Genomic DNA, 144,179 nt, shown 5'->3' with positions numbered 1-144,179 from the left:
AAAATTGATGAGGCCCAAGGTCTCATTCAGACCCTTGGGCTTCAGGGTCTCCAATCTAAAGATCCATTTGGATTCAAGCTGTAACAATGCCCTACCCCGATTACCACCCCTGGGGTTGTCCGGCACATGATCAATGATTTTGTACTTTAGGGTGGCCATGCCATGTTTTAGGGCAGCAAAATGCCTGGCCACCGGCTGCTCACTGGACCCTGTGTTGAGGGCTTGCCGAATGGCCTGCCGATGCTGCGCCATGCGGACTTTAAACTGGCTTTCAGTCTTGCCAATGTAATAAAGTCTGCATGGACACATTATGACATAGACCACGAATTTTGTGGTACAGGTTAGGGGCCAATTTATTTTCAATCTTTTCCCAGAATGGGGGTGTAAGATGGTGTCTCCGGTGGCCATGTATCCACATGTTCGGCACCCCAGACACTTGAAACAACCATTGCGTCTGCCTAGAAAACTAGACTGTGCAATGTTTTTCTTAAATTGTGAAATGTCAGTTTTCACCACTAGGTCTTTAATGTTGCGGCCTCTGGTGTGACAAGGCATGAGGCGGGTGTTTTTGAGAAACTGCAACTCTGGGTCTGTAGTTACAATGGGCCATAATTATTTGGCCCTATTGGTTGCCCTGACACTATTGCTGTTAAACTGGTTTACCCAGGGGAATATGTTGGTTGTTTTCTTCTTCTGTCCCCGGGCTACCAGTTCCGCCCTGCTCTTTTGTTTGGCTCTTACTAACGCTTGTTCCAGTGCCTGTGCTGGATAACCCCTCTCTTTGAATTTGTTGAGCATCTCCTGTAATTGGAGATCTCGGGTAGCCTGTTCACTGTTGGTGCGGCATACTCGGATGAACTGCGAAAAGGGTAAACCTCGGACTGCTGCCCGTGGGTGGTGACTATCATACCGCAACAATGTGTTGCGGTTGGTAGGTTTTGTGAATAATGATGTGACCATTCTTCCTGCCTCTATTTTTATAAGGACATCCAAGAAACAGATTTCTGCCCTGCTGCTGGAAAGGGTCAATTTGATAGGGCTGTCTGACAGGTTTTGTTGTGAAACAATTTCTTCTAACTCAGTTTCAATCCCTGTCCATAAGACTATCAAATCATCTATGTATCAGAAATATACATAGATGTTTTTGGTGACAGACTGAGAATCAAAGAAAATGTTGCGTTCTATCTCCCACATGTACGTATTGGCGAACGATGGGGCCACAGGGGACCCCATCGCACACCCAGTTAGCTGGCGGTAATACCGCCCATCATGTAGAAAATAATTGTGGGATAAGGTGAACCTCAATAATTCGATGAACAAATCAATGTCAGGTCCTATATACAATTTGTTACCTGTGACAAGCCTCCTCACCGCCATCAGCCCTGCCTCATGCGGGATGCATGTGTAGAGGCTTGTCACGTCCATGGTGGCCAACACTAAATTGTCAGGGACCTGGTCAATCTCCATCAATTTTTGTAGCAACATACTGGAGTCCCGCAAGTATAAAAAAAAATGCCTTGAACACAAGGCTGTAGATACGTGTCCAGATAAATGGCCAAGGACTCGCACAGCGAACCCCTGGCAGAAATAATCGGACGGCCAGGGGGACGCTGTGCGTCCTTATGGACCTTGGGGGTGCTGTAGAAGATGGGGACCTTTGGATGTTCCACAAATAATTTCTCTCGTATCTTCTTGGAAATGGTCCCTTCAATGATGGCCTCATCCAAGATGTTGCACAACGTCTGCTGATACTGGCGCGTGGGGTTGTGAGGCAATATTTCGTAAGTATTACAGTCCCCTAATAGTCGCGAACATTCAGTTGAATAGTCCTGGAGGCTCTGGATGACTATAGAGCCCCCCTTGTCTGCCCCACAAATCACGATGTCCTGTCGTGTACTGAGGTTTTTTAGGGCGACCTCCTGTTCTCGCGTTAGGTTGGGGTGAATTGGAGTTGTCCCATGGGTTGGGCCTTCCTGTTCCAGGAGCTGGTTGAATGTCCTGATTGAGGCGTTGTGAGACTGGGGTTCGAACCGGGATTTGGGTCCCAATTTCTGTATTCGATCTGGTAAATCTGTACTGTCTGTCATGACAGGATTCTTGTGGAAGTGTTCCTTCAATTTTAATGAACGATGCAGTCTGAACATGTCGACTTTCCACTGGAAAGGGTTACCCCTGTTCGTGGGGACGAAGGAAAGTCCCTTACTAAGGACTTGTTCCTCCGCCTCCGTCAGTGGAGTAGGTGATAGGTTGAAGATCAATTTTTGGCCTTGCGTGGCGGTCTCCCACTTCGCTTGCCGCTTTGATTGACCCCCCCTGCGGGTCGGCCTCTTCCTCTGCCTTTGTTGGCCGTGGGGGACTTCGAATACAAATGGTTCATTTAATCATTTTATTGCAGGGCATTTCTGGTTTTAATGTTATACTAATCTGTTTTTATTCTTGTCTGTTTGTCTTTTATGCTCCCTTATCCGGGCTCTGAATTTATAAGCTGTATAGTAAATTATTATGTATATATTGCATACATTTTAACAGACCATTTTATATCCTGTATTTTTGTATTTTTGTAATTTTTCTACCGATGTAATTTTTCTACCTGTGTAATTTTTGCACTTTTATATTCATTTATAATATGTACTTTGTACCTTCATGTATATATATATATATATATATATATATATATATATATATATATATATATATATTTATGAAGTGTGTTTTTAAAATAAGATTGGATAGTGTGTATGTGCAATATAAATTCTGGCTTTGAAATAAATGCCAATAGAAATGTAACAGAGGTACTGAGCCGGGATATAGGTATATGCGGATTGGAGGAGATAAGATCATGTGACACCGGTTCCTGCAATAAATAAGGAACCGGGGATAACGAGCAGCACGTCTTGAAAAAGGAGGTAATCCGAAACGCGTTGACGTGACATCCTGACGTCACCTGCCGTCAGAAGTGTATGTTCAGGTGCCGATCCGTGGTCTGGAAGCAAGCATCCTCTTCAGCGTCTGCAGCGCCTGGGGGACTCTGCAACATCTTTGCTAGCTGGAAGACTGCGGTGACACCTGTTGGTTTTAATTTTGTGTGAATACCCTGCTTGTGAAATAAATCTTTTTGCGGTGATCTTGGAGTCCGTGCAGTGGATCCTAAAGAAACTGATACGTGAACGCGTGACAGAATGCTGATGTAAGTTTTCATTGCCTTTTTATATTGAGAAGCCTGTGATACCTATCGCCTATGGTGTATAAAGAAACTGCTATGTGAACGCGAGTCGGGATTAGAAAGTAAGTGTGGTTAATTGAGCCCACTCAAAGCACAGCACCTGTGTCCCGATACTCCTGCTCACAAGCAAGTCTCTGTGAAATCTTTGCGCTGGTTTTCTTCCCTACTCTCTTCTTTTGCTGAAAATTCCTGTGTACATTGGGAGGATTGATGGCCTCCTAAAGGAAAGAAAACCCAGCTGCTTATTAGAAAGCGCCAGTTACAAATAACCCCTTTTTTGTATTTGTATAAACATGTAATACACAATCAGGCTTACAAGTTTATATACTGTATCCAGTGGGTTACTAATTGCATCGACTTAGTCGATCTGTCCCCTTCCTGTATAATGGGTGAATGGGGGGGCATGATCGATCATGCGATATCAGAGATTCCTACCTCGCTTATAACATGACATCAACCTAGTATCCACCAATTTTAATTCACTATCAGTTTGAATGAAAGGCCATAGTTTTTTTGATATGTAATTGATCCCCTTGCTAGCTGTACTGGCAAACCCACAGGATCATGGGTAATTTGCCAGTGCAGTCTTTTTGGTTTAGCAGATCCAACCTACCTGTACATATCATCTGCCTTAAGGTGCCCATACACGTTACAATTATTGAATACAATATCGCATCTCATCGCATCTCGGTTTTGCGATGATGAGATCAGATCAGATCTAGTACAAAAAGTATGTGCAGCACAGGAGGATTGTATGTGTTGCACATACTTTTTGTACTAGATCTCATCTCATCACAAAACCAAGATGCGATGAGATGCGATATTGTATACAATAATTGTTTTTTTGGTTTGTAATTTTTTTTATTTTATTACATTTATACATTAAACATACAAAAGATAACAATACAAAAATACAAAAATCGATGCTATTACTTCTCAAGACATTATAATAAAAAGTAGATCAGTACATACATTCATGTTAACTATATCTGCAGTCCCTCCCCCCAGTTCCCTACCCGTTGCCAATGCCCCTCAGAGGTTCAAGCCATTATAATGGAACCTGTCTATTCATGTGCTCCCCGGGATGTGGGTTTGCTTAGGCGCAGTCCAGCCTTATTATTATGTTAAAATAAAATGACAAAAAAAATGGGGGGGGATAATGGAGGAGGGAGAACCCAAGTGGTACCTCCTGCTCCATCCTAATACTATATGTGCATATACTAGTGTTTTTCTCTCTTTTTTTCCTTTTCTTTTTTCTTTCCCCTCTTTTCCCTTTTCCCCCCCTTTTCTTCCCCTCCCTTCCCCTCCCCTCCCTCCCCCAAATTCATAACTGCTTATCCTATGACCTATATAATGTATACAATAATTGTAACGTGTATGGGCACCTTTAGTTCTAGCATTTTGCAATAATTCAGGGCTGTAACCATGCTCCAGGAACCTATTGGTCATCTCATCCATCTGCTATTGTGCCAATATAGGGTCAGATGTAATTTGTTTGATGCAATTTGTTTGATGCAGAGCATTTGAGAATACAAGAGGCCACTTTTAAGTGGCACAGTGATGTTTCTATTTGCCCCTGTTTAACGGATATCTGTACATCCAGGTAATTAATGACTGAGTCACTAATTACGTAAATTTATTTAACGGGATGAGTTTTATGGATGTGTGCATCTATAACCCCCATATAATATATAAAAGCAAAAACTTGTCCCTCTGTTTTTTATACAAATACTCTGTTTACAAGCAGTAAGGACAGTGTAATGATTACTGCCTCACAGCACTGAGGTCATGGGTTTAATACCCACCATGGCCCGCCCCTAACTGTGCGGAGTTTGTATATTCTCCCCGTATCATACATTACCAGGGAAGTCCAAGAACAGAGCATTTTCTCCCTGAAGGAGAGGGTCAGGTAGGCAACCCTGTTTGAGACCTATCTTTGCATGCAGTCAGGGGGAGAAACAGAAGGGCTGTGCACCTTTAGCCTTCCTCTTGGGTGCTGGGATACTACAGATCCTGATTTACCTCTGTGTTGTGAATTCTGTTTCTTGTAAGCTGCACTTTTATGATCCTAAATAGTTGTAAGAAGCTCGCAATTTTGCTAGAATAAAAGCTTACTTGATTTAAAACACTTCAGTTATCAGTGGTTTCCTGAAATCTACCCGAAATAATATATTAAAACTAGTTTTCTTTTATCCCTGTATTCATGGTTCTGTGTGCTACTTCTTTGCCTGTTCTCTGTCTTATTTTAGTTCTCAATTTGGCTCACTTGGGTACAGGGGAAACCCCTGGTTGGCCCCACTGTCTGGGGCCCCATCTCTTCCTCTAGGGATCATAGTGCAACCTGTGCAGTTAAATTATTTATTATACTGCACAGGACTACAGTGCATTGCTGTTATTAATCTGGTACATTATATATATATATATATATATATATATATATATATATATATATATATATATATATATATTTATTAAGGGGCCCAGACCATACACTCTCTAATGCAGGGGTTCTCAAACTGTCCTCAGGAGCCCACACAGTTCACGTGTTCACGTTTTCCAGGTTACCCGGCAGGTGCACTCATTACTCATTGACACAATTTAAAATATCCACAGGTGGAGCTAATTTATTTCAGTTGTGATTCTGGGACGAGACATGCAAAATATGCACTGTGTGGAGTCCTGAGGACCGAGTTTGAGAACCTGTGCTTTAATGGTTAGCCAGGCCTCTGTGGACCACACCCTTAAGCATGGGCCTGTACCACTGCATTACACCAGTGGGCCCGTCATGACCTAGTCCAACTGTTCTCAATATACTTGATAGCTTGTGTATTTACCTGCTGCTACCAGTAAGTTCTTAAATACAACTGATTAAAACCAATTGAGAATATTACTAAACTGTGTAAAAGTATTTTGCATCAGATATTTTTTTCATAAATGAGTACAGCTACAACTTAAATTTCTTGAAAAATAATGAGAGTAATGTGAGTGATTTGGGTATTTTATTTCACTTCCTACAGCTGCCCATGCTGGGCTTAATGATGTTCTCCACCAAGACATCAAAGCTGAGCTGATTACAAGCAAGTTAATGAATCGCAGCAAGATACTTGTTATGATCACTTACATACAAACAAAAGCATCTTCAGCGCACCACCCTAGATTGTGATACCCAGAGAAAAATTATATTTCACTAAATCTGTTTGAAAACATTATTAAAAAGTAAATACTAGTTAAAACTTATTTTGGCAGCCATATTACTTAAGTCAAATGTGTGAAACAGCAGAATTTCTAATTAGACTCAAGGATTTTTCTTGTTTTATAACTGAAACTAAAATCAGAATATCCATCACCTTCCGCCCAGATCAAAATCCTCAAATCCTTTCCTTCACCCACCTTTAACTTAACAAATTCTTTCTCTACAATTTTTCACTCTCATTGGCATTTGTACTCTTTCTCAATTTTATACTCGATTCTTGGTATAAGGAAGCAAATCTCTTTGGTCTGTTATACGATTTAACTGTACTGCTGGTTTTAAATTTTGAAAAATCCAATAAAAACTTATTAAAAAAATATCCAGCAAGAAACACCTTTAAAGACTTCTGTTTTAAAATCTAAAGACTGTTTATTCCAGCCAATCACAATAGAGAGAGCAAGTAGAGATATTAAAACCACAACTCTGTCAATAGATAGATCAAGGTATTGACCTTAATCTTCTTAGTGCAATACAGGGGGGCAGATGTAAAATGTGCAGAGAGAATTAGATTTGCGTTAGTTATTTTGTTTCTGTGCAGGGTAAATACTGGCTGCTTTATTTTTACACTGCAATATAGATCTCACTTTGAAGTAAAACCCCACTCAAATCTAATTCTCACTGCACAAGTAACATCTGCCCCACCTGCAGTGCACATGGTTTTGTCCAACTAAGAAGGATTTTGTCAGAAAGAGTGAACTAGAATAAGGCCCAACATCACATAGTTAATATGGGCCTTATTTTGGTTCATTCTTTCTGACAAAATCCTTCTTAGATGGACAAAACCATGTGCACTGCAGGGGGGGGCAGATGTAACATGTGCAGAGAGAATTAGATTTGGGTGAGTAATTTTGTTTCTGTGCAGGGTAAATACTGACTGCTTTATTTTTACACTGCAATATAGATCTCACTTTGAAGTAAAACCCCACCCAAATCTAATTCTCTCTGCACATGTTACATCTGCCCCACCTGCAATGCACATGGTTTTGCCCATCTAAGAAGGATTTTGTCAGAAAGAATGAACCAAAATAAGGCCCTATATGTGGGACCATATGCCAAGATTTCGGTCAGATATTAGTCTGGAATTTGTCACGTTATTATCATATGTGGTCATTGTGAAACCAGATTAACAGGGTTTAAAGTGGTCCTGGGTAGGTGGGGGAACTCCTTTGCCCTAACACCAACCCACACTTCATTAGGCAGAGCCAAGAGCAGTGACAGGTAATTTGTGCCCTACCTCCAATAAAGGGATAATGGGGGTGTGGTCACACAATGGTAACTCCAACAAAAACTACAACACACAGTAGCACAATCATATACACTGAATGTAGTGCACTTGATTCATATTAAATCACACAGTAGTGCGATTAAATTTAGCTACATGCATTCAACATTATGGAGAATCAGCACTAGAGCTAAACAGGAGTTATCTGCACTTGGGCTGTGCTTTATGATAACTTATTATACTGTAGGTGCACTTTTATTGTGTTTATCACATTTAGACTACTAATTAGACAGTGTCTTTTGGACCCTATATGTGCTATATCACTTCTCCTAATGGTTAGCTTTAACTATCAGTGTACAGCTGAGCACTGTGTTCCGTATCAGGATATACATACAAGATGGCAATAGATTTAGCTCCTATTCAATGGTCTATAGCACAGTTAACTATCCCATGTCAGTTTATTGCATGTATTTCACATTTATGGAGAACCAACGCTAGAGTCAAGCAGGGGTTAACCTCACTTCAACTAGGCAGTGTAACTGCCTATTATATAGTGTGCTCTCCATAGGCGTGCGCACAGGGGGTGCCAGGGGTGCACAGGCACCTCCTAATGATGGGCACCCCCTGACAATTGCAGCGAGAGCCGACATCAGGGGGAGCGGAGCAAGCTCGGCTGCAGTGTGTGTGACAGACGTGGCAGAGCCGGGCTGCTGCAGCAGGATACAGTACAATCTGTATCTAGTGAGGCCCCTGGCTGCCTCTAGGGGGAGCTGACGTACACAGCTTCGCTGCCTGGGTGAGGAGGGACTGAGGACTTCCTGCCTGCTGCAGGTCTGCTCTGCTTACCGGGACTCAGGAGGTGCTGGAACAGGGGGGTTTGTATATCATCTGGCAGTCTATGGCTTTGTTTTATTGGGAAGGGGGGGGGAGGGGGGGGGGTATAAAAAGTTGTTTTTATATTTGTCTTTAATGATGCTGCCTGTTTTTTATTGTTATGCCAAAAGGGTGTGTGTGTATGTATCAGATTTTTGTATGTATACTGCATGTGTGTGTGCATAGAGGGGCTGTGTATATGTATGCTGTGTGTGTGTGTGTGTGTGTGTGTGTGAGTGTGAGGGGGCTCTGTGTATACTACAGTACATCTATGTGTGTGTGTGTGTGTGTGTGTGTGTGTGCGTATGTATGATATGTTTGTGTGTGTGTGTGTGTGTGTGTGTATGTGTGTATATGTATATGATATGTATATGTACAGTGATTTCGCAATTGAAGACTCAGATGAGGGTACCAGTCAGGCTCTCCCTTTAGGCCGGGCCACCCGGGCTCGCACAGGTTCAAAAGCCAAGTCGACAGGCCGACACGCCGAGGGGGACAGTCCAACCGTATCATCAAAACCTCCCAGAAATACCACCAAGAAAAGAGTTTCATTTTCAACCTATCCTCGCACCAGCTAACCAACGATGAGATCTCAGTATTAAACCACGGTTTGTCATATGTACCCACTAACAAACATGAATCATTTAAGTGGAATGTGGATCTTCATCGTTTCAGTAGATCACTGCGAGTCAAGGAACATTTCCAGCATAGTCCTGCAGCACAACCTGATCCACATCAAACGTTCCTTAACAAGTACGCACACTCCAACTTTGACCCACAGTCATATAATCCGTCTCTTAAGACATTTACCCGGATTGTGGACGAAACAGTGGAAAGGTTTGATGCTAACAGACCAAAACAACATTCCAACATGAGCAAAGATGAAATCAAAGCCTTAAAAAATCTGGCTGACAGATCTGATATCACTATACGCCCCGCTGACAAAGGCGGGGGTATAGTGATACAGGATACGCACAAATATATTATGGACTTAGATGGACAACTGGCCGACAATACCACCTACAAAAAACTGAGTGGTGACCCGACCATAGCGTTCAAAAAAGAACTGGACACACGGCTAAAAATAGCGTATGATGCTGGGCTATTCAGCAAAAAGGTGTACAATACACTTACCACATCACATCCAGTCACCCCGGTCATGTACTCCATCCCTAAAATCCATAAAGATCCCCTTAACCCACCCGGACGCCCTATTATTTCTGCTCGTAATTCCCTTTTTCAACCTGTCTCCCGTTTTTTGGACTCTTTGTTACAACCCCACATCATGGCACAGCGGACTTTCCTGAAAGATACCACACAATTTCTTAACAAATTGAACGACGTTAACAACTTACCAGCAGAAGCAGTACTATGTACAATGGACGTAAAAAACCTGTACACAGTTATCCCTCACGGACAAGCTGTGGCAGCCATGCGATCATTTCTGCACCGAGTTCATTTTTCTTCTTTGGACATTCTTTTGTTTTTGGATCTTTTGGAATTAACCCTTACCCGTAATTATTTTTTGCATCACGGTTCATATTATTTACAGCTCACTGGGTGTTCAATGGGTTCCAATGTTTCTCCATCATTAGCAAATGTATTTATGTTTGAACAAGAAAACTATTTTTTCTTTACAGATACCTTCATCAGTTCCCGAATTATCATGTACACCAGATACATAGATGATTTGTTTTTAATCTGGGGAGGCACCATGGAAGACCTGGAGGACATTATACGTAACATCAACTTGTCAGACAGCCCCATCAAATTAACCCATGTTATGAGCAAATCCATCATTAATTATTTAGACGTCACCGTATCTTTAAATAATCAAGCCATAACCACCTCTGTGTTTAACAAAGAGACAGACAGGAACACCCTCTTGAAAAATAGCAGTTACCACGCTCCACCATTAAAAAGGGCACTCCCCAAATCACAAATGATCCGGGTGGCCAGGATCACTAGTGACCCCACAGCTCTTGGCAAAGCTTTAGATAACCAGGTTATGAAATTCATTGAGAGGGGTTATAACCCCGGCACATTGAAACAACAAAAATCTGAAGTGATGAAAATACCCAAGGAACAGTTGCTCAAGCCTCGCCCCCCAAAACAAACCGCAGCTCAAAGAATCCCTTTTGTGACAACTTATACCCCTGCCAGTATGGCACTTCCGAGAGCCACCAAAGCGGTATGGCCTCTGGTAACAACGGATAAATCTCTGCCTTATTTTAAAAATAAAACCATCATGCCCAGCTACAAACGCGGAAAAAATGTACGCGATATGCTGGTGAAAACCAACATTCCGCTTAAAACAGAGGAACCCATTTTTAATGTACAGAGAAAAAAAAACAGGGTGTTATAGGTGTCCCAAATGCACCACATGTAGTACCATGATAGTGGGATCTGAATTCAATCACCCAAATACGGGCCAAAAATATAAGATCAACCATGTGGTGTCCTGTAAATCCCAATTCATTATATATATAATTATATGTCCCTGCGGTAAATATTACGTAGGGCAAACCATAAGGACCTTCAGGGAGCGCATGGCGCTACACCGCTCGGCCATAAAATCGTGCATTAGCGGTGAAAAAATAGAGCAACCAGTGGCCAAGCACTTTAAACAGTGCAGCCACAATGTGGAAAGTCTAAAAAGCATGATTATAGATCACATTCCCCCACTCCCACGGGGAGGTGATCAACAGAAATTGCTGACACAGCGTGAGTCGGCCTGGATATTCCGACTCAACGCATTAGCTCCCATGGGTCTAAATGAAAAAATCGCTTGGAATTCATTTATCTAAACCTAACCACTAGCAGCCTTTCTTTATACATAGTCCACCATCACCCTTATACATCATCCCGATCTATATAACATGTCTATAAAATCATACATTCCAGTGCATATCAGACATATAATATGTCTGACTGTTAAAGTATAGATCGTTTATAACAGAATTTTTTTGTATGTTATACATGTAATTGTATGGTGTAATGTAAGAAAAATGCAGAGGTTGCTTGATGCCCGCTACCAAAATGAACGTGGACTAAGATACCCGCTCATATATTTGGTGTTTACATTGTGGGTTCCTATAGTATATATTCATTACCATGTAGCCAACGCTTTTTTTAAATGCTGCTCACACTTGTTTTTATCGTTTGTAATTGAAGCACGTTTTGCACTTTGTTCCAGCAGTTACGCTGGTCTTACTCAGAAAGCCTTCCCCAAAAGCCGATGCACTGAGAGAGGCAGCGTCTGAGGGTGCTATGGCAACGGCCACGTCAGCGAGGCGGAGCCGCACACCCGGAAGCTGTCAGTCCGGTCCAGACAGCGGGGATCGCAATCTCTTCAACACACGCAGCACACTTAAGGTAAGAGAACCCACGGGCTCTGTATTCTTGCTACCACTGCACAATGCACCCTGCACTTTTCTAGCGCACGTCTTGAAGACGAGACTCATGTAGTCTCGAAACGTTACGGATATCGCATGTATTTAAATCTGTAATACCAGATAAAAATCTACTTCACAAGTCGACAGAGTGCCGCCTCATTTCCTGGGCTCTACCTGTTTAAGGTTTCCTTGGATATTGTCTGTATGTATATATATATATATATATATATATATATTTTATATGTGTGTGTGTGTGTGTGTGTGTGTGTGTGTGTGTGTGTGTGTGTATATATATTTTCTTATGCAGGGTCCGGCACTCCTCATTCAAACGTGCGTCTATTTTGCCCAGGTGCTCATCCGGAGAGAAAGTACTTTCCACCATATACACTGCAAATAAGGATGTCACTCCGGGTCTTTCTTTGTGCAAAAAAAGTTTTTTTACTGCTGCCTACGGCGTTTCGGGACTAGCCCGTCGTGTATGTCCTGAAGACGGGCTAGTCCTGAAACGCCGTAGGCAGCAGTAAAGCACCTTTTTTTGCACAAAGAAAGACCCGGAGTGACATCCTTATTTGCAGTGTATATATATATATATATATATGTATATATATATATATATATATATATATATATATATATATATATATATATATATATATATACATACATACTGTAGGGGGCTGTGTATATGTATACTATGTGTGTGGGGGTTCTGTATGTATATACCTGTGTCCTGCGTGTGCATAGGGGGCTGTGTATATGTATACTATGTGCGGGGGGGGGACGGGACGGACGACTCTGTATGTGTATACTATGAGTGTGTATGTGTTGGCTGTTTGTATGTATACTATGTGTGTGTATCAGCTGTGCGTATGTATACTGTGTCCTACTTGCCTACAGTCTCAGAATGAATGGGAGGCTCATAAAAATTACAGTGTGTGGCATAACGTGTAATGGGCATTATGGAATGTGGTATACTATGTAATGGCTGTGTGATGTGTAATATGCATTACGGTGTAAATTTTTGGCGCGCACCGTCCCTATTATGCGAAGATTTGTCAAGTCCTGACATAATGTGGAATGGGCATAACTGTGAGATGGCATTACTGTGTGTGGCATGTGTGATGGGCATTATTGTGTGTGGCATTATGTCTAATGGGCGTTACAGTGTGTGGCATTATGTATAATAATACGCAATGATGAACACGCCCAGTAGGCGTGATGGACACGCCCCTCCAATGGTGCACCCCCTAAGAAAATGGGCTGCGCACGCCTATGGTGCTCTCTCTGCTGCCTATCTCTTAGGATACAAGTGCAACAATATCTCAAGATCCTTATCCCTACACTCTGATTGCCGCCGTATGCAGCACTGTCTCCCATATTTTCCTTAGTCCCTGGCTATATATAGCCGCCGTTAGCGGTCCGTGATATATACTCAGGCAACCTATTAGTTAATGATGTTAACTACCAGATCTAGTACAATTACAATATATTGATACATTCACATAAGCACAACATAGTCTAAGGCAGTGGTTATACTGAGCCAACGATCGTTTCACATTTTAGCTTTATCAAGGCATCAACCTGTTTGTCCGCTGGAAGGGATTAAATACCCCACCCTTGCTTTTCATTGGATATCCAGCATGTGGGAGTGTTTTGACCGAGTCATGATCATGTATTCTTATTCTTCAGATCCACCTCTATTGTTTGTAATTATACCTTTGTGTGGAAACCAAAATCAAGATAAGATTCAATACTATATATTAAATAAGTCCACATAAAACAAGGAAGGTTTGCTTATTAAAACTATAACCCTTTATTATAGACTTCCGCTTCCGGGTTTGGCGTTCCGGAGCTCCTGTAGTGAGCTCCGCTCCTGTATTGAGCTCCGCTCCCGCTACCCCTTGCTGCCGCTGTTACAAGGCTCCTGGAGCCACTTACCCACACAGCCTGCACCGCTGACTCCCCCGGCACCCGGAGACGCAAATAAGATGGAGTGATTCTTTACAGCTCAGCCCGCACAGCAAACGCCAGACAGACGGCACAGCAAAGACCAGACAGACGGCGTGGGGTGGAAAACATAGTGTCCAGAGATGCTGACTCCCCTGCTCTCCCTGCATAAAAAAAACAGCAGCTGAAGGTACATAGGCGGGGGGACTGACACAGAGGGGACGAGAGACCCCTCCGACTTACAGGGAGGTGGTGGATGCCATAACTGCGACTATGACTCCGCTTTTGACAAAAGCTGTGGATGACATAATAATAATGATATTTATATAATAATGATATTTATATAGCACTTTTCTCCCAATAGGACTCAAAGTGCTTCACACATTGTCTTTACAGCTCGAAATACAAAACAAACTTAATAGTAGATGTCAGTGAAATGCTTGAGTAAATAAGTATGTCTTTAGTCTATTTTTAAAGGATTCTATAGTGGGCGCTTCTCGCACTGTGCGAGGAAGAGAGTTCCACAGAGTTGGAGCAGCAAAGTTGAAAGCTCGACCCCCAGATGAATTCAGGGAGATTCTGGGTACTGTAATGTAAGTGGAGGGTGGATCCGCACAGACTATGGTTCATATCAAGTAATTATGTTAGACTAATTTGAAAGACCAATATTTGAAACTATTGACGAAAAATCTCCTAGTCATCAATTGGTGGTGCGCCCAAACATTCAGAGAATACAACTGAATAGAAGGGGATTGACTTGCAAAGACGCAGGTCACAAAAAAGCAAAATGTGCTTTTTGGGCGCACTCTTTGTATATGATTATGTAATGTAGTATTGATTCATTAAAACGTAACTTTTATTAAGACTTTACCTAAAAGAAGGATGACTATCTAACTCTTCTTTGAAAAGAAAAATTCTCACTTGAAAGAGAAAAAGATTAAAATGTCCGCAAATGCCAGTTTTTGCTCGGCTATGAATGAGTCAGAGCATAAATTGGTCAGGCATGCAGTTAACGTTACTGGTCATAGGCATTCCTTTTGTAACGCTGCCTATTTATTGAGGCGTTGTGTAACCGTGATTACTCACTCCCTCTGATTATTTTTCAGGGCAAGTGCTGACAATTTTATTGTGACTAATAGTGGAATATATGTCCTATTGTGGTCACTGTCAGGTTGCTCCTTGTGTTCAACGCTTGTGGTTATGTATTGATGGTCTAATAGGTCTAAGTATTTGAACCATTAGTTTAATTATTCGCTGTGCAACGGACAATCAAAATAGCCATGTGGGAGTCTTGGCTCGCATTCATTAAAGGAATCTCACACACAGATGGAAATATTCCCCTGCAGTAGGTTTCTCCTTGGCATCATGTCATGACCAACCATGCGTGTACCATACCAGGTGTTCACCAGGGACTTGGCCTCTGATTACTTGTCTGGCCCCCTATATATTCTATTGTTATATAGAAGTATTTAGGGGTATACAGGTACACTGTGTGTTGTAGTCACCGTTATACGATGTCAGGTTGACTGCTGTGGGGAAAAAATAGAACACTTCTGCTGTCGGGTCAGATATATGTCATCCCTGATGCGTCTAGCAGTGCAGGGAAACTATTCATATAACCTGGCCGGATGAGAGAGTGTTGAAGAGATCACAGTTTACTGGAGTATAGTCGGGTTGCTTGTGTACCAAGGCTTCTGCTTTTGAGGATCTGTATTAATACATCGAATCCCCAATGAGAGAGCCTGTTGCTGGTCACCTGCTGATCCCGGAAATTATTAGATACTCTCAAACAGTGCACATACATACATGGGTAATTTTTTGGGGTATATTCCCAGTGTGCACATAGATTTTTTAGTAAACTTAATCGTTTGTCATAACAGGCTTTTACCACAATAATAAGTATTCCTTAATTGAAGCTGCCTTATAACTCCTTTGTGCACATAAAAAGATGATTAGATCGATGTCACCACCTTTTGGAGATCAAACAGCACCTGTAATAAAACGCTCTGCATACATACATTGTACTGATTAGTGCTATAGCCTTATAGCCACCTGTATCATATACATCTATTCACTGCTGGGCTATCACACTACACAGATAGCTCCACTGTGTCAGGCTACAGCCTGTGATCCCCTACCAACTACTGCTATTTGATTGCAGCTGTTAGGGTAGATTTAACATACAAGGTTGGTTACTTACAGCGCATACACATCACGAGATGATTGGATCAATATTGCCACTTTAAGAAATAAAGCAGCACCAGAAGTCAAATACTCTGTATATGTCAATTTGCACAGAAATGGTACACAGATAGCTCCACTGTGTCAGGCTACAGCCTGTGATCCCCTACCAACTACTGCTATTTGATTGCAGCTGTTAGGGTAGATTTACATACAAGGTTGGTTACTTGCAGCGCATACACATCATGAGATGATTGGATCAATATTGCCACTTTAAGAAATAAAGCAGCACCAGAAGTCAAATACTCTGTATATGTCAATTTGCACAGAAATGGTGCTATAACCATACAGCCACCTGTGCCATATACAGATATCCACCACTGGGCTGTCACATCAAACAGTTAGCATCGCTGTATTCAGGCTACAACCTGTAGTCTCCTATCAAATATCGCTGTTTGACATCAGCTGTTTGGGGCAAATTCACATAAAAAAACTAATTATCTACAGAGCGAAAAAGGTGCTGTGTACACATGGATATGGTGTGCATATACCACCAGGCTATTATCTAACCACAAGCATATAAACGATTCCTGCCTCAGAATGTCTACTGACTCTGTAATCAGAGATCAGTTGCGTGGTACCTGACCCGGCAGGCTGGATAGCCGTGTCGGGAGGGGGTCCGAGGTAGCCGGCTGTTCAGTTCACATCAAGAGGTGTAGCGTCTGTTATACGCTACTGGCATGTCACTCTAAGCCTGGCAGCCGGAGTTCAGGACAAACGGAGGGAGTTAAGCCTGCGGAGGACGCGGAAACATGTTTCGCCGGTAGGCTTCGTCAGTCCAGCGCCAACTAATGGTTCAAATACTTAGACCTATTAGACCATCAATACATAACCACAAGCGTTGAACACAAGGAGCAACCTGACAGTGACCACAATAGGACATATATTCCACTATTAGTCACAATAAAATTTTCAGCACTTGCCCTGAAAAATAATCAGAGGGAGTGAGTAATCACGGTTACACAACGCCTCAATAAATAGGCAGCGTTACAAAAGGAATGCCTATGACCAGTAACGTTAACTGCATGCCTGACCAATTTATGCTCTGACTCATTCATAGCCGAGCAAAAACTGGCATTTGCGGACATTTTAATCTTTTTCTCTTTCAATTGAGAATTTTTCTTTTCAAAGAAGAGTTAGATAGTCATCCTTCTTTTAGGTAAAGTCTTAATAAAAGTTACGTTTTAATGAATCAATACTACATTACATAATCATATACAAAGAGTGCGCCCAAAAAGCACATTTTGCTTTTTTGTGACCTGCGTCTTTGCAAGATTCTGGGTACTGTTAGTAGTCCTTCTTCAGTGGATCGTAGTAATCGAGTAGGACAGTAAGGGATCAGCAGCTGTTGCAGGTACCTTGGGCCCTGGTCATGTAGGGCCTTGAAAGTGAGTAAGCCAATCTTGAAAACGATTCGCCATTTTACGGGTAGCCAGTGAAGGGCGTAGAGAATGGGAGTTATGTGGCAGGAGCGGGGCTGGTTAGTTAATAGTCTGGCGGCTGCATTTTGTACCAGCTGCAAGCGGTGCAATTCTTTTGCTGGAAGACCCAGGTAGAGAGCATTGCAGTAGTCTAGTCGTGATGATATAAATGCATGTATGACGTTAGGAAGGTCTTCTGAGGGAATTAAATGCTTGATTCTGGCTATGTTTCTCAGATGAAAGAATGAGGATTTGATTGTGGCTGACACCTGATGTTTAAGTGTCAGGCCATTATCCAGGACAACACCAAGATTCCGCACATGATCAGAGTTTTTTAGTGCTGTGCCCCCCAGCTTAAGACCCGTCAGTTGGCTATGCTGCCGTCTTGTCCTGTGATTTATCATCAGGACTTCTGTTTTATCTGGGTTCAGTCTCAGCCAACTGGCACTCATCCACTCCTGGAGCTCAGCTAGGCAGCCATTTAAGGTTGTTATTGTGTTATCGGTGCCTGGAGCAAAGGACAGGTACAGTTGGGTATCATCTGCATAGCAGTGGTAGACCAGGCCGTGACGTCACCTCATAAATCCAACAACTATCAACATTAGGGTTATGCTTCAGGATCTAAGGGTTAGACATTAAGTGGAGGTTACAAGTAGGTTACGGTAAGAGAAAAGTTAGGGTTAGAATACTCATCGGAAAATGCATCATCAGATGACTTCACCAGCAGCCACAGTCATATCACCCTTGGCACTCGAACGACACCTTAGCCATCAGGACCAGATAAGTGAACGCTGGGGCAAAAGGGATGTTTTGTTGACCTTGCCATCCACTTGAGTGGACACAAGGAAACAATTTAATTACTAGCCGTGCCTGTACTATCTCAATGGGTTCACTTTATACATCTATGTTTCAGTAGACGAGCCCATGTGAATTATGCGATCCTCCTGCTGTGACACATTTTTAATTGGTTTTGTGTAATTTTATGTGTTTATTTTAACACAAGTGATTTTAATTCTATTGGCAGTTGATTTTGCAAATCAGGTATTTACTGATGGTAAAAATGACTGTAAATCAACCTAAAAACCCACTATATAGAACTTCAACCTAAACATGAATGTTTTAACAGTATATAAATCAAATAACCAAATATATAAAAAGAAAAACAATTGGGAAAAAACAGCGTTTGGTCCCCCAAAGTTCAACATGCATTAGATTGACACAGGATAATGTCGACATGGTTTTTTAAATTTGTTGTACTTTTTCATGTTTTCCATCCATGTATACACCAATTGGCACCTGGCCCGAATCATGGCAAACGAAACAAGCTCTACATTAATTGGACATTCTTTCCTACCCGATGTGTGATCAAATGCACATTGGGTCAGATCCTGGAGATTGAACCGCCTGCACATAAAATCTATTGGATTGGACCCATACAGATGGCGCCGGGCTCATCTTTCCAGGGGATGGCGATGGCGACGCCATTCGCCATTCCCTGCTCCGGCGCCATCTGTGTGTCGGAAGGGGACGCGCGCGCACGAGGTGTGCGCGCGTCCCCTTCCGACGGTGCTGCCGTCCTCGTCCGACGGGCGCCCGGTGTCCCCCCAGCCCCCCTCGAGCGGGAGGCGGACAGTATTGCGTCCGCCTCGCCCGCCGGCCGCCCGGATACTGAGACGCACGTGCGTGGGGGACGCACGCGCGTCTCAGTCAGATGGCGCGCCGTGCTGCTGGCGGATCGCCAGCGGCATGCTGCTGGCGATTCGCCAGCAAGCATAAGGCCTGCCCCATCTGTAAACAGCACATCACGGGTGCTCTTTAGGATCCAATATGTATTGGGCCCAATTCCATAGGTGTTGTGCCAGCGGTGAAGCACCACTGGCGCACACCTATGTGCAGGGGGTGGGCAGTGGCGTACATCGGTGAGCAGTGGGGCAGGCAGTGGCGGGTGCCGGGCAGCTGTGAGCAGCGGGGCGGGCAGCAGGCAGTGGCAGGTGCCAGACAGCAGGGCAGGACACAGCAGGAGAATTCTCTCAGTCAATCAGCAGCCACCAAAATGGGAGACCGCTGATTGGCTGAGAGTGCTGCCAGGGCCGGTGCAAGCCCTTTCAGCACCCCAGGCGACCCCCCCAAGACCCGGTCTGGGGGGATGCGGCCGCCGTTCACCTGCTGCAGGGGGTGTGTGGCCGCCTATCTGCTCAACGGCATGGGGGGGCGCGGCCACCGCCCACCAAGAAAGATAGCCTTTGACTGGGGGGGATGCAGCATCCACCTGCTGCATGGGGGGGATGCGGCCATGGCGAGTGTCGCTGGTACCTCTCTCTCCCCCCCATAACTGGAAGGTATCCAGCGACTTAACAATTAAGTTATCCATCTGCCCCCGTAACACTTTAACCTTCCCTTGAAGCAGCCTAACACTTACCTCCCCCTGCCGCAGCCTGATTGTAAAGGTCTATACACATATTGGATGTTCTTGCCCAGCATGTATGCGGACTGATGATGGGGAAAATCACTGGGCTGAAAATCGCCCAGTGCATGCACACTGAGCAATTTTCCCGAGGGTGGATGACTTTCCATAACAGGATGCTATGGATAGCCTCTCCCCCCCCCCCCATCACTCATCTGCTGGTCATACCAGCACACGAGCTGTGGGGCCTGCAATGATGCGGGAGCGTTCATCAGCACCCACCACTTATCGCCGGGCCTTACAACTGGGCGGCTTTTGAGCTGAAAGCGGAACAAACTGTAAAAGGGAGCTGCTTTCAGCTCAAAGTTTCCTAGTGTTTATGGGCATTAACTCTCCCAGCTAGTGCCCAAACCCAAATCCTTTATCCCGCTGCACAAGCCTATATAACCCCCTCCCCCCTGCTAAGCAGCCTGAACCTAAGACACCCCCCAACTAGTGCCTAAAGCAGCATCACATATGGAAACCCCACTTTAGAAATCCTGCGTTTGAACTTCTCACCCATTACCGCCCGACTTTTTGAACAGCACGCCTCTTAGATGGACCACGGAATCGTTTACTTACTTAGGGACTCAGATCCCACGATGCTATAAATTGAATTACGCTCTGATATTTCGACAAATTCAAGAGGAACTACTTAGCATAAAAAATCTGCCTATTTCTTATTTGGGCCGCATAGGACTAATTAAAATGATAACTTTCCCCTGATTAATGTATTATTAATGTTACAAGCCCTACCTTTATACATATCTCCAAAAGATATCCAATCAGTCTATAAAAACATGAGAAACTTTATCTGGGGAGGTGGTAGACCTAAGTTAAGCATGATTAAATCACAGCAACCCAGGTGGAATGGAGGGGGTGGGATTTCCAGATATTAGACAATATAACAAAGCCGCCATGTTTCGTTACCTGTTGGATTGGATTTTGGGACTAGATATTTATACTTGCACATCACTTGAAAGAGAACTGATGGGAGGGGGTTGCCTATTATTATTTCTTCATTCACACGATCAAGAAATCCCTGCACACATCAAAGATAACCCATTATTATGGTACACAAAAAAAAACATGGCACTGGTTAAGACACCAAGCAGGTCTCAACTCTCACTAATCACTCCACCTTACTTTCTTAAATAATCTTGATTTTCAGGAGGGGCAGGTTACATATCCGTTCACTTTATGGCGTACATGAGGACTCAACACGATGGGATGTTTGGTCGATAGAGATCTGCATAGGCCTCTAACGTTCTCAGATGCGGTGGAAAAACACCAATGCCTGACTGGCTACCCCCTGGCTTTCCTGCAAGCCAAACATTATATTACATCAGTAGTTTGTCAATTCTCAGATAAGGACTGGACCAATCCAATATATACTCTTTTATTACAACCCCCTTTGGAGAAAAAGGCTATTTGTCTTTATTATCAACACTTTAGGACTATTCTGGACTACTTAACATCAAAACAAGGCCTGACACAGTGGCTGATTAAGTTTCCAAATTATGAAATTGAGGACTTGGTCAAAGCACTGATTAAATTTTGTAAAACTCTATCTTCTTCATCTTATGTGGAGATTTTTCTAAACATTTACCATAGGGCATATTTGTTGCCCCATAGGAGTTTACTTATGGGGCGTACAAACTCTAGCGCCTGTTATAGATGTGGCAATTTAGATGCAGATCTTTACCACTGCTTCTGGGCTTGCCCAGTGGTTAGAGGCTTTTGGCTTCAGGTCAGGTCAAAAAGTATGTAGATACACACTTACTTAATTACACTCCTTTTACAGCTGAATGGGTGGTCCTGGGCATACTCCCCTCCTACCAGAGGATTATCAAGGGAAGCAGATGCCTATTACTAGCAATAAGTGCAGCATCACGCAAAACCATTCTACAAGAATGGATGTCAAAATCTCCCCCGACATTCCAGTTATTTAAATATAAGCTATTCCATCTTTTGGATTGAAACTACCTTTAACAAGGAATCACGAGTCGAGAATTTTTTCTTGATGTGGGAAAGTTACATAAATACCTTATCATTGGAAGTGAAACAACAGATACATAACAGTATGAAGGGGGGGGGGGGGGGTTGGCTGGGGAGAAAGGAGGGCATAATTTGTATATTTTTTTAGTTTTCTGTTGTTAGATCCTAAACGTTTTTGAGCCTGACCAGAATTGTACCTTAACCTTAAGTTTATTTCCTTAATACATGGAAAAACGGAGAGAAAGAAAAAAATGTTATTTTATTGTTGACATTTGATGTATACTCAATACAAAATGTAAATTTCCTGTATGCCTATGTCATTGCAAAATAAAAAGATTTTTGGAAAAAAAAAATCCTGCATTTGCCCCTGCCCCTTCTCTTGGCGTCACTGTGTGTACTGGGAGGGAGTGTGACATATTACAGTACACTGGGGGGGGGGGGGGGGGGGGTGATTGTGACATTTTCATGTGTACTGTGGGGGTGTGTGACATGTTCATGTGTACTGGAATGGATGGGGGTTAGCATCATATTAGAAATGTGTGCTGCATGCTGGGTTATTGCTTTGATAACCCAACTGTGCAAGGAAAGGGGGGAAATGGAAATAGTATAGTGCATGGGGGAATGCGGGGTTGGGTGTGTGGGGGGTGCATAGCCAGCAACAGCTCCCACAGTGTTGGCCATGCCCCCTTAAAAAAAAACATTTCCTCCGGAGGCCTTGATTAGAAGGTAGGATAGCTGAGCTCCCCGGCACCCCTGTTCTCTTCCGGTAACCTATCCCCACCCGCCCCACCTATGTATTCATGCGGGTGGACTACTGCGGCTGATGGACCCGCTCGAGCTGCACCTGTTCCCCCGGCTGCTTCTGTGTATGAGGCGCGTGAGGAGAGGCGGGAGGCGCGCTCGTCAGGAGAGTTTGTTGTTACTCTCTCCCTACTCGGTCTTGCGGCTGGGCTGAGCTGGGACGCCCGCATGCTGCCGGCTTCCTGCAAGGTGGCTAGGAGAACAGGTACAAAGGGAAGTCACGGCATCGAGGCAGTAAAAGGTGCAGCACTAAGCACCCCCTCCTTAATTCTCAGCAGGCCGAGCTGGCATAGCCGGCTACTTTAAAGAGCAACTATCTGTCGGCCGCCCGCACTGTAGCAGAGGTGGAGAGACACGATGGCTGGTACCCTGTCCGGGCCCTAGCAGCAGCGTGGCGTGGAGGCGGAGGACAATCTGAGGGGTTGAAAAAGGTACTAATTATGTGGCTCCCCCTGAGCAACCTGGGGTCGTAGCTGCGGTGACCTGTGTGCCCTGCCCGGAGTCTAGCAACCTTTCTATAATCTGATTAAGTCTGCTAATAGTCGCTGGTGGGATGAACATCTGGATGGTAAATCCACACACACCTTGACTTACTATTTGGGTGCCGGGTGGCTACATTGTTACCAAACCTTTAAAAGCAGAATTAGCACCATTGCACATGTACTGCATACCTTTGTGCTTTATACGGCTGTCTATATATATCCTTTGGAGGACTGGTAAATAAGCATTATTATTGAGTGCTTGAACTTTTAGGCTCTAGCCGCAAAGAATAAGTCTCTATATTTATACTGCTTCTGTTGAGATATTATTGCTACATTCAAAAAGTCCATCTTGCTGCTAGACGGAGGGTAGCAGTATAAGTGTGTGTGGTGAAGAGCTATATGAATAGACTGTCGGATTTAAGGAGACTGGAAAGGAAAATCACTGAAGCTGCCATATTTAATACAGGACTACCTAGTCTTTTAATCTGGTGGTTTAGTGCACCTGATGGTAATTTAGGCCGTGTTTGAATATAACCATCATTATGGGAAAAACAGGCCAGAATTCAACTGTTCGCAGGCGTCGGGCCCGAGTGGCTCACGGGAGACTACCCCACAGAATACTTCCACCAAGAGTGGTAGTAGCACACAGCAAAAAGAAGTCACCTTATTACAAGTGTTGGAGCCGGTCAATGCGTGTGAAACCCGCTTATCCGAACAGATTAATAAAGTGCAGTCAGATATTATGTTGCTGCGTGATGACGCACAGAAAATACGTACAAGAGTAACAGAGGTTGAGTCCCGAGTCTCTGCGATCGAGGACAGTGTGGGCCCTATGCAAACCCCGGTTAAAACCCTTTCTGATAGGCTACTAGAGATGCGAAGTAAAGTGTCCGACATGGAAGGTCAGATGCGACATACGTTTTGTTGGCTTTGATGAAAGGGTTGAAGGAAACTCGCCAGAAAAGTTCATTGAGGACTGGTTGAGGCAGAGCCTGGGGAATGAAGCCCTCTCCTCTTTTTTTTCCTGTGGAAAGAGCCCATCGTATTCCAGCTAGGGTCCCGATTCCTGGTGGATCTAATAGCGAAAATCTTACTCTCAAAAGATTGGGATAATATTTTGAGACTTGCTAGAAATATGGGTGATCTTAGCCACAATGGCAAGAAAATTATGGCATTTCCTGAGCTCCCATATGATGTACAGAAGAAGAGAGTTAGATTTAAAGATGTCAAGGCGAGACTCAGAGATCTGAGTATTAAATACTCCATGCTATACTCTAAAAAACTTTGAATTGTCGCTAATGATGAGACTAAGTTTTTTTCTCTCCCCAGGGGAAGCTGCGGCATGGCTGGACAAAACCTACCCTAGTAAAAAAACAGCTTGCAGTTAATTAATTGAAATTATGTAAGGTTCTAATAATGGCAACAGTCCTTGCCTTAGGTGGGGCCTTGAAGAATGTAACTTTGTGGGAGTATGCTCAGCTTCTGTTTAATATTGAGTGTAATAATTGGCTCAAAATCTGCATTTATTTAGCCTATACTATATCTGGTGGGAAGTGTGGGGGGAGGGGTAGGATAAGATATTACTGCCTAATGAGGGAGACCGGAGAGTCGGACACGCCTATGAATGTGTGCCCGATAGTTAATTGCCCTCAGCAAAAAGGAAAAAAAAGTCAAGGTTCTTCTCTTGGTGGGAGGTAATTAATAGGTAGGCCTTGGGGTGTAGGCGATGCAGGGTGGGGGGGATGGGGTTCATGTTGTGTGTTGTTTGTATGTTGTGCATATGATTGGCATTCTAGTGGAGGAGTCGAGGCAAAGAAAAAAATGTTTCTATTATCATGTTTTGCAGCCATCTTTTATCACGCCTTGCAGTTCATAGTTTTCACTTGTAGTAAGCAAATTTGGCTATACGCAGATATGTTTATGACATCCCTAAAGGGTAAATACGATCATCCGGTAGGAGTGGAATCTGTCAGGGAATGATAGGGTTCTTGACATGGAACGTGCGCGGTCTGAATGAGAAAGTTAAATGCTCTCTGGTCCTCAAACAATGTAAGGCTGCTGAGGCTGATATAATATGTCTCCAAGAGACCCACTTATATGGCGATAGAGCACTGGCACTGAGGCGACCTTGGATTGGTAGGTCTTTTCATTCCCAGTTCTCATCGTCCGCTCGTGGTGTCTCCATCATTATTTATAAAACACACGGTTTTTGAGCTTATAGCTTCTGAAATAGACCCCAGAGGTCGATTTGTATTCTTAGGCCAGTATTCAATGCCTCTGATCCGCCACATTTTACAGTGAATCAGGCAATTCGCTGGGGTTACGGCGAATTTTCTCACAGAAAAAAAACAATTTGCCCTATGCAATGGACACAATTCGCTGCAAATGAAGAGCGAATGTCTGGCGATTCGCCGTTTGTGATTCTCCGCGATTCGCCAGTGGTTTTCAATGGGGTGTTTAGTGGAATTCGCCCAGAGTGTATTCAATGCTAGGGTGGCGAATTGCTTTCTCCCTGATTTTTGCCATGATTCGCTGTTTTGCATTCGGCATCTTTTTTAGGTGAACAGGAAAGTGATCTTTTGAAATAAAGGGTTTTGCGGGGGAAGTTTGGTGTCAAAAAATCTGATTTTTTTTTCTAAGAAGGGGCATGCTATTTGTAATCATGTGCTTAAAGCACATTAATATATATTTAATTTTATTTTAATTTTTTTTTTTACACTTTGGCCAGCAGGGGGCCGGGAGCCGAGAGCAACTCATTAATATTCATTTATTTACTGCACTCTGGTCCCGATCATTACATATGCACGATTGGGACCAGAGTGCAGCGGCTGATGATCCCAGCCCCCTGCCAGCTCTGGGGGGGCTCTGCCAGTGTTCTGGCAGCCCTCCTCAGTGTCAGGCGCAGGCAGGGAGACTTCCATCTCCCTACCTGCTGCCATCTCCCAGCTCCCTGTGGATTCGCCGCCAGGGGCTCGCTGCCCCTGTCGAGTTGAATAGGGTGACACGGAGGGCTAGCAGCGAATGCTCCAGCCCTCCGGAACCCTGCGAATGTGCAGCAAATCCTAAACAGGATCCGCTGCACATTTCGTTAATGTGCACTGAATACTGCACTTAGATGGGATGGTTGAATCAATTAGGTATTGTTACATAGTTACATAGTAGGTGAGGCTGAATAAAGACTTGCGTCCATCTAGTTCAACCTATGTTTATAGTAGATAATCCCTTGTTGTATAGTATGTTCTGATATTTTAAAGACAGATTGTTACTTATTCATACCCGTGGATGTTTTTAACCAATAAATGTTTATCCAACCTTATTTTAAACGGATTTTGGCTGTATATATTCCTCCCCCCTTCTCCTTTGAGGTACTGCGTCAGGCGGTTAACTTTGTAACTGCTCGACCGGACAGCCATATTGTCTGTCTAGGTGACTTTAATGCGGTGATGAATTCCAGTATCGATAGGTGGAACAGCAAGAAGGCGGGGTAAATAAAAAAACTGGTTTGGCCGAATTTATAACTGAAATAGACTGGTGGAACCTTTGGAGAGAAAGATATCCTAATGTGAATCAATACTCTTTTTATTCTCCCCTGTATAATACATTCTCAAGAATTGATATTATCTTTGTCTCTAGAAATGTGCTTAAGAATATCTCTCGGATAGAGTATAAGGCTCGGGGAATCTCAGACCACTTACCTGTGCTGATGCAAATAAACTCAGATCCTCGGGTGGGTTTTACATATTGGAGACATCAACCCTCATGGCTTGATCAGACCGATAATATTGAGGAAGTACAGGTGATGGTAGATGGTTTCTTTGGGGGAAATATGGACTCTGCCAGCTCAACAGTGGTCTGGGATACCTCTAAAGCCTTTCTTTGAGGAGTATTTATAAAAAAAAATTGCACAAGCTAAGCGGAACTGTCACGAAGCCGCCTTGGTGTTCATAATGGAGCAGAGATATTTGCATGAGCAAACAGAAGCATCCAGATTAGAGTGGCTAGCGGCTCAGCGGGGGTGGGTGGAACATCTACAAATTATGATGAGCTATAGATTGTTAAAATACTCACATCAATTCTATTTGAAGGTCGACCAAGCAGGGAAATACATGGCCTACCTTTCTAAGTTAGATAAACCGTCATGTATAATGAATAAAATCGATATGGGTGTAGGGGTTATGCGGACAACCACTCCGGAAATTGCTGAGGTCTTTCGGGGTCACTTTAGTGAAGTTTATAAATCAAAACTCAACTATGGGAGTAGGTATATAGAAAATTATTTGAATAGTATTGAGCTTCCTTCCATCTCCATTGAAGATAGGAGCTTACTGGACTCCCCCTTTTCAATTGAGGAGGTGGAAGCAGCAATTAAATCCTTATCGGTAAAGCCCCTGGGATAGATGGATTGCCTGGAAGCTTTACAAAAAATTTGGGGACATCTTAGCCCCAAAAATGTTACAATATTTTCAGGAGATGGAATTGGAAGGTAAATTATCCAGATCAATGACGGAGGCTATCATTACTGTCATTCCAAAAAGTGGTAAGGACCCCTCCCTAGTAGATTCCTATAGGCCAATCACCTTGATCACGACCGACGCTAAGATCTATGCCAAGATTCTGGCAACCAGATTAGGGTGATCAGGAAGATTGTTCAAACCGGTTTTATGAGTGGGAAATCTACAGCTATCAACCTGCGTAGAGTATTTATGTACCTTCAGCTGGCCGACTCAGTCGGCAGAAATGTCGCGATTGCATCATTTGATGCAAATAAAGCTTTTTTATTCGGTGGAATGGCTTTATTTAAGGCATGTTCTGTCTGCATTCGGGCTTGGCCCTAGGTTTCTCAACTGCGTTTTCTTGCTATATCAATCCCCGTGGGCAAGAATCTCAGTTAAAGGATACATATGTGATTCAGTCCCGCATTTTAGAGGCACTCGACAAGGGTGCCCCCTTTCGCCCCTACTGTTCGCGGTCGCCATAGAACCGATTGCGTGTAAATTAAGGGCGTTATTAGGCAGTGGGGGTGAGAGGGAGGGCCCGAGAAGTAATATTATATCTTTATATGCGGATGACCTCTTGGTAGGTATGACTGACTATGTTAATTATCTACCGTTGGTTCAGGGGCGGATCCAGTATAAAATGACAGGGGGGGCACCATGATAAAAGAGGGTTTAGGTGGGGGAGGGCCAGTGTTAGTGGTGCCAGTGTACATGCTAAGAGAGCGGCAGAGAGAGGGTGGGAATGGGATTAAAAATAGGCCCTGGCATTTAAAGTACGCAGGCCCACCATGGCAACAAAAGTGAAGGATGTAGTTGTGCACACGCCGAAGGCGCGCTCTGGAAAAGGGGGTGTGGCCACTCAACAGGGGGCATGTCCTTGAGTGTAGTGTACAACACCATATACAACTTCTACACATTATGCAACAAAATACTAGACCCCATTATACTTGCCCCTTACACATGATGCCAAATGGAATGAGCCAAAATTCACATAATGCCACACGGATTGTGTCAAAATTCACATAATGCCACACGGATTGAGCCAAAATTTACATAATAACACACGGATTGAGCCAAAATTCACATAATGCCAAATGGATTGAGCCAAAATTCACATAATGCCACATGGATTGTGTCACAATTCACATAATGCCACATGGATTGTGTCGCAATTCACATAATGCCACACAGATTGTGTCAAAATTCACATAATGCCACACGGATTGAGCCAAAATTCACATAATGCCAAACGGATTGAGCCAAAATTCACATAATGCCACATGGATTGTGTCAAAATTCACATCATGCCACATGGATTGTGTCAAAATTCACATAATGCCACACGGATTGAGCCAAAATTCACATAATGCCAAATGGATTGAGCCAAAATTCACATAATGCCAAATGGATTGTGTCAAAATTCACATACTGCCACGTGGATTGTGTCAAAATTCACATAATGCCAAATGGATTGAGCCAAAATTCACATAATGCCTCACGGATTGAGCCAAATTCATAAGATGCCATATGGATTGAGCCAAAATTCACATACTGCCACACGGATTGAGCCAAATTCATAAAATGCCATATGGATTGAGCCAAATTCATAAAATGCCATATGGATTGAGCCAAAATTCACATAATGCCACATGGATTGAGCCAAAATTCACATAATGCCATACAGATTGAGTCAAAATTCACATAATGCCACACGGATTGAGACAAAATTCACATAATGCCACACGGATTGAGCCAGAATTCACATAATGCCACACAGATTAAGACAAAATTCACAATAAACTTCATAAACAGGGACATTGTCCACCAAAGGCGCGCATTAAACATTTACACCATAATGTCCATTGCACGTTAAGTTACACGGCATGATGTCCATTATGTATTATGCCAAACACCATAATGCCTATTAAAAATTATGCTACATACAGTAAGTGCTACTTATCTACATGCTCATTGCCAAGGGTTCCATGCTCATTGCCAGAGGTTCCATGCTCGTTGCCATGTGGGATTACATGCTCATTGCCAACGGGGAATACATGCTCGTGGTAAATGGGGGACAGCCACCGCCAGGCAGAAGTGATAGCCACTGACAGTGGCAGAGCCTGGCTGTATTCCGAGCACTGCAGGTCCCAGCTATTTGAAATAATACCCATTTCACACCAGAAAATGCATTCCCAGGTTGGCCCCTTTTACACCAGCCTAGTCCCTGCATTTTCTGGTGTGAGGGGGAGAGAAAACCACCCCTCCCCCCCTTTAACCAGTTATCTCATTTAACCGGCTATATCTTCAGAACTAACTGACCCATTTACATGAGACAAGTATCATATTGAAGAACTTTTGAGTTGGCTTTGAATGATTTTGGTCCAGTAAAACTGGAACGTTTGGTTCCAGAGTAATCTGCCCTCAAAGAACATGAACAGCCATGAAATTACATTTCAAAAATAAAAAAAAATCGATTTACACGCTATATCTCTGGAACTGATTGACCGATATGGACCATCCTGGTATCCTATTGAAGGCCCAGCGATTTGGAATTGAATAACATCAATCACAAGCTCCTGTGATGCCAGGGGGGGAACTGGAAGCTGTTGGAACCGGGTGGGGGTCGGAATTGACAGGTCCCATATTATCCTATGGGGAAAAAATGTTACAGCTTTGCCAGGCGATATCTCCGGTTCCCGGGGGGCTAGAGACATGGGGCTGGGCTCGTTGGAAAGCTCTGGTCCTCATCTACAAAATTAATGACAGGGGGGGCACGTGCCCGGGTGCCCCCCCCCCCCTGAATCCGCCACTGCGTTGGTTATAGAGAACCTGCGGGAATTTGGGCTTTATTCTGGCCTTACAATTAACTATGAGAAATCACATCTTCTCATAACTAAGGCAGCTGGGGAAAATACAATTGATCTCGTCTCCCTAAGACTGACAAAATTAAATATTTGGGGATTTTTATATCGAACAACTCGGGAGACAGACAGGCTGCATGTGACTGGTGACGTCACGCGAGGACCGGTGAGGGCAGCACAGAGCAGCTGGAGGAGGAGAGCGCCCAGCTGCTGCCTAGTAACAGAAACAAAGGGAACGTGTGTGCCCTGCTAAGAGGCAGGCCCAGCGAGCTTATTTGCCGCTTGGAGACGCGGTGTCCCGCCTCTGATGACGTCACCGTTTCAGGTAATCCTTCTGGCGGATGACTGAAAGGCCACGAGCGCCGAGCACGCGCACCATGCTGGTGCTTGATTGGTCACCAGCAGAGTGGGCGGGTAAGAGGAGTCTGTGCTCTTACTCTATTGGTCGGGCAGAACAGCCGTTCGTCCTGTAGCCGGCGGGCCCATAGGTGACGCGAATGGGGGCGTTGCCGCTACTGCTGGAAGTCAGGGGGGTGTGGATGCTTGTTGTTGTTGTAGCCGGGGTAGAGCGATGGAGCCGGGCAGTGCTGTGCGCAGCTCCGGGGAGAAGCTCTCCGGTACCCGGCGGGATCACCAAGGCAGCTCGGCAGTGCCGGTGCCGTCCGTGCGGAACATGAAGCTGGAACAGGAGAAGCTGTCAGGGGTGGTGAAGAGTGTGCACCGGAGCCTGCGGAGGAAGTATCTGGAAGGTACGGCTGGGGGCAGGCCTCGCTGGGGGAGAGTCCCGGTCACCGCCGGCAGCTATGCTCCGATCTCCGTCAGTACTAGTGAGTGTCAGGATGTCTGGACGCACTCACATCAGGGCTCCTGCGGCAGGTCCCTGTCAGTGGCGGCTCCGCTAACACAAGCGGCGGCAGCAGCAGCTTTCCCCCGGGGCTCTGGTGTCTGTCTCCGGGCCCTCCTCTCCCCCTCCTGTCTTAATGATTTCCCTTCTTCCTCTTCTCTGTGTGAGTGGGTGAGCGGCCTCGCGTTGATACAGGAGGGTGTTGATCGCATTCATGAGCTTGTTATTGGGCATCTGGGCATGTAGTCTCCACAGGGTCCTGCTTGTGTATCCCTCCGCCTGTGCTGCTTGGGATCCCGTTGTGTGTACGAGAAGGAGAATGATCAATGAGTCCCTGTCAGGGTGGCACAGTGTTTCACGTAAAGCCGGCGTCTCCGCGCATCCATCTGTCATGTGTCCGTGATTAGCGCTGCTGCTGCACTGCATTAGGCCTTTGGGTTCAGTGCCAACCAGGGCACCATCTGTGTGTAGTATGTGTGGGCTCCCCCCTACCAGGGGCATAGCTCCTCTGGCACATGCTGTATTTTACTGCTCAGATGTGAGTCTCGCTTACAGCAGCACTCGCTGTTAAACTGTAATTTCTGCGTCCAGCTAATGTAATGTAATCGGGATGATGTCATTGCTGGGTGTTTGGGAAAGGGGTCAGTGTGTCACCTGAAAGGGTTATGGTAGCGGATTGACAGTGTCTAAAATGACCATGATATGGTTGACCACGCTTATGGGGTCTACACAGAGGGCGATTTAAGGGCATTTTCTAAACGCTTAGAAAATGCCCCTACATCGCTCCTTGTGTAGGGGCAATAGCAATGTGAGGCCCTGTGTGTCACTACCACACATCGTTTAATATCCAGCATGTTGGATAAATCCAGTTAAATCGCCAGCCAGGGCTAGTATTCTCACCAGAGAACACTGGCCATGAGAGATCGCTCAGCACACATTGTTGACACATTGCGGTGCAGCACTGTGTGCTAAGCCAGTGGTTTTCAACCCTGGTCCTCAAGTACTACCAACAGTGCAACTTTTCCATGTCTTCACACAGAATCACAAGTGAAACAATTAGCTCCACCCGTGGTTCTTTTAAAATGTGTCAGTGAGTAATGAGTGCACCTGCTGGGTGATATAGAAAACGTGAACTGTTGGGGGTACTTGAGGACCAAGGTTGAGAACCACTGTACTAAGCGATCTTGATGAGCCATCTAGCATCACTTGCGACGCTCAGAAAAATCTCCCCGTGTGTAGCCCCCCTTAGTCGAATCTGTCTGGTTAAACATTGAAAGAGAGTCTACTGTCTCTAGATCAACCGTAACAAAAGATGGAAGCATGAGCTACGCTTGGCACTCTATTGTAATCTAACTCTATATCCACTTGGATAGTAAAGTATGAACCAAGACGACCTGCTCAAAAAAAAATGAAAAACTTGTATCGACTTGAGATTGTAGACCATGTTACCATCGACCTAACGCTTGTGTCTACCTTTCCTTACTGTCTATCTGGACGCTGCTGACTATCTTCAGGGGTATAACTCGATGGGTTTGAGTAAGCATGGTTGACCATAACATGGTTGCTCTAGACACCATTGACTGGATATGATCTGAAAGCAAGTAACGCGCTGTCCTGCTAGGCGTATTGTTGTTCATAATGTTGACAGGGCTGTAATGTCAATGATAAAATGTTCATGATAATGACAGCATTCTGCCAATGTTAATGATTGCTAATTATGTTAAAGGGGGTGAACAATACAGAAACAACCAGTTACATAGAGGAAATTCATTCAAGAATAACATCCTGAAATAGAATTAAAATGAAATAAGAATCATTCAAAACATTTGAATAAGTTAAACCGTCATTTTTTTCCTTTGAAATAAATAAAATTATAAATACCATAAAAAAATTTAAATTCATTTTAGGCAATTCAATTGCTCATCAAGCCCGATCTCCTGTCTGCAGTGAGGGGAGATCAGGGGGGCAATATTCACACTGATTGCCCCCACGACAATAATAAATGGAACACATTTTATGGATAAGGATTGAGTCCTGAAATAGGTCGACAGGGTTGGAAGGGTGATACAAGCATTAGGTCGACAATGACAAGGTCGACATGAGTTTTTTTTAACTTTTTTTTTTTTTTGTCACGAATGTCGACATGGATACTAAGGGGGGTATTCAATCTAGGATCACGGCTGTCGATCAGCATATATTTTTAAATTTATTGTTGTCATTATATATTAATGAATATTTATTGTCTACCATTATTAAATTGTGTTTTTAATTATTGAATGTTAGTGGCACCCAAATATTTATTAAATGTGAGAATTTAATTAGTTAGCGCAGTGTACAGCTTCTCCTTGTTTTTTTTTTTTTTTTTGATTTACAGAAGGTCAACGAAGACATGGCTGACACTGAAAAGGCTGTCACAAGTTTTTCATGTTTTTTTTGTTTGTTTTTTAGTTTAGACCGACTTGATTCATTCTTTACCATCCAAGTGGACATAGAGTGAGAATAGAATGGTGTGCTGAGCACAGCAAGGCACCGTGTCCAAAGCAGGGCGAGCGCAACGAGCCTTGCGAGGGGATGCGGTACACATACGGTGTCCATGTTGACAGACTCTAAAACAGGAAAAACTTGTGTTGACCATGCATATGTCGACCATTTGCTTGTGTCAACCTTATGTCAATGTCGACCTACCCACTGTTAACCTAGAGTCAATCTATAATTTATACCATAATGTCCCTAACTACATCTAATGTACATGTGTTGCACAAGTTATACGTGTAAGGATGCCTTTTTAATTTCATCCATCCACGAAATCCAGAAGTAACAAGATATTTTAAGAACTTAAGAGCATTATAAATATATACATTTTTACCAGTTGCAACTTGTTGAGAAAACCTTCAGCTCTCATAGTTGAGTTCGGGGTGTGATGGGAAAATCTACATCAAAGGGCTCAAAGGTGTCTTAAAACTTGTTGGAAAGAACACAATTATAATAAGTACCAATCTGCTGAAATGGTATTGTGGAAAACCTCTAGCGTCATTAGTAAATTACATTTTATATTAGCCATTAGAAGAGTTCTTAAAATTGTGCACTATAATTTAGATTTTAAGAAGCTCATAGACTATATTGTGTAGTATTTTTTTTTTTGTTCCACCATGCTTAATAGTAATGTTCCTAATCGCTAATATGAAAGATAAACTATCATATCTGCTTTGTGTCAGGACTCAATTCGGTGATGTTTGTGTTAGAACTTAAAAAACATAGTTAAGTATATATTCACATATGAGCTGGGAAAATTGTTCATGCCTTTGAATCTTTCTTATTTAAAGGATGAAATTGCTCCTTCATGTGAGTGTTCTGTTCTGGTACCAGACTTTGCTGCATGCTGTAGGTCAAGTTGTTTGTTTATATATTCAAGCTCTGGTGGGAACAGCAGGATTTACTTTTTATTTGACCCATTTTATTGTGTTTTCATATATATATTTTTTTTATCTTGTGAAAATAGCACAATAAGCAGCTTTGATTTTAGTTAGACACCTATTTATCATATATTAATAAGATCTCTGTTTGATTGTTTTTGCCAGAAATTGAAACAAACAAGAACAATTTCTGTCCTATGTATAAAGAAGGTTCAGCCAGGGAAGTAATTTAGATAAGAGTCATCATGATTAGATAGGTCACAGATTCCTCACTCAGATGTTAGCTGGTCAAATACATGGCCAATTTCTTGAGTAAAACGGGCTGCAGTACACTGACTCACTGACAGTTGGTGTGGCTCCCCTATTTGAATTTTTAACCTTGCTTCAGCCCCTCCTCTGGAGCCGTCTCTAGTATACAATATACAATTATCGGGCAGACCATCTGTCCATTTCAACTGGCAATCAACCATTTGCTAGCAAACACTGGAAAACAGTCAAATACCCTTTCAGTTAAATTTTGTCCATTTGCCAGTATTTCGGAGCAATTACACGGTTGTCAGATTATTTGTCATTTTCTAGGATACAGTAAGAGAGATAGAGATATAATCTTATTGGTTTCTATATGTGCAACACTAGCAGCTTACATTTTTTATAAATCTATTCCTTTAGCTGGCTACAGTCCTGGACAACAAAGTGCCTGAGCCGCCATCACACACAGTTGCGGATTAGTATGTTGGACTGCACGGCACAACTGGTCTGGCATTCGAATTTGGCAGCACAGCAGTGATGTCAGTCCCTGCAGCCAGTGTGTGGGCAGTAGATTGGTCATCCATACGCACAGCCAGACATGCAGATAGATATAGCAGCATTGGTTGTGCTGCACGACTGATGCAGTGTATCTGTAAATGAAATGGTTCACAGAAATATCCCCTGTATACACCGCCAACTTGTATATCTGTGTAGTGTATACCCAGTAATATATATATTTTCTATAAATGTGCATAATAATTTGTGGTTCAAAAGCAATGTGTTATTTAAGTATTACATTGACACATCAGTGGCATATATTAAATGGCAGTTTTTGTATTTATTTAGACACCAGAAAGATTACGACAGCATGTAGAACTGTGGTTTACAGTCTATTTTTCTTCATCAGCTCTTTAGTCGTCTGAGGTTTTTCTAGAGGAAAAAAAAAAAAGGGTCAAGGGTTGAGAATGGTGTTATCACACACACAGAAAATAAGCTGGCTCTGCAGGAAAACAAGTGTCGCACTACAGAAATTGTTCATACCCTACAGAATATTTCTGCAACCCTCTTTATCTTAAGATAAAGCTGTCCATAATAAAACTTTGTGCGATGATCAAGTCATGATAATATGTGGTTGGTCACAGGTCCTAGCACTCAGCTGTTATGCCGTACGATTTTTCCAGGCGATTATGACTACATTGTTAAAATCGCCTAGAAGGTTGTCCAGAATAGCCCCGTGTGTACACAGTGGGCAATAGCGTTGCTTCTATATTGCCCGGCCAAATACAGTGTAGTTAAGAATATTTTGACTAGACGCTGTCTGCACTGTGTATTTGGCCACAGCAGTGGAAGATGTAGTTAGCCTACATCTTGATTACACACGCGGCTCAGTCCAAATCGCTGGGACTCATCCCCGTGTGTACACCCCTTTTAGCTTCACCTTGCAGCTTTGCTTGGCCAATTTTCTGAATTTCCATGTGGTCTAGATAACTAGTGGATGATCAATGATCAAGGGGGAGATTTAAGAAGAGCTAGTAAGAGTGAAATGCACTATAATCAGCACTTTTTTTGACACCATAAACTTCGGATTGTATGAAAGCAGATGGCATTTACTTTTCTCTACATTATCTGCAATTATCTAACAATTTTGTCATCGCCATACATCAGAAAATCATTCAAATGTATTTCTTTTCCCCATATCAGCAATATTATATGTAGTATATTTGTTAACCTGTGGCTGCTGCAGGGGTCCTGTCCTACTGCACATGGCATGTCCTATGATGGTTGCAAGATCAAATGCAGTGGAGCTGGCCGGGAGATAAGGCACTGCTCATCAGTACAGTGCTGATGCACTTTGAACCTGGCAGGCAGGGTTCACAGGAGGGGGAGTTTTCTTTCTGCAACTCCAAAGGCCTGAGATGTTGATGCATTTACCTCCACAAGAAAAGAAGCAGGGAGAGCTATAGAAACACAATACATACTTCTATAGTCCATGTTCTCCAAGGTGTCACTGGAACAGTGAGACCATGCATGTATAGTGTTCACAAGTACTAGTCGGCATACATGTTCATAGGTTGCTTTTTTTTTTTTGCATATACTGTATTTTCCCCTAGTGCAAGGGTGGCCAGCCCGTGGCTCTTTTCAAAATGCGATGTTGCTCCAGTGCCGCTCTGACATACCGTAGTTTTCTGCTAGCAACAACTGTGAGCTCTTCCCACTGGCTAAGCTCCCCTCCACATATAGGGCAGTATTCAATGAGAAATATCGCCGTGTGCAGCGAATCCTGTTTAGGATTCGCTGCACACTCGCGGTGTTCCGGAGGGCTGGCTGCCACTCGCCGTATTCACTGTCGGAGGGGCGAGTATCCCCTCGCGGCGAATCTTATCCCCTGTAGCGGACGAGCGTCCGTGGCAGGGAGCCGTGAGACGTGGCAGGCAGGGATATTGAAGTCTCCCTGCCTGCCCCAGAATGTATGTGGGGGGGAGGTGGGCTCCCCGGGACCCAGGCAGCACAAGCTGCGCTCCCCCCCCCGAGCCAGCAGGGGACCGGTATATGAAATTATTATACAAAGAGATTCCAGGGAGGATTCTTCTAGTGGCCATCTTTATTTTAGCTCCTCAGTGGTATGTTTATGCTACTCTCTCCAGTTTTTCACCCTATTAGACCAGCTTTTTTCCTAGGCTTGTAAGCTGTTTTAGTCACTGGTAGTGTGGACTGATTCAGATGTAGGGTTAGCCTGTAATTAAGTGCTGTAAGAATAATATAGTAATGCCTCATTTGGTGTTTTGTAGTGCTTAAATGGGTTGCTAAGATTAAAATAAATATGTCACAAGGTGTTATAAATACATTAATTGTGCTTCCTGATTAAAATAAAGATGATAAAAAGCATAAATGTGCTGCTAGTTTGAAGCTGAGGTGTCACAAGATGGTGTTATATAGCCTAAATGTTCTAGGCCACAACCTATTTAAAAACAGGGTGTGGCGTTGTGGGAGCTAGGCCACACCCACTTTTTTCCATTATATCAGCTCTTTGTCTTACCATTACATAATTTTTAACTTGTTGCCTTTGGTTGGACACCCCTGCAACTAGTGAATCACTTAGGACAGCTATGCAACACCCAATGTCTGTACAGAGAAAAATACTGTATGTCCAGACTTCGTAAATATTAGTACAGAGCTAATAATTGTCATCCATTGCTGAAGCAGTTATAATCCTTATAAACAGAAAAGTTAAGCATAGGGTTAAATTAAACCAATAATTACCCTCTTGTCAGACCGAGGTGTTAAGTATCAAAGTCACTACAAACCATGGGGGTGATTCTACAACGATCGTACGGGGCTGAATTTGAACCGGTTACTATGGTTGTGGGCCTGTGCATATGCGTATTTTAATTTCAGACTACACACTCTCCATGCCGTTCATTGTGGGGAGAGAGGGGCGGCAATGGTGCGGGACCATGGACTCCTGAAAATGCTGGGGGTGGGAGGCTGACGTCACAGGACACCGAAGGAAATAAGGCAGTTCAGAATGTCGATATGGGCAAAAGGTTGACATGGAAACTGTCTGCATGAAAAAGGTCGACATGAGTTTAAAAAAATTTGAGCCAACTTATGTCAAAAGGCGGTATTTCATACCCTACCATCCACTACGGCATGGTGGGGGAATATAATAGTGTGCCAAGCGCAACATGGCACCTTGCCCGAAGCATGGTGAGTTTAGGGGGCCATGCGAGGGGATGTGGTACACACAGACAGTGTCCATAACGACCTATGTCGACAAAGACCAATAAAACCATTAAAACTCATGTTGACCATATCGACATTTTGACCCTGTTGATAAATAATGGTCGACCTTTTGACTGTAGTCCAAAACATTATAGATCGAATATGCCATAACCAGCCGTTCACTATCCATGGTAAAAGTAAAGCAAATAACCGCTTTAATGTGTTTGTGACAGACTGAAACTTTTTTGAGGGGCGTGGAAGGATTTTGACCTTAGGCGACAGCAGGATAGTTTGTGGTTCAGTGTAATTGTCATATGACCAAGTCCTAGTGTGCCTTAGGTATTGTTTTAGCCTTTTTATCAAACATTCATGCCTCTGCATCGATTTAGTTAACATGCCCATAAACTGTGGACCAAGTAACCGTAAAGGAATGCGAGTCAGTCATGCTTTAAAATAAATTTACGTGTCTTCGGTAAAAGTTATTAAGGGCAGACTAAATGGGCTAGATATCCCTTTTTTTTTTCTTTCTTTTCTTTCTTTTTTTTCTTTTTTTTTCTGTATAGTTTCACAATGAACGATATTAATGTCAGCATGACACACAACTTCTCTCTTTCTAAGCTGTTACAAAACAGCTTCATGCTTAATATTTTTGGTCATAGTTTGCACAAAATACAATACTCTCTAAATCCTTCTCAGTGACCGAGGCCATTTTAGTCTGTAATGTATTTTTTTGTTATGGGGTGGATCCAGGATAAAATGACAGGGGGGGGCACCATGATAAAAGAGGGTTTGGGTGGGGGAGGGGCGGTGTTAGTGGTGCCAGTGTACATGCTAAGAGAGCGGCAGATAGAGGGTGAGAATGGGATTAAAAATAGGCCCTGACATTTAAAGTGCGCAGGCCCACCATGGCAACAAAAGTGAAGGAGGTAGTTGTGCGCGTGCCGAAGGCGCGCTCTGAAAAAAGGGTGTGTGGCCACTCAACAGGGGGTGTGTCCTTGAGTGTAGTGTACCACACCATATACAACTTGTACACATTATGCAGAAAAATACTAGACCCCATTATAATACTTTTCCATTACATATAATGATACATGGATTGAGCCAAAATTCAAATAATGCCACACGGATTGAGCCAAAATTCACATAATGCCACACGGATGGAGCCAAAATTCACAATACGCTTCATAAACAGGGACATTGTCTGCCAAAGGCGCGCATTAAACATTACACCATAATGTCCATTACACGTTAAGTTACACGCCATTATGTATTATGCCAAACACCATAATGCCTATTAAAAATTATGCTACATAAGTGCTGCTTATCTACATGCTCATTGCCAAGGGTTCCATGCTCATTGCCAGAGGTTCCATGCTCATTGTCATGTGGGATTACATGCTCATTGCCAAGGGGGAATACATGCTCGCGGTAAATGGGGGACAGCCGCCGCCAGTCAGAAGTAACAGCCATTGACAGTGGCAGAGCCTGGCTGTATTCAGATCCCGGCTATTTGAAATAATACCTCTATCACACCAGAAAATGCATTCCCAGGTTGGCCCTTTTACACCAGCCTAGTCCCTGCATTTTCTGGTGTGAGGGGGAGAGAAAACCACCCCCTGCCCTATAACCGGTTATCTCTTTTAGCCGGTTATATATTCGGAACCAACTGACCCATTTACATGAGACAAGTATCATATTGAAGAACTTTTGAGTGGACTTTGAATGTTTTTGGTCCAGTGAAACTGGAATGTTTGGTTCCAGAGTAATCTGCCCTCAAAGAACATGAACAGCTATGAAATTACATTTCAAAAATAAAAAAATCGGTTTACACGCAATATCTCTGGAACCGATTGACCGATATGGACCAGCCTGGTATCATATTGAAGGCCCGGCAAATTGGAATTGAATGAGATCAACCACTGGAACCGGGTGGGGGTCGGAATTAACGGGTCCCATATTATCCTATTGGGAAAAACGCTACAGCTTTGGCAGGTGATATCTCCGGTTCCCAGGGGGCTAGAGACACGGGGCTGGGCTCGTTGGAAAGCCCTGGTCCTCAATGACAGGGAAGGCACATGCCCGGGTGCCCCCCCCCCCCCCCCCTGAATCCGCCAATGCTTATGTTTGTATAAAATATTTTTTGGTCATAGGACAACAGTGGCCTTTCTAAATCATGGGGTCCTAGGAAGCAGAGCAATGATCAAGCTCTGGGCAAATAGAATCTGAAATAGTATGTGACGTGGCTGATGATGGTCTTTAAATCAAGATTATTTGACCGTATGAGGACTACACATGCGGAAATTTTGCTGATCAATGCTAGATCGCTCAGCACACAGCGCTGCACAGCAATGTGCCAACAATGTGTGGTGAGCGATCTGTCAGGGCCAGTGTTCTCCGGTGAGATGTAGATGTATCAACATGCTGGATATGAATTGCCAGGCAATAGCAACACGTGCGGGCATGCATCGCTAAGGCCCCTACACACGGAGGGATGTAGGTGGCTGGTGCATTATCATCTCCCACTTTATCACTTCACCAGGCTTAATACATCTGCCCCAGTGTTATTATTGCCCACTCTATATGTAAAAATATGCCATGTACACTCCTCTGTATGTTGCTCCTTTCAGGTTCTGCTGATATATATATATTAAACAATTTAGCACTTCAACTGGTTATAGCATTACAGTCGTGTGGTGGCTTAACTTCTGATTGATTGTAATTTAAAGTTTGCTTTAAAGCTTCCTATTAAGCAACCATCGGTGTACATTGTTCCCTGAGAGCCAACTCTAATTGTGATGAGCTCCCTCTACAGAGTGAGCCCTGTAATGGAGATGGCTCCTGGCAGTACAGGATCTTCTCTTATTACAAGGAGAGGGCAAATAGGACTCCGTCCTATGGATGTGTGGATGGGGGGGTACTACGGATAGCCAGTGCTCACTCAGCCCGGTCCTATTGGCCACAGCACACTCTGCGGGATCTACTACTTTTTCAGAATTGAATCCCTAGATGTCTATAGCACCATAAATTAGATCCCTGCTGAGCTTTATATATAAAAAGCCGGATTAAAACAATATCCTTCTTCTTTGTCCGATTCCTCCATGTCTCTTCCTAATTGCAATCCCTGTTTATATTTCATGATTTGGCAGGACCAATAAGATTAAAATGAACCTCCTCCCACAGCTATAATGTTTGTCATTACCCATACCTGTCCTGATTTTGGGACTTTGTGAAAGCTTTCTGTAGTTGTTTCATCTGGGCACATGGTAAAACTTGTATTTATTGATTTTGTTTTAGCTAAATCTATACCCGAAGGATGCGTCTGGTTTGTTCTTCCTATCACCCAGCTCACAAAATCAGATCATTTCGTGGCATTCAGAACCCAGGTGTAGGAGATGGGTTGAAAAAGCTATGCTTCAGGAGGGACAAGTGTATGGGATTGTATGGCGTCCTGAATTACTTACACCATCCTCTGCCTGTGCAAGCTCAACTGTACAATATACTCTCAATGTGTGGGGCAGACTCTGTATATCCAAAGGTTTGACCCAGCTCCCTTCCCTTATGTCTTTTATCTGGAACCATCCTCTATTTTTAGGAAATAGCTGGCCTATAGGTCATTTAGTTTCATTATCATTTGCTGATCTGTAAACGCGCTGCTCAATCCCTTGCTGTCAATACAAATATTAAGATTGAGTTTTGTTAACTCCTCAGATTGCCCTGAGCTCTCTCAATTGTGAACATATTTGTACATACTCAGTAGGTCAACAAGATAACATTGCGGCCAAATTATATATCACTCTATTCTGGCCCCAACTCCTCCTGAACAGGAACCTCATGGGCAGATCTTTAACCCCCTATTGATGAGGAATGGTCCACCAATATGTCAAGAATTGCTAAAACCTTAATTGGTGTGGACATAAGCGGAAATTGTTACACGGTATATTCCAGATGGTACTTGGTACAATCTAAGCATCACACCATATTTCCATCATCCTCAAGCTGATGTTGGAGTAACTGTGGTGAAAGAGGTAAAATTCCTTCACACTTGGTGGTCTTGCCAATTATAAAAGTTTTCTGGAACTAAGGGGCAGATGTATTAAGCTTTAACAAGAGATAAATCCAAGGGTGATAAGGAGAGATAAATGCCCAGCCAATCACCTGCTAACTGCCATGTTACATGTGTTTGAAAAAAGTCAGTAAGGAGCTCATTGGCTGGACGTTTATCTCTCCTTATCACACTTGAATTTATCTCTTGTTAAGGCTTAATACATCTGCCCCTAAAGGCCCCCATACATTAGGCCGACTTGTCCTAGGGACAAGTCGGACCCAATTTACCTGCGAGCCGCCCGGCAGCTCCCCGGGAGGCTCACATACATTTTGGCACTTGATGTGCCATTTTTTTACATGGGATAAATCGCATGCGATTTATCCCATGTAAAAAAAAAACCCCGGGGAGCTGCAGGGCGGTGAGGAGTAGTGGGGGCGGGCAGCGGTGGTGGGGGCGGGCAGCGGCGGCCAGCGGTGGTGGGGGCGGGCGGCGGGTGCGGTGAGCGCTGCTGACCTGGCCGGGCAGTGTACTTACACATAGCAGCAGCGGAGACGGGACGCGTAGTGGCTGCTATTAGATTTTTAAAATATTTGTCAAATGACCGGCCGCTCTCTGATTGGCTGAGAGCTCTCCGGCCAATCAGAGAGCGGCCGGTCATTTGACAAGTATTTTAAAAATATAATAGCCGCCACTGCGCTGCCCATCCCCGCTGCTGCTATGTATGAATGGGCAGCCTGTGATTGGCTGAGCGCTCTCTCAGCCAATTGCTGACTGGCTGAAAGAGCGCTCAGCCAATCACAGGCCGCCCATTCATTGTATGGGCTTTTTTTTTAATACTGACAGCGTCCCCAGCCCCCCCTGCTCCCTCTACCGCCGCGCCGCCCCACTAGGTCCCAAGTCGGGTGGTCGGACGTGCAGCAGGTCCGACCACCCGACGCAGATCCGATGCGCACGGGACCGTGCATCGGATCTGAGGGGACATCAAAACTAGCCGATTTTTGTCCGATTTCGGCCAGATCCGACTGATCTGGCTGAAATCTGACCAAAATCGGCTAGTGTATGGGGGCCTTAAGTGTGGGCAATTTGTTGAGGATAATAGGCCTACATCTGCCTAGTGATATTTCTGTGTCACCACTGAGTTCCTTATCTTAAGTAGCACCAAGATAAGCTTCTAGTCTATATATGTAAAGCTGCCAAATCATTGATCGCCAAAAATTGGAAATGATTGGTGGCAACTTCAATGAATGCCCTCCATACTCATGTTTATTTTATTGCCTACATGGAGTACATTTTGAGCTTGAGAAATAACACTACTTCTCACAAAATATGTACCTCGTTCAATCTTTCCCTCTCCCTGGTCTCTGCTAGTGATCCATTTTTATATTGTTCTGTTTGCCTTTTTTATATTTTGTTTTTCTTGTTTACCCTAGCACAATCAGCCCCTTGGTTTTTGTGTTATCACAAGACATTTGGCTGGGATGTTGATTGTTTTTGTATATTTTTAAATGATTCTTCTCTGTACCATGTACTTCTTACTTTTGTACTTCTAGTTCTCTTATGATACTATATATGCACAATTTTGTTGTATAACCTTTTAATAATAAAAAATTGTTAAATAGCTATATGGAGTGGCCAGAAATGTTATCCTATGACAAATATTGCTAATGATACACAGATTCAGCCTTCCACATATAGGCTTAACTGCAAACCGACCAGAACAATTCAGGTGAACAGAAAGGATAAATACACTTCCATAAAGGTTCCGGTTAGTTTATGAATCACTTCTCATATCTTGCTTTCCCAAGAAAGAGAATAGAAAAAAAGATGGTAATACTTCCATATTGGTAAGTTATACCACTTTGCCCAGGCTTATGTTTGGGCCCAGTAATTCCTCTTTAATAAATGGCGGTTTTTTTATTAATCAAATGGATTTAACCAATTTGTGTGAACTTCCATTTCTCCCACATCCAGCAGGGGACACTGCCTTTAACCATGGGGATTGGGATGTGGTCTGGAGAAGCCGGCACTTTAAGAAAATTTGACCTGCTGGCTACTTCCCCTCCCATTCCCCTCCAGACTGCAGTCTTTGGAAAAAAGTGTCCGGAGGAGTCGGATCCCCGGCCATATGTCTCTGTGAGACTAGGTTTTTCTTTGGTTTACTTTTTATTTATATTGGCAGTGTTTTTGGCTGCAAAGATCCCTGGAGGGAGTCAGGTCGTCACTGCATGCAGTGCACCTCCTGCACTCAGCCACCGGGTATTCCCGGGGGTCCGCCGCGGTTGCATGCAACCAGCGTTACGGACCCAGGGCTTCCACACACCTCCAGGGATAGGATCGAAGGCGCGCTGGGAGTGCGGTGTGGTCCCGACCAGTTCAGTCTGGTCGGCGTGAGACAGGCATTAAAAGCGTGCTCCTAGCTGTAGGAGAACACACTGCGGCTTACCAGGTCCGCGGTCCGGCCAGGCTGTGTAGTTTGGAAACGCAGCTTGGTTCACATGCGCCAAAAGGGACCGGAAGTCGGTCTCCTAAAATACAAGCTGCGGCTTCTAGTTAAAACCCACTACATGCCTGTTCTCAGCGGCAGCGGCATCTCCTGGTGGCAGGGAACCTGCACTGGTCATATTTGGATTTCTCCATTCACAGGTACTGTGGTCTGGAGAAAGTGCGGTAGTGGGAGGAATTAGGGGTAAGTGGCTATCTTTTCCCCTATTCCCAGTAGACTCTCAGTTTATTTCAATTTCTGTGGAGTCTTTCAGCACTTGCTATAATGGCAGAGGGGACTACTTCTAAAGCTGCTCTTAAGGTATACACATGTAAGAAGTCTAAGGTGCAGTTTAAACAGCACCTGAAGGGTGTGTATGTATGTGAAGCTTGTTATGTGGCAGAATTCGGAGCTTACTGCAGTTCTCTCTAATTTAGCAGCAGAATTGTCTGCCTCTCGCAGAGAGAGAGAGAAATTTTGCAGGTTCAGATGGAGAACTTATCATCAGAACCCCCATGGGCCACGTCCTTGATAAGGTCAGTGGAAAACTTATCTAGAGTTTTACCTTCTTCTTCAGACTATCCAGTCCTCCCCTAAGAAAAGGGGGCAGGTGAGGTATTTTCAGACTGATGATGATTCCTCAGCAGAAGAGAGGGAGGTTGTTATAGAAGAGAATTATGAGCCCCTCACAGAATATGTAGAGGAGGATTTTCAAGGTATGGATGCTCTTATTAGAACAGTAAAGCAAACTTTGGAGTTATCAGATCCGGAGGTTCCGGTACCGGTATTTATTTTTGGAAAGACTCCAAAACAGCAGGTGTGCTTTCTAGAGTCTCCTGAACTGGATAGTTTGCTGTTAGACGCCTGGCAATCACCGAATAAAAAGTTCCAGGTGTCTAAAAAGTTTAAGGTGTTGTATCCATTTCAACAGGAGGCTAGAAACAAGTAGGAGTGTCCTCCTCCAGCGGATACTTCGGTTTCTAGATTATCAAAAAGAACAACTCTCCCCATACCGGGAGCTGCATCCCTTAAGGAGGCTCCAGATCGCAGGATGGAAGCCACTCTTAAGTCGGTTTATTCTACCTCTGGTATGTTGTTAAGGCCCGCTTTAGCAGGGGCCTGGGTGAGTAAGGCAGTGGAGAAGTGGGCCACTCAATTGGCAGATGGCCTAAGAGGTAATAGACCTAGAGCTGAATTATTGTCTCTTGCAGAATATATCCAGGATGCAGCCGGGTATCTGGTGGAAGCTGCCACAGACACCGCCACATTGGGGGCCAGGATTTTGGCTTCGGCGGTATTAGCTAGACGTTCGCTTTGGCTTCGGTCTTGGCAGGCGGAAGCAGAAATAAAAAAGGCAGTAGAGGCTTTACCTTTTAATGGGGAGGTTTTGTTTGGACCAGAATTGGATAAATTAATCTCCCAGGCTACAGGTGGTAAATCCACTTTCTTGCCATCATCAATGCCGGCTTCAAAGAGGCCTTATGGAGGGCCATCCTTTCGGGCCTTTCGAGGTGCGGCAGGAGCCAGAGGTAGAGGAAGAGGTACATTTTCAGCATTTAGAGGAAGACGTGGCAGAGGAACAGCCACGGCAGTATCAACAGCTCCCACGCCTAGGCGTCAGGAGCAGAAACCCCCTGAGAAACCTGCTGCATGACTGTCTATCAGACCACCTGGGAGATCCCCGGGTGGGTGCAAGACTGTTAGCTTTCGCAGAAGCATGGCAACAGATTTGCACAGATTCTTGGGCGCTACAAGTGGTAACAAAAGGATACCAATTGGAATTCATAACATTTCCTCCAGAAAAGTTTTTTTCGACAGGACTTCCACGTTTGGAGTTAAAACGTGAAGCTCTCGAGGTCCTGATTCAGGGGTTGTTACAATCGGGTGTAATTGTGACAATGCCCATAGAACAGAGAGGACAAGGGTTTTATTTGAACCTGTTCTTGGTGCCGAAACCAAACGGAACTTTTCGTCCAATCCTCAATTTGAAAGGATTAAATCAGTTCATTGTGTACAGGAAATTCAAGATGGAATCGGTCCGCTCAGTGATAGCAGGGCTCGAGCCAGAGGAATTCCTAATGTCTCTGGATATAAGAAACGCATATTTCCATGTTCCCATTTGGGAACCTCATCAGAAGTTCCTTCGATTTGCGGTACAAAAGGCTCATTTTCAATTCCGAGCAATGCCATTCGGTCTGTCATCAGCACCCCGGATTTTCACAAAGTTAATGTCATGCATGGTGGCACCATTACGTCTTCAGGGGATTACCATTATTCCTTACCTGGACGATCTCCTGATCAAGGCTCCATCCAGGGAAAAGTTGATGATGGACGCGTATCAAACATATCAGTTTTTGATCAAACAAGGCTGGATAATCAATTTCCAGAAGTCTCAGTTGCAGCCCACGCAGATGTTATTGTTCCTAGGACTTGTGTACGATCTAGTTCATCAACGGATATATCTTCCTCAGGACAAAATTACATCCCTACAAGGTTTGGTGAGGCAGGTGTTGGAGATGAAACACCTTACAGTCCACCTTTGTATAAAGCTGTTGGGGAAAATGGTAGCAGCCTTCGAGGCGCTCCAATATGGCAGATTCCGATCAAGGACTTTCCAACTGGATATTCTTTCCCAGTGGTCGGGGTCTCATCTTCAGTTAAGAAGACGCATACTGCTGAAACCCAATACGAGAGTTTCGCTGCTATGGTGGCTGTGCACAGACAATCTGAGGAAGGGTCGTCTGTTTGCTCTCTCAGACTGGACGATTGTGACGACAGATGCCAGCAACCGAGGCTGGGGGGCAGTGACACTGGGATATTATTTTCAGGGTCGGTGGTCCCAACAGGAATTACACCTCCACATCAATCTGCTCGAACTAAGAGCTATTCGGTTGGTATTACACAAGGCATCTCATCTCCTGCAGGGAAGAGCTATTCAAGTGCAGTCAGACAATGCCACTGCCGTAGCATATCTCAACAGACAAGGGGGCACGAAGAGTCGGGCAGCCATGAGAGAAGTACGTCCGATCTTTCTATGGGCAGAGCACAATGCCCTGAGTTTGTCAGCAGTGTTTTTACCCGGAGTGGAGAATTGGGAGGCCGACTACTTAAGTCGGCAGGATCTCCATCCAGGAGAATGGGCTCTGAATCCGGAGGTATTTCACCAATTAACACTCAGGTGGGGAATTCCTCAGGTGGACTTAATGGCGTCCAGGAGGTTGCAAGATCAAGGGACCCAGCGGCAGCAGCAACTGATGTTTTTTCCGTCCACTGGAGGTTCAGTCTAGCCTACGCATTCCCTCCGTTTCCACTTCTACCTCGTCTTCTCAAACGAATCAAGAGAGAATCAGTCACCGTGATCTTGATTGCGCCAGATTGGCCGAGGAGGTCCTGGTACACGGACCTCAGACAGTTACTAGTGGACAAACCGTGGAGATTGCCACTCAGAGAAGACCTTCTTCTGCAGGGTCCGTGCATTTACCCAGACTTACATCTGCTTCGTTTGACGGCATGGCTGTTGAAGCCGAATTGCTAAAGAGAAGAGGCATTCCACCAGTGGCAATTCCGACCATGGTGGGGGCAAGGAAGGAGGTTACATCAGCTCACTACCATCGTATTAGGAAAGCGTACATAGGATGGTGTGAGAGGCAGCAGTTTCCCAAAGCAGTCTTCTCATTAGCCAGACTTCTTGGTTTTCTACAGTTTCATAAAGGGTCTGAGTACTTTAAAGGTCCAAATCTCAGCCTTGTCTGTATTTTTTCATAGAAGGTTAGCCCTCATTCCAGAAGTTCAGACCTTTTTAAAGGGGGTACTTCGGTTAAGACCACCCTTTATGGGTCCCACAGAGCCTTGGGATCTTCCTTTTAGTGCTATACTTCTTGAAGTCAGAACGTTTTGAGCCCTTAGAGACAGTGGAGTTACGTTATCTAACGTGGAAGACTCTTACGTTGTTGGCACTGGCATCAGCTCGTAGAGTATCGGATCTGGGTGCATTGTCCTGTCGGTCTCCTTTTCTAATTTTCCATTCGGATAGGGCAGAATTGAGGACACGTCAAGGGTACCTACCAAAGGTGGTGTCTTCATTCCATATCAATGAACCTATTGTGGTTCCAGTATTATCAGAGGATCATTCATATCTGGATGTAGTTCGGGATTTACGTGAAGCGAACTGAGAATATCAGAAGAACAGATTCTTTGTTCATTTTGTATGAGGCTGGAAAGAAGGGATTTCCAGCATCCAAAGCGACCTTAGCTCGTTGGATTTGTTTGACCATACGTGAAGCATATGTTTCTTCTTCCCGTCCAATTCCGAGGGTTTTGTCAGCCCATGCCACTCGTTCAGTGGGAACGTCCTGGGCGGCAGCCAGAGGGGTATCTTTGTCCCAAGTATGTAGGGCAGCTACCTGGTCAGGAACTAATACTTTTATTAGATTCTACAAGTTTGATTTGTTTACAAGACCGGAGGCCTCTTTTGGCCGGGCCGTGTTACAGGGAGAGTAGCGCTTTACCTCCCGTGGGGGTAGCTTTGGTATATCCCCATGGTTAAAGGCAGTGTCCCCTGCTGGATGTGGGAGAAAATAGGAATTTGGTACTCACCGGTAATTCCGTTTCTCCTAATCCACAGGGGACACTGCGCGCCCTCCCAGCACTACCATTTATTTCAGGCCCGTTTCTGTTTGATGTGTATGAACATGTATGATTTCACTGGTGGTGGTTCTTTGTTTTATATTTTCAATTTTCCTGTTTCCTGTCTGGTTGTTTCTTCCCAAGACTTTCCGGGTTTCCTTTTCTCTCGGACACAGTTTTTTCCTAAGACTGCAGTCTGGAGGGGAATGGGAGGGGAAGTAGCCAGCAGGTCAAATTTTCTTAAAGTGCCGGCTCCTCCAGACCACATCCCAATCCCCATGGTTAAAGGCAGTGTCCCCTGTGGATTAGGAGAAACGGAATTACCGGTGAGTACCAAATTCCTATTTTCTGTTTTCCAGTTTTTGGGAGCAAATAGCTTAGGGGGGTATGCAATCTCCCGCCGCTATTTCTGACATGGGAAATAGTGGCGGGGCCCTATTCAATGCTGTCTTTAGCGACAGCATTGAAGAGGGATCATGGCAGAACGAGCCTGACTTTAGAAGTTTTCTGGCCCGCTCTGCTGATAACTGCCGTGGCTTGTTGCGATCCCGGCCGCAGATCAACAATCCACGGCAGTTTTCGCGACCACTCCTCCTTTTCACCAATCGGCAGGCGGGACATTGAAACCCGCCTGCCAATCTGCTGTTGGTCAAACCACAAACGGGCCAGAATCACGGCTGTCGGGAGGGATCGACAGCTGTGATCCTGGATTGCATACCCCTTTATTGTCATTTGCTCCCATACATAACCAGATTTTTATTCCAACCAGAAAGATACGACAAATAATAGTGTGTATCCAGCTGAAGTGACTTAATTTTTCAAGCATGTTTACGTCAGAAGAGCTAAAGTAGCTGGAAAAAATTGGCCTAAAATCAAGTAGTGTGCCTTAATGGAATCTCAGCTGAGTACTTAATGCTCTTACAGAGACAGCCTATTGATGAAAAGCTTGAAAATGTTTTATTATAAAGTACATTTTTTTTATTTTGCCACTTTTGCCATAGTAGTTGGAGATTTGCATACACAATGGTGCAATTAACCTTTATTAAATACCTTTTAAGGATCTATTACTCTTGAGAGCTGAGCTACCATTTTCTACTTTGTGTAAACTTGTCATGTCACTAATATGCCAAACACAATTGTATTGAATCTATACATTAGAAGTCTCTGACCATGCCTTTCTTCTCTTCGATCCATCCAGACATAGCCCTTTGTGTAAATCCTGCTTGTGACTCTTCACTTTTTTCTTTCCACCCCCAAAAAGGAGATTTTAAATTATATCTGAATATATGGATGATAATATAGATCATATTGGGATGAATTGGTTCTATTTGGGGAAGCTTCAAGGAAGTGATGAGAGGACACCTCAATCTCCTAATTTTGTTAAGAAGCAAAAAAAAAAACTAAAAAAAAAAAACTTAAATAGTGTCAATGAATCTTACTAGAATTAGCTCTAATTTCCTACCAGTTCTAATAAAGAATTGTAACTTATACATAAATAGGTTTTAGAATTTTGGATAACGGATTATTCTGTATTTCAGAATATTTTTATATTTCAATGATGCATCTTGAGGTATCTTGCGTTTATTTTGTACAAACACATGAAATACACACAAAAAATATTTGATTTGTCCATAAAAGGTTTGAAAATATGAAACAAAGTTTGTTTACTCCGATACTGAATTTGAATGCCAAGCAATCCTTTTTCTTGCACATATTTAGTGCCAGTTACATGTCATATCCCCAGTAGTGCTTTTAGCTTTCTTGAATGTATGGTTTTTGGAATAATTTGATATCGTATATTTTTGTATAAGGGATACTCAACCTGTATTGCCAAATGTATAGATTATCTGTGGTAGGGATTTAAAGTGGGCAGAATAATCTTATTCTTTCATAACCCTTGATTTGACTTTCTCTGTACTTTGGGAAGCAATGTTGCCCAGGTTCGCAGAAGGAGATTGTAAATAAGGATTTTTTGGAAGAGACCGTTAAGGCTGATATTGATAAAATGCACTTTAATAAAACCCCAGATCCTCATACTCTGTTACTTTTGGTTTGAACCTCCCCCTTTTAAATTCCTGATAGGTTCTCCAAACATCTCCTTCAGTTTTCTGAATCAGTCCAAACATTCTTGACCTTCTTGTCTCCGTATACCACCAATAATATTCTAGTGTGATTTGCATGAATATCAGTATTGGTATAAAACATCATGCCATATTTTACAGTACCACAATCTAACATTGGGTAATCAGGAAAGTGAAAATCCATTGCTTAAGAAGCACTAAAACCCACCTTCCACAGTATTCCCCGATATTGTTGACGAAGACACATCCCTACCAGTCATTTAGCTCTTGGAGTGGATAAAATCCAGAAGGATGGCAGTCCAGGAAAACCTCTCCAAATGAGGGATTCTCCTGTAAATTCCAGTAGAGAAGGCAAGCATGCATTTCTTACATGCCTATCAGGCCCTCACATGTGCCTTCCCCATATATCGCCAAACCCTTCCACCACTTGCATATTTACAGCTGTATCATGAGATTGTGGCAGAAAGGAATAATGGTAAGCTGCATACCCTCTTCCTTTGCTGATTGGTTGAGCATGTATGTAGTGTGCAGAGAGTTTCACGTAATGTGAAAGTAAGCTGCACATCAATAACCTTTCTCTGCTTTATACCAAAGCAGAGAATAGGTCTAATAATAACCTTTTAGGAATAATCTGCCCTTGACAGCAGCTGCAGCTGGGAGCAACATTTTAATTTTAAAGAACCACATGGTGGCCACCACTGCCTTAGTGTATTTTAATACACAAATCATACTTACAGTGAACATCTGACTGGATGACAGAGCAATACATTTTGTAACGCTGACTTTTTTTGTTCTACTAAAAAACACAAAGAAAATTAACTTTTGCAAGTGTATACTGTATGACTAATGCTGGGTACACACTGGCCAGTATATCAGCCGTTCAATGGAACAGCCAAGCTATTCTGGGCTCCTTGGCAGATGTGCACCAATATGTCTGTGAAAGATGTCCCACAGACATATCGCATCTGCCCTACAATGCATCATCGTGTGTATGGGCGGTCCACCTACCGCCCGTACACTTGCTGGGGGGGCTGACATCACAAATGCCCATCCAGTTGCAGGACAGTGACCAACATATCATGTGGCTGATTTGGTAAGTGTATCAACATTACCTTTTATCAGCTGCTCGGTTGGCGCAACAGCAGGTCCACCGACATACGTCCGGTGTGTACCCATCCTAATGGGCCCCATACATCAGCAATTAATTGTGACAATCCTGAGATCTGGAGATGATTGCCACAATTAATTTTAGATGTGTCGGCTCCCCCTTTTGGCAATCCCAATCAAAAATTAATAGGGATCGCCAATCGGTTGCTTAATCAGATTTTTTAAACATGCTTAATAATCTGGTATTATCTACGGATATTTTTTATATGTGTGGGCATTCCCAATTAGTCGTCCTCATCTATTTACATTATGAACAGCTGAAATGACAATCGATTGGGCAATTTAACAAACCGGTCCATCCTTTTAATAAAGCATTTGGGGCCTAATTCAGATATGATGATTGTTGCTATCTTTTTGCCAATTGCACTTGCGATTATATGCTAGTATGGACAGAAGTTATCCTTTAGTATAGGGCCATCCGCCGCTGCCTCATCATTTCCACCCATACAAATGCAGAAACAAAGGAACGATCATCGCAAATCAGGTTATCACACAAATTCATCTGAAGATACGCAGGCTGAGCTGCTCTCCTTGGATGCAGAAGGCTCTCCATTAGCAAGTAAGTTTTCATCTGCCAATTTATGCATGCCAAGAAAATGGCAACTGAATGGATGACACACTTGTCCTTAGCCGACCACTCCCGTTTCAACCCTCAAATGCTGTGTAGAAGTCACTAACTTTGCGAGCAATCCCATGTTTAAATCGCCATCCCAATTAAATTGCTGTGAATGCACACTACAGTTCAGACGCATGCACAATAAAAAAAATTGCATACAATAGCTGCTTCGCAATTGCTTGGACTACAAGCGTAATCCATATGTATTTTCAAATAATTAAAATTAAAAAGCTTTAGAAACAATTTATTTATTATGGGCAGTACGGATGGTATAGCAGTTAGCTTCAGAGCAGAGGTCATGGGTTCATTTCCCACCTTGGCCGTAACTGTGTGGAGTCCACATAGTCTCCTCACACTTGTGTGGGTTTCCTCTGGGTATTTCATTTTCCTCACAATCCAAAAATATACTAGTAAGTTAATTGGCGGTACTTGTGGAGTATCGCGGCTCCCACGACCTGCATCGTATGCTAAAAATCGCATCGCATACGATCAAATCGCATGCGATGCGATCGCACCCGATTTTGCACTGAAATGCATCAGAATGCATTGAAATGTGTATTAAACTTGTGAAATGCCCCCAAATGCCATTTTTCATAGTGCACCACCCCCACTATCAACGTGAACCTGAAGCGTGGCGAGCGCAGCGGTACGCGTCCTACGACCTTTTCATACCCCCACTATCCACGTCGGCGTGGAGTTGAGAATAGAAAGTGTGGCGAGCGCGCAGCGAGCCACCGAGCCCGAAGCGTGGCGAGCGGACGCGGATACCTTCACAGCTATACGCGTCCCCTTGCATTTCAGTGCAAAATCGGGTGCCATCGCATCGTATGCCATCGTATGGCATCCGATGCGATCGCATACGATTTTTGAGCATAAATGCTCAAAAATCGGTAAAAATCGTAATCGGGTGCCATCGCATCGTATGGCATCCGATGCGATCGCATACGATTTTTGAGCAAAAATGCTCAAAAATCTGTAAAAATCGTATTGCATCGTATGCCACTACATATGGCATACGATGGGAGCCGTCATACTCCACAAGTACCTAATTGGCTCCTAACAAAAATTAACCCCAGTGTGAACATCGGTGCATGTACTCAGGGGCAAGTGATATGAATGGCCAAATATTCTCTGTAAACCGCTGCAGAATGTGTGCACTATATAAATAACTGGTAATAAATAATTCATATGGCAATATGCTACTCCTGAAAAATCATTTAATTTGTGTGAATATTTTCAAAATGAGGTTTGCTATGTATTATTCTGCTTATTCTTTTGAGAGCATCTGTGTTAGTTACTTGGCAGCCATTTTAATATCCATGCATCACTGACTTCATTATTAATTTACAAAACAGCCTATATCCAGATAACACAGCAAATTCCCCTTTGTTGGAATGTGGTAGATGAAGTGTTTTACGCTAGCATATCCTGTGAATGTCTGAAACCCTAAAGCGGCGGGTATGTTGTCATTTAGGACCTGCCAGAAATCGCCACAGACTAAACTTGGTTTTTATGTTAAATTGCTAACATTTACTAAAGGGTAGTTTTGATGTGTAAATCTAATCATCTGTCAATCTCTATTGGATTAGAAATAAAAATGGCATGTTCTATGGCACTGGTTTCTATCGAAACCACTGTGGATTAGAAGTTGCTCTGTTCATATCAATTTAATGGTGCTTTTATGAAAAGAACATTCAATTGGCATAATATAAAACAGACCACTGTGGACTAGAAGCTATTCTATTTATATTTACTTTTGCTGCTCTTATTTGTTATAGAAAGAACAATAAATTTGATTAGCATAGAAACAGACAGCAGGATACCTTCACTTGTAAGTTTGTGAGGAGATTAAGGGGAGAAATAGAAAGTTGTAGGAAAAATACATAATTGCGTGGAGTTTTTTTTTTTTTTTAATCAGAGAGGTCTTGTTTCTTGTACATCGATATAATATTATATAGTGTTCATTCCAGCACCCTGCACCTTTCAAAACCCAAGCAGTTACTCTTTCCTGCCTGGGGTGTCACTGTGTGCTGTGGTGCTTTTAGTATAGTCTGGTCTGTATTGAGATACAGACCAGAATGTGTTAGAAACATCACAGCAGAAAGGAACACCGTGCTGGAAAGAGGAACCAGGGGTATGTATGTACAGTATGTATGTGTTATATGTATATACACTATATGCTTTGGTTTTTTTTTTTTTCATTGTACATCACAATATTGTTATAATTAAGCATCCCTTAGACATTGATAAAAATCTATTGTTTAAACCTCTATATGAAGAGTTGAAATGTAAAGATAGGTACACACCTTAAGAATAGTGTGATGTGGAGTCGCAATGTAACTATATATTACAACATAATACACTACACAATGCACATTGTTATATGCTTCATGTAATGATACCATGTCCTCAGTGGTATTGTCCCATTGGATGTGCATAATGACAATTCGATTGTGTCACCACCCAATTTATGAAACCGTTAATTTGCACCCTAAACCAGTTTGTTGGCTATAACCATTAATTGTGTAGGATTATGTTTTTACTTGAAACAAAAACTCCTACATATAAGGAGAATCGAAACTGTAAACAAAAATAAGTTCACTTAACCAATTACAGAGAAAAAGAGAAAACCTAAGTCATAATATTTGTACGTCTGCACATACCCATAAAATGTGCAAATTTGTACTGCACATACCCACAAAACCAGTGTACTCCGATGTGCATATTCTTATTATGCTTAAATACACAGATTAAGGGGTGGGGGTTTACAAATATAATGCATAGGCTGAATAATATAGGGGCATGAGTGTGACAGAGGCATACCTACACTGAAATCTATATATGTGCCTGTGGCCATTTGTGTGTTGTTGCCTAAGTAATGTTATAGAAGGCTTTTTATTTATGTCTAACTTAAGAAAATACTAATTTAACGTTGCTTACCACATATTTGGCCATCTCTGTCTACCTGGGAAAGTGTTCAGTGCTTTGTGCTTTCTGTATAATGTGTCCTTTTGTGAGGAAGAAACCACTGGAGTTGTGTAAAAATGTTAAAAGCACTAGCAAGGTATAAATGATCTGCTGGATGATGTTAGTTCTGAGGTGTTTCATGAAATTCATGCATTGTTAATGGACTGTAGAAATGCATTGAGGTGCCATATCTTGGTAATTGACAATGAGATTTTGTAGTTCACTGTACTTTATAACACTTTATTTTGTTTGTTATTCTAGCTGGTAATTTTGATAAAATTTGGAAAGAACATTGTAAAGATGAAGAAAGGCTATGTGAATATGCTGCTGCAATGAAAAACTTAGCTGACAATCACTGGGCAAAGAAGTGCGAAGGAGAAGGACGAATTGAATGGTGCCTTGGGTAATTAGCATATTGCACTTATTATATTGCAGTAGTAGACGTGGCAATAAGGCTTTTCAATCTTCTTGTCCCTTATGGGACACATTTTGCTTGTTTTAAGCAGAATAAATTATTTAGAAAAAATATTAATGAAATAGTAACTGCATGGACGGTGCACCTTTTAGAATAGCTTTTGCATACTGCTGATGTGTGTTATTTTTCAAAACTACAAGTATACACTGTAGGAAAGATATGCTACCTAATACATATTATTCTTTCTTATTCACAGTGTTTGTCAAGAATATTTCTTCAATGGAGGAAAGAGAAAAGCAATTGAAAAAGATACCAGGAGAGCCATGCTAAATAACCACCAGCCTCCTAGCTGTGAGCAAGTGCTTGATATTTCAAATGTCCCCACCCCAAACCAAGAGTACGTATGCTTATGCACTCTCTTCAACAAAACGTTCTAACCATACTTTGTCAGAAGAGTCTGTATTTTATGGGATTACCATGTATTCAGTACTCTTCACAGGGCTGTCTGTCATTCGTGTCCTAGCGCCATTCACCCAGGATTATAAAATGCCTTTTCTATGGTAGTGCACAGCAAAAATGCATTATTATGTGTTGGGCGGTATCATACAGGAAAAGGTAGTACATGGGTACATGCCTTAAGCTGGCCATACATCTACAGATCGATTGTCAGATTGGGCTGGTTGGAACAAAATCCTGGTAATGGATGAGCGCAAATGAGTTGACCATTTGCTTTGAAATGCTGGAAAACTGCCATTCAGATATTACCAGGTTTTTGTTCCAATCGACCCAATCTGACCATCGATCTGTAGATGTATGGCGCCCATTATGATCAAATGGAGCATACTGCCCACCCAGGTCTACAGAGGGCCGATTTTAAGGCTTCTTGGCCCTCTATGCAGAAGTTCAACCAACCCCACTCTCCCACCAATACTTACTTTCCAGCCCCTCAAGTGAAAGTGTTGCAGTGTTGTCTTAGAAGTTCCACAGCCGCAACTTGTATTCAGTACAACAAGGATATCTTCCTCATAGGCATCCTTCATTTTGTGATCGGCAGACTCCGTGCCATCCCCCCAGGCACCCTAAGCAGCTGCCTAATGGTAGAGCCAGCCCCGTACTTAGTCAACTTATTTTACTAAAGTTCTGTACATAAAATACACAGGAAACAAAATCCCTAAATAACATACATTCACATTGTACAGGATTATGTGGGGCATATTCAATTAGCACCAGGCTTACTGCATTAGAATAGTATTGAGCTTTAACACCTGAAGCTATTTAAATTTAAGCCAATATGCGGTAAATCCACGGTTAATGTGTGTTAATCCATAAATTCTGGTCAAGTGACTGAAGCTACAGATGGAGCCTGCTTCAGTGTGCCAGCCAGCGCAACATATCTCTAGCACTGGCGGGGCCGTCGGGCGGGAAGGCGCGAGCGTCTTGCACGCTTTCATGGCCCATTGCCGAGAATGGGGGAGCGCGAACGGCTTGTGCGTGTGCCCCATTCTGGCGGACATGGGGCAGCACAGGATGACCAGGAGCTCCTCTAATGAGAGCGGCTCCATCTCTATGAGTTGACACGTTGGCTGTGGTAAGGGCAAGACCTACTTAGATTTCTGTACAAACCCCAGGAGGTTGCAAACAGAAACTCCCAGCAACTGAATAGCTATGGGCACTGCAACAAATCTGTTGCCCATTGTAGGACCTGCAGTTAACTGAATATGGCCCTAGACTACAGGGGAAAGAGGAGACTGGCAGTAGTTAGAAACTGCACCTTGAAATAACTTGATTTCACTAATTAAATACAAATTAAATAAAAATAAAATCTAGTACACAAACCAGAGTTTCTTTCTTTCTTTCTTTTTATTTATTTAGATTTTTTCTTTCTTTTTCTCTTTATTTCTTTTGCTATACTTTTTCTTTTCATTTGTTTCTTTTTATTACTTTTTCTTTTTGTTTCCTTTTTTATTTTTGTTAAATGAGTTAAGGGGAACAACAGAAATGTATTCTGCATGTTATGTTGGTGGTACAGTGGTTTGATGCTGCTTGTGAAAACCACAAGAAGTCATTAGCATCAATGATAAGCAAGCAGTAGCAGTGTAGACAGCAGTAATATGTTGGTATGAAGTACCTAGGTACCTATGAGGCTACCAGGAACAATGGGGGAAGATGTATGAAGCAGTGATAACTGAGAAGTGATAAAGTGCCTTGTACTTTATCACTGGCCAGTCAGCCCCTGACTGTTAAGTTACAGGCTGGGTTTAAAAAGGGACAGTTAGGAGCTGATTGGCCGGTGATAAAACACCACACACTTTATTACTTCTCCTCCCATGCCACTGCTTCATACATCTACCCCATACAACTGTATCTTCATATGATTATTCACCAATATCACTAAATGCTAAATTATACATTTTACAGATTAATATCCAAAACCACAAGGACAGATCTTACTCCTTATCCCTTGGAGGAGACCACTCTAATATCTGACTGATGTCCATCACATCAACCACATTAGTCACGCTATTCTGTGCCTACCCTTGGCTCTTATTAGCACATACCCTGTGAGTGGCTAAATCTTCAAGAGGCCTATATGTGACACACAGAGGCCATTTCCTGGTAGCTACCTTCTGCCATTGATCTCTCAATAGTTTGTGTTGCTGCGAGCATTCTGGGGCAGCGAATTGTATAATGTTAATTTGTTTGAAAATGATAGCACCCACTGACCTCAAACTGTGCATATCTCTTTTGAAAATAAAGTATGTGGTTTGTTATGAAGGGCAAATCAGATGCATGTTGAAAGATATTATGGTAGTGTCATACAGTTTTCTATGGTAAACAGTGGATTTTCATAGACCTAAAGTCAGTGTAATGTGTTGCACAAGGAAAATTAGTTTTTCTCACCTTTGTATCAATCCAGTGAATAGCCTCCACTTCTAAACAGTGGGTATCTCACAAACTGTGGGCAGCCGGATGCTGCTGGCGCAATGATGTTCCACGACATTTATGCGGGCACAACCATATTTTACAGAGAGGGGCCCTAATGATAACTGCACAAATTCTATAATTTAGCTTATAGGTGGTTTAGGCTAATGGCGCCCAGCTCCAAGATGATAAGCTCTTTGATGTTTGTTAAATAGGGTAGAATAATGAGCATTGCAGTCTGCAGCATTATTTAGCATAATGTAGCGCTATAGCTGGTATATCCTGCTTTAGGCTCTTTTCAAATAGACTAGTTTCCACATGATTTAGGTACTGAGGCTTTCAGCTTTGAAGAAATACAATGTCTAATATAGCAAATAGCATGGTAAAGTGTGCATGTGTTTAGGGAACATCACTTAGGGGGTATATCTCCTAACTGTGTGACGCATGTCTTTATAATTGGGTCAACAGGATAGCCCCATTTAAAATGGAACAGTTGCAGGCTTGGGACTTGGGTAAAGTGCCTGCTAGGTTTACTAGCTTCACAGGCACTGAGGCATATTATGTGCGCCCAGAGATGGACTGGCCCACAGGGATACAGGGGAAACCCCAGTGGGCACCAATGCATGGGGAAGAGACAGAAAAAGAACAGTGGTTATTGCTATGGCCATTAATTGCCATTATATGGGAATATTTGACGTTATACTGAAAATTGAAATCTGTGTGGTCTTCAGTTCTTGGAAACCTTTTACTAAAATTTGCAGGAATAGAAGGATGAAGTGTTGCTGAAAGCTACCTGCTAATTTGACACTTAATCTTAGCTGCATTTTACAAATGCTCATTTTTGCCCAGTTAGACTAAACATCTCTTCTCTTGTAAAGGAGGGGATCTGGGTGATAGTTCAACAATGGATAGGTTGACATGCAGTAGGTATACATAGACAAATGGCCGACCCTTTTTGGGAATGGTAAGGTATTCCAAGCGCAGCCATAGCGAGCTGCCCCGAAGCACAGTAAGCAAGTCAGCCATGCAAGGGTACGTTCTACACTAATTGGCGCTCAGATGTCGACATTGACACCAAAAACGCTAAAAATTCTTGTCGAACTTGTGCATGTCAACCTGATGACTGTCGACGTTCTAGACATTGTCTATCCTATGATTCATAGCTGTAAAGGAGGCTGATCATCTAAATTTACATATTTTTCCCCAACAGATTTCATCATCCTGGTAAGCTCCGATTGCTTGATGTTGGAAGCTGCTATAATCCATTTATGAAGTATGAAGACTTTTTGGCTGTTGGCATTGACATTGTGCCTGCGGTAGAGGTAATCTGCCTTCACTACTGTGGTTTCATTTACATTTTGTCTTTTAATATCTTGCAAAATATTACTGATTAATGTCTTATTATGTAGGACTCCAATATATTTTGGAATATCCTACTTGAATTGACTACTTGGAAACAATATGATTAGTAATATGAAAACTATTCTTGGTGTCTTTTATTATATTTTATACAATAAAATATATTTACAATATACATTATCACACATTTTTCTTCTGTAACATTTTTGAACTTTCATGAACTCTGTCATTCATTTTGAATACTTTTAGAAATAGATATTTATAACTTTTGCACACCTACAGTAAACACATGAAGAATAGGTATAACGCAAAACTGACAAATGCCAGAGATCAGTTTCCCAAACTCCACCATTATGGACTAGGGTATAAGGTTATCTATGCTTACTCACCGTTGACTTGCCTCATTCTGTTTAATTTATCCATCTCAAGTCAAGCATGTGTATCTAATAAAACCTGGACTGTAATGGCAGGCTTTGAGAAATTCTGCCTAAATGCCCACACACACGCCCCATGCTGAGCGATGTGCTTAATACCCCCCTGAGGTGGGGGGGGGGTATTCACACGGGGCAATGTGTGCTTTATTTCTAAGCAATCAGATCGCTTAGAAATAGCCCTGTGTGTCCGGGCCTTTAGTTTGAATACTCCCATAGCACAACCTCCTAACCTGGAGGTCTTAATAAATTCAGATTCTCACTTGTTAATAAATAGTGCATGGCAGAAGTCAGATGCACAATAAAGATTTACACATTTTATAATTCATATCAAGAGTACCATAATCAATCTCATAATAGTACTCCTTTAAAAACATGAAAATTACGGTGTCATACCAAGTAGGTCATAACTGAGGAGACTGTTGCACTACAGAATAGTGTAAAAAGCTTGACCGCATTTGAAACTAGTGTGGTTATATTGTGCTAAAGGTTTTCAAACTTTAAAACATCCTGCAAAGGATATAAAGGTGCCTGTGTATCTTACAAGTCTTATTTCACATCATAACGTCTGGTGTTGATCTTCAAATGTGGACTGCCTAGACTCTGGAACCAGAATGCTTTTTATGTGGGCCCCTATCATTGTTAATCCCCAGAGAGGGCCCATCTTGTCCCAGAACTACAGTGATTTTTTTCACATTCAAGCTTTTCCATAAACTGGGCCACATTATATTACAATTGCATGACCTGAAGGCTACGTTGAATTGAAATGCTTCATGTAGTAGAGGTAATAAAATTTTCAGAGAAGGTGAGCGATGCAAGCAAAAGCTGGTTTTATGTTCTACTTTGAAAAAAACCCTAGAACATAGACTAGTTGTCTGCATGTGGTTCCAGTTGATAGGTTGATTGTGTCTGGGTCGAAAGTCAATAGATTTACCACACAAAAGGTCAACATTCAATAGATGGACATGGAAATTATTGACCATCCTGTGTCCACCATTTTCATGTTGACCTGTTGCTTGTGTTGACCTTTTGTCAGCATCGACATAGTTCATGTTTCCCTTTTCCAAGTGTAGACCTTTCTCTGCCAACCTAATACCAGCCTATCTAATGATCCCTACACGTCTGCATGTCCCTTTAACTATATATAGAAGTGTTAGATAGAAGTGTTAGATATTTTAGGCTACAATGATTATTCCATTAATTCCTGTTTCTTTTGTGTTTTTATAGACTGTGTTTAAATGTGACTTCCTTAACCTACAAATACAAAGGCCGCTTCAACTTGCACCTGATGCTGTCGATGCTTTCCTGAAACAGCTGAAAAGCCCCATAGATCACCTTCCTGCGGAACTCTTCCATGTAGTTGTTTTTTCTCTCCTCCTGTCTTACTTCCCTTCACGTTATCAGCGATGGATTTGCTGTAAGAAAGCCCATGAACTCCTTGCACTGAATGGCTTGCTGCTCATTATTACTCCTGATTCTTCTAATCAAAATCGGCACGCAATGATGATGAAGAGCTGGAAAATTGCCATAGAGTCTCTTGGCTTTAAGCGTATGACTTACTCTAAATTTTCACATATGCATCTGATGGCATTTAGGAAAACTTCTTTGAAAACTACCAGTGATTTGATTACAAGGAACTACCCAGATATGCTTTATATCCCCCAGGATTTCAATTATGTGGCAGAGGAGGAATATTCCAGCTCTTGTTGTGCCAGATCTGAACTGGAAGATGAACAATTGGCATACACCTTTTCCGAGCTGCCGGACACTCCTTATGATTCAGATTCTGGAGAAAGCCATTCAAGTGCAATGTCTTTCTATGAGTTTGAAGATCCCATTCTTCTTTTGAGCTAATTGAACTCTATAGCATCTTAATGCCTATACGGATGTATTGCCAAAAACAAGGCACAGACTTGAATTTAAAAAAAAAAAAAAAAAGTTTACAAAGTTTGTTATTTTTCCTACACCTGTATTTTAGAGATTTTTACTGTTGTGCAGAACTGGATGATGCTTTGTAGTAATTGTTATATGGTTTGGTTTTTCTACACAAGGTACTACACCTGGCGCATCACCTCATTACATGCATATATTTTCTACTCAGATGTGGTACATCGACTTCGATGAATAGTGTTAATGAGCAGAGAGAACATAGTGTGTTTCCATTTCCAAAATTCTGGTTTCCTACCCTGCTGGGTAATAATTGTAATAATAATAATAATAATAATAATGATTTACCGTTAGGAACAAATCAAAGTATTGGGAGCCATATTTGCACCAGGAAAAACACATTTTGTACCGGAGAGAGGATGGTGGGTAAAATTCACAAAGCATTTGGAGCCGGGGAGGGGGGGGGGTCTACCAAAAAAAAAAAGGAAAGAAAAATGGTTATTTTGCACAATTTTATTTCTTTACTCATTTAAAACAAATATACTTGATACTGACTTGTCTGCAAATGTGAAAACCATTATTCATTTGGTACAATAATCCAGAATAATTTGAAATCAAGATTTTCATCACTTTATGTAACTATTTCAGCTTTGCTAAAATATTGTCTTCCTAATAAAACTATAGACATTAAGCAATCCTAACCCTGTTTTTGTTGGTAACTGTCATAAAGTAAAGCCCTGTACATATGGGGCTACAGGTGCCCCGTTCTGAGCGAGCTTCGCACAGATCGCTGCAAACATGTGATGCACCTGTGATGTGTGCTGAGCGATATGTGCAAAGCAGTGTTTGCCTATGCTTACAGGATATCTAAGCATGCACTGTCTATCTCTGTGGGCGATGGGGACACACATTGCCATCGGGTGTACACAAGGAGCAATCCATGCTTTTCATTTCTAAGCGATCTAGTCTGATCGCTTAGAAATATGTGTATGCCCCTTTAGCCTGTTTCTAGTTTCAGAATTCATCCCACAAGAGAAACACAAGTTTTGTAGCAGTTTTTAACCCTTTGAGTGCCAACATCTGAGAGATGTGCAAAATGTCTGCTAAATTGCCAGCGTCGCACAAATGACTTATATAATTCAAATAAAAAATGTTGTGCATAAAAAGATTATATTTCCTATTTACAGTAAACATTACAGGTCATTATGATGAATAAAAAATGCCTGCTTGCCAATTTTCACACCTATTTGGACAAATTCACTTGGCACTCAAAGGGTTAAGAAAAAACACATAATAACCAATGTTCTATTCTTTGGCTTTACCTGGTAAATTTCAATGTGACTTTACAAAACATAGATCAGCAAAAAACAAACAAAGATAATAGTGATTTACAGTACAAACGCAAATTAGGACAAGTACATGGTAAATAAGTCAGTGCAGCGGACACTGATGCAACTCTAAGGGCGGTATTCAATGAGCCTGATTCGCCAGGTTTTTATGGTGAATTTGTGCTGTTTGGCGAATTTCTGACTAAAACGGTGAATCACCCTATTCAATGACCAGTTGGCGAATACATTTGAAGGTTTTGGTCACCATGATTCACCGAGCAGCAATCGCTATCTTTTTATGGTGAAGTGGAATGTGAACTTTTAAAATAAAGTGTTCTGTTTTTTACATTTGGTGTCAAAAAATCAGGAATTTTCTTCTGAGGAGGGGCATGCTATTTTTATTCATGTGCTGTAAGCACATGAATATATATTTAATTTTAAAAATAATATTTTTTTTTTTTTTTTTTTTTTTACACAGCAGCCAGCAGGTGGCGCCAGAGCGGAGCCGCTCATTACATATTCATATATTCACTGCACGATCATTACGATCCTGTGTAGTGAATATACGCTTGCCTGCTGGGACCCCCGGGGGGGCAGCCTGTGCTGCCTGGCACCCGGGGAGCACACCTAACCCCCCACAAAGGTCTGGGCTAGGCAGAGAGACTACCATCTCTCTGCCTGGCACCGTCCTGAGGCTCCCTGCGGCAATCGCCGCAGGAGCTCATATTCGCCTGTCAGGGGCAGCGAGCCCCTGACACGTTGAATACCGGAGCCCGCTGGCTCCGGAACGTGGCGAATGTGCAGCGAATCCTAAAAAGGATTCGCTGCACCTCGCAGGGTATTCACATTGAATACCGCCCTAAAAGTATATTCTTACTAAAGCACCTAAGGAGAGGGGGGGCCTGCTTGTGAGAGCCTACATTCTAAAGGGAAGGGGCAGACAGACGTGGGTAACACAGCAGGGAAGGAAGTGAGCATAAACAGAAGGTTAGGATGAGAAATGCTTGCAGTTACATCCCTTGGTATATTATATGTAGCAGTTTTCAGATTGCTAGTGTGCAAACTTTATTCAAAATTTACAGGTTTATTCAGATTTCGCAAATTAAGAAAAAGCAAAAACAGTTTTATTGTTTATCTGTTATAAGCATTGTACTTTTTGGTAAAATAAATATCTTTGTTATACCCCGTTCTCATTGCCTAAAAAACCCGGGTATTTGGCAGGGCGAGCGGTAATTTCCCGTGTCGCGTCTCAGTGTGAACGCGTCCTTGTGAAATTCCCGGGTGTTATGCCCCGGGAATTACACACGGGTTTTTCCTGGGTAAAACACGGGTGTACTTCAGTCTGAACAGCGCAGACACGGGTTTTTCAAACATGATGGAAAAAAAGAAGCTCATTGGGGGATGTGATCAGGTGACATGTGACGTCCATTTAGTGCTGCGTCTGACGTCCATATGCTGCGTCGAGGAGAGCAGACATGTCGCATTGGAGGGATGAGGAAGTGCTCGAGCTGCTTGCAGTGAGAGGAGAGGAGGAGATTCAAAAACAAGTGACCGGCACAGTGAAGGACTCCGTTGTTTACTACAACATCGCCAAAATCCTGTCTACCCGTGGCATCGTCAAAACGCAGCAACAGGTAGTGAATAAACTCAAAGCCCTGCGGAAGCAGTATGCTAAGGTCCATGACCTAAACAGGAGGAAGAGTGGTGGTGCCCGTATGGACTGGCCATTTTATGACCAGTGCAATGTCATCTTTGGGAACTCTGCACTGGCTAATCCCATATCACTGTCCTCCTCCAGCAGTTTTGCTGGCAGTGCAGCAAGTGTCTGTGAAGAAAACGCAGTAGCAGCAGCAGCGTCACCCATTGACCTTGAGGCCACAGACAGTGAAATGGATTCCCGCTCAGTCCATGGTGAAGCCCAATGTGAAGTTCTGGATTCATCATTTAACTCCCACAATTCCGCTGTAGGCCCCACCGCATTCTCTTCACCTGTGCAGCATCCGCCATCACCTTTGCAGCGACCACCATCAACGCCTGCATCATCACTACCTGCTGAAGGAAGTCCAGCCTTTGAAGCATTGCCACAGAGTGCACGTCCAAAGTTGCGCACCAACAGTAAGTTTATAACTTTTACACACACCATTATTACACAGTACTATATTTTTGTTTATTAAAGAAATATGTCGCAGCATGTAGCAAGAGTGCAGGAGGGAAAAGGCCTCAAGCATGCATGTGCCAACACTGCTTTTTTATTTAAGTATTTTTGAAATTTAACATCCACATGCATCTGTGCAGAGGGGATCTGATTCAGGCCTGTCAGCAACATTGCTAACAGGTCTGAATGAGAAGTTAAGGTTTTACTGATATCTAGCCTTCAGCACAGATGGTTTTCCGAGTGCATGGGCACCAACAATGTCTTTTGGGTAGAAGGAGAAGTAACATTATTATAGTCTTGTATAGTAATGTGTTGTTTGTTTTTCCCATAGTTTATAATGTGCCACTGAGAAGAAAGAGGGCCACAAAGATGGAACAAGCCACAAAAGCAATGACCACCGTAATGCTTGAACACCTGAAGGAAATGGATCATTCGATGCAAGTTCATGAAGATGCTCGTCTGCAGCGATTTATGGACAATGAGCGTGACCTACAGAACACGTTCATTACTGCCATTGTTGGTATGCATGAGCGTATCAATCGAGAGAACCGAGATATGCAGATGGAGTTCCTTAATAGTCTATTTAGGGCACAAGGCCATGTACTGCCCCAGCCACCACACAATAATTTTCAGTATGGTTATCCAATGTATAGCGCAGGCCAACCAAATTTTGTAGCCCCAAACCAGGGGAACATGGTGCCACACAGCACACCTCACCCTCCACCAATGTCACACCTTTTCCCTGAGTATGCTGCTGGGACTCCTCAGCCTCAAGCAAATGCCCTCCATTTCCCTGAGTGTACAGCAGGTCCACCTCAGCCTCCCCCAGTTCCACCGCACTCCCCAGAGTATGCGTCTGGGACACCACAACCTCCAGCAAATCCTCGACATTTCCAAGAGCGTACAGCTGGTGCACCTCAGCCTCCACCAGTTCCTCCGCAGTGCCCTGAGTATGCTGCTGGGACACCTCAGCCTCCAGCAAATCACTGCCATTTCCCTGAGCGTACACCGGGTGCAACTCAGCCTCCCACAGTTCCACCGCACTGCCTTGATTATGCGGCTGGTCCACATAGTCATGCGGAGAATCGAACGGCTCCAAGAAAGGAATACCCCCGCTACCATGTGCTGTAGAGGTGTTTAGTGACTTTTTGTTTATTTGGCTGCCCACCCGGCCTGTACAGAAGTTATGTAAGGCGTTTGGGTATTGTCATTACAATTTTATTATATTTTTCTATGTGCATTTTTGGTACACTTTATGCTATTTAACTAAAAAAAAATATGTTGTACATATAAATAAAATATGTACAAACAAACAGAAATGTTTTTGAAGTTTATTGAAAATTAAAAACTATTGTACACTAGTGGGTTAAAGCAAATATGTGATTGGTAATGGTGTTGCGAATGTCTTCTGCACATGTGTTTGTCCCCTCATACATCTCAGAATCTGCAGAGTGATCTGATACCTCAGGCTCCAGTACGGTCCATTCTGGTAGAAACTGTTCTTTCTTAAACTCACATATGTTGTGCAACACACAGCAGGCAGCAACTACATGAGGCATGAAGCTGGTATCAATGTCATTGCGCTTCATTAAACAACGCCAACGGCCTTTTAGACGGCCAAAGGCATTTTCTACCACCATTCGTGCAGAACTGAGGGTGTGGGTGAAATCAATTTGTTCCGGGGTAAGTTGATGGCGCTGGGTGAACCCCTTCATTAACCATCGTCGTAATGGGTATGCTGCATCCCCGATTATATGTACTGGGATCTCCACCCCATCGATGATCTTCGATTTCTGCAAAGTAAAATAAGAGTTACAATATGGAATTCTTGGAGTACAAGTATGCTATTCTGATTGCCACTTTTCTCTACCGGTGTAAAGAGAGACATTGAAAAACAACAATACATGTGGTACGTTGGTTATACATACATGCATACATAACACTAAAAATATCCCAACTGCAACAAGCAAAAACATATCTTTACCTCTCTAGGGAACAACCAGCCATCCTGCTTCTCCTCAGCAATAAGGTATAGGTCCGAATTTGCTAGAACCCTTGCATCATGGGAACGGCCAGGCCAGCCAATGAAGACATCAGTGAAGCTGAAAATATAAAGTGTTAAGATTTCTGTTTAGTTACCCTAGCAATACGCAAAGCACAGTTTAATATTATCATAAAAAAATGTACTTACCAATACTTGTGGTCCACTACAGCCTGTAGAATTATGGAGTGCCAGCCTTTGCGATTAAAGTAATCTGCATGGTTTTCTGTGGGGGCAATAATAGGAATGTGTGTACCGTCTATAGCTCCAGCACACTGTGGATATCCACGATGCAGGAAACCAGCGATGATGTCTTCCAACCTTTGTCCTTGAGGTAAGGTGATGAAACGACGGTAAAGTCCTTCCAGCAAAGCCTGCGTCACCTCATGGACTATAGTGCATACAGTGGATCTCCCCACTCCAAACAAGCAGGCGACTGTGCGGTATTCTCCCGGTGTAGCATACCACCATAGCGCTATCGCTAGTCTCTTTCTAGGTGAGATGGGTATTCTGCAGTTTGTGGTCTGTCTGGAAAGTGCAGGGGTTAGAAGGTCCAGCACATACTGAAAGGTCCCACGTGACATGCGAAAATGCTCCATCCACTGGTCATCCTCATAACCCTCCACTGTAGACCAAAATACCTCGCCATGAGAGCAGTCTCTGGTCCACATTCGCCGGGTACTGGATGTGCTGAACCTCAATATGGAGGTAACGCTGGAGGTGATGAAAGCTCTTCTCCTTCGCACATAATGAAGGCGAGCACTGTCTCTCTCAGCAAGAAATTGCGCTCTCCTCCTCTTCAAGGTGCATTGTGCAAGGTAGCACAATGTAAGCAGCTGCAGCAAGCTCTCATTTGCTGCATGAAAGAGCAAAATGGTGCAAAACAAAAGCATCTCATCAGCCATGATTCCAGCAATGCAGTGTGCTTGGAAAAAACAGGCCACTTTATATGACATCATCCTCAGCCAGCCAATAACAGCTACTTTCTAAAACAGCCAATCACAGCTACTTTTTCAACAGCCAATCAAAGCTGCTTTTATATTCACACACTTGTTGGCAGGGCAGACCAGGGGAAGCAGTGTGAACGCGTCATACACGGGAATTTCCCGGGTTTAAGGTGCTGTAGAATGGGGTAGAAAAGTATCCATTCTCTGTGCCCCGCCAAAAACCCGGCAAGAAAAACCCGGGATTTTGCAGGGGCGGCAATGAGAACATGGTATTAGGCTGTACTCATTGATTCTGTGTAGGGTATTCACAGTTGTTTGAATAGATTTTTTGGCTAGCTAGAAAATCCAATGTGACAGTTTTTCTGCCACAAACGGCCACATTTTTTTACTAAAACACGTGGCTCACTGAGTCATTTGCTAATCCGTGTGTTCTGTGACCGTGACGATTTTTCCAACAGTTGAAAAATTGGCACTTACATTGAATAGCATTCAACTGAAATTGTCTAGATGAAGATTTTACGACTGAATGAAAAATCAAGGTGCTTATATGTTAGTTGGGCGCCCACTATAGTTAGTATGCTCATACTCCCACTATCCATGTCCGCGTGGAGTTGACTTTATATAGTGTGGCGAGGGGACGCGTAAAACTAAGCAAATAGCTTAGTGGGCGCACAACTAACATAAGTACCAAAATCGACACTGATTTAAAACCCCCCTTAGTCTTACTTAGGAGAAACCAAAGCTATAATATTGAAAATATTAACATTATTTATGTATCATGAGGAATTTAACTGATAACACATTAAGCAATTTTATACCGGGTATTGTAGTATGAAATAGTTGTGCTACAGAGACATTGCAAGAACCAGAGTAGTTGAAACTGCCTCTTGACATTGGCAAAATGATCAATTATTCTACTCTAAGGACTCTTGAGTGGTCATCTCCAGAAACAGGCAATTACTCGAGTCTATGGCCTTATCTTGATAACAATTGATGAAGATCAGAGCACATCACCTACACCATGGCAGGTAACTGCTGTTATTCCTACATAAATGAGCTTCAACATATTAATAACAAAATGCTTTTGCAGCAAAGGGATGTAGTCAAAATCCTGGCAGTCAGGATCCCAACAGATCCCAGAGGTAGGTACAGGGGTTAGGGTAAGGCACCGGGAGGGGGGGGGGGGTGTTAGGATTAGGGGTAGTGCAAAAATACTTACTGGGATGTGTCTGTATTCTGGCCATTATGCTCCCACTGTCAGTCTTCTGACTGAGATTTTGTATCCAGCCTTTTTAAATCTGCATTTCTTTGAAATATAGATGTCCACCTCACAAGACAAGAGCTACTTTAAATAGAAAAGGCTTGTTAAAATGCAGGTACTGGTACACAAATTTAATTTCTATCACCTAATTTGGACTTCTACCATATGTAGGTTTTTTTGTTGTTGTTTATGGACAAACTGACATAAATGGGACCGGTACTTGTTTCCTAGAAGGGCGCCCACTAAGCTATTGCTTAGTGGGCTATTCTGCGTAGTGAAATCTCATCGCACATTGCATCACATGCCTTTTTGTGCCTTGCGATGTGTGCGATGCGATCTCAGTAGTTAATTTAGTTAATTTATTCACTGCACCCTGAGTAAAATCGCATCGCACATCGCGTGAGATGTAAGATGTGAGATGAGATGTGATCTCAGTAGTTCATATGGTAAAACAGCACCACTCTCCACGTCACCCGGAAGCGTGGCGAGCAGCGGCGGAACACGTCCTCCAACCTTTTCATACCCCCACTATCCACGTCAGCGTGGAGTTGATTTTATATAGTGTGGCGAGCGCACGCAGATTACTTTACATGTATTCCGCATCCCCTCGGGCACTATATAAAATCAACTCCACGCCGGCGTGGATAGTGGGGGTATGAAAAGGTCGGAGGACGCGTTCCGCTGTGCTCACCAAGCTTCGGGGTGACGTGGAGAGTGGTGGTGTTTAAACTACTGAGGTCGCATATCTCACATATCATCTCATCTCACGCCACAAAAAAAGGGCCACGCCACAAAAAAAGGGCCATGTGATGCGATTTCACTCAGGGTGCAGTGAATAAATTAACTAAATTAACTACTGAGCGTATAATCTGAGCGCCCTGCTAGGAAACAAGTACCAATCTTTTTTTTGAGGAGGGGGGTGGGGTTGGTTAGTGGCACAGATATTTTTTTTTTGTTTCCCTCATTGCTTTACATTAGACAAAATCTTTATTATAAGCAGAATAAGAACAAAGCAGTGAAAATCTGCTTTCACATCGTGCGATTGAAGGCTTGGAGAAATGGGTTCTGCCACTCTGGTTAGATCTATAGAAGGTGTTCTTGATGGTGTACAGATTGTGCAGTCATTGGTAAGACAGACACAAGTAAATGCCTGACCGGGTGATTCATATTCTTGTTCAAGCTGGATGATTAAATTCTTTTTATGTTTACTATAGAATTTGGAAAGCTTTGACGGGCTATTTTAATCACGTCATCAAAAGCATGAAGAGTTGTTATCAGAGTTTGAACTGGATTTTGAATAAAAGGTCTTAAGTACTGCAGCCAAATCACTAAATTCTTCCCCAGCCTACACACCAACAGCGCGATACTGCACACACTAGGCTATGGTTCTCCAGCTGTTGTCAAACTACAAGAGAATGGGTTAATCCCGCACCAGACTAGAGACTATTAAAAATCCTGCCAGTATGCAGGAGAAAAGAATTAACCTCTTTTTAGGAGCACTATTTTCAATATGGTTACATACACGAAACTCCCTTCCTGGAAGTAAAAAAAGAAAAAAAAACATATGAAGCCCAGTTAAAGATTAAAAACCTTGGCACACTTATTGAAACGATATATTAAATGTGCTCTCAATAATCAGCACAGATGGGAGGGAGGTGAAGCATGCTACTGTGATAGATTTATACATTCAAAAATGAATTAAAGTAAATCAATTCAGTGTCAGTGACTAGATATAAGAAGGGTATCACCAGTGGTGCAAGTAGAAAAAATGTCTAAGTGGCACTGTGCTTGAAAAATGGGTGTGGTTAGGAGGTGTGGTCATATAACACAAGGGGGGGTGGCTACATGACAAAACTTTAAAACACAATGCCATTTCTGTTTGGGCTTGTGCACATATATGCCCCCACAGTGCCAGATATCAATTACCCACACAGTGCCAGATATGCCCACAGTGCCAGACAGTACCAGATATGGCCCACAGTGCCAGACATATGCCCCCCATAGTGCCAGATATGCCCACACAGTACCAGATATGCCCCCAGTGCCAGGTATGCCCACACAGTGCCACACATATGCCCCCAGTTCCAGCCATATCCCCCACAGTGCCAGACAGAACCAGATATGCCCCCACAGTGCCAGACATATGCCCCCCAGTGCCACACATGCCCACACAGAACCAGATATGCCCCCAGTGCCAGATATACACACACAGTGCCACACATATGCCCCCAGTGCCAGCCATATGCCCCCACAATGCCAGACAGTTGCCGCCAGTCCCACACATGCCCCCACATTGCCAGGTATGCTCCCCACAGTGCCAGCGGCAGCACAGCACAACTCACCGTGCAGTGCTGGCTGGCCTGGGTGGCTCAAGTCCTCTCCTAGTGGTCTCTCCCCCTCCAGCCGCTGCTGCCTCCCACCGCGCGCTGCTGCGGGAGGGGAAGGAGAGACATGTGATGCGCTCCCTGCCCCGCCCCTCCATAGGGAATCTACTGTGGCGGGAGCGGCGGACCTGTACAGGCCACGCCCCCCCCACCGCTTACGTATGCGCGCAGTACGATTCGGGGGACTTTGTTATGGCGGTACGGGGTACCGACACACTATGTTTTAGTGGTACGCCGTAGCGCCTAACCTGCAGCACTGGGTTTCACAACACTTAGAAATATTGTTTTCTGAATTTCTGTCTCATGGTGCTACAAACAAGAGCAATAAATTTCTGGTCACAGGTGCATAGTGGTTCCGGTTGTTAGGTCATAAGTCAATTGGTCGACACATTGCCAGATATGCCCACTGTCACATGTCAACCAAACCACTATTGGTTGACATGTGTAAGTGATAGATTGACATGAGTTTTGTTATTCAGATAACTTGTTTATACTTTACAATTGAGGTGGACTACAATTGGGAATGTTAAAGTGGGCCGAGCGCTGTGAGGGACCACTTTACACTAATTGGGGTCCCGATCAACAGATACCAAAAAGATGTGAAGAACTTATGCAACGTTTCTTGTGTTGACCATTTCCATGTCAACCTATTGCTGGTGGTGATCAAATACACAGTGGGGTGTATTCAATGCTCCCATTTCACTTTTTATTTTGGGGCGAGAAGGCTAGTCCTCTCTCCAAACATGTTCCTCGCCCTATTCAAAGCTCCTGGTTCGCTCCCCCAAAAAACAGAGAGCCTTGCCCTGTTCACCGCTTGGTCATCGCTGTTGCTTTCCTATGGGAAATTTGTGTACCTAGCCGTTTGTGTATTCAATGCTAAAATGGAGAACGCTGCTCACAGATATTTTTAGGCTTGTCTCTTCGTTTTGCTCTCTGCATTTTATTTAGGTGAACTGAACTTACATACTTATAAAAAAAAATATTTTCTTTTTGGTGTCTGCAAGTTTATTTTTTTTATTATTTGAAGGATCTATATTTCTGCCACATTTATACATTTTTATTTTTTGTAGTATTTTTTTTTCCACCATGTTGCATTTTTTTCTCACTGTATATTCTACCAATGATTCACCTCCGTTATTACCCATGATTCACCTCTTCTTCCTCACTCCTTCATTTGGAGATACACAGCTTTTCACACAGATTTAGCTGCTTTGGGAACCTTTTTTAGGTTAATTTGCATTTTTCTGCATATCTCTGCAATATTTATTTATTTACAGTTTCTTAAATAGTGCAGCAGATTCCATTGCGCTTTACAATGGTAGACACTAGACAGTGATAAAACAAACTGGGTAAAAACAGACAGACTTGGAGGTAGGAGAGCCCTGCTGCAAATGTACAATCTATAGGGATTATAGGCAATATTTGAACACTGCCTACAAATGGAGCCATTAACTCCTTGTACGCCGCATTGGTCAATACTCACCATCAGGGTCTGCGAGCAGCTGACATGGTGAATAGGGTGAACAGGAGGCATGGCTAAGGGTTGAAAATATGCAGAATGCACAGCGAACAAAAAACTGAGAACGCTGTGCTGTGCTCATTGAATACTGCAGAGTGAATCTAGGGATTAATTTATGTAAAAAATAAATTTCAAATAGAATCATCTAAAGGTGCCCACAGACGCTACAATTGTACTGTGCTATGCGTTTTTGACTGTACAATGGTTCTATACAATTTTTCTTCCAGCTTGCTATGAGATGTGCACTTGGATGCATGTGATGAACCCATGTTTGTAATGTTAAATTTCAGATGTAGTCTAAATAGTACGTGCAGCACGTACTTTTTTAGACATACAATATCGGGCTCCCGGGAACATAAACACCACCCAATAATTGTACATAAGATGCAACTTGTGCTTAAAAAGTACAAAACGCATTCGATAATTGATGCGTCTGTGGGCACCTTTACTGCAATAGATATTCTGTTTCAAAGTTTCTTGTCTTGTGTCTCAGAGAAAATACATTGTAACATACATAGTAGCAATTGTAAGGAGAACACAGTAGACCCACATGCAGTATAGGGGATTATTCTGATTCACTCGGAAAGGCACAATCACTCTCTAATGGACAAAACCATATGCACTGCAGGTGGGGCTGATGTAACATGTGCAGAGAGAGTTAGATTTGGGTGGGGGTGTACTTCAAACTTATATCTATATTGCAGTGTAAAAATAAAGCAGACAGTATTTACCCTGCACAGAAACAATAAAACACCCAAATCTAACTCTCTCAGCACATGTTACATCAGAGGGGTGCCGGACGGTTTCCCGAAAGTTGGGATCCTGACAGTCAAAACACAGACACTCAGGGTCCCGATGGCCACCGGCTATTCTCCCTCCTGGGGGTCCACAACCCCCATAGAGGGAGAATAGAATAGGTGGGCTTTGTTGCTTTCACCATGCTGTCTGAGTCCGGCCAGTCGGGATCCCGACATCAGGCTAATGACTGTCAGGATCCCGACTGTTGGGACCATATACCACGCCCCATCAGCCCCACCTGCAGTGCATATGGTTTTGTCTATTAGAGAGTGATTGTGCCTTTCCTAATGAATCAATGTCAATGAAGGAGCGCAGAACGCTAGGGGTGGCAGGGTCAGTGTGATAAAGTGCAGGCCTTTGCAAGAAGGAGTGTGTCAGTGTGATACAGTGCAAGCTGCAGGGGGATAGAATGTGAGTCCTATGCTTTTTTCTTTTTTTCGTGTCAGAATCATTTTTTATTTATTTCTGTTGTATTTCCAATGCCAATGCATTTGATTTATTTCTTATTTATTCCTTATGTGTTCAATACATATTTTATTTCTCCTGTGGGGCCAGTGTGTCTTTTTTATGTGTTCAGCCAATAGGGTTTATTTCCTGTGGGTGCCAATGTTCCCTTTTTTCTTTTTTTTTTGTACAGGGGGGATTTTTTTTTTTTTTTTTTAAATATAGTTATTTTTCACTGCAGGAGCGAAAGTGTGTTTTTTTCTCTTATGGAGGGCAATTTGTTTTGGTCTTTTTTTCAGCAGGATACAGAGTGTGTGAAACTGATCATCTCAGTCCTTGCACATTCCAATGCACGCATGTACACCAGGGAAAAACTTTCTGACTGCATCAGAATTTTTGTAACTCAATATAACATCAAAAGTAAAGAGAGAATAAATATCCTCACCAAACATTAGGAAAATAGGAAGAAGTAAGACTGCGCTAAATGAAGTACGTTATGAAAGCAAGATATTCTTGTATTCAAAATTTAAATAAAAAGATTGATCAGGTGTGTGAAAATAGAAAAGATTTAATAACAATATTAAGACATGTTAAAAAGCACATAAATTGCGACCAGACAAATAAAATAAAATAATAGTGACCCACAATTTGGTTAGAGGTCAGTCCATATAGGATTGAGTCACTTGGTAATCCACTTTTAGAAATACCGGGTACTTTAGGAGTTAGTAGGTCATGAGTGGGGACCTAATTTGTAATCTTTTTCAACTTTTCCGGGGATAGGGCCTCCAAATATCGATTTTTTTTATGTCCTCATCCACAGGTTGAAATCAGGCTTTTTAGGAGTTGGCGTGCCTCCAGATGAATTGTTTGCCTCACGGTGGAGATAGGTAATGGGAGGTATCCTTAGGAGTTCACTCCAGATTGGAAGAAAGTAGCAATCAAACAAAGGCAAAAGTGGACTCCTTGTCCCGGATTTTAATCGGGCGATCCTCTGATGGGGTGCAAATTGTAAAGGGGTGTCCGGTTTGTGGGCTAACACCTACGCGTTTCGCTGCTATCTGCAGCTTTTTCAAAGGTGACTGGCTCAATGCCCTAGTCAGGTTTAAATATCCTTAGTATCAATAATCATAGCACACACCTGATCAGTACAATTACCGTTCAATTCAATAAAATATTTAAATAAAACATATATAAATTATATAGTTCTAATCAGTGAAGACAGACCTACTTACCGCTGTATATGAATTTAGGAAACAAGTAAAGATATCGGCAATAAATAGAATATTCCTATTACACCGGTTTTAGATAACGGAAAATATTTAGTCACTTCCGGATCATGGAACGCAAGACATATCCGAACTCTTCCCATAATCCGGGTAATGGCTGTGTGTCAAAATCCCGGAAGTGGTAGATAGTGGTACAAATGGTACAGACCGTGCGCTCCAAAAGGCGGAACATATGTAGTACGGAAGGTGTTTTCCAAGGGGCAGCGCATAGTCATATAGTATGATGGGGCTTGATACTTTGGTGCGTTTTTTGGAGGATTTCCGGTATCTTTCGTCATATTTTTTCGTCTATCCATTGCCGGATATCCGGCTTATGGAACGCACGCTATGTACCATTTGGCACGCAGAAAAACTTTATCTATATGTACAATAGTGTAAAAGACATGGATAGATGTTACATTTAGCAAAAACTACTGTATTCGTTTTATGCATCACAATTGGTCAAAGAAATTATTTGATATATATTAAATGGCATTCAATAGGCATGTTATTAGTAAGTGTTATATACAGACGAAGTTTGCATGTATATAGAAATTCATGAATTAAAAATATATATACACGTACAGATAGAAATAAAAATATACTATTATTAAAACCTTCATTAAATTCATTTTTGTACACCGAATACACATGTGTATATGTACAGGGAAAAAGGAAGAAGAGGATTTTACTATAAGGAGATATTCTAGAGTTATTTAAATGATCGCATTGAGTTATACGGCCTCATTTAGACCATCAGGATGGATAGTCTGCATATTAAACATCCATGGACTTCTTGCTTGCAGAGTTTTTTGAAGCGATCACCCCCTCCAATTGTATGAGAAATATGTTCTATTCCGAACATAGAGGTGCCCTTTGGGTTACCATGATGTTTTTCCGAAAAGTGTCTGGAGACTGTTATGGATTTGGGTGTTACCCACCGTTGGAGTCCGGAGACAGGGACGTGAGGATGTTGGTGTGGTGCTGCAGGAGGCAGGGAGCTGGAGATCAGGCGTGAGCCTGTAGCTGGGACCGCCGGTTAGGACGGCCACAGCGAAACCTACACTGACTCTGTTGAGTCCCCCGGGCAGATGGAATACCCCTGCAGAGTGCTAGGCTTCGTCTGTAGCCGCCGCGTTCGAAAGAGCCAGTTAAGCCGGCTCTAACCCCGATGCAGCCAGGTGTTATGAGATGACAAGGGGTAAGCAATCGCCAGGGAGGATCTCAAAAGGACCGTCTAACTACCAGGCCTAACTGGGGGAGAACCCCTGACTGCCGGCACCTGGCCAAGAACGGGGAGAAGCGACCCAGTCGCAGACACAATGAGGGAAATAGGGAATCTCGGAATGGAGACACTGAGAGACTATGATTCCCCAAAACCAGGTGCAGTGGGACAAGTGAACAACCCCTGCCTGACAGAAGCTAGGGCGACAGACAAAAATAAAGCAGAGGAAAAGACAGGTACTCATGTAATAACCAGATAATGGACCCACGGAGGGGCGCAGCCACGGCGCGCCTGAGGTGTGACAGCAAATAATAATAACCAGGCTCCAAAGGAGCACTTACGTGACCCACAGGCAGGGAGGGTAATGGGAACAGGCACAGGGGGGACAGCCTGGGACAAGATGAGAATCCTGCAGACAGAACGGCTAGGGAGCTTGGACAAATAGAGAGAACTCCAGGGACAGGAACAGAAGAGATCCTGGGACCGGGTATGGGCGCTGAATGCTTGGGAAGCAAGAAGCTGAGCTGCAGAGGATATATCCTGGGATCCAAACAGGAGACCGGAACAAGGGACCAGGAAGCGTGGCTGGGAGCAAACAGAAGTTCCCTGCACAGGCAGCAGGAACTTAAACAGGAAGCTATCACTGGCACAGATCCCCAGGAGAGCATGGCTTATAAAGGCCTCAGGTGATCTCCAGGCTGCTCCTGATTAACGAGCTAATACCTCACAGCCTGTGAATAATAGCTCAAAGAACACAGGGTTGTAATGGCAACAGACCTACCACTGGAGGCCACCAGTGAGTCAAAATGCCAAACAGAAACAGAACAGAAAACAAAACAGATTGAACCATTCACCTGATTCCTGACAGAGACACTATGTGTCTGTATACGTTTTAGAATATTTTGTCTATGTTCACAAAAACTGATTTTTCATTTCCTTGTACATCCTATGTATCTAAGTCTACAAGGACTTATTAAATCTTTTCTATTTTCACACACCTGATAAATCTTTTTTATTAAAATTTTGAATACAAGAATATCTTGCTTTCATAACGTACTTCATTTAGCGCAATATTACTTCTTCCTATTTTCCTACTAGATTGTATTGGAACTGACTATCCCTTTTCTTTGATTGCTGCTAGGCCAAGCACACTCATACCAAAGCGCCTAGTGATATATTCTTTATATCCTCCACGCTACCTCACCAAACATTGGCCCAATGTAAAAATGGACCCGGTTCTTGCAGAAGTGGCGGGTAAACGCCCAGATTTAGTATTCAGGAAAGCAAAGACACTAAAAATAAAACTAGCCCCAAGTTTACTCCCCTTGGAAATTCCAACCAAAGATGAATCTGGCCAATTCCCTAACTTGTCCCATTTAAATAGCTTTTTCTGCTGTGGCAAGTGTAAAATGGGGCAATATGCTATGAAAGGCACAAAGGTAATTAAAGATAGGTATGGAAGAGAAATCCCAATTAAAGGCATATTGAATTGTAACACCATATATACTGTATATTTACTAATTTGCCCATGTGGCAAAAACTACGTGGGACAAACAAAACGGGCACAGAAGGTTAGGATATTAACACAATAGAAATATCATAAACTGGGCATCCAATCACAACGTGCCACGACACTTTGAGAAATCACATCAAAGTTTCCCTGTGGGTTTGCAATTCATGGCTTTGGAACAAGTTAAATTAGATGTAAGATGTGGAAATAGAGACAAGTGACTCCTACCACAAGAGTCGTATTGGATCTATACCATTAACACATTAAGCCCCACAGGTCTGAATGAAGGGTTAGAAATATCACCATTCATAATTCTATCGTATCATCCTACTATAGGTATATTATATGGACATTATGGTCACTTTTTTTTTGTACTGAATAGTCTTTGATGTTATATATTTTTATTGCTTTTGCGTTTTTCTGTCTAAATATTTTATGTACAGTATACTGGCATTTTATGAGGAGATTTGTCATATATGATTTTTTGCGCATTTTTACAATTGGAGTATGCGCTTATATGAAATGTGAAATATGAGATGTTTTATGCTTATAATTGGATATTACCCTGTAGATTTTTATATCTATAGTAAGTTTTTTGACGAAAATGGTAAAGGTTGCATTGTACCCTACTTGAACAGAATGCGGTTTCTGTCAAGGGGTATAAAGAGGCTACTGACCGACGCTAGACCAGCCCTCAGACGAAGTTGATTACGAAAGGCGTAGGGTGTGGCCTAGCGTCGAGGTCATCATTGGTGTCCATGAGCAGAGGAGAGATTGTAACCAGCTCCAACACCTCGGTGCTGTGAACCGGTCCTACGCTGTGAGATTGCAGTTATAAAAGCCGACAGTGTTGGTACTTGATCCTCTACCTTTTTTGTGTTTTATGCTGGAATAAAAGAACCTACATTTGAAACAGTTTCATGCACTATCAGCTCCCAATGTAAGTTTTTCTGAATTCCATGACCTGTTGGATACAGGTATAACTCAGGTTGGAGAACAGAACAGCTGGGTTCCATTACCTAAGTGCCTTTGGATTTCAGTCTAAGGAGGGTAGAATCAAATATTTGGGACTGAAAGTTCCGGAAAGGTTCACATATAAGACTTATTCAGTGCAGTGTTTATTTTTCTTTTATATATATATATATATATATATATATATATATATATATATAAATGATAGGATGGGCAGCACATCTCCTGTTCATATAGCCATGCTCCGGTGCCCTTCCTTGACGGACCTTGTTACGGGTCCCCCAGTATTTACACAATGTGATTGCCTCCGGGTGCCGCCAGCATCACATTGTGTATATATACATATATACACTTCCAGACGATGGCACTCACCAAAATAATTCTCACAAAGGCAGTGATACTTCTCAACGTTTCGAACCTTTATTTACGGTTCTTCATCAGGATGTACAAAAAACAGTGCATTTAAAACCATATTTATACATACCCAGGTAATGACTACACCAATCATGTCTGGTCAGCTTTGCGCCGTTGCGCAGGCCACCACGCCTCCGTATGATGCACAACTGAAGCGCATCAACACTCCGGCAGCGGTGCCGCATCACGGCGCCTAAGCACGCCCCCATTGTCATGGTGACAACAAAGCACTTTGCCCGGCGTCCCTACCAACACCGCTTGGTGACCAAAGGCGCCTCACAAAGTCAGCGTCTTCAGCGTGCTAAGACGCGTCATCACGCTGCACCTGGTTATCGCCAATAGTCAAACCCAGCAGCGTCTGGCCGCCGTGGTAACAGTACACAAATACACAATGCTCAAACCCGGTCAGCAATCGTGCTGACAAGGCGAGCATGATGATAAACATACAACAACAATAAGTACAATTAAGTGTTCCACATAACATCAAGCCTACCCACAAAAAAAGACATTATATAAACACCACAAAATGCAGTCATGTTTAACAAACAAAGATCACAGCATAGCAAATATAACAGCATGATAAATGTAATGATAAAGAAAATAGTATCAGAAGATGCATGATCACGGACACATACATAGTAATTTTGATTGCAATAAGGAACCTACTACCAATATCAGCATTAATATTACAAGAGCATGGGAAGAAGCAATATTATACTTATACTAGTCACAAAAAACAATGCAGACCCCTAAACTCATTAAGACCCCTAGGGGCAAGCGTACCTAGACGCTGTATCCATTGGGCCTCACATTGCAACAACTTTTGAGACCTATTACCTCTGCGTATAGACTCAGGAATATGGTCTATAATCATATAGCGCAGCATAGGCATAGTATGATGTGCTTCAAAAAAGTGTCATGCCACTGGCTGGTCACTGGCACCTTTCTCCAGAGCCACTTTGATAGAGTGCCTGTGCCCAGCCATACGCTCTCTCAGTGTGCGCTCAATTTTGCCAATGTAACTGAGAGAACATGGGCATGTTATCATGTAGACAATAAATCTTGTGGTACATGTCACTCTATGTCTAATACCATACCTCTTACCACTAAAGGGGTGGCAAAAGGACTCGCCTGTAATCAAAGACCTACAAGTTATGCAATTTAAGCATCTAAAACAGCCTGGGCTTGCTCTTAAAAAGGACTCACTGCTGTTCTGTTGTAATTGACCAATGTCTGTCTTCATGACTATGTCCCTCACACTCCTGCCACGAGTGTAAGCAGGCATAATCATGGTATCAGCTAAATTCAAAGTACGGTCCATTTGTACCAGGGGCCACAGTTTTTTCAGACTTCTTAATGCCAGTACTACTAGTATTAAAATGGTTGACCCATGGCAATCGGTTACCAATCTCTTTCTTCTTACGGTATACCAAAAGAGATTCCCTAGTCTGAGAAATGGCCTTCACCTTAGCATCTTAAAGTAAAGAGGCATCATAGCCCCTCTCACTAAATTTAAGGGACATACGGTCAATCTGGTCTTCAGCCAGCACATCAGTGCTACAAATGCGCCTTGCGTGTAAAAACTGGGTATATGGTAAACTGTATTTTGTCGACCTGGGATGGCAACTAGTGGCATGTAGCAGAGTGTTGCGGTCCATGGGTTTGGTGAAGAGAGATGTCTCCACCAACCCTCCCCTAATAGTCAATGTCACATCTAAAAAGTTAACCCTCTCAGTGTCAACAGAATAGGTCAGCTTCACAGGATTTATTGTTGTTCTCGATGTTGATAAATTCATCACGAGGCCCTGTCCAAATCATAAACAGGTCATTGATGTACCACGTATAGAAAAAAACTCTACGCAATACATCGAGATCAGAGAAAGATAGCTCTTGTTCAACTACCATCATGTACGCGTTGGCGTACGATGAGGCAAAGTTGCTCCCCATCGCACAGCCAACGCGTTGCATGTAAAAGGTTTTATCATACAGAAAATAATTATGAGTGAGCACCATTTCCAGTAATGCAACCACAAATTCAACATCAGGACCCTGACCCTGACCCTTGATATTATTAGACAGTAGCCTGCGGACAGCCTCCAATCCTGCTTGACTGGGAATAATAGTATATAGGCTAGTCACGTCAATGCTGCAAAGCAAACTGTTCTGTGGAATCGGGCCTAACCTATTGACACCATTCAAAAAAGCAGTAGTATCCAATAGATGTCCCTCTGAGGCCCTGATACAGGGCTGCAGAAGGGCATCTATATACGTCGAAATATTCTGAAAGAGGGATCCACGAGCCGCTATGATAGGCCTGCCCGGGGGGGCCCGCAGGCCCTTGTGGATTTTGGGCAAAGCAGCAGCACGACCGGATACACAACCCTCAGGGCACAGGATAATTCAGTGGAAATAATCCCATCACTCACTGCCACATCAAGCATGGCATTAAGCAAATTAGTGAATTCTACAGTAGGGTCCTTCTTCAGTGGTTCATAAACCTCGATATCAGCCAATCTCGAGCCTATAATCCACCAAGTCTTGGATCACCACGGCACTGCCTTTATCAGCGGGCCGTATGATCACATTAGTATAGGTACCAAGATCATGTAATGCATCAAGTTCATCACGAGACAAATTAGATCTAGTTGCTGATAGCCTATTTTTAGGTAACACATCATGGGAAACATTATACTCAAGTGCCTGCATAAACGTTTTTAGTGTTTGCATTCATAGACAATGGTTCAAAGACAGAACGGGGTTGTAATTGGGCCAATTGCTTGGTGATCTCAGGGGGCACCACATCAACAACATGAGACATAGCATGACTATCATTTTTACTGATGTACTCCTTCAGTTTAAGGGATCTATTCAGTTTATATTTCTCAATCTCCCATTGCATCTCGTCGAAACAGGCTGTGGGGACAAAGGAAAGGCCCTTGCTCAAAACGCTATGTTCAGCATCAATCAATGTGTGCAAGGAGAGATTAAAGACTAGGATCTCAGGGGTGGCCTGCCCCGTCTTCCTTGCCCTCTTGTGCTGACCACCTCTCCTCGTCCTGTACCTCCTGCGTGTTGTGTCAGCTGATGTGTACGAACCCCTAAAGGGGGAATAGGTTGTTTACATCTTTAATCCACCTTTTGACAAATGCCACATTAAACCGTCCAATTGTGGGGGCATTCCGAACCCGGAAGCCCCTAGGAATGCGTTTATTCTTGAAATAGTCACTGAGTGTGATTCCATAGTGTAAATAGTCAATTTCTTCATCATGCTCGCCTTGTCAGCGCGATTGCTGACCGGGTTTGAGCATTATGTATTTGTGTACTGTTACCACGGCGACCAGACGCTGCTGGGTTTGACTATTGGCGATAACCAGGCGCAACGTGATGACGCGTCTTAGCACGCTGAGGACGCTGACTGTGTGAGGCGCCTTTGGTCACCAAATCGCCGGCCTAATCGGCCTGAGATGAGTCTATATTATAATACCAAACATAAAAATATATGTATAAAACGGACAAATGTCCTGAAACGATTGTCCCCCACTGCGGGAATCAGAGGGGAACACTGTTTCTGCTCTAACTGTTAGGCGCCGTGGGAGCGCTTCTGGAAGGACAGAGCGGCATGTACGCTTAGCCGCCTGTCCTTCCGGCTCTGACGTCCGGTTGCCTAGCAACCAGGGACGCCGGAGGACGCAGCGTCGGAGCGTGACGCCCGTCCTCCCTCCTCACGTCTCTCAGCGCCTGAGACGCGGCAGCGCCGTTGCTTAGCAACGGCAGACGCTGCTAGGCAGAGAGGAAAAGCCGCGAAATTCAACAGGCCGCAGGTGTCGGAAAGGACTCGTTATGACAGGCAGGACTCAGGCCTCCATTCTCATTGGCTCCTAGCCTTCTTATCTAGGAAGCCAGCCCTGCAGTCCTCGCCGGTGATAGCTCCTGTTTGGACCTATCTGTCTGCTGCTCTCCGGTCCGTTTCCCTGCTGTTCCCAGCGGCTCCTTCGTGGTCTCCTCTTCCATTGGTTCCTCCTGTGTCGTGAGTTGCCCCTTTGGGGTAGTTTCATTCACACCTTCTTTATTGTCATTCCTTACTCATTACCTGTGTTCTCTGTCTGCCGCATTGGCAGGTCATTTATGTTGGGAAGGTCCATTGCTTCCCACTCATTCTCTCCCCTTGTCTCCCAGGTTTTCTGGGGTTTTCCAGTCCCTCCTGCTCTTTGTATACTTTGGTATTGTGTCTTATATTTTGTATGGTTCCCTGGGCGACGGTTGTCGCGGGTTGTGGCGACCAGGTCGCGGGCGCTTAGTTGCGTTAGCCAGGGCCCGGCAAGTCGCCGTTTGTTAATTTCAGTTATGCCCCTCAGTCAGCTTTCCTCTTGACCGTACCCTAGGGGGGTCCCCGGCTCCTTGTCCTCTCATAACACCTGGCTGCACCGGAGCTTGGGTGGGCTTAACCTACCCATTCAAACGTGGCGGCTACAGGCGAAGCCTAGTAACACCTGCAGGAGTCGGTCACCCAGCCTGGGGGGTACAACAGAGGTAGTATAGGGTTTGGCCGTGGCTGTCCTAAACAGCAGTCCCGGCGGTGGGGTCACACCCGAAACCTAACATTATCACCGGCCATACAAAAAAAAAAAAAAAGAGATTTTTTTTTTTCCCCTCTCTCCCTTCCCCTTTCTTATTCTCCCGTTTTTCTGAACAGATAGCATTTTGGGTGTGTATATCTTTGTTGTCTCTGGTGTGGATCTGTTATTAAGATGAATCCCACTCCTGAGGGTCAGGCTCAGGCATTTGCCAGTCAATTACAAGGTTTAACGCAGATGGTTCAAAATTTATCTCTTAGGATGAAAACCCAGGAGGAGGGTGTACGAGGAAATCCGCCGGTTCTGGTAGAACCCAAAATTAATCTTCCAGACCGGTTTTCGGGTAACCGGAAGGATTTCTTTAATTTTAGAGAAAGTTGTAAGCTTTATTTCAAGCTGCGACCCCGGTCATCCGGCTCTGAATTACAGCAAGTTGGTTTAATTATGTCTTTGCTTCAGGGGGATCCCCAGACTTGGGCTTTTGGGTTAAAATCCGATAATCCCGCCTTAGCGTCGGTGGATGCTTTCTTTAAATCATTAGGACTTCTATATGATGACCCTGATAGAGAGGCGTCTGCCGAGAGTCATCTGCGCTCTCTCAGGCAGGGCCGGAACCCTGCAGAAGCATATTGCACAGAATTCCGACGGTGGTCGAATGACTGTGGCTGGAATGACCCGGCATTATGTAGCCAATTCAGGCTAGGGCTTTCTGAAGCCATTAAAGATAGCCTTATCCAGTATCCCGTCCCGGGATCCCTTGATAAACTCATAGAGTTATCGATTAAAATTGATCGGCGTCTTAGGGAACGCAGGTCTGAGAGAGGACCTAGTTTGAGGCCTACTTCCCTCGGCTTTGTACCCTCAGAGGACGAAGAAGAATCAATGCAAATTGGTGCTTACCGCATCACCTCAGATGAGAGAGCTCGCCGGATGAATGCCGGTTTATGCATTTATTGCGGGAGCAAAGGGCATTTCCTCCGCGCTTGTCCCAACAAGTCGGGAAACGCCAAAACCAAGTGAATGCAGAGGGGATTCACTTTGGTTCTCTTCTTATTTCCCCTCACAATGCATTATTAGTCCCTACTGAGATTCAGGGTATAGAGGTGAAGATGTCAGTTACTGCATTTATTGATAGCGGGGCAGCTGGGAATTTTCTAGATATTCAGCTGGCTGAAAGACTGGCCATCCCCCTGCTCCCTCTGAAAAAACCTGTAATAATGCGAGGCCTGGACGGCAGCCCGTTGGTCAACGGAGTGGTCCGCCATCAGACCCCGCCAGTTTCCCTACGTGTGGGCATTTTTCATACAGAAAAGATTTCTTTCTTTCTTATCTCATGCGCCACTGTGCCGATCGTTCTGGGTCACCCCTGGCTCCGGGTTCATAACCCACAGATTGACTGGCAGGCAGGGGAAATAACTCGTTGGAGTAGTCATTGCTCCAGTCATTGCCTAGGGCAGCCTATACTCGGGGCAATGGTTTCCGTGGAGGGGATTCCAGCGGCCTACGCTGACTTCCAGGATGTCTTTTCTAAAGGCGAAGCTGAGGTCTTACCCCCTCATCGCACATACGATTGCGCCATTGAGCTAATTCCCAAGGCACAATTTCCCAAAGCCAGACTTTATTCCTTGTCTGGACCTGAGACGCAGTCCATGAATACCTATATTCAAGAAAATTTGGCTAAAGGCTTTATTCGGCCCTCAAAGTCTCCCTTAAGTGCAGGGTTCTTTTTTGTTTCCAAAAAGGATGGCTCCTTAAGACCCTGTATAGATTACAGGGCACTCAACAAGATAACGGTAAAAAACACGTATCCATTACCATTAATATCTGTGTTGTTTGACCAGCTTCGCACCGCTAAGATCTTTTCTAAGATCGACCTGCGCGGTGCCTACAACCTTGTCCGCATAAAAGCGGGAGACGAATGGAAGACTGCCTTTAGTACCCAAACAGGGCACTACGAATATCTCGTAATGCCATTCGGCTTGTCCAACGCACCAGCGGTCTTCCAAGATTTCATCAATGACATCCTTAGAGATTTCTTGGGAGTCTTCGCTGTGGTCTATTTAGACGACATTTTGATCTACTCCAGCTCGTTGGAAGAACATCGCCATCAGGTCAGGTTAATTCTTCAAAGGCTTAGAGAACATCGTCTCTTTGCTAAGCCTGAGAAGTGCGAATTCGAAGTTACTAAGGTATCCTTTTTAGGATACGTGATTTCCTCGGAAGGCTTTTATATGGAACCCAAAAAACTGCAAGCAGTTTTAGATTGGGTCAAGCCCACGACCCTTAAAGCTGTCCAAAGATTTTTAGGGTTTGCAAATTACTATAGGCGGTTTATCCGCTCTTTTTCTGATGTGGTAGCTCCCATCGTGGCGCTCACAAAAAAGGAAGCAGATCCATCCCAGTGGCCTCCCCAGGCAGAAGAGGCATTCCGGGCCTTAAAACAAGCTTTTGTGTCCGCTCCCATTTTAAGACATCCCGATCCCCAACTACCGTTTGTCGTTGAAGTCGACGCTTCTGAGGTAGGGGCAGGGGCAGTCCTGTCTCAACAGGATCCTGAGTCCTTATTTTTTTTCCCTTGCGCCTACATGTCTCGAAAATTCTCTACTGCAGAGATGAACTATGACGTCGGGAACCGGGAATTGTTGGCCATAAAATGGGCATTCGAAGAATGGAGGCATTGGTTGGAAGGGGCCAACCATCAGATTCTGGTTATCACAGACCACAAAAATTTACAATACCTGGAATCAGCAAAGCGTCTGAATGCCCGACAAGCCCGGTGGGCATTATTCTTTACACGTTTTAACTTTATTATCTCTTACCGTCCCGGGTCTAAAAATGTAAGAGCAGACGCATTGTCTCGGAGTTTCTTACCCAAACAAGGGTTGCGGGAATCTCCTCGGCCCATTCTTCCGGCATCAATTATCCATTTTGGCATTACTCAGACCCTCAAGGATCTACTTCTGCAGGTCCAGGGTCAGGCACCTAGACAGATGCCTCTCGGCCATTTATTTGTGCCGCAGTCCTTGAGAAAACGGGTCTTAGAGGAGTTCCATGACAGCCAGATTGCAGGGCATTCCGGCATCAAGAAGACACTTGATCTTCTCTCCCGATGCGTCTGGTGGCCGAGCATGGTTCCAGATACCAAGGAGTACATCCAGTCTTGTCCCGATTGTGCTAGACACAAGATTCCCAGAGTGTCGCCCACAGGACAACTTATCCCCTTGGCAATTCCCTCCAGACCATGGTCACATATTGCCATGGATTTTGTGGTCGACCTACCCCTATCATCAGGTTTTCGAGTAGTATGGGTGATTATTGACAGGTTCAGTAAGATGGCCCACTTTGTTCCTTTGCCCCAGTTGCCATCAGCCAATAAGTTGGCCAAATTGTTTTTAGCTCATGTTTTCAAACTTCATGGTCTTCCAACCGATATAGTTTCTGATCGAGGTCCGCAGTTTATTGCCCGGTTTTGGAAACTTTTTTGCAATGCATTAAAGATCAAGTTGAGTTTAACTTCTGCTTATCATCCCCAATCCAATGGGCAGACGGAACGCCTTAATCAATCCTTGAAGCAATATCTGCGCCTTTTTGTGTCCAAAGCTCAGAATGACTGGTCGGAGTTCCTCCCCGTTGCCGAGTTCGCATATAACAACTCCTATCACTCGGCTACCCGGACTTCACCTTTTGTAGCCAATTATGGCTTTCACCCTAAAGCCACTGCTCTGGCTCCAGAGGGATCAGTAGTTCGCTCTTCCACTACTGCCCGTTTAAAGGTCATTTGGAAGGAGGTACACGACGCTCTTAAGAGGGCTGCTCTTCAGGAAAAAGTTTTTTCTGACCGGTCAAGACGACCATGCAACTTTAAAGTAGGCGATAAAGTCTGGTTGTCTACTCGGAACATCAGATTGCGACAAGGAACTTCTAAATTTGGTCCAAAATTTATTGGTCCATTTGCCATTGTTAAGAGAGTTAATCCTGTAGCCTTTCGGTTACAAATTCCTAGGGCTTTAAAGATAGCCAATACTTTTCATGCCTCTCTGCTCAAGCCCGTTTTCACGTCTAGGAAATTTCCTCGAAAGGCAGACCTGGGTAAACCACCTGTTAATGTCCATGGACAGTCAGAATTTCTTGTAGAAAAAATCTTGGATTGCAAGGTCTCTCGAGGTTCTTTATGTTTCCTTGTCCATTGGAAAGGATACGGCCCGGAAGAGAGGTCATGGGTTCCCGATAGGGATCTGCACGCCCCACGCCTCAAAGCAAGTTTCTTTCGGGATTTCCCTCAGAAAACAAGGCTTCGGGGTTCTTTAACCCCTCCTCAAGGGGGGGGTACTGTTAGGCGCCGTGGGAGCGCTTCTGGAAGGACAGAGCGGCATGTACGCTTAGCCGCCTGTCCTTCCGGCTCTGACGTCCGGTTGCCTAGCAACCAGGGACGCCGGAGGACGCAGCGTCGGAGCGTGACGCCCGTCCTCCCTCCTCACGTCTCTCAGCGCCTGAGACGCGGCAGCGCCGTTGCTTAGCAACGGCAGACGCTGCTAGGCAGAGAGGAAAAGCCGCGAAATTCAACAGGCCGCAGGTGTCGGAAAGGACTCGTTATGACAGGCGGGACTCAGGCCTCCATTCTCATTGGCTCCTAGCCTTCTTATCTAGGAAGCCAGCCCTGCAGTCCTTGCCGGTGATAGCTCCTGTTTGGACCTATCTGTCTGCTGCTCTCCGGTCCGTTTCCCTGCTGTTCCCAGCGGCTCCTTCGTGGTCTCCTCTTCCATTGGTTCCTCCTGTGTCGTGAGTTGCCCCTTTGGGGTAGTTTCATTCACACCTTCTTTATTGTCATTCCTTACTCATTACCTGTGTTCTCTGTCTGCCGCATTGGCAGGTCATTTATGTTGGGAAGGTCCATTGCTTCCCACTCATTCTCTCCCCTTGTCTCACAGGTTTTCTGGGGTTTTCCAGTCCCTCCTGCTCTTTGTATACTTTGGTATTGTGTCTTATATTTTGTTTGGTTCCCTGGGCGACGGTTGTCGCGGGTTGTGGCGACCAGGTCGCGGGCGCTTAGTTGCGTTAGCCAGGGCCCGGCAAGTCGCCGTTTGTTAATTTCAGTTATGCCCCTCAGTCAGCTTTCCTCTTGACCGTACCCTAGGGGGGTCCCCGGCTCCTTGTCCTCTCATAACACCTGGCTGCACCGGAGCTTGGGTGGGCTTAACCTACCCATTCAAACGTGGCGGCTACAGGCGAAGCCTAGTAACACCTGCAGGAGTCGGTCACCCAGCCTGGGGGGTACAACAGAGGTAGTATAGGGTTTGGCCGTGGCTGTCCTAAACAGCAGTCCCGGCGGTGGGGTCACACCCGAAACCTAACACTAACATTGCCTAGTGGACCGTTCCACCTGAACATAATATAGATCGTCTATCTGTTAATGTGCCTACTTCCGGGTATGACGTTGATACCATGTGACCACAACACAAGTCACATGGTATTAATGGTACTTGTGAGTTATCCGGGCGTCCGATTTTGAAATCGGGTCGGATCGGGACATCGCATCGCATCGCATGCGACCATCGGATGCGATGCGATGCGATGCGATGCGATGACCCGATTTTTCCATAGGAATCAATGTTAAAATGGACTGAGTCCATTTTAACATGGAATTCAATGGGAAAAAGGGTCCTTTTCATACCCCTACTATCCAAGTGGGCATGGAGTTGGATATAAACCTGTGGCGAGCGTAGCGAGCCACCGAGCCCGAAGCGTGGCGAGCGTAGCGAGCCCCGCGAGGGGACACGGAATACCGTCCCCTCGCGGGGCTCGCTTCGCTCGCCACGCTTCGGGCTCGGTGGCTCGCTACGCTCGCCACAGGTTTATATCCAACTCCATGCCCACTTGGATAATAGGGGTATGAAAAGGACCCCTTTTTCCATAGGAATCATTTTAACATTGATTCCTATGGAAAAATCGGGTCATCGCATCCGATGGTCGCATGCGATGCGATGCGATGCGATGCGATATCGCATCGCATCGCATCTGATTGTATGCCTTAACTTAAGGCATACAATCAAAAAATCGGACGCCCGGATAACTCACAAGTACCGTATTAATATCCAAACTAAGAATGTATTCTACTTAATTATGTATTGCAATTTTTAAATACTAAAGGTGCAGAATAAAGTGACATATATATCTGCTAGCTACTGGGCATTTTATTTTTATATTTTGAAGAACGGTATCCTAAATGTTTTACACAATTGTACAGCTGTATTCCATTATGTGATTACCACAGAGGTATATATATATATATATATATATATAGGGCAAGGGGGTCCTGGCACTCGTTTCAAAGGTTCAGCTACTTGTGGTGCCTTTCAATTTCTCTAAGGAAAAGCATGTAGCAACAAATTTGCAGATGGCACTCACAAGATTAAACAAAGTCTGCACGGCGGCAGCAATAATGTGAACAAACAGAATCAACACAGGCTTGTGTCAACGTTTCGGGCAAAGCCCTTTATTCGTATGTCTTGATAAAGGGCTTTGCCCGAAACGTTGACACAAGCCTGTGTTGATTCTGTTTGTTCACATTATTGCTGCCGCCGTGCAGACTTTGTTTAATCTTGTGAGTGCCATCTGCAAATTTGTTGCTATATATATATATATATATATATATATATATATATATATATATATATATATATATATATATATATATATATATACACAGCCTCTAGTAGCAACCTCTTTATACTCTGCTCCTGAAGAAGCTGGGAGGTCAATCCCAGAGAAACGCATTGAGCTACATTTTAATTGGACATCTATATAACAACATCACGGCATTCCATGGACTAAGGACACTTGGTATTCATCTGCAACCTATCCCATCCGGAAAATAATCCGAGGCAGTTTCAGGCAAACATCAGCCATCCAGGTCTACCACCCCGCCAGAGGAACCTAATTTCAACTTTGGACTCTGTATTTGGGACTATTCGGCCACCTGATGCTCATCTGCTACTTATGGGACACAACAAATGATGTCCTCATGGTAATATGCCCACTTAAATGCCCGTCTATATTGTGATGTACAGTGTTTTTTACTATTGAATGTCCTTGCATTATATATGCTTTTTAATATGCATTATTACATTTTTAATGGAATTCCATAATAACAGCTAAATTAATTGATTATAATAATAAAAAGTTATTGTACAGGATACCGTTCTCACCAGTTTTTCAGCCTGCGCTGATACACCACTCTGTTTTTTGCTTACCTATTTGGGACTAGACAACCCCAGTACCAGCTGCAGATAGTAGCGCACTGATCAAACCTCCTTTTATAACAATTGGAGAGCCGCAGTTTGGACATGCCTGGACCATGTGCAAACCTCCCTTTACAAACTGAGATGCTTTACTATATTGACCCCCATACAGTGAGATGTAGACCCCTTTGATAATAATGTGAACTCATTAACCTGCATTTGGATAAAAAATTATGCAGAAACTACAGTATCTCATTCTCTACATTATGCAATAGGCCCTGTGCTGTAAGCAGCCTAGCCATCAGATGCAGCTGTAAAAGCTGTGAGATACAGTAAACTGATAAACTACATTACACCACCTTGGCTCTTAAAGGAAGATAAATCCCAATGTGAGCTGCCCTGTGGCAGCCAGCCGCGACTACTGAGGCTGCGTTGCTGCTGCTGATGCCTTTTTGTCCCTTCCCGCGCCCCTTAGTCACTGACACAGACTGAACATGGCGGCGTTTGCGGAAACTGGGAAACTTTAATGGCTGTGCCGCGCAGGGAGAGCCGTGACTGCGCCCAGCCGCCCGCCGGGACAGCGCTGAGTAAGTGAGCGGCGCCTTATGTGCGGGAGTGGTGTGCGTGTCACGTACGAGCCGGGGCTGCCATACACACACTCTATCTGTACGCACTAATGTATAGCACATGCGCACCGGGAAGCCTGTATGGTCGGCTACATGCATTGCATAGCCATAGCCCATCCTGACAATGGTTGTATGTAAGTAATATGAATGCAAGCAGGATAGTATAACAGGCAAATTAAGGGCTACATAACACCACCTACACTGCTGTGTGCTTGCTTGGCATTCTATAAAGTAAACCTGTGTGAGATACTTTGTGCTTTTTGGTACTGCTTACATTTTTGTTTCTCTTTATTTTAATGGACATGAAGCAATAGGCTGCACTAGTATCCGGTTGGATGAAGTTAGCACTGTAGTACTTGTGTGACTGCATGGGAAAATACACTTTCTATGTCACTGTAGCATTTAGTACTTGCCACTGGAGTCTCTCAAGAACTTCTGAAAGTGAGTCAGAGTGTGAGGTCAGGTGGCTGTGGCTATGATTTGGAAAATAGAGTTCATAAAAGGGTGGAAAGGCTTGTATTCTCCTTTTAGCTTTTGTTTTGTCCCAGATACCATGCTGTGAATTGCAGTCTTTCTGAACTGGGAACCTTTTCAATTCTTTATATTTTCTGTGACAACAAGTAGGGTGTAGTCGCCTGTCATTGTACTGTGTTTGTTCAGCATTGCCTTATTCTCAGCCTGATGATCCATTCCTACAAGGAAGTGACCTGACCTCTTTTTATTGTACCATAGCATGAACACCAATCACATGCACTCACATTGTACTTGAATTGCAAACAAGGTGTAAAACAATCCCAGAAAAATTATACAGTTACTGCTCCTTCTCCCTTTAGGGTTAAAGGTTTGTTGTACTTATCAACATAGTGATAAACTACAGGGCTCATTTTATCAATAAATCTAATTTGCAATGTTATTCGTGCAGGTTATTGACACTAAAAATCCCATTGCATAATACATAACTCATGGTGTGTACAGACAGTAAGATTTGGCTTCCGATGTTCCCGATATAGGGAACATCGGAAGCCATATCGCATGCTTTTTTAGGGCTTGCGAGCCCGATGCGCGCTCCCGTGTGAGCGCATATCAGCAGCCAGGTAGAGAGGGCAGGCAAGACTATATAGTGCAGATCTGCACTATATAGTCTAAATTGTGCCCCTCTGGCATGCCGTGTGATGTGAGTCCCAATGCGATCTGATCGCGTCGGGACTCGCATCTCACGGCAGGATCTGCCGTGTGTACACACCATCAGATGTATGACGCAGCACATGCAAGGACAGGAGCCCATCCCTGCTATGTGTTCAAGTGAGTGCTGTGGCACCTGTGCATGAGCAGTGACCACATATGTGCCACCGAGTGTTTCACATGCATTCAGTAGGGAATTTTTAATGGATTTTCAAGTGATAGGAGAAAGGAGAGGTGTATGAAGTTTGTTGGATTTGTATTGTTGGTTTTCTTTTATTTCTTTTTTGTAAAAATTAACTGTATACGGGTTTTAACAGATTGAGGGGCAAATTTATTAAGCTCGTGAAGTGATAAGGTGTCTGTTTTTTATCACCAGCCAATCAGCTCCTAACTGTGAAGTTACAGGCTTGGTTTGAAAAATGACAGGTAGGTGCTGATTGGCCAGTGATTAAAAACAGACACTTTATCTTTCGATGGCACATCAGGTGCTGGAAGAGGGCGGGCAGGGGGCGGCAGAGTAGTGTAGCGATAGCAGTAGCGCTTGCAGGCAGTGGGGGTGTCAGCGGTGGCGACAGATTTGTTAAACACTTGGCTGCCCTGTGATTGGCTGAGCTCTCTTAACCAATCACAGGGTAGCCCAGTGTTTTAAACAATTCTCCCGCCACCCACAAGTGCTACTCTACTCCGCCACCCGCTGATCTGGGATGCAGGTATGCCACCAGCGATCCCTCTCCCCAAACCCCATGCCGCTGAATGCGCCCCCTCTGCCCCCCGCCCGCAGATTGTATTCGAGCGATCACATGTGGTTAAAAACCAACTGCGATTGCTCCTACAATTCGATAGATATTATGTGCTGCACATAATATCTATCGAAGCAACATTCGATGGCGTGCCCGCACATCGCGTTGAAATGTCCCTTTAAAAATGCATACAATCATTCGATTTATCGGCCAGATGTGGTCGAAATCAAATTATTGTGTCCAATATCTCACAAGTGTATACGCAGCATTACTTCTGGTGGTATGCTGGGTAAACACCAGAACGATTTGACCTAAATTCCCCCAATTTCGGTACAGTCTTGACCGATTGTATGTAAATTGGGCATGTTTTCGTTTTTATCCGATCCAATGCACGTACGATTTACAAACGATCCCTTTAACTGGGTACAGATCTTAATCGAGTGGGATTGGATGCATATTATATGCTCCAGCAGGTTGTGCGAAAATCATATAGTCGTCTCATGATCATGGTCGTTCTGGTGTGTACCTAGCAGAACTGCCAGAGAAAATAGGAAAGGTGGAAAAAACCTTACAACTTGCCTCATGGAATTTCAGACGGACCACATCTACCATGGGCTTTAGTGATCAGCTAGGAGGAGGAGTTCATCTTAAAGGCAATTTGGATTGGTCAAGAACATTATATTTAGTACATGAATAAGCAAGACCTTCTCAGACAGCTTGTCTTCTTCTGCTCAGATTTAGGACAAAATACTAGTGCTAAATGCTATACATTGTTCCAACCAAATCAATGTAACGCAGTAATTTGGACATCTATTTTCATAAAATTGTAAATTTAGCATTTTTGTGTGTGTTGCATCTGTAACTTTTATTAACTGCTGCTCTTCTCCCTTTTTTTTGTAGGCTGGTTTCTGAAATGATATGAATATAAATCAAATATCAACTAGTTGGCCTTTCTCTATGAAAACCCAAGCCTTTGGGTTCCGTGATAAAAACTCTTCCCATGTGTAGGTCACTTCGTTACTGTGTTAGTCACTGTTTGTATGCAGCAATGACCCGGCTGGAAGAGGCAAACGGGGAGGTCAACATGCATTCATCAGTCAGATACCTGGGCTACTTAGCCAGGATAAGTTTACTAGTGGCCATATGCATGGGCCTTTATGTGCGGTGGGAACAGACAGCAGACACGTTGATCTTAGTAATATTTATACTGGGCCTATTCATACTTGGAATTGCCAGCATTCTCTATTACTATTTTTCAATGGAAGCAGCCAGCTTAAGCCTTTCTAATCTCTGGTTTGGATTTCTTCTGGGTCTCCTTTGTTTTATTGATAATTCAACATTCAAGCACAATGTTAAAGAAGAAGCTACAAATTACTTACTTATATCTTCCATAAGCATAAGAACAATGTGTGCCCTAGTGGAGAGAATATGTGGGTATGTCCGCCATCGTCCCACACTGCTCACCACATCTGAATTTCTGGAATTGGTTGGATTTGCAATTGCTAGCACCATCATGCTGGTCCAAAAGTCCGTTAGCATCATCTTACTTGTCACTGGACTCGCTTTGATAATTATTGATCTGAGAATGAAATCCTTCCTGGCGATTCCAAACCTAGGAATTTTTGCAGTCTTGGCACCGGTGTTGTTTTTCCCATCTCTGCATATTCCAGTCAATCCATATGCCTTGTCTTGCTTTTTCCTTTGCATTATTAGCGAACCACTTCTAGATGTCTACTTCAGTGGTCTTTCAGTCACAGAACGGTGGAAGCCATATCTTTATCGAGGCAGAATTTGCAGACGGTTATCTGTCATTTCAGTTGGGTTGATTGAGCTAATATTTTTCATTTTGGCGGCCTTTAAACTAAGTGATTTACATCTTTGGTATTTTGTCATTCCTGGATTTTCCATCTTTGGTATTTTCTGGCTAATATGCCATATTATTTTCTTAATCACTCTTTGGGGTCTCCATACTAAGTTGAACGAATGCCATAAAGTATATTACACGCACAGGTCGGATAACAGCCTGGACAGAGTTATGGCTTCAAAGGGAATGCGCCATTTCTGCCTAATTTCTGAGCGTTTGGTGTTCTTCAGTCTTCTGGCAACAGCGATTCTTGGTGCTGTTTCATGGCAGGTAAGCACGTTATTATTGTTAAGTTAAAGGGAACAATTAGGCTATTGCTATATACCTTTGCTCTAGTATTTTTTGTTTTGTTGAAAGTCCAGCTGTAGCGAACATAGCTCTTGTGCTACCCTGTTCCAACTGCTGATTTTGGCAGGATGACACTGGGTGGGGGAGAGGGATTCAGAGGTGGATTCACTGAAACCATCGGTTGTAAGTGTGGAATGGTTTCCCTCCGCATGCGCCACAAGGGTTACTGCACAAACACAGATCAGATCAAAAATTTCGTGGAGTTCATGCACCTATGAATCACCCACAGTAAGGTAAAGACCACTGGGAATTTATAAAATTGCAGGAGAGCTGCTGCTGCATTTAATTATTTGTATCACAGCTTTATTAATGTGATTCGTATTAACATAAAGTAATTGCTTACCTGTATCTTAACCACAGCCACATGTGCTACTGCAACATTGGGGACTATGCAATTGATTACCCACGCGACTACCACTAGGGAGCATTGGGGCAGATGTATTAAGCCTTAACAAGAGATAAATGCAAGGGTGATAAGGAGAGATAAACATCCAGCCAATCACCTGCTAACTGCCATGTCACAGGCTGTGTTTGAAAAAAAATCAGTTAGGAGGTGATTGGCTGGACATTTATCTCTCTTTATCACCCTTGCATTTATCTCTTGTTAAGGCTTAATACATCTGGCCCATTAAACCTAGCAATTCAATTGTTGCTCTGTTGAGACTCCCATTAGCCACGGTGGTGAAATTTATTCGGCAGCCTCCTGAGCTGTGAAAAAAGTGTGTGAACTTTGTGGTTTAGGCACCCAAATGGATGTTTGTATGCCATTACCAGGACTTCAGTTAGGATGCACAGCTTTACAATTTGAAACAAACCTGGGTAAAAATAGACCATCCTTTAGGTGGGAAAGCCCTGCCCTGCTTACAATCTATTTCCAATTGAACCTGGCTAGCGCACAAATTGCTGCGATGTGACTTTCGTGACTCAAGTTCTCTAATTGAATTGAGCGCTCTAGTTCTTAAGTCTATTTTGGTGGGCACTTGTGGTTGGTTTTTATTGGGGGGGGTATTTTACATTGTAACCTTTGTTTTGATTGTAGCCATCCAATGGAATCTTTATGAGCCTATTTCTGATTGTATTACCACTTGAGTCAATGGCACATGGTTTATTCCATGAACTTGGAAACTGTTTAGGAGGAACCTGTGTTGGATACGCAGTTGTAATTCCTACAAATTTTTGCAGGTATGTTGTATGCTACTCACAATTAATATTTGATGTTTATTTTAATAGACCAACAAATCTATAGCAGTAATAGGGTGTACACATGGTATGATTTTAGTCTATTTTGATATTATAGGCAAAATCGAACGGTTTTCAACTGCATTCAATGCCCATCCAATCCCAATGGGTGTTCCCGTTTAGTCTATATTGCATTGAAAAGTAGACACTGCAAGCAAAACTATATTGTACATATCTGTACTATATGGTCAAAATCAAATGCGCTTTGCTTGCCATGCGATTCGATCCCGATTGATCGAATCGGAATCTAATCGCAAGGCAATAACAACGTGTGCACACCCCTTAATTTTAACCTCCTTTCTTATTTCACAATAGTTGTGTTAAAGTATTAAAAACTCTATGTAATAAAATGTAAGATAAAGTCCAAAGGCGTTGGATGTACACTACTTAGAATAAAACCAAAATAGCCAGGTAATAGACTGGGATGCTCTCCTTATTCATGCATGACAGAAGAGTTGTACATAAAAACACAATCCTAAGGCTCAAGGGAATTTTTGTAGACACTATCTATTACATGTGCCCTATTGTGTAAGGAAGATATGTCGTAAACTCCAAAAAAACCTTTTATACGTACTATTTATTTATAAAACGTTTCTTATGTAGCGCAGCATATTCCGTTGAGCTTTGCAGTAGGAAACAATGATACAACAAACTGGGTATTTACAGACATTCAAAAGTATGAGGGCCCTGCTTGCAAGCTTACAATCTATAGGGAAATAGGCATTGATACACAAAGATAGATATTCTTGATTGTATAAAGTCCATCAAAGGTTCCTGGTGTGCTGTATGATATGGTGACCCAGCAGTTTGGTCAGGAGGATGGAAAATGGAAAACCGAGAGGATATGTGTGGTCTGAACAGTGGGGATATGATTGGATAGGAACGGTATAGGAAGGTTAAGTGGCTGGTTCTGGAATTTGATAAGCTTTCCTGAAGATGTGAGTTTTCAGGAACCGCTTGTAGGTTTGGAGACTCTTATTGTTTGTGGGAGAGCATTCCACAGAGTGGGTGCAACCTGAAGAAAGTCCTGCAATCGGGAATAGGAGCGAGAAATGAGTGTGGATGAGAGACTCAGATCTTCTGATGAGCGAAGAGGTCGGGTTGGAAGATATTTAGAGATAAGAGAAGAGATGTAAATTGGTTTATGGCCTTGTGTGTAAGTAAAAGTATTTTGTAATGAATACGGTAGAATACAGGTAACCAAAGAAGTGACTGACACAGTAGCAGACAATGAATGTCTGGCTAGGAAGATAAGTCTCGCAGATGCATTTATAATGGATTGTACTGGTGAGAGCCTGCATTGGGGAAGGCCAATAAAGAGACTATTGCAATAATCAAACGGTTCTCAAACTGTGGGTCCCACCTTTCTCAGCATGGGGTCGCGACTCCATGTTGCTGACCATCAGACTGATAACTTTTCTAATGTCAGTCAGTGATTAAAGGAGTCTGGAAAATCTGTTGAATTGTCTGTTACTTCAGGCTCCTCCCATCATTTTGTGCCTCCACAATGCTGCCATGTATGTGCTGTCTGCTGACTACACATGTGATGGGATGACCTTCTGCAGTAACTTGCTGGGGTCCTGTCATTATTTTTATTGTCTAATGGGGTCCCAGTGCAAAATAGTTTGAGGACCCCTGCAATAATCAATACATGAGATTATGAGAGCATGAGTACGAGCCTTGTATAAGTAAAAGGAGAATTTTTAATGTTTTTTAGGTGCATGTGACAATATTTTGATACAGATTGAATGTGGGGAACAAAGGCAACATCAAACCCCTTTTACAATTAGTTTGGTACAAATATTTTGTAATTGGCGCAGAGTTGGTAGCACCAAGGTAATATATACATTGAACTTAATAGTCACTGGCTTGTTTGACCATAGAAACATAGAGATACCTTAACATACATTTCTAAATTTATCATGTAAGAGAGTACAATATGTTATTATATCTGGACAAGGTGATAGGCCCCACTAAAAATGTGTGTGCGGGAGTGTGAATTTGGTACAAAGAAGTTTCTGCACATATACCGTCGTTTTATTTTGGTTTTCTTATACTTTATGTATATGTCATTGAGGAGGTAAAGAAGTTGGAACATCAATAAGGAGAGCGTCCCAGTCTATTACCTGGCTAAAACCGAAAACAAATTCCTAGTATACGCAAGTATACCTGGCTAATAAAGCTGATTCTGATTTTGTTTTTATTTGAGGAATTGGTGTACATAGGACTTCACCATAAATATGATTATTTTTATTATATAAAGATAATCTATAGTTTGTCAGAATAAATGTTCTTATAACAGCAAGCATTTCTATTGAAAAAAAAAAATGTGCTTGTTAATAACTTTTAGAAATACATCGTTAATCACATTATCCTTGAGGTTTTCATTAAAAAAAAAAGGAACCTTGTGTGACCAGTTTTTTATTACATTGATGTAGTAATTTGTGTTTTGCTGTTTTTCATACTAAATCAGCCCAAATGGTCAGCCCATGCTGCTTCCACCAGAACACGTGCAGGAGTTGAACATGCGCTCAACAGGAATGCTAAATGCTATCCAGAGATTCTTTGCTTCCCACATGATCGAGACCTATGGTTGTGATTACTCTACAAGTGGACTTTCATTTGACAACCTGCACTCAAAAATAAAGTCTTTTCTGGAGCTTAGAACATCCGATGGGCCCAGACATGATACCTATATAATCTACTACAGCGGGCACTCCCACAGTACTGGAGAATGGGCTTTAGCAGGTAGGGTTTTAGGTTCTCTGATTTAGTACTGTACAAAATTATATCTATGATACATAAGTCTGTATTTAGGTATATTCAGGGTAATAAATGACTGTTTTTAGTATTGTGGCTATCTGCTAATAGTTTCAGTTAATGATGGGGTGTAATAGGGAAGACTTCATTAGCATTTATTTAGCATAGACCTCTTTCAACCTGTATAGCAAGCTATTAAGAAATGCAAAAATAAAATATTAAAATATGATCAATCTCCTGAATTCTTAAGATCTTTATAGATGTTTATATACCATTTACTATAAGAAGCCACTTTATTAGATATACTTTCCTTGCTGTATAGGATTTATTTATTACCAGTTATTTATATAGCGCACACATATTCCGCAGCGCTTTACAGAGAATATTTGAACATTCACATCAGCTCCTGCCCCAGTGGAGCTTACAATCTATACTCCCAACCACATGTGCACACAGACCTTCTAGGGTTAATTTATTTGTAGCCAAGTAACCTACGAGTATATTTTGGGATTGTGGGAGGAAATCCATGCAAGCACAGGGAGAATATACAAGCTCCGCACAGTTAGGGCCATGGTGGGGATCAAACCCATGACCTCATTGCTGTGAGGTAGTAATGCTAACCAACACCGTTCATGCTGATCCTCAGTGCCTCCAATGGGGGTCCAAGTAGCATATTTTATCATGCTTCTGCTGGAGCCAGATTACAACTGAAATGATCTAATTTCAAGTCTGGGACCGAAGTGGTTTTACCCGTGTTAATGCGCACTCAAAGAGTGAATGTACTGCTTCAGTGTGTCCAGGTGACATGACAATTGTCCCTGTTAAGAAAGAGATGTGATCTGTGTCCACGTTACCCCTAGGTAGCAATAGAAATAATGTTAGATGGTATGCTACAACATAAATCACCCTTTACCTTTTTTATAAATAAGAAAAGCAATTCTAAGACAAGCAATTTTGTTCCTGGGCCCTGATTGATATGCCTGAATGCAGAAAGACGAGCCAATTACATTATGGGGTATATATTTCAGGTCTAATGGCATTAAAGCAACTTTTTGGACAATCCTAGGATATATTATTTTGGTCATGTTTACCAGCTTTTCTCTGTATAATACTATGTTACAACCAAAAATATATTTTAAACAATATAAAAAAAGATGCTACCACTTAAGTAAAACCTGTACATTTGACATTTGGACTGGTCATGGGCATAACAACAACTTTCCTCTGTCAGATAAATTAAAGCAATTGCATTTTGTTGGTAGATTATTGATCATCTGCTGCTATTGCTTTTCTATCTGGTCTATTTGAAGAATTCTGGAAAATATATATTTTTTTGTCCTCCCTCATACCCCTTTCACATCGCCGACACGTTTTAAAAACCGGTATTTTAAAACGGTAATTAAAACGGGTCAGAGCCTTAACATTGCCGCAGATTACCGTTTTAAATACCGGTTAAGTCTCATTCAACATAGCAGTCAAACCGTTTCAACCCGAACACGTTTCAAGCCAGAGTGTCAACATTGCCTGTCATTTTAAAGGGGACAGCCTATCACTGCTCTGTAGCTTGTGTTGTTTGCCTGAAATACCGTTTCAGACACATTGTACACATTCACATTGCTCAAAAAACGGCAAGGAACCGTGTAGGACTCTGCTTTTTACACGGTTCGAAATACCAGTTAACTTTAAACGGTAAATCGGCTCTGGTGCATTCACAGTGCACCACGTTAAACGTTTTAAAATGAAAAAAAATCAGCAATTTACCGTTTTAAAAGTGCGATGTGAAAGGGGTATCAGTAACTCACAAAAAGGGAAATTGTGTTTCACAATGTTTACACCAAATTCATTATTTATTAACAGTTTCTTATAGAGCGCAGCAGGTTCCATTTCACTTTACAATTGGAAATAGGGTTAAAACTAACTGGGTAGTTAGTCAAAATGGTAGCAAGGCCCTGCTTGCAAGCCTCCATTCTACAGGGAAATAAATAGGTTTTCCTCTACCTCCCCATGGCAGCATACTTCTGGGTTTCCGCCCCCTTGGGTAGATATCTGAAAGGAACAAAAAAAGACACTGCCCCCCTATATAAGGGACCGCCCTCCTAGGCTCTGTGTCTTTTTTTCCTTTCATGGGTAGATGGATGGCTTACCCTGCGGAGATCAGGAGGGCTGGTTCCTCTGCCCAGTGCAGCTGTGAACTTAGCGTATCGTGTCTGGGACCCCCGCCATCAAGTGTGGTCTGGGACGTCCGTCTGCTGTAGCTCCCTGCCGCCCAGTGCGTCCAAGGGAGAAGGTGCCCGGCGAGGTGTGCGGCGTCTGAAGCCGCAGGCTGAAGCCGGTAAGCGCGGCGTGTACATGGGGCGCGTCATCAGACGGCGCCCGGAAGCGGAGGTGGCGTCTGACGTCACGGGGATACACGCACGCCGGGCATGGAGTTAAAACTAGTCTGCAAACAGTGGAGGTTGCTGCAGACGTGTTCTGAGACCAGCAGACGAGGTAAGGCCCTGTGGAAGCAGCAGCGCTGCTAGGGCAATGGCTGTTCTTACGGAAATGATACTAAGTGTATGAATTTTTCTATTAGAGTACAGCGTATTGTGAAAGTGTCATTATGGAAGAGGACAGGAAGCAGCCTGCGGATGCAGGGTAAGCCAGGAATTATTGGAGCATTAGTGGAACATACTTCTTGTTGTTGTTGGAGCATACAGTTAGTGACTTGGCGTTTACTTATACAGGGCAGGACCCAGTAAAGAAAAAACGGAAGGGAAAGCCAAGTATAAAAAATTGCATACAGCAAAGTGTGTATTATGCAAAAGAATTTTACCTGAGAAATGTTCAGGTTCTACATGCAACAAGTGTGAGGGGACACAACAGATGGGATTACCCCAAATGACGGAGCTGGTCTCACTGTTAAAAACAGCATTAGCTGACACGTTTATGGCAAAAAAGGAAAGTACTAAGGCTTCTACAAAAAGGAGAAGAGTAGTACTCTCTGATTCAGATGACCCAGAGGAAGGGCCTGCAGCTAGACCAGAGGAGGAAGCAGAAGAGGGGGAAGTGTTTCAAGAGAAAGAAGAAATTGACTTCAACCCAGATCTGTTAGAAAGTCTGTTGTGTCTCATTAATAAATCCCTGAATATTGAGGATACACAGGAAGAAGGAAAACTTCAAGATTTACTGTTCAAAGATAAAAAGAAAAAGGGGAAGCAGTTTCCTTTATCAATACCTCTGAAAGAGATAGTGGAGGAAGAATGGCTTCACCCCGATAAAAAAGTACCTGTACCCATAAGAGTACAAAAAATGTACCCGTTTAACCCTGAAGAGGTTAAAACATGGGAGGAGCCACCAAAGGTGGACGCAGCGATTGCTCGCATATCAAGAAAGACAACACTGCCGTTAGAGGACGCTAACGTATTTAAGGATTCGATGGAACGCAAAATAGAAATGAACCTGAGGAAGCAGCACGTGACGTCTGGTGCAGCAATCAAAGCGTCATCAGCCATGGCTATTACGTCTAGGGTCCTAAGGTCATGGGTTCAGGACCTGGAGTCGGATATGCTAGATGGAATTAAAAGGACGGAACTGATGAGAATGGTACAGAACATTCAGATGGCGGTAGAGTTCCTGTGCGATGCCTCCCTAGATGGGGTACGGCTGGCAGCAAGATCCAGTGCAAACAACATAGTGACAAGGAGAGCGCTCTGGCTGAAGCCATGGGCGGCGGATAATCAATCAAAAAATAGATTACTATCTATTCCCTTCCAGGGCAAATACCTATTCGGACAGCAACTGGACGAAATAATTACAAAAATATCGGGTGGTAAGTCCGTATGGCTACCCCAAGATAAGGCGGTAAGAAGAGGACAGTTTAACAAAAACTTCAGGTACTCTACAACAGATTATAAAGAAGCCAAAACATATAGACCAGGTCGTAGTTTCAGGAGGCCCTGGTTTGGGAATAGAAGTACTTTTCGTGGCCAAAGAGGCAGAGAAGGCCGCTTTGCCTTTCGTCAGACACAATGACGCCAGACAGAGGGTTGGCGGCAGACTGATACATTACAAACAAGTCTGGTGCCAATCAACCCAGGACAGGTGGGTATTAGAAGTCGTGTCTTCAGGCTACAAAATAGAGTTTACCAAACTGCCGGGAGACTGGCTGGAAGAGTCACCTGTCCCAAGCAACGGGGAAGAAAGATCAGCATTATTAAGCAGTCTACAGGTCATGATAGACCAAGGTGTGGTAAAAAGAGTACCAAAACATCAAGAAAACCAGGGATGGCACTCAAGGTTTTTTGTGGTGAAGAAGGCATCAGGGGGTTTCAGGACAATACTAGACCTGAGAAGGTTGAACACTTTTGTCCACACAAGAAAATTCAAAATGGAATCGATCAGAAGCATTCTTCCGGACATAGAGAAAGGAGCCTATCTAACAACGATAGACTTAAAGGATGCTTACCTGCATATTCCGATATTTTTAGGGCACCAAAAATACCTGAGATTCAGACTAAAAGGAAGAACTTATCAGTTCATGTCTCTACCATTCGGCCTATCAACATCACCAAGAACCTTCACAAAGGTATTAGTGGTGCTGGTAGCCAACTTGAGAATTCAGGGGGTGTCGATATGGCCATACCTGGACGATCTCCTTATTATGGCAAGATCAGAGGTTCTGTCAGCTCAGCACACAAAACTGGTGCTAGACTATCTAAAAAAGCACGGCTGGTTGATAAATTATCAAAAAAGCCACCTCGAACCCGCACAAAAAGTGATATACTTAGGAATGGTTTTAGATACACAATCTATGCGTGTGAAGCTGACAGAAGACAGACGTCAGAAGCTGATCAAGGAAGTAAGAAAAATGTTAAAAGAAAACATAAGTCATACAGAGGAGTGTATGCGAGTGCTAGGCCTTATGTCGTCAGCAATAGAGGCTATACCATGGGCAAGGTTCCACATGCGGGCATTACAAGGATGCTTCCTAGAACAATGGAATGGAGAAGAAAAAGACAAGAGGCAAAAAATCTTTCTATCAAAAGAGGCAAAAGCAAACCTCAGATGGTGGAACAACATGGAGAGACTAAGTCAAGGGAAGTCGTTTGCAACTCAGACACAGATTATAGTAACCACGGACGCCAGCAAGCAAGGCTGGGGGGCCGTGTGCGAACAACGGATGGCACAGGGAGAATGGAATATAGAAGCAAGCCGGAGCCATTCCAATATAAGAGAGATGATGGCTGTACTGATGGCATGCAAAAAATTTCAGAAGTTACTAATCAACAAGGAGGTTGTGATAAGATCGGACAATCAGTCTGTTGTGACATACCTGAACAAACAGGGGGGAACGAGGAGCAAAGCCCTGATGATGGAGGCAGCGAAGGTACTACAATGGGCAGAGAGTCATGTGGTAGACCTCAAGGCTGTATTCATTGCAGGGAAGGAAAATCGGCTAGCCGACACCTTAAGCAGGAGCAGGATAGCCCCAGGAGAATGGGAGCTGTCACCAAAGGTGTTCGAGGCAATTGTGAAGAGATGGGGCCTACCACAAGTAGATCTTATGGCGACAGAGAAGAATGCGAAGGTGCCTTGTTACATTTCCAGGCACTGGGAACCAGGATCATGGAAGGTAGATGCCCTGACGGAAAGGTGGGAGATGAAACTAGCATATGTCTTCCCACCATTTCCGGTTATTCACAGGCTAATCAGCAAGATAAGCAGAGAAAAATCCAGGGTGATCGCGATTCTACCATACTGGCCGAGGAGAGCGTGGTTTGCAAAACTAACTCAAATGGCGATAGACGAACCATGGATACTGCCAGATTACAAGGACCTAATACAGCAGGGCCGGTATTATCAAAGGCAGCCAGAAAACTGGAGGCTAACGGCCTGGTTGTTGAAACCAGGACATTGAGAAGAAAGGGTTTTTCGGAAAAAGTGGTGAATACACTTTTAAAAGCGAGAAAATATTCAACATCCAGTGTATATTACAGGACATGGAGGAAATATATATACTTCTGCAGAGCAGGGGGCAAAGATGAGAGAAGAATAAATACAATTCTGGAGTTCCTACAAACAGGATTGGAAAAGAACCTATCAGCGAGCTCTCTGAGAGTACAGATATCGGCACTAAGTGCTATCCTGGATCTGAAAATTGCAGACAACAGATATATTCAAAGATTCGTGCAGGCAATAAAAAGGATCAGGCCAGTGTTCCATAACCCGCTGGCACCCTGGGACCTTAACATGGTCCTGAATGTGCTGACGGAGGCACCCTTTGAGCCGTTAGAAGAGGTGCCCTTGAAGATGCTCACCATCAAGGTAGTCTTCCTTGTCGCAATTACTTCGGCTAGGAGAGTCTCGGAGTTGCAGGCGCTATGGGCGGAGGAGCCGTTCCTCAACTTCTTCGAAGATAAAGCAGTATTAAGGACAAACCCGCTTTTTTTACCAAAAGTTGTTTCAAAGTTTCATATGAATCAGGAAATAATATTACCGTCCTTCTGTAAGAACCCAGCAAACTCCAAAGAGGCAAGGCTGCATAATTTGGATGTAAGTAGAGCATTAAAAATATACCTAAAAAGATCAGAGGCCTGGAGGAAGTCAAAGAGACTGTTTGTGCTTACAGAAGGGATAAAAAAGGGTCTAGGAGCAACAAAAATGACGATATCCAGATGGATAAGGGCATGTATATGTGAAGCCTACAAGATTAGGAGATTAGATCCTCCAGTGGGGCTAAAAGCTCATTCTACGAGAGCGCTAGCAGCATCGTGGGCAGGAAAAGGGGCGGCGTCACTGGAAGAAGTGTGTAAGGCAGCATGCTGGTCCTCGTCACACACGTTCACCAAGCACTATAGGGTGGACGTGGCGGCTACTGAAGATACAAAACTAGGAAGAAGAATTCTTAGTGCAGTAATTTAAAAAAAAAAAAAAAAAAGGAGGAGTAGAAGAGAAGTAGTACTCATAAGAAAGACTTGGAGCACACTGTAGATACGGTGAAAGAAACCAGTATCCTTTTTCCTTTTTACATTATATTACTATGCCCTCCCAGTGAAGAAAACTGCTAGGGTAGACCCAGAAGTATGCTGCCATGGGGAGGTAGAGGAAAGTACAGATTATTACCTGTTAATAGGCTTTCCTCTACTCCACCATGGCAGCCGTTTTCCCAGCCCTGAACTAAAGGGTTGAGTGTGTTATTTAATATGAATAATTATATGAGTTAAGCTTGTAAAATGAAAGACACAGAGCCTAGGAGGGCGGTCCCTTATATAGGGGGGCAGTGTCTTTTTTTGTTCCTTTCAGATATCTACCCAAGGGGGCGGAAACCCAGAAGTATGCTGCCATGGTGGAGTAGAGGAAAGCCTATTAACAGGTAATAATCTGTACTTTCTCTATTGCACAATGATCCACCATATGTTGGCCTGGGGTCAAGGTAAGCGAGAAAATAAGTGAGCATATTTGTGGTACAGTGTGGGTGTAATTGGATAGGAAAGGTTTAGAAGGTTATGTGGGCAGTTCTGGAATTTGATAACCTTACCTTAAGAGGTGAATTTTCAAGGAACGCTTAAAGCAGGGGTGGAGGATCTTTAGGGGGCCAAGGGCCGTTTCCATTGGTTTAAAATGGCTCGGGGGCCATTTAAAAAAAAAAAAAGGTACAAATTGCCCTGCGGCAGCCGTCACACGCTCTGGCGGCTGCTCAGTTTGAGAGTCGCTGGTCTGTGTGGTCCAGCGGCTGTGCAGGGAGTCTGCTACAGGGAAAATCTTGCGAGAGGTCGGTAGCTCTCGCGAGATTTCCCCTGTACTTGACTTCCCTTCACAGCCTTTTTAGCCAATTTTGAATAAACTATTTTAAATTGTTAAATGTTATATAACAAGTAAGAAGTGCCCCAGCAAAAAGAGTTTCTTTGTTTCCCTTGCCTCATTCCCTTCACAGCCGCCAGGCGGGCCACAAACATCAGCTGCGGGGGCCGTATACGGCCCGCGGGCCGGAGGTTCCCCACCGCTGGCTTAAAGGTTCTGAGACTAGTGGAGTGTCTTATTTTGAATGAGAGGGCATTCCTCAGAGTGGATGCAGCCCGAAGAAAGTCCTAGAATCATCAATGGGAGCAAGTAATGTATGTGGATGAGAGCTGTAGATCTTGCGAAGAGGTTGAGTTGAGCAATATTTTGAGATAAGCAAAGAGATATGTGTTTTCATAGTTTGGTTGAAAGCGTTATGCGTAAGTAATGCTGCTTTCACACCACGAAACCTGCTTAGACCTGGAATTTAAAACGTTTCAACGGTCAAAGCAGGTTTTATGCCCCTTTCAGACCGCACATAACACCCTGTCTAAGGGTCTAAGCCGGTTTTGTGGTCTGAAAGCACACCCCATGAGGCATCCTATCACACACACCCCCTCCCCCCCCCCCCCCGCCGCAGGGACCCCGCCACTGATCTCACATATGCCGCAGAGACCCCCTGCCTGCCAGTGCAGCCGACCTGACCCTACTGCCCAGATCCCTTCCCTGCCTTGCCCAGGTATGGGGGGGGGGGGGGGAAGAAATGATAGGATGCATCAGTGGGGGGGGGGGAGTTGATCTCACATACCCTGCAGGGACCCCCTGCCCGCCAGCGCGATCCCTTCCCTGCGCTGCCCAGGTAGGGGGGATGCCTTTAGGGGGTGGGGGTTTGAAAATGCCTCTGCGTGCCTCAGACCTCCCACCCGCTCATTAAATATTCACTGAACTGAGTCCCGTTCATTAGATATGCACAGAGCGGGACCACTATTGGCTGGGTCCTAAATACCGTTTCCGACCCGTTCAGACTGCAAAAAAAAAAAAAAAGGTCTGAAACTGGTAGGACCCTGCTTTTTTACAGTTTCCAAATACCGTTTTTTGGAAACGGTAAAATCACTGTGGACCTTTCAGACCGCACATATTACCATTTTGAACAAGTAAAAAAACAGCAACATACCGGGTAACGTGTGGTCTGAAAGGGGCATAAAAGTATTTTATAGTAAATATGGTAGAATATACAGATGTGTCCACGTACATCTTGGATTTACTGCACCATGTATGGCACAATATGGCACACCTTGGACACTGCAAAAGTCACACTTTGTGATTTTTCAAAAAATTTGCTTCTGTAATCTATTACTTTATACAAGTTCTACTGCTACAGAAATTTTTTAGACTCTATTTACTTGCTACATTTGGAAAAACAGCTAAGCCGTGTTTTACATGTTGTGACAAATTGAGAAAAAAAGCCAAGATGTATGTGGTGTAGGTAGGGAGGGACTGATGGCAGTTTTAAAGATGATAAACATCTGGCGAGAAAGATTTAGCCTTGCAGCTACATTTATGATGGATTGTAGTTGTGAGAGTCTGTACAGCGCTGCAAACCACTTTTGGCTCCTTATAAATAAAATGTAGTAATATTGGGGAAGACCAGTAAGGAGACTATTGCAATAATCAATGCAGGAAATGTTGAGAGCATGGATTAGAGTTTGAGCAATGTCTTGACTAAGGTAGGGTCGTATTTTGGATATGTTTTTTTAGCATGTGTCATGATTTTTAAACAGATTGAATGTGGGGAACAAAGGACAGTTCAGAGTCAAGGATAACACCTAGGCAAAGATCTTATTGATTGTTGTGTTTTCAACAGCGATAGAGAAATCAGGTTGGTACCTACTATTGATTGGTGGAAATATAATTAATTCTGTTCTAAAAATATCCAGTTTGAGGTGGCGAGTTGACATCCAAGATGAAATGGCAGAAAGACATTCAGTGACACAGACCAATATATTTATTATTTATTTATTTACAGTTTCTTATATAGTGCAGCAGATTCCGTTGCTCTTTACAATAGTAGACCGTGATAAAACAAACTGGGTAACAACAGACCGCCTTGGAGGTAGGAGGGCCCTGCTGCAAGCTTACAATCTATAGACCAATACAGACGGTGACAATTCTGGGGACGATAGGTATCTGCATACAGATGATACTGAAATTCAAAAGAGCTGATTAGTTTACCAAGAGATGTGGTATATTTTGGGAAAAGTAGAGGACCCAAGATCCAGCCCTGAGGTACTCCAACTGTTAGAGGTAGCGAAGAGGAGGTGGAAAAAGAGAAACTGACACTGAAGGAGCAGTTCAAAAACAAATTAATTGTTTTTTAACTGACTTTTTTTTTTCTTCTGGCCAATGTTGTCCAGAGAACTGCAGGTTTGGCTATTGCACTGTGCAGAATAGAATGGTGTAACCAGTACAATTGGTGTAACAGTTAGCATTACTACCTCACAGCACTGAGTTCATGGTTTTGATTACCACTTTGTGGAGTTTGGATAGTCTCTGCATGCTTACGTGGGTTTCCTCTGGGTACTCCGGTTTCCTCCCACAATCCCAAAATATACTTGTAGGTTAATTAGATTCCAACAAAAATATAACAATCTTGTATATGTAAATTACACGGGCAGACTAAATTGGCCAAAGGGTTCTTATCTGCCGTCAAAATTCTCTATTTTACCATTTACTCAAGATTAGTACTCTGAGATTAGATGTATTTCGCTTTTAACAGTAACATTATAGCAGAAGAATTTCAAAACAAATCATGTTTGACTATATACACTAGTTACTTGTATTGAAAGGACCACTAAGCCTAAAATAAAATCTTTTTACGCATTAAATAAACATTTAATACATGTTTACAAATGTACTTATAGATGTGTCCATATACACTACTGTTCAATTTGGGCCGGATAGTCCCGATTGTCACTCCATGAAAAATGCAAGAACAACGTGCGCATTTTACTTGTCTACTACGGCTTGGTATTAAAAACATTATATAATTCCAACATATTATACAGAACCTTACAAGGAATACATCTTCTAGCTGGAATTTACGGTAATTTCTTTATTTTCTAATCCACGCACAGGTGGTGAGACCTTACGATTTGACACTCTGCTGGAGTGGTGGAGGGAGAAGAACACTGCCTACTGCTCCCGCCTTATTATTGTGTTGGATACAGAGAGCTCAGTACCCTGGGTTAAGGAAGTTCGAAAAGTTAATGATCAATACATTGCTATTCAAGGAGCAGAAATGGCAAGGGTGGTAGATATCGAAGAAGCTGATCCACCACAGCTGGGTGATTTTACGAAAGAGTGGGTGGAGTACAACTGCAACCCTGAGCACAACATAAACTGGTCCGAGAAAGGTCGCACTATTAAAGCATCATATGGAGTGTCAAAGCACTGGAGTGACTACACCTTGCATTTACCCACAGGAAATGACGTCACCAAGCACTGGATGATCTATTTCCCCCGCATAACTTACCCGCTCATCCATCTAGCTAACTGGTGTGGAGCACTCAACATATTCTGGATTTGTAAAGTTTGTTATAAATGTTTGAAAAGGTTAAAAATGAATTGGTTTCTTCCAGCAGTCCTTGACACAGGACAAGGCTTTAAACTGGTTAGATCCTAATTGCCATCCAAATTGAGGTACTGTTTCATTATCTTTATTTCTATCATTATTATTATTATTCAAAGTATACTTTAAAATTATATCTATCTATATGTAAATATATATATATAGAGAGAGAGAGAGATTTTTGTTAGCCTGTTTGTTGGAAGAAATCATGCTGATTCAGTCATGCACTGCTTTGTTACATCTTGTCTGTATCTATCTCTCCATTGCAGCTTTTTTGATAAGTGAACTTTGTTACTGATATGTGTGTGTGTGTGTGTGTGTGTGTGTGTGTGTGTATGTCTCTGTCCTTGTGTGCTTGGGAGAATTAAACCTCTACCAAGCCAAGTTCTTTAAACATGAAGAAGCGCCTTGTAACGTTCATTCAAAATGAAAAGTATTGAAATTGTATGTACACTTATTCAAGAATGTAAGCAATAACTTCCAAAGACTGACTCGTGCTCTTCAGTGACATTTACAGTATGTTTTCCTGTTCTTGCAGAAATCCATCTTTGCACATGCCAATATCGGCTCGCTCAAGGTATTTTGCATATTTGTGCAGTAATTCTGAATAGTACTTGTACCTTTTTTATGTGGTATTATTGTTCTCTCAAAAAAAAAAAAAAAATCAGAATACACTACATATAACAAAGGATAAGCTAATAAAACCAAGGTTGAACTCGATGGACGCAAGTCTTTATTCAGCCTTAACTACTAAGTAACACCTGAGCCTTTTGTCCTGACACTGAACCTATACAGGTCCTAAGGGAGATGCACATAAATTTACTGAGGCTCATTGGATATTTATTTGTCCATAATGCCTATAGTTATTTGGTAACTCTTTTGCAGCATGCCTGAACTAGGTAAAAAAAAAATCCTAATAACCTGCCCTTTCAATCTTGTTTTTTTCATGAAAACGGGAACTTAACCCAGATCCTTTTGTGTTTTGATGAGAAAATGGAAAACTGTTAAGGGTCTAATTGAATAGCTCAATGTGAAACATCAGACAAACAATTGCAGTAATACAGGTTTTTTTCTTACAAATTTATATGGGTCACAGATGCTACACAGAGATTCCATACACATGTTTAGGAGAAATAGAAAATTAGCAGATGAAAAATAAATGCAAACCCATTCTAAATCCTGTGTTCCTTCCATGGTCCATGAGTTAACACTCTCATGGTGAAATAGACTATCCTTTGACTTGCATTGCATTGTTGAGGTACAGGTGAATCAGCCCAGAGTTTGATTAAAAGTGGAAATAATGTTTTGCCTTTTTTTAAATGATTGATTTAATACATTTGGCAAACCACTGTGAGATCTCTCAGTTTTGCCTATGGATCATTTAAGCTCTGTTTTCTAACTTTCAATGAGAAGCGTTTAGAGAAGTAGCACTCACCCATTGGTAATCCTAAAACCATAGATGTTGCTTAAACAGCCAGTTTAATTTCAGAACATTTGTACTTGCACTGTGTGTGTATGTTTGTGTTTGTTACCAAGCCAATTTCACATTTAGGTGTTTTTCTGCAGTGATTTTACACAAGTTCATATACAAATGTTTCAGTTTCCTTTTGGCATCTATTGCTAGATTGAGATGGAAGTTTTGTATTTTTGTTTTAGTTCATGTAAATACATGTTTATGCCAAATATATTCTCTGATACTGTTCCGTTAAATGTGTTCTTATAAGTGTTTTTCACTTGTAACACTATGATCCCTCCCTGTTAGACGTCAACTAGGAACATGAAATGCATCGGAAAGATCTCAGGGAATTCAGTATTTAAATATGCAGATTTTATTAGTAATGACCTTTTTGTATTCATTATTTACAAAATATTTGTATTAAATCTATGCAACATATTCAAATTTAACTGTAAATACTTTGGTTTCCTTTTTTTTCTTTTCCGTTCCCTTACAAATATATCTGGGGTAGTTTACTCCAGTATATAATACATTGGTGGTTGCTTGTTTTGCAGTATTTTTTATATACATAAAACGCATTCAGATAAGTTTGGTTTAAATACTCAGATGTATTTAATAAAGACTTTTTTTGTGTAAATGTAAATACAATTTTGTTTTGTTTTTCTTAACTTGTGAATACAGTCTTTTTTTTTTGGTTTACATATTAAGACTTTTCTTTCTGAACTTAAGTATTTAGAAGTTATGTTACATATAGCCTCTATACGCCATGCAGTGCAAATTGCTAGACGTAAGTGAGCAGCCAGGTCCTGTACAGTTCTGCTAATGTCGGGCATCTGTTTGATAAAAATGCATATTAAGCTCAACGCAGTTGACAAGGACAGACCAGGACAGTGCTGATTAAATTGATGCATGACACTTGTATTTTTGTGTGTGACTGAGTCTGTGTACGAAGGAGAACAGAACTTGTATACAGATACAGAGACTCTGTTGCACGCAAAAAGACACCCAGCACTAGAAACTTCACGGAGTGCTAAGAGGGGCTGTTTGGCTTGACCTGTAGCAAAGATGTATGAGAAAACATCTGTATTAATTCTAAATTTTATGATTAGACTTAGACTTTTTGTGAATCAGAAATGGGGTTTATTTTGGGGTATTGTCTATAAATTGCCTATAAAGGGTTACTATTAGAGCTTAGCGCATAATAGAAGGGTCAGCTTTTCAGACAGGGACTAATCTTCCCTGATGGTCTACTGTATGGACTTATCATATTAGTTGCAAACACTAGAGTAGTCTTCTCTATGAAACACAAGGGAGGATCCAAAAGTTATGCTTAGGGATGCCAGTTTTTTAATCCAGGGTTCGATTTTGAAAAATGCTCATTCCCGGCACTGAGTTTGTCAATGTATTCCCAGGGCTATGCAGCGTGACCTTTGACATCCTGTCATGCCACACAGCCGGGATCAGGAGCAGCCGGGACATGTTAAATGGATGTTCGGCGCTGCACAACATTATATTTGCACATGTGCAAACTAGTCCCAGAATCGCATCCCAGTGATTTTAGGGCTAGATCCCTGGATTGGCCACCCTAGTCCTTCTGTAGACGTATAAGTAGATGTCCCATTTTGGTTTTCTTTATGTATGAACTTCGAGGTCTTAGTGGAACACTGTGGAAAAGACATGTAAAACACATTACTCTGCTCCATCATATAGAATAATGAAAAAGTGCTGCATTGAATTCAAATGGGGAAGGCACTCATGCAAATATGGTGCCACAAGTTGAAGGCCAATAGAGATGAGCACTCTGGGAAATATTTTAAAAAATCCACGACTTTTTCGTGGCTGACTATCAACTAACTGACTGACATTTAGAAGAGGTTACTAGCATCTTATCTACCCAATTTCAAACCATATTGACTGAAAAATTGGGGCTGCACAAGATGTTAGCAACATGGTTTCCAAGAAGGTTGATGCTTAATCAGAAGCTAATGAGGTTGGACATGTTAGACCACTATCATGTAAATCCAGTCAGGCTTTTGGAATGATCTTGACAATAGATGAGACGTTGATTCACCATTCTGATCCAGAGTCGAAAAGACAGAGCATGCAGTAGGAATACTTGACCTTACCTCCACCAAATAAATTGTTTCAGCTGTCATTTGACAAAATCATGGCTTTTTGGGAAGTGGTTGGAATTGTATTTGATTATTTGAATTGTGAAGCCACTATAACTAATGACTACTACACACATTATTCTAAAAGTTTGCAAGATATTCAAGGTGAAGATGTGATGTGGGGTCCTGTTCCAAGACAACACACGAGCTCACAAATGTTGTGTAGCAATGGCTGCCGTTTATGTTGCAGTGTTCAAATTGGTTGACCATCTGCCCTGTTCATCGAACGTGGCCACTAGTGACTTCTTCAACTTTCCATAGCTTTAGGAGCACATTAGTAGGAAGACTTGTGTCTGATGGCAATGTAATGACAGCTGTACACGACTGTTTGAAAACCAGTCACCGGATTTTTATCATGAACAGAATCTAAAAGTTGGAGCATCGATGGAAGAAGTGTATTGAAGTAAATGAAGACCTATGTAAAAAAAAAATCCACTTAAACTTTCAAATGTGTTATTCAGAGAACGGGCATTACTTTTGATCCACCCTTAAATACATGACTTGATGAATTTATATTATTTGAACTCTATTATTGACCTTCATTCTATGTTAAATAGTTAGCTTCTTATGTACAGAATAATTTTTCCATTATATCCCTGTGGTTTTCTTCCAGTAGAGCTGTTCCAAACCAACTATGAGTTAACAATACATTTTTCAAGCTTTAAAATAAAAATTCAGTTACAGCGAACAGGATCAACAGTGTTCGGACCAATACCAAGCTAAAATTCCTACTTAATAGTCTTAATTTTTTTATTATGTTACTTTAACATTTCCAATAGTAAAATGCACAAATGATGCACAGTAATATGAAAACTATTCAGTAGTGAGCTTACGCAGCATTAAATCGAAGTAATTAAAGCAAAGTAACCACTATGGCTTAGTTTAAAGGTTGATACTATTTAGTTAGCATCCAGGGCAACTTGGTGTGTGTGTGTGTGTGTGTGTGTGTGTATGGGAATAGTGATCTCAAACACCTAACTTGTTTATGGTTGTGTCCTAATGTTCAATGAACAAATCTGATCAAATGTAGCAATGTAAGCTTGCACAGGTATGTTACCGGTTATATACATTAATGTATAGTTTACTACCTTTTTTTTTTTTTTTTTTTTTTTTTAGTTCACCTGCAAACCACAGCAGCAATGATTATATTTTATTGTTCTTGTAGTTTGCTTTTATCTTTTGTGACATTTCCTACATGGTAATAGTTCCTGTATATCAGTAATATTTTATTAAATGTCCACTTTTTCAATATACTATTAGTTTGATTATATAACACACGCCACTGATAGAATCTGGGGTATTATTTGTTTGTACAGTATATATCTCCTCTGCAAAGAAACAACATCACTGCTAAGTAAAGTTCTGTAACAAAATGCAATTGTTTCCCAATAACTAGATCCCTGGAATTGTAGAACATAAACATTTTTTGTAGATGTTCAAAACCAAAAGCATTTAGAAAGTCTATTTGTCATTTGAGGTCTGTCTTCATTGGAGATGGTATCACCATCAATTTAGTTTAGTTTTGGATTGATTTGAAATTGACCATAAAGCAATCTAGTAAATTTACCCACACGTTCCTCCCTAATAGCTAGAGCAAGAGATGGTGGAGATTTAAATGTGCCATGTTGTTAGTGGCTGATTATTACTTCAACCAGAGCTAGGAAGAATCGTACTTCAGCTGCTAACTTGATTTATGACACAAAATTGTCTATTAAACAGGATACAAACAGAGCAGCAGTGCTAAATCTTTGGGTGCTCATTGGCTACTCTGTAGTCCTGCTGTAAACACAACTACTGCAAGACACACACTTTTATTACACTTTAAGCAACCGTAACAACAATAAATGACATGTGGTGTGTGCAGGTTATCTTCTCTGACTCTAAAGCAGTGTACACACTACAATATCGTCTACAACCGATATGGTCAACGATGTCCCTTGAACTCCCGGGGAACGCTGCAGAGCAGAAACATTGAACACTAATGGTGAACACGAAAGTGATGTCATCCGTTCCCTGCTCTGTACAAGCAGTCTTTGACGATGTAGTCAAAATTGAGCTGCATGTGCAGATGAATAAGGACATTAATTAATGACCATTAACGATATTGAGCATACACACTATATCACTATTATTCCAAATGAAGTAGGGATAGGGAAGTGAGGAGGGATATTTGTTAATATGTGTGGGGCTTTACAGATGTAACTTAATTCACCTAGCAGTGTTGCACCATGTGGCTTAGGCTTTGACATGCTGAGCGACTCATGGTTTATCTTAAATATTTCAATTATGTGTGTGTGTGTGTGTGTGTGTGTGTGTGTGTGTGTGTGTATATATATAGATATAGATCTATAGATATAGATCTATAGATCTATAGATATAGATCTATAGATATAGATCTATATCTATATCTAGCAGTGAAAGACAAGTGTCACGCCAGGGGACTTTTCAAATAGCTTTTATATAGCAAGTGAAGCAAAAACAGTCAAAAGTTACATGATCCACATGTCGACGTTTCGATACTACATAGTATCGTTTTCAAGACTGCATGTAACTATAACAAACAGCATAAAGAATGCCCGCACGGCGGCGGGAACCACATTTAAATAGGCATATACTTACCGGCTGCATGTGAACTAGACGAGCGCCGGGTGCAGAGTGAGTCTCTCCCCCCTGCAGGGACGGGGCGCACGCTGCTGACGTCACCTGGCAACCCGTCCAGAACCCCATAAGCCGGGACCATGATACATGTAATGAGTGAAAAGGCCAGGATGCAAACGGCCATGAATGTAGCAAGAGATACGTAGCAAGAGATACGTATAAACTAGAAATACATGTACACAGCTGTGTACATGTATTTCTAGTGTTAAAGTCGAGTTGCATACACGCCATTTTAGGATAGTATGGCCGCCATTTTGGTTCGCAGAGTTGCGCAAATAAAGTTTCCATACCCGAGTCTGTGTGACAAAGTGGACCAGAAGAGCAGCCATACTATTACACATAAATTCATAATAACATACTGACACTAAATAAAATATAGTTAAAGGTTTAGAGCACCACACATAGCTTAGTTAGCATTGCATACATCCGTCTGTATAATGTTTAGTACCGTTACGTTCCGTTTCTTATGCGCAGTATTCCGGTCATTGCGAATAAATCGCAATCCATACGGCCCGATAGTTATGGACAAAATCCATATTCCCAAGACAGTTTCTGTTAAAAAGTGTATAACAAAGGAATCTAGTTGTAACCGGTTCTACTGTTATTTACAACCCCTGACAACGATACCAACATACAAAGGACTCCAAAGTTCACCTTCCCCCTGCACCTTTGCCCCAATCACAGAGAACCTGACATACGAACCCTGACCAATAGGAATGGCCTTTGACCTCCCCCTTCTGACCCTATAAGATAGGTGAACCAGGGCGGCCTCGGTCACTTCGGCACATCTTCCTTTCCCTGACCTTCGACCGGGCTATAGTTCAACCCTGAACGTTAGCGAGCTCCGACCGGACTGCGCTGCGCATATTTGATGAGACGGTAAACGGTTGCATTCACTGTACTTTCTTTTATTATATTGTGGGCTGATTGTATCCTGTATCTGTTTTTCTTCCCCTAGCAGAGCCTGATTATTATACTCATTGTTAGACTACTGTATTACCTGTTATACCTGTATTTTCTATTCCTGTAAACCCCTTTTGTCCATTAGGGACTTAAATACATCTTTTTACGGAGTTTCTACCTCCGTACTTCTATACTGTGGTTGTGTCCCTTATTCGCATAGCGATAAGGTATATTACGGACACTGTCCTAAAAGGTATATTCGCAGATTAGAGTCAAAGTACTGCGAAAGGATCTCTTATTAAGGTATTGGTTCTTTGGTGTGTAATACACAATAAAGGTACGCTACGCTGCGCTACGTTTTGTTCGCACGTAGCTAGGTATAAAGGGTACGCAGGTTACGGACTCAAATACGTAACCTGTGCTTTTCACTTATTGTTTCTTTGGTCATATTTAATCGCCATTAACAATTGGGGGCTGCGTCCGGCCGTTTCACATTCTAGAGCTCAGTACCAGGCGCGCGGCTTGACCTATACCAGCAAAAGGGTGGAAGTATTTATTATGAATTGCTGGATAGGCCAGGTCCGCGGCGTTGCAGGGTTCGAGAAGTGCTAGCGTTGAACCCGAAGTACAATAAGTGAAATCCAAGGAAACATTAAGCCACGTGTTTTAAAGCATATCTAAGTGTTTAGTAAACTGTACTTCTGCCTGCCACAAGTAGTTTAACGGGGTATAGTGTCTTGAGTTGCTTGTTCATTACAGTATATGTGCCACGTGCGATAAGGTTCGCACACGTGGAGACAAAGGCCTGTGTATTATTATAGTACATAGAGGCTATAACTTTTAGTGTTCGTTACTGCAGGGACAGGGACTCCGCCACGTGGCGATAAGTTCCGGGCCTTTTACAGTAACGTAAAGTGTCTATTGTGTATTACGCAAGGTGCACGTGCTCACATCGGGGAAATTTTCGCATCTTTGTACGTGATTTACGGATTAAGTGCAGGATTCATTTCGCATCTTGATACGTAACTTTCGGACGAAGTTAAGGGATTTATTCCACATTTAGGCGCAATTACTGCGTATAGCGAAACCCGAGCGCAACCTTGCAAATACACTATAGAACACGTGGGTGGCCGATTCATCGACGGCCTGTGAACAACGCACATATACACGTGGCTGTTCATTGGCACTGCACATGCAGCACACATAGGAACTCAAAGGTGAACAGTATTGAATCACTAGCTTTATTTAAAACAGTATAGTAATATACTGTGGATAAGGCGGTGATTAATAAGAGAAAATAAGTTTTTCTTTTTGTTCATTTTCTCATAAACAAGCAACTCAAGCATTATTTTAATAGATTCCTATAGCTATTTAAAAGGGATTTATACCTGCATAAGTATCTAGTGAGAAACTACCAACCTGGGAAGATTTTTCTGTACAGAAATATTTCAATTTTAAGCGTAAGACCAAGGTGTAACTAGCACCCAGTGCGAAACAAAACTGAGGTGGACGGTGTGTGACGACACGACTCAAGCGCAGTTAGTGATAGTCCAGTGTAGGACGAGGTGCACGTGACGACGTGCCCATAGGAACTGCCCCTTCCGTGGAACTACCTATTTTGATCCACTGGGAGGGTACAAGAGGCTAAATCGGAACCCAGTGATCCGATCAGCTACTTTAGAAATACCGGGTTTTGAGAATACAGGAAAAACAAGTTTTCTTGTATTCTGCAAAATTCTGCCGCACCCCGCAAGACGTGTAGTTATGCGTTTCTGACCGTAAAGCGAGTGGTGATTGAGTACATTACCTCGCATAGTGGGCTTCTCGCTTGATTGCGGGATAGTGTCATTTTGTGGAGAAGGAGTGATTTGGGAGTGACTCACTGATAAAGGGCCCTCCGGTTTCTGCTAGCTGTGAACTTTTATTCCTGTAACAATGGGAAATAACAGGTCACACAGGGATACTGAGTCAGTTAGGGAGGAATCTAGTCGACCCAAAGGGTCGGCGGCTTTCATAATGTGCTGTAAGCACGGTGAATGAGCAGTTGTTTACCAAAGGAAATGGAGAAAGATGACACAAGGCAGCAAGTTGGAATTTCCCAATGTTGGTAGCTTTGATCCAGAAATCTTATCGGCAGTAAAAGATGAAATATGTCTACTCTCCAGTCGTAAGAAGAGAGTGAAGTACATAGAAATTCTTAAATTGTGGCAGAAGGAAGGGCAGGAACTATGGGGAATCAAATGTCTGGCAATACCAGATACAATCAGCCACAATAAGAATGCAGCCGCTACCGCTCCCCCACCCCCATATGTGCCGAAGGGGTTAATAACTAATAAGCAAGACATGAGTAATAATGTAACAGTTGCTAACTTGTATCCTGTCTTATCCCCTTATAAGGAAACCCGAGAAGAAAACGAGCAGCTGTTGGCACTAGCTGTCTCCCATGCAATTAATATGATTGAAGGAAAGGCTGAACCAGCAAAACCTGCTGCTGGGGCTCCAGCACAGGAAGAGGAGACGGCTGATGCCAACAGCATAGTCTTGGACCCAGGTAGGAAAGCACTACACAACACAGACACAGATAGCCCCACGCCAGGACCCAGTAATGCGGATGTGGTGCAAACATACCCTGTACGCACGCTGGAGGTTCCTTATGGTAAGGCAGACAGAGAGGGTGTGATACCTACCAGAAAGATGACCATGCTAAACCCATGGACACGGTTAGAACTGCGGTCCATCATTTCAGATTTCCCTGATCCTAGGAAAGATCTGACATTGTCAGAAATTTGTAAGGGATCTGGGAAACTCTGATGAACCCACCAACAAGGATTGGAGAATCATGTTGAGGGCCTGTCTCCCTACTCACATCGATATCCCGAAATTCATTCAGGATAGTGGATTGAAAGTGGACAAGGAGATAAATGATGAGATCAACCAGGAAAATATACGCCTAATCAACTTGCAGTTGGGGGTGTATTTTCCTGCAGCAGTGGAATATAGCAAGATATTCACTATCAAACAAAAAGATTGTGAATCAGCTAGCGAATATTTCAACCAGGGTTTGATGACGGTATCAAAACACACTGGTGTCGCCGATCCTAAGGATAACCCACACCTGAGGGAGATGGTTGTCTCTGTGTTAGTGGAGGGGCTGAGAGAGAAATTAAGGACCAGGGTCCAGACATCGTTCCCAAATTGGCGAGGAATGACAGTAGATGCCCTACGGGAATCTGCTGTAGACCATGACAAAAACATATAAAAAAACAGAGAGATGCAAACCGAAAAATTAATGGCGGTTAGCATTCAAGCTTTTACAAATGTCCCAAATAAAGCTGCATACCAACAAAACACCAGTAGAAAGCCAATAATTTGCTACAAATGCAATAGAGAGGGACACATTGCAAATCAATGCAAATCAGGAAACCCCAGGATTTACAGAACACATAGGCGAGACTGGGAACCTCACCAGGGTGAGACGCGGAGATACCCAACCCCTAGACAATGGGAGGAGACAGACAGGTCACGCAACATGCCTCCTCCCCATCTGATGGCTGACACTGTACTAAGGGCAACCCAGGTAAGACAATAGGAAACAGGTCATACCTGTATCCTACAGCCAGTTAGATTAACACAACACCTTAGAGAGGAACCTCAGGTAAAGGTTGACATAGCTGGAGTAAGGCAAACCTTTTTGGTTGATACAGGGGCGGCCAGATCTGTTCTCAACACACCTCTTCATTTGGGTTTCACTGACCAATCAGTAGCAGCAATTGGGGTAACAGGAAAAATACAACATTACCCACTGACGAAACCAGCGGAGGTTACAATCGGGCCCCTGCATACCAAACATTCTTTCCTGTTGGCTGCAGCGGCCCCGACTAACCTCCTGGGCAGAGATTTACTATGTAAAATGGGATGTGTCATCTATTGCACCCCCGATGGGGTATTTCTGGACACTCCTAGAAATCTTACACAAGAGGTGCAAGATATGCTGGACAGTCCTCAGAGGCTAATGTTGTATTCCACTGTTATAGAGTCAAATCCATCTAGGGTAGCTGAAATTACAGCACAAATACCGAGTTCCCTTTGGACTAAAGATGGACAGGATGCTGGGCTGATGGCAAATGTAGCTCCAGTAGAGATCCGCTTAAAAGAAGGCAGGATAGCCCCAAAAATACCGCAATACCCTTTAAAACCTGAAGTTGAGCTAGGAGTATACCCAGTGATCCAGCGATTGCTCCAACAAGAAATCCTAGTTAGAACTTCCAGCACGGCCAATAGTCCCATCTTTCCTGTGAAAAAGAGCGGGGGGAGGGGCTACAGACTAGTGCAGGATTTAAGAGGGGTAAACAAAGTAGTTGAGAGCCAATTCCCCACCTCACTGTACTCATTTCACAGTCATTGATTTGTGTTCTGCGTTTTTCTCTGTCCCTTTACATCCTGACAGCCAGTATCTGTTCGCCTTTACCTACAGAGGAGTACAGTATACCTGGACACGACTCCCCCAGGGATTCATAGATAGCCCAAGCATCTTTTCCCAGGCCTTGCATGATTGTTTACAATCCTTTCAACCAATGAGTGGTTCGATACTAATACAATATGTCGATGACTTATAGTTGTGTTCTGAGTCACTGGAGTCATCAGTGGATGACACTAGACAGCTGCTGATGCATCTCTCAGAGACAGGGCATAAAGTATCAAAGGATAAGCTACAATTATGCCAGACCAGGGTTAAGTATCTGGGCCACTGCCTTACCCAAGGGCTGAGACACCTCACCGACGACCGAATCCAAGCGATTCAAAACATGGTACTGCCACAAACCCAGCACCAGATCCGTACGTTCCTAGGCATGTGTGGATACTGTCGCAATTGGATCCCAGGATTCTCTATTCTGGCATTACCACTACAAGAGCTGGTTTCCTCAACTAAGCCAGAACGGGTCTCTCATACTGAGGAATCTGAGCTGGCTTTCGAGGAACTAAAGGTGAGCCTAACAAAGGCCCCAGCACTGGGAATGCCAGATTATGGGAAACCCTTTGAACTGTACGGAACTGAATCAGCTGGGTGTGCGGCAGGAGTACTTGTCCAAAAACATGGTGATGCCAACCGACCAGTAGCGTACTACAGTGGCCAGCTGGACACAGTAGCACGCTCACTCCCAACTTGCTTACGAAGTGTGGCCGCAATAGCACAACTAGTAAACAAGAGTGAGGATGTGGTGTTGGGACACGATTTAACTGTTCATGCTCCCCATGCTGTCTCTGCCCTCCTAAATTCTGCCCAAACACGTCATGTGTCCTCAGCACGGTTCACCAAGTGGGAACTGGCGCTGATGGCCCCTGTAAATATTACCATCAAAAGATGCAACACACTAAACCCAGCCACATTCCTTCCTCATGTGCCCTCCAAGGCACAAAGGGTGGAGGGTGATGGGAATGTTGCTGAATATGGTAAGGCAGAGTTTGGTGAAGGTGGGGACAAACATGATTGCATGACCTACCTGAATCAGACCTTTACAGCACGTCCTGACATAAGCGACAGCCCATTAAGTGAGGTAGACATAACCTTATTCACTGATGGTAGCTGTCATAGACAAACGGACACGGGAGAGCTGTGCACAGGCTACGCGGTAGTAGATGGAGAAGGTATTGTGGAAGCTGAACCCTTAGGACCACCTCACTCAGCACAAGTAGCGGAACTGGTGGCACTGACCAGAGCATGTGAACTGGCCAAAGGAAAATCAGTTAACATATATACCGACTCCAGATATGCTTTCGGAGAAGTACATGATTTTGGAGCCCTATGGCGCCTCAGAAATTTCATGACGGCGGCTGGCACACCAGTGGCGCATGCGACATACATTAGAAGACTTCTGGGAGCTATCCAGCTTCCAGACAGAGTGGCTGTTATCAAGTGCAAAGCTCACACATCAGAGAAGGACCCGGTGTCCCTTGGTAACAGCCGCGCTGATGAGGCAGCGAAAAGGGCCGCATGCCCTGTAAATATTCTCACTCATCCTACAAACCTCTGTACACTGAACATGGTATCCACATCCAAACTGATAGACATGCAGAATTTGTATTCCCCACAGGAAAGAGCAGTATGGAAGTCGAAGGGATGTGGCCAAGAGTCCACCGGACTTTGGAGAGATGGACACGGGAAACCAGTGGCCCCCAGGGCATACCTTCCTAGTCTAGCCGAGGCGGCCCATGGGCTGACACATCTTGGGAAGGAAGGTATGTGCAAGCTGGTAAAGGCCTACTGGTGTGCACCAGGGTTCGCTTCTCAAGCAGGTAGAGTGGCAATGTCATGCCTCACCTGTTTGAGGAAGAACATTGGAAAAGCCATCCCAACAGAGCCATCCCACATCCCTCCTACAGAAGGCCCTTTACAGGTAATACAAATCGACTTCATACAGTTACCACCCTGTAGAAATTTGAAATATGTATTAGTATGTGTTGACATGTTTTCCAGCTGGGTGGAGGCTTTCCCCGCTGCCTCCAACACGGCTACCTTTACAGCAAAGAAAATATGTCAAGAGTTTGTCTGTAGATATGGTATCCCAAAGGTCATTGAGAGTGACAGAGGCACTCATTTCACAGGAGAGGTCTTCCAAATCATGTGTAAACTCCTGGGGATTAATAGTAAACTTCATACTCCATATCGTCCCCAGGCGAGCGAATGAGAGAATGAATGGTACTATTAAGAACAAATTGGGTAAAGTTATGGCTGAAACAGGGTTGTTATGGCCAGAGGCACTGCCTATTGTGCTGTATAGCATTAGGACCACTCCCAGGGCTCCGCTCAACTTGTCCCCCTTCGAGATATTGTTTGGTCGGCAGCCACACGTCATGATAGACCCACAGGATGATCTCAAGTGTAACAATGAGCTAACTGTACAGTATATCCTAAAGCTAAACAAACAGCTAAGGAAACAACAAAAGGAGCTGAATTTATTGACACCTGATATGCCTATCGAGAACTGTCATAATCTTAAACCAGGAGACTTTGTTATGATCCGAAATTTTTTACGCTCAGGTTGTTTGATAGACCGTTGGGAAGGACCGTACCAAGTTTTGTTGACCAGCACTACATCAATTAAAGTCGCAGAGAGAGAGACTTGGATACATTCGTCCCACTGCAAGAAAGCCAGTAACCCAGAGTTCCCGTGTGCAGAGAGCGAAAGAGAAGAAGTGTCGCTAGAAGCATTGTTCCGGGAAGACTGAAAGGCAGCCAAGGTCAAGCAACCTGAGCGAATAAAGGTCAAAGAGCAGAGCAAATAAAAGTCCCCTGGTAGAGATGATGGAAGGACTCCAAGCAACAGGTTCACAGTTATACATCTATTTCCTTGTTTTCTTTCTGTTTCCTCTTCTTCATCCAAGGATACTCGGTGGCTGCCACATCCTGGACCCAGATATGGGTGAAGTAGAATCCCTAAACCAGCTTGATACTTTACCCATAACAGGAGAAGGTAAAAGGTATGAGGAAAACGTAGTTCAAGGGCTATGTGATGAGTTATTGTCTGGTGAGTACTGTGTCTGTAGATATTGTCAACCGAAAATGGAAGAAGAATGCATCCAGCGATGTCAGTCAACAAGTAAGGCAACTACAGGCCGACATCCCTTGAGTGATTACCACTCACTAGTGGGTAAGGTATTAAACCAAACAGAATGCTGGGTGTGTTCACAAGTACTACATAAAAGGAGTAGTGTAGGCCTAGTCCCATACCCGCTTAATATCTCTGAGATAAGCGTATTAAATAAAGGGAGGCCACTGGATAAGAGATACCTGTATACCAGGTCCCCTAGTCTTAGATTACACCCATACCAAGTGGATAAGTCCCTGGTATGTATGAACTTCTCTAGTTCCAGAATGATTGGTACTTGGGAAGTGACATGGCACAACCAGACAATAACTTACTCCCAGCGTCCAGATGGAGAGCCTATTGATAAGGAATTATTGTTAAAGATCCGCACCAGTGGGAGACACTATAAATATGTCTACACTGTGAAGAAAAGTAAAATGATGGCCGGCAGAGTATCAGCCGGCTACTGTAATATGACCCTACAGCCAGAGACCTGTGAGGAACAAGTCAGGGAGCAGGGGACGGGAATGTTCTTATGGATAATGTGTGACAAAATCATGAAATACTCTGTCCCTTATTTTCTCCCTGACGATGTTTATTATATTTGTGGTAGAAGGGCATACAAATGTCTCTCCATGAACTACGTTGGAATTTGTTATTTAGGTAGAGTGTTACCTGAAGTGATGACCCTTACACATGATGAAATGGTAAGCATACACAGAAGTGTACCTCCTCCTTACACTCATACCCATTATTTCCAAATCCATAAAAGGGATTTAACAATCAAGAAAGAACCCCTAGCTTCTGAATTGATACACGAGTCATTCGGTATCCAACTCCTCATTGCATTAGATATCACCCATACCGCCAGAGGAGTTATAAATTTTAAGTATATCCAAGCATTAGCCAGCTTGGTAGATAACATCACTGAGATTTATGATGACACCTTTAGATACACTGGGAAAGAGTTACAAGCGTATAAAAGAGAGCTAGTCCAACATCGGATGGTGTTGAACTATCTGACAGCTATGACAGGAGGATATTGTGTCACCCTCTCTACACAGTTTGTGGTGAAATGTTGTACATATATCACCAACAATACTGAAGACCCAGAAGAAATCATCGATCATCGGATGGATGAGATTCTTCAGCTTAAATGGGAATTTAGAAGGGAACACAATATCAGCCTGGCAGAAATAGGTAATAAAGTTAGCGAATGGACCTCCTGGTTGAATCCAATGCACTGGTTCTCTGGTTTAGGAGAATGGGCGCAAGGAATCATAGCAAACATAGGAAAACTCCTTCTCTGTATCGGTGGTGCCATCATAGTCTTTGTGCTATTGTTCAAATGTTTAAAGGTGGTGACCCGGGGAAAAACAAAACGTACTGAAATCATGAGTGTAAGAACGAGAGATGTAGAGGAAGACCAGGGTTTGGTATATGACCCTAGAATCGAAACCACCACCCTTTAAAGAAACCATATTCATGAAAGTGTATATGTTGTAACCTCCCTTGTTTTTATTTTTATCCCAAAAATTGTACATTATCCTTCGTCACCCTGAGTAGATTGTTTGGTTTACTCCCCTTATATGTTTAATTCACGGATCCCAATTTCTCTGTTAGGATTATGAATTTCTGTATTGTTATGTAAAATGTTTTGTACTGTGACAGTTTTATATTTACTGTCAAAGGGTGGACTGTTAAAGTCGAGTTGCATACACGCCATTTTAGGATAGTATGGCCGCCATTTTGGTTCGCAGAGTTGCGCAAATAAAGTTTCCATACCCGAGTCTGTGTGACAAAGTGGACCAGAAGAGCAGCCATACTATTACACATAAATTCATAATAACATACTGACACTAAATTAAATATAGTTAAAGGTTTAGAGCACCACACATAGCTTAGTTAGCATTGCATACATCCGTCTGTATAATGTTTAGTACCGTTACGTTCCGTTTCTTATGCGCAGTATTCCGGTCATTGCGAATAAATCGCAATCCATACGGCCCGATAGTTATGGACAAAATCCATATTCCCAAGACAGTTTCTGTTAAAAAGTGTATAACAAAGGAATCTAGTTGTAACCGGTTCTACTGCTATTTACAACCCCTGACGACGATACCAACATACAAAGGACTCTAAAGTTCACCTTCCCCCTGCACCTTTGCCCCAATCACAGAAAACCTGACATACGAACCCTGACCAATAGGAATGGCCTTTGACCTCCCCTTTCTGACCCTATAAGATAGGTGAACCAGGGCGGCCTCGGTCACTTCGGCACATCTTCCTTTCCCTGACCTTCGACCGGGCTATAGTTCAACCCTGAACTTTAGCGAGCTCCGACCGGACTGCGCAGCGCATATTTGATGAGACGGTAAACGGTTGCATTCACTGTACTTTCTTTTATTATATTGTGGGCTGATTGTATCCTGTATCTGTTTTTCTTCCCCTAGCAGAGCCTGATTATTATACTCATTGTTAGACTACTGTATTACTTGTTATACCTGTATTTTCTATTCCTGTAAACCCCTTTTGTCCATTAGGGACTTAAATACATCTTTTTACGGAGTTTCTACCTCCTTACTTCTATACTGTGGTTGTGTCCCTTATTCGCATAGCGATAAGGTATATTACGGACACTGTCCTAAAAGGTATATTCGCAGATTAGAGTCAAAGTACTGTGAAAGGATCTCTTATTAAGGTATTGGTTCTTTGGTGTGTAATACACAATAAAGGTACGCTACGCTGCGCTACGTTTTGTTCGCACGTAGCTAGGTATAAAGGGTACGCAGGTTACGGACTCAAATACGTAACCTGTGCTTTTCACTTATTGTTTCTTTGGTCATATTTAATCGCCATTAACACTAGTTTATACGTATCTCTTGCTACATTCATGGCCGTTTGCATCCTGGCCTTTTCACTCATTACATGTATCATGGTTCTGGACGGGTTGCCGGGGATGCGCTCTAGCCCGCAGCGTTGCTATGCTGCTCGGGTTGGGTGACGTCAGCAGCATGCGCCCCGTCCCTGCAGAGGGGAGAGACGCACTCTGCACCCAGCGCTCGTCCAGTTCACATGCAGCCGGTAAGTATATGCCTATTTAAATGTGGGTCCCGCCGCCGTGCGGGCATTCTTTATGCTGTTTGTTATAGTTACATGCAGTCTTGAAAACGATACTATGTAGTATCGAAACGTCGACATGTGGATCATGTAACTTTTGACTGTTTTTGCTTTACTTGCTATATAAAAGCTATTTGAAAAGTCCCCTGGAGTGACACTTGTCTTTCACCACTTCTACCAAATATTTGAAGTTGGCACCCAGGGCAGCTGCTACCAGGAAACTTGAGTGAAACAACAGCGGTGGCACCTCCAACCAGCCGTGTATCAGGCCCATTGTGAAGATGAAGCTTCCTGATCCACTTTGTTACAAGTTTTATTTTTATACTTACATTTCAGTTTAATTACATTTTAATTAAATCAATAGATGATTACAGTGTTGGATACATGTTGCAAAAAACTGAATTTAAATGATAGAATAAACATGTTAATCCCAATTTTCCAGAGATTATTGTAACCCATACCTAGTAATTACAAGCCACACTAACTGCCAATGCACTGTTTGGCAGTGATTGGTTTGACTCCACTATTTTGAATTGTGGACTGTGCTGCAGCCCCTCCTGTGGATCTGCCATGGTCAAGGAAGTCCAGGAATAGACCATTTTATTCCTAATGGTCATGTTTGACAAGATGAAAAAAATTAAAGGTAAAGAGATTGTGTTTCCTGTGTGAAAACACAAGGAGACAAATATATAAACGTTGCAAATAAATTGTGATTCATCTCCCCCCTATACACCTGCATATTGGCATTTAAAATTGCCTGTATGCAGCATTACTTACCTGCCAGGACAGCTCTTCTGATGTATAGCTGCCCTAGCAATGCAAATAATTCCAGGTTTATGGCTGAGTAGGACTGGTTGATTTGGCAGTGACCACTCACAGCCAGTTTGTGCTTCCCCATTTATTCATATGGCAGGTCCTGCCATTACACATAGGCATTGTGTACAGTGCATGTCCATTAGGTTTGTTGCTGGTTATTATTTTTCCAAGACCATTGAATGCCTATTTGGACTACAAATTCTACTACTACTTAATGTCCAGGCATGCTGGCACTTGATGTTCTTTAACAAGTGCCAGCATCAGTTCATCTATAGCAAACATTAGTTTATCTATTCTTTAACCGTTAACCCAGCACCAACCACCACCAGGAGTGTGGAGAATATCCTGGTTGACCATCGGGAGGGGGAGGGGACTGTCTCACCTTATCCAGCCCAGGGCTGAACAGTTCAGTCTGGTGATGGTTATAGGAACATAGATAAAACATGATTCCATTTTCCCCATTTTCTTGGAAGGTCTGGGACTGGGTATTGATTTGGGGGAACCCCACACATATTTTTTTTCTACCAACTTGAAACAGATTAAGCTGCAGCTATCAAGGAAGAGCCTCTATTGCAGGCATGTCCAAACTATGGCCCTCCAGCTGTTATGAAACTACACGTCCCATCATGCCTTGCCACAGTTTTGCTTTTAGGGAATGCTAAAACCATGGCAAGGCATGCTGGGATGTGTAGTTTCACAACCAGCTGGAGGGCCATAGTTTGGACATGCCTGGTCTATTGGGTTGATTTTCCCACCTAAATTAAGTTAGTTGGGATGTATGGATTAGCTGAAAAACTGAAAGCCCATGATTTAGCAAAACACTGCAACATATTGTTCAAGGTTGGCTAATTAGCAAGTTAGTGTTGTTTTCTTCATCAGAACTTGGGAAAAGAACTGCTCCTGAGTTCTCTGTTCATTGAACAGCATGAAAACATCTGCATTGCAACATCCAAGCTTGGCTTTGTTATCTATTTGGGTCAAATTTAGGTTCATGAATAATGGATAATTCTATTGTATTACACATTCTTTATGTAGCACAAGACTGAATTTCATGCAAACGTATTGTCCTTCTTTCAAGTATATATCATTTTCCTTTCCTGCATTAATGTAATTGACATAACACTTCGTGCCACTGATTATACTTTTCCTGGTAAACGTCTTATTTTATGAGTATAAACAGCTGTGTTTATGCCTCCATGAATTTCCTATTTCATTATAAAGTTGTCACCATGCTGTGTGTGAGCGATAGGCAGTCCCAGGCACCATGGCTACCAGCTGGCACTGAAATGTTCTTCTATAATAAAGGTATTAGTCAACAAACACACAAATAATGTTCTTCATTCTTTTATAGGATTCCAGGACAGGGCTTTTTTTTTTCTCAAATATAAATGCATACAAAGTAGTACAATCAAGGGTACATTTTTATCCACATAAGTTATTGTGCTTCGGCTAACAACAAAACAACATGAGCACCTGCAGGAAAACAAATTTAGACTACACTATAGCTTGTTGCTGTAGTTTAGATAATATTAGAATATTAGAAATTCTTAAAAAATAATCTAAAAATAAAAGGATACTGTAGATTTTTTGGTACTTGTGTTATTTCACGGCGGCAGCAGCTTACGCTACGTTTGAAACTGTTATTAGCGTAGCCCAACGGATGCCTTAATTGTGTAGTTTCACGGCAGCAGCCTAAGCTACGTTATCAGCGTAGCTTAAGCTGCCGCCGTGAAAGTACACAAGTGACTACCATACTGTTGCCAGGAACTGCAGTCGTCCCTGGCAAGCCGAGTGAGCGCCTCTCACACAGCGCTGGCGTCCGCATGATCCCCTCTCCGACGGAGGGGGAATCATGCGGGCGCCGGCGGAGAGGTGCTCCATCTGTGTGAGACACAGGAGCATCTGAGGAGCTCCTGCATCTGAGTAACTATTGCGGCAGGGTACAGCAACCCTGCCAACAGGGTTAGTGGTTCGGTAGCACAAAGAGGGGGTGCGGACACAAATGCGTCTCATGCACAATAAAGGAGGCATTTGCCAGTGCTCCACGTTACATACTGGCAAATGCCTCCATTTGATACCCCCACTATCCACGTCAGCCCGAATCGTGGCGAGCGGACGCGGTATGCTTCCTCCCGACCTTTTCATACCCCCACTATCCACATTGGCGTGGAGTTAATTTTCTAAAGTGTGGCGAGGGGACGCAGATTATTTCACATGTGTTACGCATCCCCTCACGGGGCGCGCTGCGCGCGCCACGCTTCGGGTTTGGTGGCTTGCTGCGCTCGCCACACTTTATTAAATCAACTCCACACTGACGTGGATAGTGGGGTTATGAAAAGGTCGGAAGGACGCGTACCGTGTCCCCTTGCGGGGCTCGCTGAGCTCGCCACGCTTCGGGCTGGGGTGGATGGTGGGGGTGTTTCAGGAACACATTCACACCTGCCATATCATACATCTGAGACAGTAATGACGATGTGTTTTTTAGGTAAGAGTAAGAAGAAGAATAAAGGTGGCGTGGCCTGACTGAGCTAGCGGGAGCACGCAGGGGAACTAAGCTACACACAAAATCCTGCTTTTAATCCTGCCTGCGGGAACTGAGACTCCCTTACCCAGCTTGCTGTGACCTTTGGTGCTCCCCTGGTCCAGCTGGACTGCTTGCTGTCCTTCGGGCTGGCCTGGTTTGGATGCGGTGGGACCCCTGGCCTGCTTCCTCTTGTCTCCTATACCACCGAGACCAGGCGCCATCTTGAGCAACATGTTGATGGTGTCACTGTTTCACTTGTATCCTCACTTGTACCGCTGCTGGCTGTAAAAAGAATATCCTTTTTCATCCATTACCTATGCCGACTTCTGCACCCCTGGATGGATGAGCGTCTCCTGAAACTCTGGTCACCTATTGTCTTACCCCCCTTATTTACTGGACTCGAGGACTGGCCGGACTGATATATTTTACCGCACAAATATTTTGGATTCTCCTCACTCCTATAACACATCCTTTCCCTTTTATTATTATTTTCATAAAGATATCGACTTTCTCGGCTCCTGATTGGCCACTAGGCGGCCAATAGAATCATTCGGAGGAGAGGCGCGGAAGATGAAACATCTCTGCGCCTCTCCTCAGTCCGTGACAGCTGATCGCGTGTTCTTATTTTGCGAAGACTTGGACTACTTCAGGAAAGAAGAGAACCAGATCTTCGCCACAGGAGACATGTAAGTAGAATTTCCTTCCACGGGTCCCTATGGATTACTTCGGACCCGGACGCCGACATGGACGAGGACACCGGACCAGGACCCAGGGACCTACCTACCGGCTCAAGATAGGTAAGTATCAGTATGTATGGGCTTTGGATGTATTAAAGTTTTATTTTTATTGTGTGTCAGTGTGTTTAATTGACTATTTTTATTACTGTGGAACTACAAGTGCCAGCAGGCCCTTTAATGCCCCGCATGCTGGGACTTGTGGTTCTCCAAGTCCCAGCTTGCGGGGGAGGCTTGCTGGGACTCATAGTTCCACAGCATTAAACAATAGTTTATTCTATTTTTTTACACTCAATCAGCCCGGTGACCACCGCACAGGGTCACCGGGGAAAGCACCAGGCTTCAGCCTGGTCAGGTAAGTCCTGGAGGGGGTACTCCTTTATTGGGGGGGTCCCCACTCCCCCAGGGCCCCTGGCCAGGCTGACTGGTCAGTAGGGATGAATGTTTTGGCCGCGGGACCTTATATAATAAGTGTCCCCCGGCTTTGACATTACCCTGCTGGCTGGTTTGGCCTGGGGCTGGTTCTTAAAATATGGGGGACCCCTAGTAATTTTGTCCCCTGTATTTTGGGAACCAGCACGGACCTGGAGCCTGGGGCTGGTTTTAAAAAATCAGCGAAGCCCTATTTGCCGGGTTTCCTGATTTTTTTTAATACCGGCCCCGGCTCTTTCAGCCTGCTGCTGGTTACGGCTGTGGGGGGGCCCCCACGCTGTTTTTTTTATTTTTCTATTTATTTTTACACACTGCAGTCTGCACGGATCTGACTGATCCGTGCAGACTGGCTATACGAATTTTGTATTAGCGGCCGTATATAAGGCCACTAATACGAATTAATACGACGTCGGAGGGTTACAAAGCAGTCATATTTGACTGCTTTGTAAATTCCCCTCCGGAACACGACTTTGCATACGAATATGTTTTTTTGTATTCGTACTCTTAGTAAATTTCCCCCTATGAGTCCTTCGCATTATGTACATTATATCTGTATATTGAAATGTCGGTGGAATATTGAAAATATATATATTGTATATTGAAAATATCGGATGTAATTCAGCCTGGATTAGGGCCATTACTGTATTGCTCTTATGATATTTCTATATTTATATCCTGATGATTTTATGGTCCTACACATCATACTTTGTGCTACTTTACTATCCTGTAACTGGGCTATCTACACAATTTTATTACCTTATTTTATTATATTATTCTACGTTGCTCTTATTTAGCTGGAGTGCTATTTGTTCTTTAAATCCGCATGTTAGTGGGAAGGTCGGGTTTATCCTAGCTATAATTGCTACTTTGCCGCCCTAATCAGTCCATGTTTTTTCTATTCTAGACGAGGGGGGGAGGGAGGGAGTTGGGTTAGATTAGCATAGTCTAGGAAAGGGATGGGGTAGTTAAAGGGATCCAGTTACGCCTTAGATGGGGGTGGGTTGTACAGGGTGGGGAGTTATTTGGGAGGTTTGCTTTGGGTTTTCTGGGTGGTTTTATTTTTTTTTTAGAGTTAGTGGGTTTAGAATAGAGTTCTCGACAGATGGCTATTCTTTGATATGTCTCTCCCTTATGGAGTTGTAGTATCACTCAAAATAATCACCCTGTAGCTGTATTCTAATATCTCCTGTTGTTATATTTGCCCGAATGGCGCCTTCCGGGCAAATTCGTTTATAAATGGTAAAGGGAGTTAGTACTGTCTAACTTTTCTTTGCACATATACTATCCTTTGGATACTCAAGTAACTGCCTACTCCTACATGATATGTGTTTATAATGTTTCTGTCGGGAATTTGTTTGTATGTTTTTTTTTATTTACTTAATAAATTTAATTAATACATTTACAATAAAAAATACCTAATTAAAAAAAAAAGAAGAATAAAGGAACTTATCAAATAACGATACTATGAAAATTTGCAGCGGCCAGCGATCAGATAGACGCCGCCCCCGCTAGAGTGAAATCCTGCATTGTGAATTAATGTGCACGCTGTGCGAATAGATATGTATGGTTAGTGTAGAAATTGCATCTGCGCCAATATATACAAAACCTTTTATTAGATGCTAACCATTGGATGATCTGTACACTGGTCACCAGTCATAACATGCGACATAGCCTGGACTTACTCGGCAGCTGTGGTGAAATCACCATGATTGCATTTCCAGTTACCACCCCAGTCGCCTTGTTGCTCTCAAACACCTTGCGGTGTCGCGCACACACATTGTGGACCATATTGATAATCGGCCTATCACCCACAGCGATCAGGTCTGCCCTATATGTGTCAGCAGCGCTGACAATTGCTGCCGCTGCGGCACCGCCACAGAAGAGTCCCGGCGCCCATTGTCAGCTGCATTAAAAGGGACATGGAATGGCAGCTTATACCTGTCTTCATATCAACTTGCAACTGGCTATGGACACGCCATGCAGATTTCCCCCCAGTCAGTGTCCGATTTGGGCATGAATGACACACCAGGGTCAATGCACAGAGGTTTATTTATTTATTTTATTTTTTTTGGGGGGGGGGGGGCTGTTTCCCTGTATTTGTGTGTGAATGGGTGGGGACAGCAGTCCAATGTTTTGCCTAGGGTGCAGTGAAACCTTGCACCGGCCCCGGGAGCACCTCCACACCAGTTGATTGGCAATATGTTACCATACATACATTTTGTTACTGTGATGAATAACACACATTATACAAAACATAAGCATTAACAGATTGTCATTAGAGGGTGCATATGTAGTTCCTCTTCCCCTAACCCCCCCCCCCCCCCTTATTATAACACTCCAATTAGTCCCAGTCTGTTACCAAGTTCAGCCGTCCCCATTCCAGTTGGTTCTGATCAGACCAAGTTTCAGTATTCCCGCCTAACTTAATATTTACCTGCTATCCTTGGTCATTCCACTTAGCTGCCCTCTCTGGCTAAATTCTTCTGCTCCAACCACTCTAATCACCCCAATCCTCTATATGTCTACATCTCATGCGCATAACATCTACATTGCACCACCGAGTTTCCTACACAAGGCTTTTACCTCTGTTGGATCCCTAGCCTCAACTCTGGGAAAAGAAAACCCTACAGATCTGACAGTATGATGTATGGCACTGTCAACACCCTATTATGCCACCAACTATAATAATAATAATAATAATAAATCTATATGTGCATATTATATTTCGTCTTTTGCAACACAATGTTTTTTTCAAGGTACACATTTTGTACACAGAAAAAATACTTCTAACTCTAAATCAATCTATAAATACTGGGGCACTAGCTGAAAAATCTGGAGTATCCTGGACATTCTGGGAGAGTAGATAAGTTTGATCTGAAGAAGTTGCACACGCCTTTAAACAAGCCACACAAATACGTACGATTGCTGTATGCTATGTTGTACTTGCTTTATCCATACTAAATCATACTGTTGTGTTCTCATGGAATGAGAATACAACACGTGGGGCATGGCTACCTCATGTTGGTGGTGTGCCAGCCTCTTAGCGTGCGTAGGGACCCCTGCTGAGTGTCGCTGAACTCATCCTTTTTATCACAGAAATACGGCTGACATCAGGACAGGGTATTGACAACTAACTGACCTGTGTTTAAAAGCAAGCACACTATTTCCGTTCACATTTCGACAAAAATGACTTGCCACGGCTTTGCTGCAATCGGCATGTATTAAAGCACTTTAATACCGTATTGTGGGTATAAATGTGAGTGAGAGCCAGAATACTCATCTATTTTTTATTTGTAATGATCTGCCCCTCCGGCAGTACAGAGGTTAATGATGCTCTGCACCGCACGAGACCTCCTAATACATAATGAACCATTCCTGATAAATTGAATACATCTTGCAGTTAATCCATTGGGATAGTCCCAGAGTTTTTCAAGTGAACAGAAGGAAGCTGTGACTAAAAGATATGAAGCCACCTGTGGAGTGCTTAACGGTCTAACTGGAATCAACAAACCTTACTGTTCTTAAGCCCAGGCTTGTAGGAGATTAGAAACCATTGTCTGAAATATATTTTCTTGTTTCATTCTAGATACATTATATATGTCATTTTAAATGTTCACAAGTGTTTTTAATAATCATATTCAGCAGTGGCCCCAGTGCCGGCCATATAGTGCAGATTAAAACAAAAAAGGATACATGTTCCATACTTACCTACTCTCAGGGACGCCGTAAATATCCAGGAAATTGGATGGAGTTCCCAGCCTCCTGGGAGAGTGGACAAGTTTACAACCAAGCGCTCTCCATTCACAATGTTGTTATGGCACAGCAGGAATCCAATTATACAATTTGTCACTTCATCGAGGCCCCACCCACTAAATCACAATGCTGGTAATATTTGTATAGTGTAGCAGGGGTGTGGCAAATATGAAATGTCATGATATCACACCTCTGGACCCGCCCATACTCAGCATCATAGTTCCATGCCATGCCTCCCTCATGCTGTGCCAGCCCCCCCCCCCCCCCTCTGCGTTGACCCTGACGCCCCTTCCCAAAGGGGGCAGTAAAAATGTTGGCATGCATAACATGTTCTGATGTATGTAATATATGTGCTAGCTGGTTCCTCAGGGATCGGAGGAAGCCTGCCCCAAGCCCAATGGGAGTCAGCGGACTTAGGAGTGTGATGCCTTATGCTGAGTCCTGATGAACACAGCACTTCCAATCCATATGTTACAGACACCAGATATCAAAACATATATTACAGACATCAGAACATGTATATATGTATGTGGTAAGCTGTTTCCCCCACACAATATGGCCAGCACTGAAGATGCTGCAGACACCACTGATCATATTAATATGTGATATAATTCTAATGATATACACTAGGAAAAGTAGGCAAGTCTCCCTGGGACACAGAATTGCATTGTGCCCAAGCTTTACAATTGTGGGAATTGAAGCTTTATATAGCGAGGGCATCGCCACATTAAAACAATCATAGCATCTCCACAACATCTATTTGTGCCATGCTCCAACTTCTCCCAGGTTTCTGCCCCCTCCCACACGGGACAGCCACAGGATATCAGCAACTATGCCCTAAATACAATGGGATGCATCTCTAGCGCAAATGTGCTGATGTGTGCACAAAACACGCACCATGGGCCTGATGGTTCATCAAGTTGCCGCCCAGACAGATGGAAAACCCGCCCCATGCAAATCTGCAAATTAATTGTTAAATTATCACATATAATCCAAATGCAATTCACGATCCATTGAATGATTTTTCCAGTCTGTGCAAATGTAAGTTTGACACCCTTCCACAACTCCACAGGCACGCTGATCGAGGGTGGTGCTGATGTCACAGACTCTCCCTTAGAACACCTAAGCACGCCTGCCTTTATTTCAAACAATTCCTGAAAACGGCAAGTGTCGCACAGAGGTTACCTTCAGTATGCATGTTCTGTGTGTCTCAGATCGGGCGTTTGCATCTGATTTTTTAATTGCATCTACCTAAGAATCAGGCACAGTATAAGGTACATTGGAGTACTGCAAAAAACAACCTCTAGAACTAAAGTAAAATCTTACTTTTACTTTCTAAACAGGCTTATGCAAATACTTGCATTGAAAATTCTGGTTGGAAATAGTAGCTGAGAAAAGCACAATAGCAGAATGTACAGAATAAACAATTTGTATTGCTGTCATTAGGGGAAAGTCAAGGTCTCATAATTAGCTGAGAAAAGAATATGTTAGGATTTTTCAGCAAGAATTGCCAAGTAGTAAAATATCTGTACAAAGTCCAGAGAAAGTGTGGTAAGAACATTCTACTTCATCATAAATAAGTACTATATTTAGACAATATGTTTTATGCATTTTGTGGAGAAGATCTTGTTTTTTATTTAATCAGGAAATCTAGCAAAATTATTCATTTACCATGTACATGCACAGTAGGACTTGTATTTGCATTTGTAATTTCATTGTGCTTACTTCTTCACCATGCTCTTGGTTGCTTACTCTCCCGGAATGAGTGGGAGATGCCCAGATATCAAGGAGTCGTCTTCTAGGAGTATCTACAATGTGTGCAGCGTGTGCTCACACCCTGCACCCACATAATTATACTTACTTCTCCAGAGTCCAGCATTGGTCGACACTGCAGAGAGAACTCACCTGGTGCAGTGGAGAGGTCTCCACAGGGCCTGATTAACCAATAGGCTGATCAGGCAGCAGCCTGGAGTGCTGGGCCCTGCGGGGGTGGAGCACCAGCAAATAGAAGGCTGTACCTACTGGAAGCAGCTGCATGGGGGGGGGAGACAGGTCTCTGCAGATTCCATGCAGACTGCACTGAACTTTTATAAATTGCCTCCCAAAAAATGGCTGCCATCTTCTAGGTCCTACATACAGGTCCTACTAGACCTCTAACATCTGTCAGGGGAAGGCAGTATGAGTGTGGATTCCAGGAGCGCTAGTGTTCTCTGAGCAGTAACCCCAATGGCATGAGCACGTTACCCCCCCCCCTCCCTGGGAACAAGAATGTAACCCCCTGACAACAAGAATGTAACTCCCAGGCAACGAGCACAAAGCACCTAGTAATGAGCGCGCAACCCCTGGCAATGAACATGTAGGTAAGACAAAATATAATTCATAGGTTTCTGAACTATAATGGATGAAATTCTGTGCAGTCACGCATTAAATGTGCACTCGAGAAATTCTTTGGTGTTTCTAAGCTAACACAATACACACAAATTGGTTGTGGCTCGGTCAAAGTTTGACATACAGTATGCCTTTAAGTGCAACTATGTTGAATGTATGCCTGATAATAACGTTTTAAATTTTTCAGTGGAAAGTGTACAAATGTGTTTATTGATAAAGCAATGTAACGTATATGAAATATTCACAAAAATCACCAATGTACTATTTTATTACTGTTATTTATTCTTAAATCTTTATTGCAATACTGTATTGAAGGGGGTCATAATACAAACAAATTATAACAATATAAAGATGGTCCAGCCCAATTGAGCATGCAAAAGGTGCAGAGAGCACATAAGGGGAGATGTATCGAAGCTTGGAAAGAGATAATGTTCCACTCAATCATAACCCAAATGTAATTTTTCAAAACTCTTGTATTTCTAAGTACATAATGCATTAACACTTTTATGTACAGTAGCTGATAAGTGATGGTGTGCATCACATTGTGGTTGCGATGCATAGTATATCCTGCCACCGATATGTAAAGTAGCAGAATAACAATTGTTGATGGTGGGGATTTTGGCCCTTATTCTGGTTCACTCACAAAGGCAAATTCCTTCTCAAATGGACAAAACCATGTGCACTGCAGGTGGGGCAGATGTAACTTGTGCAGAGGGAGTTAGTTTTGGTGGTGTTTTACTTTAAAGTGAGATCTATATTACAGTGTAAAAATAAAGCAGTCAGTATTTTCCCTGCACAGAACCAAAATAACTCACCCAAATCTAACTCTCTCTGCACGTTACATCTGCCCCCCTGCAGTTCACATGGTTTTGTCAATTTGATAAGGAATTTGCCTTTGCGAGTGAAGCAGAATATGGGGCATTTTGTGTAGCTTTAGTAAAGAAGCAGCATTATTAGCCTCCAACAATTACAGCCCTGACTGTGTTGTAAATGGTAAGTCAGTGTGATCCTTTATTATGTGATAGTCAGATTCAGGGGTGCCACTCCAGATTTTGGATCAGACAATGGCAGTCAATATTTTACTTCACCATTTATCTTGTTTGAACTTCCTCTTCTGGTTCAATAGAAGGCTGTTTTTTCTGTGTTCTTGTGGTTATCCTCCAGGCTTTGTTTGGCATCATGGTCACTGCTGAATACAAAAGCACTTACAGTATTTTCCAGGTTTGGCAGCAACTGCATTTGTACTACAGCACATGGGACATGCTTAGGAAAGAAAAGATAATGGTGCTAATGTGGGAATTTGGTTATAACTGGTATTCCCTTGGTTGGTTGTGTTTGGCAGAGATATTTTATTGACAAAGGAGAAAAAAGGACAAATTATAGTATTAAATACTTTTACAGTGATAACCATCTGCATCAGTGGGGTAAGTTCATCACAGTTGCCCGGACAGTTGCCCCCCCCCCCCCCCCCCCCCCACACACACACACACACACACACGCACACAAACACACACAACCTTATATTAAATGTGTCT

At 43.1% G+C, this 144,179-nt stretch overlaps 4 protein-coding genes across 7 annotated transcripts; 3 read left to right on the top strand and 1 right to left on the bottom strand.

Moving 5' to 3' along the window:
- Positions 1-31,108: 31,108 nt before the first annotated feature.
- On the top strand, positions 31,109-64,571 carry SAMTOR (S-adenosylmethionine sensor upstream of mTORC1). Of its 3 annotated transcripts, none has more exons than XM_083182754.1 (5): positions 31,109-31,480; positions 57,128-57,269; positions 57,538-57,678; positions 61,414-61,525; positions 63,221-64,571. In XM_083182754.1, exons 1-5 carry the CDS (start codon positions 31,225-31,227, stop codon positions 63,845-63,847), a joined length of 1,278 nt encoding a protein of 425 aa, XP_083038880.1. In that variant the 5' UTR covers positions 31,109-31,224; the 3' UTR covers positions 63,848-64,571. The 3 variants fall into 3 exon arrangements, with proteins under 3 accessions (XP_083038880.1, XP_083038881.1, XP_083038882.1); XM_083182755.1 differs by having other exon boundaries at positions 31,113-31,402; XM_083182756.1 differs by lacking the exon at positions 31,109-31,480 and adding an exon at positions 52,698-53,842.
- Positions 64,572-66,683: 2,112 nt separating this feature from the next.
- LOC146072986 (uncharacterized) lies at positions 66,684-68,633 on the top strand. The gene is made up of 2 exons (XM_083180156.1): positions 66,684-67,323; positions 67,695-68,633. The coding sequence occupies exons 1-2, from the start codon at positions 66,684-66,686 to the stop codon at positions 68,492-68,494; spliced, it is 1,440 nt and encodes a 479-aa protein (XP_083036282.1). The 3' UTR covers positions 68,495-68,633.
- An 88-nt stretch (positions 68,634-68,721) lies between these two features.
- Positions 68,722-70,075, bottom strand: LOC146072985 (uncharacterized). The gene is made up of 3 exons (XM_083180155.1): positions 69,555-70,075; positions 69,348-69,465; positions 68,722-69,156 (listed from the first exon to the last, which is right to left on the bottom strand). The coding sequence occupies exons 1-3, from the start codon at positions 70,073-70,075 to the stop codon at positions 68,722-68,724; spliced, it is 1,074 nt and encodes a 357-aa protein (XP_083036281.1).
- A 24,311-nt stretch (positions 70,076-94,386) lies between these two features.
- TMEM168 (transmembrane protein 168) lies at positions 94,387-116,008 on the top strand. Of its 2 annotated transcripts, none has more exons than XM_083182752.1 (5): positions 94,387-94,542; positions 97,404-98,637; positions 99,755-99,897; positions 102,428-102,702; positions 113,610-116,008. In XM_083182752.1, the coding sequence occupies exons 2-5, from the start codon at positions 97,504-97,506 to the stop codon at positions 114,155-114,157; spliced, it is 2,100 nt and encodes a 699-aa protein (XP_083038878.1). In that variant the 5' UTR covers positions 94,387-94,542; positions 97,404-97,503; the 3' UTR covers positions 114,158-116,008. The 2 variants fall into 2 exon arrangements, with proteins under 2 accessions (XP_083038878.1, XP_083038879.1); XM_083182753.1 differs by lacking the exon at positions 94,387-94,542 and adding an exon at positions 94,590-94,715.
- Positions 116,009-144,179: the final 28,171 nt, after the last annotated feature.

The sequence above is a fragment of the Crinia signifera genome, chromosome 4, assembly GCF_055691185.1.
Source record: "Crinia signifera chromosome 4, ASM5569118v1, whole genome shotgun sequence".
Taxonomy (NCBI): domain Eukaryota; kingdom Metazoa; phylum Chordata; class Amphibia; order Anura; family Myobatrachidae; genus Crinia; species Crinia signifera.
The sequence above is the reverse complement of the archived record's forward strand: the minus strand, read 5'-3'. Positions and strand labels throughout refer to the sequence as shown.

What these genes read in the sequence shown, in the direction of transcription:
- TMEM168 (XM_083182752.1), top strand. Translation starts at nt 97,504, where the DNA reads ATGTGTAGGTCACTTCGTTACTGTGTTAGTCACTGTTTGTATGCAGCA. An exon ending in ATTCCTACAAATTTTTGCAG is followed by an intron (nt 99,898 to 102,427) that starts GTATGTTGTATG and finishes ATACTAAATCAG; the next exon opens with CCCAAATGGTCAGCCCATGC. An exon ending in TGGAGAATGGGCTTTAGCAG is followed by an intron (nt 102,703 to 113,609) that starts GTAGGGTTTTAG and finishes ATCCACGCACAG; the next exon opens with GTGGTGAGACCTTACGATTT.
- LOC146072986 (XM_083180156.1), top strand. Translation starts at nt 66,684, where the DNA reads ATGTCGCATTGGAGGGATGAGGAAGTGCTCGAGCTGCTTGCAGTGAGA. An exon ending in TCCAAAGTTGCGCACCAACA is followed by an intron (nt 67,324 to 67,694) that starts GTAAGTTTATAA and finishes TTTTTCCCATAG; the next exon opens with TTTATAATGTGCCACTGAGA.
- SAMTOR (XM_083182754.1), top strand. Translation starts at nt 31,225, where the DNA reads ATGGAGCCGGGCAGTGCTGTGCGCAGCTCCGGGGAGAAGCTCTCCGGT. An exon ending in GTCCCCACCCCAAACCAAGA is followed by an intron (nt 57,679 to 61,413) that starts GTACGTATGCTT and finishes TTTCCCCAACAG; the next exon opens with ATTTCATCATCCTGGTAAGC. An exon ending in ACATTGTGCCTGCGGTAGAG is followed by an intron (nt 61,526 to 63,220) that starts GTAATCTGCCTT and finishes GTGTTTTTATAG; the next exon opens with ACTGTGTTTAAATGTGACTT.
- LOC146072985 (XM_083180155.1), bottom strand. Translation starts at nt 70,075, where the DNA reads ATGTGGACCAGAGACTGCTCTCATGGCGAGGTATTTTGGTCTACAGTG. An exon ending in GTAGTGGACCACAAGTATTG is followed by an intron (nt 69,466 to 69,554) that starts GTAAGTACATTT and finishes TTATATTTTCAG; the next exon opens with CTTCACTGATGTCTTCATTG. An exon ending in GCTGGTTGTTCCCTAGAGAG is followed by an intron (nt 69,157 to 69,347) that starts GTAAAGATATGT and finishes TTTACTTTGCAG; the next exon opens with AAATCGAAGATCATCGATGG.